The following is a 141,506-nucleotide window of genomic DNA, read 5'->3' on the forward strand; positions in this document are numbered from 1 at the left end:
CAGGTGAGTGGCCTACCTAACCCAGAGTTGATGTGGCTAGTCAATGGGAGGCCAATCTATTCAGACTTTTACCACAAGATGCTGGTGCGGGAGAACGGCGTCCATTCCCTGGTCATTGACCCTGTGACGCAGAATGACAGTGGCACATATACCTGCATTGCCAGCAACAAAGCAGGACAGAGCTCCTTCTGTCTAGAACTGAAAGTTGTGGGTGAGAACGAGCTACTATAGTTGTCCAATTAAAGATGTCCGTGAATGTTTTGCTTCTAGATCATATGTGCAGATGACACTCAAATTTACATACCTCTTACATCTACTGACTGTGGTCCCATAGACTTGCTGTGTCAAATTAATGATTGGATGTGTCAGAATTTCCTTGAAATAAAGACAAAACTAAACTAATTAAGGTTTTGTCTTTATTTATTTGTTTAATTTATTGACCTTTATTCATGCATGAATCTAAAAACTAATATACCTGCTTAATATACACTGAATTAGAATAAGTGGCTTGGAAAATGAATGAATTATTGGAACACTAATATAGTTTTTGGTGCTAAAAATAGAAGAATGAAAGTCAGCGCTCACCTTGACTTGATGTCTCTTAAAAACAAAAGCCAAGCTAGAAATATTGGTGTAATAATGGATTCAGACCAAATATTAGTTACATCAAGTCAAAAACAAAATCAGCCTCTTATGATCTTCTCCATGCATAGTGGCCATGTCCTGTGCTGTTTTGAAAGGCTGAGTAATATAAGTCATGTCCACTTTAGAGAAAGAGATGAAACAGCCTCCTCAGTTTGTGGAGAAGCTGCAGAACACAGGTATCCCCGAGGGAACCCCCGTCCGGCTGGAGTGTCGGGTGCTGGGTTTGCCCCCTCCAGTCATCTTCTGGAAGAAAGACAATGACACCATTCCCAAAACGAGGGACAGAATCAGGTTAGTGAGAGATGGTACAGAAAAAAAAAAAAAGCACCTCTCGATCTTCTCCTGCTATTTGGGCAAACGCATGTTGACACTTGTAAGTTGGAATTGAATTTCTCCTGTCTGTTGTGTGTTTGTTCAGCATGCACCAGGATGCCACTGGATATGTGTGTCTCCTTATTCAGCCAACCACCAAAGAGGATGCTGGTTGGTACACAGTGTCAGCTAAAAATGAGGCTGGAGTTATATCCTGCACCGCCAGGCTTGACATCTATGGTACAGATCCTGCAGTTTCTCATCACTATCAGCTTCATCAGACACTGTGCAGCATTTTAGTTACTGTACTGGACAAGAGGTTGTGCACGACAGTTAGATCAGCCACCAGCTACTCTGACTCACTGTCCTTCAACAACCTGTCTGCTTGAGAAATAAAACTCTGCTAGTCCAAACTGTTAATATGTCCACAGTGGAAGCATTGAGTTTTGAGTAAAGCCAGTTTCTAGCTAGCAAATTAAAAATTTCAAAATGGAAGTTTTGTTTGAAAATAATTTTTACTTTGTTTTTATTTGGAACGTCTCATCGTTCCTAGCTACATTTAACAAAGTCTTCCACATAAATCTCCCATCAGTCCAAGTCAAGGCTTCACTCTGCATAGTAGGGATTAGATGATATGCTGATTCACAATATGATTTAATGCAATTTAATTTAATGCCACACAAGGTCGTGAGTTGGTAAGACTATGATATAATGCAATAAAAAAGTTAAAAAACAACTAAGCATGGTAATGGCTTGGCAGAATGTAAGAAGCAATGAAAAAAGTCATTATAACGCGCAAATAACTTCATTTGCAGGGCAAGCCTTCTCTGTGATGAATACACACGAATACAACGCAGCAAATGCATTTTCATGATTGTTTTTTGCCCCATGATACAAATTGTCCAAGTTTTGTGCTGCAGCATATTAAATTTTGATAAGCACAGTAACCCTAGCTGTCCACTTTATCTGCAGCACAGTGGCATCAGAGCATCCCTGCACCCATGAAGAAGACTCCTCGCACCGGCAGCCGCTACGCCGCCCTGACGGGACAGGGGCTCGACATCAAGTCCGCTTTCCCGACGTCGGAGACCAGCCCCATCCTGTTCTCCAGCTCGCCTCCTGAGGCCGTGCTGGAGAGCGAGGAGCTGTGAGGAGCCTCAGTCCACGCCGCCACTCACACCAGCCACGGGGAGGCTCTTCCACAGCAGAGCCCTCGAAGCCTCTCCTCCTGCCTCCCTCAGTGGGACAACAGAGGGAAAAGCAGCAGGGACTGTCATCTGAGCAGATTGTCATGTGATTTGTGTGCTGCATCTGAAGTGATAAGTTCAAAATAGAACAGAGAGTTTTTGTCTCACCTGCTAGATGGCAAAGCTATCGGAACTGATGGTGGGTTAGTCACCATTCCTATTTACTCGTGTCATTTGGAGAGTGTTACTCACATACAACATATCTGACAGATTTGCAAAGTCTTAGTTCATGAGCCACCACTGAAGTGAATATGAATATCATTCTCTGACAGGTTTGAATGATTCATAGTTTGTTCGTTTTCATTTTATTTTTGTGTTTTTACGTCACATTTAGCTATGAGATTGTTGCTGAATGTTGATGCTATATTTCATTTCATGTCTCATTTACTCCAACATCTGTTCTTAATCGTTAATTATACTCTCAAACTGGTACTTGTACCATTTATTTTTATTGCAAAGCGTATATAGCTGTACTCGTAATGATAGTTCCTTTTAAAGTTTATATGAAAAGATTTATAAGTTATTGTTTATTAATAATCAAATCCTAATAGTTTGGGTATAAATATATGCAATTAGACTGACGGATGTTTGATTTTGCCATTTAGATCCCTTTATTTAAATGGTTCAGTTAAAGTGGGATTTCTTTCATGTTTAACCAAACAATTATTTCTTGAGAAATCCATCATTTGTACATTGTTCTCATTTTGCACCATGTTTTCCTTGTGCATGCATGCCGGTGGTTGCACCCGTGTTGCTAAACAAACGCCCCGCGCTGCTTCGTCATGTGAGTTAGGTGGCTGGGCTGTTAGTGTGTCGTAAACCCAGCCTGTCGTTCATGGTTTGCAGTTCAAACACTGAAACACAATCTTTAAGTTTACTCCACAGATTTGTTGTTCTAGGTGATACAGTTGTGCTGCTAATTCTGCTGTATGGAGATTGATTACTTCACCAAAAAAATTCACTTGCTCATTTGCATCAGTAATGCTGCATGAGATTATCCACTGAGTGAGTCAGACGTGACTAGAAACTTCAGTTTTGATTGTGTGGTAAAGCAGGAGATCAGTTTACCTGAGACAATGTCTGCTTTAGCAAATCACACCAAAAGCTAAAATAAATACTACAGAAGTTATTAGAGACATACATTAAGTCAGTATTAAAAAATTGAACTAAAGATTGTATGTTTAAAAGCACATATTCAACTGATGTAAAGTTGCACAATGTAAAATAGTTTTTTTTTTTTTCTCAGAATAAAGTTATATTTATTCAAACTGGTGTTATATTTGCTTTGCAGGTGGTTACAAATGCAGCGTCTCCATGTTGACGTGACGAAGCCTGGCTCTGTTTGCACTTGGAGCCGATGGCTAACACAAAAAAGACTTAATGTGTTGAAGTTGCAACTCGCTTTCATTATATTATCCCTTTTAATGAAGGGGATTAGGGAGTTTAATATGCTGCATCTCTTGCATTAAAATAAGTTAAAAATATGTAAATGTTTGTGCAATTATTACTGTGACCGTGCGGTAATAAGAGCCATATCAGGTCAGACTGGTACCGAATTCAGTACAAATGGCAAAGCTCAGAAGCCAATTAAGCATCGCTAATCAGTCCAATTAGAGGGGGAAGAGAGTTCAAACAGGCATGAAATTACATTCACCTTACGTGACCTAATTACACTGCAAGCCTCATCTGACCAGCTGCCAGCCCTGGCTGACTGCGAGATGTGTGTGCTGCCAGGGAAAATGTATCATTAGGCTTTTGGGAGAATATTTTGGGGAAATAATTAATCTTCTCATCAAAATAGTGAAAAAAAATGTCAATTTAAGTTTTATTTTTATGTCATAAATTACACCCTTAGCTCACTTCCACCTCTTCTAGATGTTGCTGTGATATGAGGTATTGATCCTCGTTCAACCTCAGCTTGCTCTGCATTTAATAGTTCAGTGTCTGTGTCATCTAAGGCTGCAACCTCATTTTGTGCATTGACTATTAAATGTATTGATTCTGTCGACGCCTGCAAGGACACTCTTACACTTCACCTTGATGGTTTCATTAACAAGGCACCAACACATGCAACATCCTGAAACCTTTCATCTAAAATTTCTTTGAGAACCAGTGATGACCGGTATGAGCAGTGTGAGCATTCGCATCAGTATAATCCTGTAATGATAATGAGATTTATCAAGTCAAATCAGACACACAATGGGAAATCTTTTTTTTACACTTTCCCCTCGTCTGAAGCATACGCTGCGTGCCCTAATCTCCGCTTCCCCATAAGGAGATCTCCACATATCTGGATTTATTATGATATTTGACACCATCGGCCCAGACGGGTCACTCCTCTGTTGTGACATATGGCTTTTGACGGAGAGTACGGCTTAGCCATCGGTGCTCAGACAAGCCAATCATGTGAGGGGTTTACAAAAACAAGGCTAGAAGACACGGTGAGGGCCGGGAGACGTCTGAGACGAGACCCTCAGACAAGACAAGCAGCAGCTGGCAAACTACATCAATCTGTAATCAATGAACCAACTGGTAGATGGGATTATATGCCTAATTGCACAGCTAACCAGTCCATCCCAAAATGACCAGACAGCATCAGCTTGTGTCCATGACCCAGTACCAGGGACAGGCATTATTCTGGGCCTCTGGTGGGGATTAATCATTCATAACCTGCCGCTACACACCAAGCTTTGAGTTTTCAGCCAGTTCACAGCAACATGAGCTGCACTTTTGTCACATAAATAAACAGAAATGCCACTAAAATATACAGCAGAGGGTAAAAAAACAACACAAATGAGTTCACTTCAGTTATTAAAATACTATTCTCTGCAGTTAGATTGGTGGTTTTCAAACCACCAAGCTGACGTGCGTGGACCCCAGGTTAAAATGTCTTTGCTCTGACATGAAAAAAACACTTTGGTTTGTTGTTTACATGTTAAAATAGTCGTCCAACCATTTTCATTTACAGTGACTGAAATTAGAGTGACATCAAACAATTCCTTGTTTTGCTGAAGGCCCCCTGGAAGCCCAAAAAGGACCGCAGGGGGGCCCAGGACCCCACTTTGAAAACTGCTAGTCAACATGAAAGTCTAACTGAAACACTGAGTGTATTTTAAAAACTATAAATCCAGATTTTTGTGTGTTTCTGGGTGTTTCACAGCAGAGAGACAGTGCGTGTGTGTGTGTGTGTGTGTGTGTCAATCTGTTTTTGACTACCTTCAGGGACACACACCCACCAGACTTAAGACCCAGTAACTGAGGATGGCTTGTCCAATTGGGGACAAAAGGCTGTTTGGAAGAAGCTGCTTTTTGGAGTCAGTGGTTAAGGTTAGGATTAGATTAATGTTAGGGTTAGGGTTTGGGATTAGGGTCTCCAGAAAATGAATGTAAGTCTATGTAATGTCCCCCAAGTTAGTTAACGCGTGTGTGTGTGTTGTAGGAACTCGGTGTCATCTCATCGTCCTGAGTTTCTGACGTCGGTGTGCGCAGATGGAAAGGACAGACAGACAAATTATTCTGTCTGTCTCATTTCCTCGGACCACTGGACAGATGAATTATTTATTTCACATGTGCTCCCCGGTACGTAAGGAGGACTAATGCATGCCACATACTGCGATTCATCCAGAGCGCAGCGCCGATATCCCTCAAGACAGATTTTAATCCAAAGGCGTAAGACACATTTGGAAATTAGTCTTATTTTATCTGTAGGCTTTTGCTCGCTGAGGCTCAGAGGCTGCAGTAATCTGTGTGCCATCTTGTCCCATATTGTCTGAAGCCCCTAATCCCCCCTGGTGAAACTGGCTGATGAGCCCTAAAAATCCCTCAGGTTGCAGGCCACACTTACACTTCTGTTGCCTCAGGCTAATCTCAGATTATAGTTATTATCATAAGGAGACCAGTGACATGGGAAGTGAAAGGGTGATTTTCTTGGTGGCTTATGTAACTTGATGAAACGTTTCTGCAGCTTCTCCTCAAGAATTCATATTTGAGTTTCATTTTTAACCATTTCAAACACATGCAGACTCTGAGATGCAAGCATGAAATATTATTTTATATGACAGCAATTTTATGACATGTAGCTTATAAAATAGTTCTATTTTAATTAGTAATTGTAATTATTTGTGCTTTGAAAACATTGAGCCAGGAACAAGTATAATATCTGAGGTAATACAATGGCTAAACATTTTATCAATAATGGATATTTAAAGTATTTATTTTTTGTTTCACCTACAGTAATGTAATGTGGCACAGCTGTGTGACTGTAAAACAAATAAAATAAAACAAACAAAAAATTTCTGCAGCTGTATTATACATACAATATATATTTACTATCCATTTTTAATTACATAATTTTTTAGATTTTCTTGTATTTTGTTGGTTGAAATAATTATGAATTATTAAAATGAAATTTAAAATTCAAATAATTCAAATAATTTAATTTGATTAAAATAACTTATATATATATATATATATATATATATATATATAATTATGTAAATAATTGTTTAACCACTAGTTAATTATCATGCATTTTTTTTATAATGATTTGATTATTTGATTTAATTCATTTATTATTATTTGTTGGGGGTTTTTTGATAGGGACTGATACAGTGTACACAGACAGACTGCAAACAGCTGTCAAAAGTATCATAGTGTTTGTGGCGGATTTTAATTTGCAACACCTGTCCCGTTTGAGGGCTTTTGTAAAAAAAATAAGACAATAATATTTTTTTAAAAAAAGTATAGAGGGTAAACTGAATATAGCAAGACACAATAAAACACACATTTAGCAGCAACAAAACTACAGAAAACTAGAAAAGGAAACAGTGGTAAACAGATGGGAAAAAACTACACAAGCAGTAATTTAAATTAAATTAATTGAATTGAATTGAATTGAACTGAATTTGAGGGCCTAGACAACCGAGACATCTTAAGAACAGATTTTTCTAGAAAGAATCAGAGCTAAAGCAGGAAACTTTCACCGTCTTGTCCTCATGTGATGAAGTTTTATACTGAAAGCACGCAGAGCCTCAGCATCATCAGCTGTAGTGTGTGTTTAGCTGCAGTGTGTGTTTCGCTGTAGTGTGTGTTTCGCTGCAGTGTGTGTGTGTTTCGCTGCAGTGTGTGTGTTTCGCTGCAGCGTGTGGTGCCACCAGCTACCAGATGGCAGACTTTTGGTGTTTGTGACACATGGCTCCGAGTGAAGCCACGGCCAGAGAGACCAGCCCAAGATAATTGGAATTTCATTAAGGTTTTGTTTGTGTGTGTGTGTGTGTGTGTGTGTGTGGAGAGAGAGAGTGGGTGTGGGTGTTTATGAGTCTGCATGGGTGTGTTTCTCGATGAGCAATATTGCTGATGGGGGGGAGAGGGCAGGGACTCCACCTGCTGCCACCTGTTCCTCTGCCCCGTCTTATAAAAGCTGCTCCCTCAGAGTCTCCAACATCACAGGCACCTTGGACTCTGCTGGCACTCTGATCACACTCTGCTGATCCACGATCTGGACTTACAAACATCTCACATTCAACACCGAGGACTTCTGCAAGACTGCCCTAGAAAGCAGATCTCTGAAGACTCCTGAAGCTGAAGGTCTCTCACAGCTCCATTTGCTCGTAGCTGAGGGTTTTTTTGGTCGTCTCTCTCAGATCAGGGGATTTAAAATCAACCAAAAAAAGCATGAAGTCCCGTCGGCCCAGCTGCACCGACTCTGGATCCGAGTCGTCAGAATCAGACTCCAAGAGCCCAGAGAAATACGAGACCGCCACACGGCGAAGGATGGCCGCCAACGCCCGCGAGAGGAAGAGGATGCAGGGTTTGAACACGGCCTTCGACCGCCTGCGCAAAGTGGTGCCGCAGTGGGGCCAGGACAAGAAACTGTCCAAGTACGAGACCCTGCAGATGGCCCTCAGCTACATCATGGCCCTCAACCGCATCCTGACGGACGCCAGGAGGCACAGCGCTCCCCACAGGCAGTGGCTGGACCTGCAGTTTGACTGTGTGCAGCCCGAAAACTACGCCTGCCTCATGAGGTACAACTGTCCCGCCGAGGAGGAGTACATCCACTCGGCGTTCTCGTATCAGTTTGACGGCCACCAGGTGCAAACATGAGCTGCTCTCGTTCGCTCGTGGTGTTGGGTTTGAATGACATTTTTTTTTAAATGTGCTTGCATTATAATAATACAGGCCTTTCCTCCAGTTAGGGAGTAAGTAAATACATCTGTATTGCCTTTATTTATTTATTCATTGCCAGTCTTTGTATGACAATCATGAAGGTTTCTATTTCAACTTCAAATCTTTTGTTTACTTGTTTTTGCTTGTAAACCCAGCCAATGTTGAACAGCTTTTGTTCGAGGTGTAGCAACCGGTTGAGTGAAAGAAGAGTAGTGGGACTAGTGTGACCATTAGATTGTACTAAAAATATAGGCAATAATGTTCTCGTATCAATTATTTTGATATGGCCCCTAAAATTGTGTGCAATTTCCAGTGGATGCTGAGTAAATCTTTGTGGTCCCTCAAAATAGCCTCATAGTCCCAGTCAATAAGCAACAGTCTATATTTTGTGGAGGTGTAAATAATGTTTTCTAGTCTTGAGATGTAGACTTGAATGACAGTATTGTGCGCAAGCAGACTTCTATTTTGTTTAATTATAGTTTTTGATGTAAAATAAAAACTATTTTTTATGAGAAACGTTTGTCTTGGTTGTCTTTAGTAAACTTTCCTTCTCCACTGAGTATAATCCAAAATATGTAGGTGAAGATCATGCTGTGGAGAAGGATTTTATTTTCACTTTTATTTATTTACCCTATGTGATTTCTTTTTTATGAGCTGGAGGAAAACAATGAAATGTATTGTTCACTCCTTTCTCATAAAACTCTGGATTCAAACTTCACATTGAAAGACTCCTGGCAGGGATAAATCTCACAAAAAATATCCCTCTTACACATTTTCAAGATTTATACTGGCCAGATTTAATGGTGAATATCCAGATTGCTTACATTTCATGAAATTTGAAGACACAACAGCCTTGAATAAATCCAAGGAGCCACTTGTTCTCCTCATTAGAAACCACCTGCACTTCCAACCCTCATAGCCTCACTGGTCTCCTTTACATGATACCGAAACAAGAATTTTTGGAGGAGAACAAGTAATTTACAGCACATCCCTTTGTTTTGCGTGTGTGTCAGGTTCTCAGCGGGAGTGATGGCAGGTCACGTCCGCCGCTCTGCCTCGCTCTGCAGCCCGGGGGGAATAAATCAGCCTTTTGTCCTGAGCTCCTGCATGAGGAGATAAGACACACTGTTACGTCAACCCGGGACCAAAATATAAACACATAAAACGGACTTCTTTTGGAGACTAACCTGGTTACAATCATCAAGCTGTGTTCTCTCTAGGGAAAAATAGTCTACTAGTGGTTAGTTGTACCAAATCAGTGATGGATTTATCTATGTATTATCTATCAGAATGAAACTCTATTGTTGGATTTTCCATTGTAATAGTGAGATTTCCAAAAGCAGAAATGCCATATGAGACACAACTGTTCATTGTTACGACTTTAAATGGCAAAGCATCATCCACGGAGAAGTGATCGTTACAAATTTGAAAAGGCTGCCATCGTGGCACAAGCCACAGCAGATTAGGAAGCGCCTGTGTGCCAGATCAGGCCCCGGCTTCCATGGAGGAGCAGAAATTAAACTCCATTGTGGGGTAATGGCTGTGTGTAATCGCTCTGTTCACAGCCACTGAAGCATGAGTATCCATGGTTGGACCCAAACTCTATCTGCATTAAGTATAAGACATCTTCATCAGTGTGTTAATTACATTGTTCCCATCTATATACATCTTATTAGCCTGCAATTAATTTGATTAGGTGGGTAACATTTGGAGCTACTTTCAGATCAACATCCAAATGTCTGCCACTCTGTGTATTAATGCACAGAGCTTTAAAAAAATCATAATAATAATAAACACAAGGATTTTGGAGAATATAACATGTTTTTTCGTTAATTTCTTAATTGAATTAATCAAGAACATTGAAGTATAAGTGTGAAAAGATGTGCAGAGCCCGGGCCTACACACACAAGGTGGCAAACACCGGTACAGATGGCCGTAATGATTCAAATGCTGAATGTTTGCATACCTAATAAATGCTTTTTGACAGTTGGCATGTCAGAAATGAATGGAGGGCAGAGTCAAAAGTGCGTAATGCTAATGAGGAGGCGACCATCAGAGACTCGCTGCAATTATGCTCTTCATTAATTCAGTTGCAAGCCGTAAACAGTTGGCGATAGAAAATATAGCCGACATGCAATCAATTGATTTGCTCAGCGGGGGAGCTTTATTGGACGAGCTGGTAATCAATAGCAACAACAATGTGCCCAGCATGGAGGCAATTGAGAGTCCCAAACAAAATTAAAATGTGTGACATCTACTGAATTACTTAACTTTACAGCAACAGAGCGCTTTCATCATCAAACCCTAAATGAATCTTATTAGCTGTTTTTAATGTGCGTGGATGTTGTCGTTCCACAAGAGTTTTTTGGTTAATTAAAAGAAAGATGAAGATCTATTATAGTGTAATGTACCTTAAACTTAGGTGGGACAGTTATTTATATCTCCAGCTCTTTTCTGCCTTTAGATTTCAGGAGGGTTGTGAGGCAAAGCGAATAAAATGCAATATTTGTGCATGTGGTGTTTATTTAAGCTCAATTCTGTAATGCCAATTTTTTTTTCTAATATTCTGCCTCTTCTTCTAAATCACTCTTCAAAACTTACTTTTTCAAGATGGCTGTCTTGTAGCAATCTGTTGTCACTTATCCATCTTTTACTAATATTTTTACCGTATTTAATGCACAACTTGTTTTAATTTTTACTGCATTCATTGTGCATCCTCTGTACCACGTTTGGTTTTATTATGTTTACTTTTTATGCTCTTATTTTGATGGTGTCTATCTTTTTCACTTATTTTATCTAAAGCACTTTGTAACTATGTTTTCAAAAGTGCTATACGAATAAAGGTTATTACAATATTATTTCCTTGATTATGTATATGCTCCTGTAAATATGCACTTTTTACTCTCTCTATTAATGAAATGTCTCTTAAACTAGCTAGAAACTTGTTCTTTTATGCCTTTACATTTCGGGAGCGTTGTGAGGTGGTGGGAAAAGGAAGGAAATAAGGGAAATACAATATTTGTGCATTTATTGAAGATTAATTAAAACCTCTGTAATGCCTATTTAAATATAATATCATTTCCATGATTAGGGGTGTATGGTAGTGGACACTGTAATCAAAGAAAGTTAAAAGATGTTCCCGAGCCTGGAATATGTTAAATGCTGGAATATGAAGTTTTACAGGGCTTACAGGGATTAGATCAGACCAAATCAGGTAAAGGAACATAAAAGGCTAAAAAGACAAACCCATAAACCACAGACTGTAATACTTGAGTTCATGTTATGTCAGCACAACACATGTGCTGTGTTATTATCATTTGAGCAGGTCTCAGTCTCAAGACTACAGCAGCACCTAACAGAGGATGAGCAGCTCCTCCCTCAGCGCTGCTTATGTCATCAACTCTTTATAGCCATCCCATCAGCAGGTGTTCACCAGCCCAGACTGCTCCGCTTCACTTGACTCTTTTCTTTTGGACGCCAGGAAATCCAGGTGAGCCGCAGCATGAAGTGCCTGAACAACCGGGCAGAGAGCCACCTGACCGGGCAGGTGGAGTGCGAGCTGGAGAGCGTGGGGAACGGGGCCTGGGTGAACCAGGGTTACTGTGGCACCCCTCCACCGCTGCCCCGGGCCGTCAGCACCATCTACAACCCCCAGCCCCTCTTCCAGGGTCCCAGCGACGGCATGTGCAAGCTGGACACCCCGAGTCCTTTCCCAGAGGAGCCAGAGCCCCTGAACCGCAGCATGGTGAAGAAACGTGGAGGCTGCTGCTCCTTCATCAAAGGTAGGAACCCTCTTTCACACATGTTACAGCGTTTTACCATTTCTTTTAATTAGGGGTGTAACTATTCACCAACTATAAACTGGTTTAAGAAACAAACATGAGCTGCTCTCACCTCGGTCCGAATCACTGTTATTATGCTTTTTATTTTAGAATAAATTATGTTTTTCTCATTTAAAAGAAAAAAAGATGGCCTTACATTATTGCACATTTATTTCTTTAAGTAGTGCCTTGGATAAATAAATCACAAATGAATGACTTGAGAGACTTGAATGACTTGAATGACTTGAATTGTATCTCTGTGAAAGCCAAACACTCACACCCCTCCCTTTAAAAAGTATGGGTCATATGACCAGTTCTGTGAATATGGATTATGCATAATTTAGATCTTGACAAATATATTTATTTCAGTGGAGTCTTCCTTTGGTCTTGGTTCAGTCTAGGAGTGTTGTGATATACCGGTACTGACGACAGCCGTGATATTTCAAAAATGAAATACTGAAATAATACACGTGATAATATCATGTCAAATACAGACTTCTCAGTAAAACACCAAGAAATACCGAGCATGTTCATGTCATATTTAGGGAAGTAATCTTTTACAATATTTCCAACAGGGCTGTGGGGCACAACGCTGACTGAAAACACTTCAGACAACAGGGAACTGTTTGTGCGGACCACGCTGCGTGAGTTACTGGTCTACGTGGTCTTCCTGGTGGACATATGCCTCCGTAAGTCAACTTTCAACACCATCTAAACTTGAAAACTATAAATGTTTGCACTACGAGGGTCTGTAACTTACAGTGTGCACACTAACCATTTGAAACGTCCACTTACTGTCAGAGCTATTAAATTGTTTAAATAGTATCTCAGTGATAATATAGATGATTAATGTGATTAATTGCTGCGCATACACAGACAAAGGCGATAAAAGTGCACTAATGAATGTGTGTGTGTTTGTGGTTATGAGATTTGAGTTTGGAGGGATGGTGTTATATTACAAGATACAAAACACCTTAAGCATCTCTGGGCCAAACAGTATTTGCAAATAAATATTGACATTTAAGTTGCATGCAGTATCACATGAGTGGAAACTTACTTTATTGGGAAAACTATGTATAAAGTCAAGAAAAGTTTACTAAATTTACTCATTTACTTACATAGCTTCCTGTGCTTATGTCACTTTCTGGCACTCTCTGTATTGTCATGTGTAGCAACCTCCACTCATCTGGCATCTAAGTAGGATAAAATAAACCATAAACAGTATATATTAATGCTCTTTATGCAAAAGTGAATCAGTGCATGGATGTATACCATACATGAATCACACCATGACATGATACTGTGCCAAACTGTTGAAAATACTTGAATACGTGGATAAAGGCAATTTGGAGGTGAATTTCAGTTTCATGCACAATAAATTACATTGCTAAGTATTTTCAGTGAGGTGTATTGTGTATTTTTGTTTTTTGTGCCTGTAATTGTGTACTTACAGATGCCTCTTTTGGGATATTTGCATGTATATTTAGGAAAGAAACACTTATTTGAAGTGCTAACCATGTATATTTTGGAAGGATGTTACTGTATTCGCCTGTTTGGAGAGACGATTTGTCATCAGCTGCTTCCCTTTGCTTTAGTGCCCGGTGCATGCCCACCCCATCCCTTCTGGATACAAGGCATTGTCCAGCCAAACAGTAGGAGTGAAAGGGACAGCTCTCTTGCCTTTCACTGATAAGAGCATCGGCCTTAGCCATTGTTGCTTTGGCTGGGTTGGATTTACATTGTTTGAGGAGGCTAATTGCGTCAGGCCAGTATGGTCTCCTCTTCAAACAAATTACCGCCTCTAATCTGGGTCTGTTTGACTGCTGCGACATAAACACGGCCACAGAACAAGTCTTGAATGAGGCTTTGCGTGCCTGCCTCTGATCTTCCTTATCTTGGACCTTTGAATGGGGCGATGTTTAGAGCTGAGCCTGAGCAAAGCCTGATACCAAGCGGCAGTGACGGGGCATAACAATGTGATGATGTTGTCTTTCAGTGACATATGGCATGACCAGCTCAAGCACCTACTATTACACCAAAGCCATGACGGACCTATTTGTGAACACAGCCGGTGACCACGGGGTTAGGTTTCAGTCCATTAGCACCATGGCCGACTTCTGGATTGTGAGTTGCCTCCATATTCACCAATCACCATGATCTGTGTCAAATCAACAAATATCAAAAGGCTGGGTGATAACTTGAAGACAAATGTACTGTAGATTGTGGAATTGATTAACCATGACACATACATTTCTTTACTCTTTACCTCAAAAGTACGTCCAGGGCCCACTGCTGGACGGCCTGTACTGGACGAAGTGGTACAATAACCAGTCTCTGGACAGCGGAGACAAGTCCTTCATCTACTATGAGAACATGCTGCTGGGCGTCCCCAGGATGAGGCAGATCAAGATCAAGAACAACTCCTGCAAGGTCCACAGCGACTTCCAGGACGAAATAACCGGATGTTTCGATGTCTACAACGAGAAGAAGGAGGACGACTTTGCCTTTGGCCTCATCAACGGCACTGCGTGAGCATCACTCATTTTCTATTCATGTCTAAAATGCATGTTCTCCTCCTGGATATGCTCTTGGACAAAAATTAAAGAAAAACAAAATGTATTTTTTTTTCTTTTTTAGTAGTTGAGTAGGAGTGTAACGGTTCAATAAACCCACGGTTCAGTTTGTACTCTGGTTTCTGGGTTGCAATTTTGGTTTTGGTTCAGTTTGTTTTGTACATTAAGGAGAAAAAAACTATTACCATTTCTAATGTTCTCTGTATTTTGTCCTATTTGCAAAAATATAATTTTTTCATTCAGAATTCATTCATTTGAGGGAGAAAGTCTACTTACACCCTAACCCTAACCCTAAGATAAAAATACTTTCTGTATATTCATAAATTCATCAGCTAAGTGTGTGGATGTGTTTGTAACAGCGCACTTTTAACCTCTGAATTCAAAACATAATGAACACTCATGGTCAGGTAACTCTCAGGAGGTCCAACCGTCACTGGTGAGAGCTCTACGGTGTATCGTGAATTCAAAGGTTCAGTTTTACACGACTATTGTTGATGTGCGCTTTGATTTCTTTGCTTCTCCAGCTGGACTTACCAATCAGAAAAGGAGATAAAGGGCTCGGCTCACTGGGGCTTGTTAACGACGTACAGTGGAGCGGGATACTACCAGGACCTGAGTCAGATCAAGGAGGACAGCGCCGCCATACTGACGGAGTTGATGAACAACCTGTGGCTGGACCGAGGAACCAGAGCGGTCTTCATCGACTTCTCCACCTACAACGCCAACATCAACATGTTCTGTGTCATCAGGTAAGGAGAGAAATATCATTTTAAAACTATGGGAAATCCCATGTTGGTTGACCAAAGTGGTTGACCTTTTCTTGTAGGTTGCTGGTTGAATTCCCAGCAAGTGGCGGAGCAATCCCTTCCTACCAGATAAGAACAGTTAAACTGATTCGCTACATCACCTACTGGGATTACTTCATCCTCGCCTGCGAGATGGTCTTCTGTTTATTCATCCTCTACTACATCGTGGAGGAGATTCTCGAGCTGCGAATACACAAGTTCTCCTACTTCAAGAGCATCTGGAACATACTGGACATTGTTGTCATACTGGTGAGATTCATTTACAGAAGTCCTTGCATTTTTCACAGAGATGATGCTGGTCATTATTCAAGCACATGTCCTTTTCTTCAATCGTGATTGGTCTCAGTCAAGTATCGTTGTTCTCCTTCCCAGCTTGCCATCATTGCAATTATTTTCAACATTTTCCGTACCATCAAAGTGGACAAATTACTTGGAAAACTGCTCCAGCAGCCCAATATCTATGCAGACTTTGAATTTCTTGCATTCTGGCAAACACAATACAACAACATGAATGCAGTGAACTTGTTCTTCGCTTGGATAAAGGTAAAGCACCGACATCTTGAACTCCCAACGTTTCATGTGATTCAGAAGTGTCTTGTCTGTAACTGAGAGCATTGTCTCTGGCTGTTTAATTGTTCTCCATTTTGTGCCTGCAGGTTTTCAAGTACATCAGTTTCAATAAGACCATGACTCAGCTGTCCTCCACTTTGGGCCGATGTGCTAAAGACATCATGGGATTCGCCATAATGTTCTTCATCGTGTTCTTTGCCTACGCTCAGCTCGGATATCTGCTCTTTGGAATGGAGGTCGAATCCTTCAGCACCTTCGCCAAGTGCATGTAAGTGATGTAGAATGGCAGCGAAGGCTTAGACACGACAACAGAGCATCAACTAATATTTTCCTTTTTCCTTCTTGTAGCTTCACACAGTTCAGGATTATTCTTGGAGACTTTGATTACGATGCCATCGAACGAGCTAACAGAGTCCTGGGGCCGATCTACTTTGTCACCTATGTGTTCTTTGTCTTCTTTGTTCTACTGGTAAGACATGTTGTGGAACAAAAGACACGACTGATTTAAAAACTACAAAAAAGATCCCAATTAAAAGTCTCTTTTTTCACGGATTTGTCCCCTAGAATATGTTTTTGGCCATCATAAATGACACATATTCTGAGGTGAAGGAGGAACTCTCATCACAGAAGGACGAGCTGCAGATTACTGACATCATCAAACAGGTAACAGCCTTGACATTGTTATAAAAAAAGAACTGGGATATTATAATTATGTTAACACTCCACAACATGTTCTTTTATTTCACTTTAGAGCTACATGAAGACATTTACAAAGTTAAAACTGAAAAAGGAGAAGATATCAGATGTTCAGAAAGCCCTACGCTCTGGATCTGGAGAAATCGAGTTCAAGGACTTCAGAGAGACCCTCAAAGAGTAAGTCACACAATAAAAAAGAGCTTGTACCGGCATCAGGTGTTGAACTATGACACCTCACCCTCATCCATCTGATGATCTTCCAGGATGGGGCACGCCGATCATGAAATTTCTGCAGCTTTCTCCCATTTTGACCGCGATGGGAACCAAATTCTAGACCGAGAAGAACAAGAGAGGATGAAAATCGAGCTGGAGGAGAAGAGGGTTTGTGGACCAGATTACCTTTTTATATAGCGTTCACACTGACAACTATTCTCTGGTTGACAATCAAAAAAATAAACGTCTACGAAGGTGAATTCATAGTAGTTTTGAAATAAGTTTACAAAACCCTTCTCCTCAGGATGCTCTGAGTGCTGAACTCAACAATCTTGGAATAAATTATGGCAAAGGTTTTCTGGAGGAGACTCCTGTGACTTCCAATGAGCAGAAAAACAATCCCAGTAAAGCCACGGTGGAGCAAGAAGAGTTTCAAAGGTGAGAAGAGGATTCACATTAAAGTTCTTGACCCACAATAACACCCCTTAAATGAGAGTAAAGACCTTCACACTTCATTCAAGTTTAACACTATAAAGGTGTGAATGTCATGTCCGTGCCCATAAATATGACATTTGCCACCAGATTAAACACCAAACTGCAAAGTCATGTGGCTAAATACAATCTGAATGACTTTTCTCTGCATGCCAGACTGACCAGGCAGGTTCTCCAACTTGAAAACTCTGTGGCAGCGATTACGTCCAGGATGGAGCTGATCATGGCGAAGCTGCACGAGAAAACTAAAGGGAAGGAAACAACAGGGAAACCGTCTGTGACCGGTGATGACGTGAGTATGGAAATCAACTACTCTTTAAAGGAATACTCCAACACTTTTGGCAAAATATCCTTTTCCTGAAATAAAGAGTTTTGCCCAAAATGTTGGAGTATTCCTTTAACACAGCTATGGATGTGTTCAAGAGTAGTTTTATATAGTAGAAAAAAATCTACAAATGTAGTATTTCTAGGCATCAGCAGCTGTTTTTTGCTCCATTTTGTGTTTTAGTGAAGGTCAGATACTAGTGTGGTTATACTTTGGCATTCCAACATGTTCTGTGCCTGTCTTTCATTTTCTTTTTTCTTCTTTTTCCCCAATATCCCTCCATGCAGAATGATAAACCTGGTGCAGATGGGAGAGTGTTGCTCAGCCTGGACCGAGGGATGAAAGCTGACATGTCGTCACTGAGACCAGCCACTCCGAGCATCTCCGCATTAGACTGCCACTTGTGATCCAAGAGACCCACAGGTGGTCTTCACAACGACGACGATGATGATAACAGGACGCGTGAGGATGAACAGTTCACACACACCAAACGGCATTTGGTGCTTTATCACTTTCCAGTTGTGTTTGTCTTGATGAGAAGAGCCAGCTTCTAGTTTAAAGCCACAAGCAAAGCGGTCGCATCACTGACAAAAATCTGTTGAATGTATGACGTAAATCTCTTAGCTTACAGTCACTCATGACTCACAGCAACGTGTTTATACTGCTGTCGTCAAGCACCAGGCAACTCCTCCATCATTAGGTGACCGTGCTTGAGCTCAGATAACAAATGGTTTGAAGCTTAACATCTAAAATAGAGGTGACTGCAGTGTATATTGTAGATAAAACCTGAATTATGCATATTAATGTGCTGGCATTATCATATTGTGAATTAGGGTTGCTGTAATTTTTCAGGTCTTTCAACAACAGTAGATTATAAACCTGTGCAATATATTCAAATATTAGCAAAGTACTTGTGCCACCTCACCTCTGGCTAAATAAATGTTTTTAAATCAATGTGCAGGTGAGGTTAGCTTTAGTTGAGTATTTCTGTTCAGCTGCTGCACTCTGAGTAATGCTGCTCAAAAGCTATCGACCCCATGATTTTTTTTTTTTTTTTTTTTTTGCACATTTTTAAATGCATTTTTCATTGTTGCCTCCTTCTCCCACATCTGCAGCAACAGAGGAAATCTATTAATGGACGATTCTGTCCACAAACCCTCATTAAAAACTGGGACGACACATTTGCACATCATTCGAAATATAAAACTGATTTTTGTCTGCAACAAGTTCTACTAAAATATTGTGTCACCATTTCGGTTTCATTAAATTCCACTTTGGTAAAGGGAAAAGAAATAAAAATCCCACTTCAGCTGCAAAGAAAATCAAGGGGTGAAAAGCTTTTTGAGCAATTGCGTTTAAACTGTTACATACTTTATGAACTTCAGAACACCAGTTTAATAAAATACGATTAAATATTCAGACTACAGATGAAAATTTAAACTGAATGTATGCTTTGCTGTCAGCCTAACATTGTGACAGTGCAATTTATTAGTGTCTAATAAATGTACTGAATGACCAGGTTCAAAGTTTCTTTATTTGAAGTGTCTTATTTATTCACTTTTCCATTTAAGTGGAAAATGGGTTTTTGTCAGTTACTGAATGTCACTTCATCAGTTCTTCAATTCATATGTATTTTACTGTCATAAAAGCAACCTGTAGTTACATTCAATATTTTTAAGCAACAAATATATTACATGTCATAAGCGTGCAATTCAAACTAAAACATCACTTGCTTCCTGCTACTTACTGAAAATGGCACACAAACCTAAAAAAAGAAAAGAAAAAACAAAAAAAAAAAGGGAAAATGAAAGCAAAAAAGAATTTTTGATTTGCAATGTAGCCTCTAAATAAAACAAAAATTTGAACTTACTGACACATCAATTAAGGCTTCTTCATAAATTATATTGCTGAAATTTAATGATGGCATTTTATAACATTCTAACTACACTATGTACAACATTGTTTTCGAAGTGTCATGACGGTTGGTGCTCAAGGTTTATATTTACACACTTTAGCCAACATGACCCTGTTTTCTTACATGTGACCCCCCCATCCCTCAAAAAAAAAAAAAAAAGAAAGAAAGAAAGAAAAAAAAAGCATCAAGTATGTTGGCTAGTACAACACCAAAAAGAAAGTGAAGCTAACAAATAGTTTTAATTGGCTGTACATAATGGCACATAAGCACATAAAATCTAAATGACATGATAGTTTTGAGAAATGGTTATACCATTTGCCAGTGCTTTTTCAAATCATTTAACCAGGAGATATGAAAACATTTCTTGGAAGAGCTCTGAAAACCCAGAATGCACCGAGGATCAAATGAAAACAAAAACAAAAACCATACACTCCGCTCTCAAGAATCACTGATATACTGAAACCCTCCACTGCCAGTGGAAAAAAAGTCTCTTGCAATTTATAGAAAGCATCAAACACAAAATTTCTCCTTTCACAAAGGGGTGACTGGAAAGTCTGATATTTTGAAATATGACAAAAACATGATGCAATATGATCAGGGGCTGGTTTTCCACAACTTTTTTTTTCTTTTTTTTTTTGCTTAAGTAGGTTCATATTTCTTCACAAAACTCTCACAGCCACCGGAAAGTGATGATCATAAAACAAAAGCTTGATAATTTGAGAAGAAACTATGCTTTAAATGGGTCACTAGAGGGTCTATGAGAGTAGAGAGGTTAATGAGAGGAAGGAAGAGCAATTTAAGATTTACGATTCCTCTAGGAAACCAGCCCCAGAATCAGCATAACAGAGTCAATTACCTTTACAAAGTTTTAGGGGGTTAAGCTATTTACAATATTTCCTTTATACAATGTGTATGTGCTATAGTATTTCCTTTCCCATGAGACACAGGGTTATAAATTAGTCCGATCTAGGCTACATCAAGTTGTAAACTAAAATTCATAAAAACTTTGCTAAGAACATGCTGATCACTCCAATACAAAAACATGAAAATTCAGTTTTTTTTGTTTGTTTTTTGTTTTGTTTTTACAGTCGTGTAGTTGAAATTTTCCTTTGTACACAAAAATTTTATCCAAGAGATTCCACCTCCCGCTCAAATCTCTTTTAAAGCCACAACTTGTTTATACAAATAAGATGAGCTTCTTCACATAATGTTGGAAAGGTAAACTGCTGCTCCTGGGCCCGTATTCACAAAGCGTTTAAATCTGAAGCACTAAGAGTTTCTGAAAACAGGACTGAATTATCGAGCGATGTGCTGAAGCTGAGGCCAGACTGACGTGTCGCGAGCCCGAGCGTTCTGGTGGCTCAGTGCAGTGCAGCTTGTACCGCACCATCGACCCTACCCTCCTACCCTCCTCCTCCTCCTCTTACTCATTTTCCCTGTCAGTCTCATTTCAATGTCTTTCAATTCCCCCCCAAAAAATAAAACATGTTTTGAATAAACACAAAGTTTTGTTTCTAAGAAATTCATCCATGATGGCTGTGTGTGTTCTCGTGTGTCGATGTGACGGTCTGAGGACTGACGATGCTGTATTGCTGTAAAGCCCCCTGAGGCAAATTTGTACTTTGTGATTTTGGGCTACACAAATAAAACTGACTTGAATTTTGAAATCATAATGATGCCTCAAAGTGTGACAAGCTTTTTTTTTAAAAAAAAAAAACAACAAAAAACAAACAAACAAAAAAAAAAAACAGCAGTAACAACTTCTCTTTGAGAATACTCATTAGATTTATAAGCATATTGGCAATCTGAATGTTAATATTCCTACTGTTAAGATAATTTGGTGTAATGGTGGGATGAATTTTAAATTCAAGGTTTTCCGTCACATCCCAGTGATCTGTTCGATAATAAATGTACTTGTAGCTCCACTGAAACACTTCTCTCTCCTGTTGTTCTGGTTTCATACATATATACACACATACACACACACACACACTTTGATTTACATATAAAATGCTTTTCAGAATTTATTTTTTGCAAAATTGTGTATTTGAGAAAGAGGACCCCCTTTATTTTAACACCTACTTAGGAAAAAGGCAGTTACTTTGGCTCTGCCTTTGAAGCATCTGTAAACACAGTCCCTAGAGCACTTTGCCCACCAAAAACATGTTGAGGATTATTAGTAAAACGGACATTGTCTTTTGGGATTTACTCCTAAACTGGCCGTCTGGGAGCAACTGTTAGCTACAAAGGCTTTGTGAATATGGCCCCTGCCCCTCATTTACCACAGCGCCTGCCCCGATGTTGAGTGCTGTGTGGTCTGAAAGGGTTGACTAATTTCCCATGGTAATATGATGGTGAGACTGAGGTGAGGGCCAGCTCACTGCGTTTGGTAGCCAGCCATGCTGAAGTTGGCCAGGTTGGACATGACGGGGCCGGGCTGGGGCTGAGGCTGGGACGGTGGAGATCCAAACCCTCCCATCCAGGCCGACTGGGACTGCCTGCAAACGAAAGCCGTCACTCTAGGATTAGTATAACTGCAGAACGATCGAGCTGTGTAATAAAATAAATCTCAGTGAAGTAAAGATCAAGGAGACATCAAACTGCCTCAGGGTGCAGGAACAATCCCATTAGTCTGCTTCAGCGTACAAACAGAAAAGAGTTCACTTTATTTTGACAAACATGGCAGAGAAAATCAATTAGATAGATATATTTACTCATCCCAAAAAACATTGCACAGGGACAACAGTAAACTACACAAAATATACCTCAACACTAGGAGAAAAAGATATATCTATATCTATAAATTAAACCCAACTAACAAAATAAAGTGGATCAATAAAAATAATATAACAAAAGAAAATCCTTTGCATACCCTATAAGAATAATAAAAATACATATACAAACAAGTATAAAATGTGTACACCTTTCATTTTTGAACCTTTGACATGTAATAGAATGTATATATAAATTACATGTATAGTCATTATCTATAATTTAAAGTATAATTTCCATTTCCAGTTAAAATTCTGGCAAAATATGCTGTGCGGCTAAGATTGCTGCCATCAGGAAAAGATATGAGCAGCAGCCGAGACTCCCCAAAATAAAACAACAGCAGATAATGAAATTAAAATGATTATCTTGGAGCAGCACGACAAGCTAGAGATGCACCAATGCTACTTAAAAAGAGCACCCATTCAATCCATTACTTTCACTAATTACTGCCGGCTTGAACTGTGAATTTGCCATCAGTGGACAAAATAAGATAAAGTCCGCTGGCTGTGAGCCAACACTTAAGAAAATCAAGACAGTTTGCTTTTACTTCTAACATTTGTGGGACTGTGGGTAGCACACACATCCAGATATTGTCTTGTGCAGGTGCGTAGGATAATAGGATGCGTTTCTCATCGAAGAGACAAATCCCGCACAAAAGGACATAATTGTTTCTCTAATTTTGTTTAAATGTTCGAAATGCCCTTATCTGGCCTTATACCCTTATAACATGAAATCATTACGCACAACTGTGTGCATGGGACACGGTGAAGCATCGGTACATATTGAAGGAGGTTTGCCATAGGAGACTTTCTGATGAACGTTTGTTATGACTGAAATGTCAGTAACTAAATATAAATCATGTCCTTAGTGCATAACGGGGAGAAAGAGTTATCCTGAACTCCTGAGGCATTTCAAAATTATATTATTTTGAGAACTGAGTGACATTCAACTCTGTTTACCACAATATAACAAGGTGAGGTGCCTTTCCATCTGAAACTGCATAGTCTGCCTTTAAGCATGTATAAAGAAAATAATGTCTTAATTTTACTATATACTGAAGAGTAAAACTCACTCTACTCCAAATCCCTGCTGGTTCCATGTCTGGCCGTACATGCTGTAGGAGGGAACCTGCCACCCGTTGGTCACGTACTGTCCGTACTGCTGCTGGGGGTTCCCATACACCTGGTTCCACTGCCCCCACTGACCGTAGTCCACCTGTGTTGACACACACACACAGAAGAAGACAAGCAGAGTAAATGACTTCACTGCCACTTTACACTCAGCAATATTCATTCAGCAGCGGTGCTCCACCTCAGTGAGGAAATTATCATCACTGCAAGGGAGAATGTGAAATTAAGACAAACGATGTAATTTAGTCTTAATATCTGAAGTTAAAATGAGTGTAGTCCAAATGTTTTAACAGTAATGATTATATTATGATTTCAAAAAAACATTTTTAGCACTAGAAAATCTACTGGAAACATAACAAGAATTGTTGCCCAAAGCACTAGAGCTGCATAAAATTACAGAGGAATTACATCACTTAAACACAGTTAGAAAACATGACGTTAAATCCAAAGAGTAATTTACCCTGCAAATGGCCCTCATAAACAAATAAGTCTGTTAAAATAATTATCAGAGAGCAATTGTTGTTACCTGCTTTGGCACAAACTGCAAAAACAGAGAAAAGGGAGACAAATATGGAGCCAAACCCCTACGCCTTACATTACAGTACAAACAGCATTCCCAATCCCTTATGCTGGTCTGCCTACCTGCTGTGGATTTTTAGCCATATCAGGAGATTCCTTGCCCCAGTAGCACTTTACCATGTGGCCTTCAATGGCTGTGCCATTTACTGAGACGATGGCATGGGCTGCACTTTCATGGGAGGAGAACCTTAAAAGGAAGAGAAATTAAATGTCTGAATTTCTGCCTGGCTGTGCAGATGAGCACATAGATTCAAAATGTATACCTCATACAGCTTTATGGTTATAGACAGCAGCAATATGGTGAATACAAGTAGGGCTGGGACAGCATGTTTATCTCCCAATTCAATACCATCACAATACTTGGGTGCCGATTTGATATGTATTGCGATTCTCACATATTTCAATTCTACAAGTATTGTGATTTGATATTACATTTTTTGTGATTTTTGCTTTTTGAATTATCCTCTGGTTTGCGGTCGTAAAGTTTCATGAGGCTGTGATTATCCTAAAGGTCACAACAGGTTTATATACTGGCATCGTGTTTCAAAAAATGGTCTCACTATGATGAAATGGCCACTATGGGGACTAACATCATCACACATGAATTGGGTCTCAGCTTTCCAGTTAAACCCAATCTATGCAACTCCACATTTGGACTGCATGGTTTGTGGCCCAAACTGCATGGGATTAGCATGAGATAGCCATGCAAAGGGGAGACCTGTGGCTGCCCAGAGAACCCATTTTCATTCAGAGATCTGGAGGTCAGAGGTCAAGGACCCCTCTGAAAATAGCCATGTCAGATTTTCTTGCCAAAAATTTTCCTAACTTATCTTTACTTTAAATTAATTCAGTAATAAAGAAATGGATTTCCAAAAAAAAAAAAAAAAAAAAAAAATCAACAGGAAAATAGCATTACTTCAGTGAATAATTTATTTTCCCCCACTCCTAGAACACAAAAGCTCCAAGGAGGGCCTCTGGAAGTGGGTGTAGAACAGATTGGTCTGTCCTATCATGTCATGTAGTTGTGTTGACATCTAGGGGTGAGATGTTGCAATGGATCACGTGTGTGACAACAGCCCTACCTGATGAAAGAGTATCCTTTCTCTGGGAAAACTCTGATTTCCATTATTTGACCAAATGGTGAGAAGGTCTGTCGCATTAGATGCTCTGAAATAAAAAAGAAAAAAAAGGTTCAGTGCTTTGGCTCTTCAAGGAAAACAATATGTAAATGTAGCCTAAGTAATTGTAGTAGTTGAGACATTATGAGTGCAGTTTGATGGTGGGCTGCCAACAGCCTGTGAGAGCACTTGCCTGTTAGTCCTGACTGGATTCCCCCGCAGTACACGGTGCAGTTCTGCGGGCTGGACTGAGTCACCACGTCTTCAAACCTCAGCTGCTTGGAGCCATCTTAAAGAAACAGGAACAATTTGAGAAGATTTACTGATGCTGATTTATAAAAAGAAGTACAAATGATTCAAAACAGACATTTGTGCTTTGAATCAAATCCAAGCTAAATAATTACAAAATGATTTATAAAAAGTCTGTCTTTATGCCAAAAGCAGTTGCATTATTGAAGTCTATCGGGGCTTCTGTCCGAGAAAAAAAATTCTTATCTCTGCTTCTCACATGATGGATTTCTCCCTGTATGATTGTTGAACATTGGTTTGAAATGGTGAATTATACAAAAAGCTCTTGTACTTAGATTTTGAGGGACTGACGCCAATACCTGATGTTTATCAATGTTTTGGAGAGCAAAAATTTGCCAAACAGTTTTAGTGTGGGGTTTTCCTTTAAAAACATACTGTCTTGAACGCTCTTTGGAGCCGGTGGCTTGCGTGTCGCCCAGTTGGTCCTGATCTGGCGTCCTCCTAGCCACTGCCCCCCCATGTGAACGATGGCATTCTCTGCATCCTGCAAGTGAAAAATAAAAGAGTTAACACCTTGCATTCAGTGCATCCACGAAGTTTAACAGCAGCACTAATCAAATTTCAGAATATACATTATTGTATATAATCAACTATTCAACTCATATTTAAAATAGTGGTTAACTACAAATTAAACGTGTCTGTAATTAAGATTTCACTTCAAACTATGGTTTTAACTATGATTAATTATATTTCAATTGGATTAAAAAGTAGGATAATAAACAGAAAATAGAAATAACCTTCATTTTGTGTTCTTGCACTGGAGCCTTACCAGTTTGTTGTAGAAGGACACAAATCCATACCCCTTTGATTTGCCTGTCGTCATGTCCTTCACAACACGGGTGTCCCTGTAGGGAAACGCCAGAGGAACTTTAGTGCCCTTCCCAACGTCTTGACTTCAAACTAAAAGGAACCACGCAAAACACACTGAACTGTGAATCCTCTACATTGGCCTACATTAATGTAAATTAGCTATCATGACCCTGGACTGAGCACTGACTGGTAATACTAACATCAAAGCAACACTTGAAAACAAAAAAACAAGTACAAATACATGCAGCCTACACTATTGGTTTAACATGTTTTCAGATTCTTTAATGGTTCCTTGCCACTAGAGCACCACTTCTTGTTCAATCTTCACACTAGTAGGCTATTGATTTAAATTCACAAAGATTATGGATTACCATGCATTCTTAAAATCTGCTGTTGGTGCTCTTCCTACAAATAGAAATATATAAAAAATATCAAAGAGAAAAAAAGGAATTAAACGGCATACATGGCCTGTTAACAGATTTCTTTATTTTTCCTGGTCAATTCTTTACCACCAATATGGAGTTTGGGGAGCTGCAAATTTTGAGAAATTGACATTTTCAGAATTTTTGGAGAGGAGCATTACACTACAAACAGTACTATGCAAATCAAAATGAGACAATTGAAACATAGATTTAGAGGAGTACATTGAGTATTGGAGTTTGTTAATCTAAGCTAGATCATGTTAATACACAGCATCTACAATAAAGACATATGGAAAGCAATGGAATAAATAGAGGAAAAAAACTACATCTGAGTCTCCAGAGTGCACAGTTCCTTGCTGTTAGCCTTCAAGCTCCTGTCCAATCCTATGAGCATTTCTGTAAAATAACCAAAGTGCTATTACTTCACTGAGACCCACAACTACAGGTAAGTTGAAAGCTGTTCAGGTTCATACACAAAGCTTACATTCTGTTGACATTCAAGACAAGTTACTTACCATAGCCTAAAAAAACATATAAAAAGGAAGAATAGGCTACAAGCTGACACTTCAGTCATGAGAACAGTGAGACACTACAACACATAGACCACTGGTGAATAACAGCCTACAAGAATTATCCTGCTAACTATGACTTGACTGAGGCTGCTGCATTCTGCTAGGGGTATTTTTCTTATCACAACATAGCAGTACACTTGTTGCCAAGAGGCTCATCCCATCCTGATATTTACTTTCATACAATAGTTAGAATAATTTTAATTCATCATCATCATCATCATCAACTATGTTTACATGCATGCCAGTGCTCTTTAACACATGACATTAACGCAACAAAGAATATTCTTAATTTAAACATAGGGTGAAGCCGTTGTATATTAACTATCTCTGTCTACATAAAAAAACACTGCATTTCTCTGTGATATAGTTGTAGTCTAGAGTCCAGTCTCTCATCCAAATTTTCTCAACACTAATTAACTACTAGGGTTTCCACACTTCCAGTAAATATTTTGCCAGCTAGTTTCAGTGAGGTTGCACAACCTTGCATGTATCTCAATAAATACTAATCGTGATGCACTCAATGAAACTTCACCTATAGCAGTAATGCTGATAAACATTTTTTAACTGTGGAAATTATTTTCAGTGCTTGACAATGAGAGAAAAATGACATCAGTTCACATTAGATTGATGCTCTATTAGAGGCCTGGTGTATGTGTCATGAAGAACAGCTGACACTGAAACACTGACAACCTTTACACCTGGCATTAGCGTGCATGATCACACTGCAAACATGCGTGACATCTAGTTGTCAATGCGCCTAAAACGCCAAGACCTGAGAGCCGGATGCACCTGCAGAGCCGGTCAGAGACACATTACGACACAATGTAAACATAATGTACCTCCAATCCGTTATGTGAACATAAATAAACTTTAAATTTAACTGGGATGTGCACAGTGCAGCTTGGATCATTTTTCAAACGGAACTAAATATTACAAGAGGAAGTGACATGTGCAACTCTCTTGCAAACAAAAAAATTAATTAAGCCAATTTCACGACATATACTGGAGATGTATTTGAAGGTTAGGTGTAAATGCATGGCAGCTAAATTATAACTACAGACAATCTGGATACAAGACCTGCTGATGCCAGATTTAAAGGAGGGGCCATTGCTCAGTGAATATTCTTTGTGCTAGTAATTTTTCTATTTCAGGAAGTCAGTGATGAACGTTGTTCCCTGTACATAGTGTGACTAACACGGTTAAATTAGTAATGACACTGCATGGACAAACAACCTAAACCGGGAAAAAAAATCCCTTATCACTGCATGTGTGAATTTCAGTTATTTTTCTATTCACAGTAAAAAGACAATACTTATTGTGTGCATGTAAACATAGTCATTGATGCTTTTAGTTTCAGTTCTAATAAAGGCTATTATGGAATATCTTAAACAAAGACAAAACATAACTTCATGAGAAGAAACAATATACTGCATTGAAGTAACTGCACTATACACAAAAACAAAGTGACCTTCAGATGAAAAACTTACGAGATTTTCCCAAAAGGTGCAAATGCAGCCTTGACATCCTCAGTGGTGATCTCAGGGCTCAAATCACCCACAAAAACATGGAAGTGATCTGGGGGGAAAGAAGGGACAAAAAAAGACCATTTACAATTCTCCAGTAAAATTACATGTAAGTCTTTGTGATCCTCCAATTTGCTTAACACTTACTGGATGTGTCTTTCTTCTGGCTACTTGGAGTGGTGGCCCAATTTACTTTGACCTCCTGAAAGCAGAGAAGGTCACAAAGAGCATTTTAAGACGGGTGGGTGGAGTAGGGGGGGACTGGTGATACACACATTCTCAACACATAAAAAACAAACAGCTGATCAGAGGAGCGACTACAGGAGAATTCAGTATCTGTCTCATGCTGCTTTTAATTCCAGATTGAGAAAATGAACCTACCTTTCCTAATATCTTCCTCCCATTCATGGCTGCAAGGGCTGCAGCTGCATCTCTGTGTTCAAAGAACTCCACAAAGCAATATGGGTCATTGCTTGTGTGCTGCAAAAGAGATGAAGTCCAACAGGTGAATTCAACGTCCTCAAGTGCTTCCTCTTATTTTTTTTTTTGTGGACATGGATGACAAAGATAATTTGGTCTGCAACCTAATTTCACTTCCACAAAGCACCACAGCTTACAAATGGTTCTTATTTGAATATTAACACCATGATGTATAGACAAATGTGCTGGAATAAAAATTCATTTCTATATTGGGTGGGCAAAGCGCTTACGCCAGATGATACATTTTCATTCTATTTGCGTTTTTTGTAATTGTAGCGTCAATTTTCAGTAATCCTCCTGCTGCAGGGCTGCTAACAAAAAGTCAAGAGTGAATATTATAGCGATACAATAACGGACCAGTGTTGACAGTACTGGCCCGCGTGCTGTAGGACATCTTCCAGCAGACATCTTAACTGAACAATACTAAAGGAGCTATTGTGTAAACATAAACCACAGACACTAATTATCAAGTTACACCAGTCTACCCAATTCAAAAGAAAGAGAGTCCTTCCAAACCCCACACTCGCCAGACAGGATAGTCCATTAAAGTGATTTGATTTTGCAGACAAAAAAAAAAAAAAAATTGCCAACCACAAACTCCTCCGTCATTACATCAGCGGAGGGTGGAGCTCTCGATGTAACCACTTCAGACAACCAGTAGCAAAGGGTTAGGATAATGAAGTTGTGTAGACTGAGGGCTAGCCATTTATGTACTCAGGACATGGATCATTGTTCCTCATTTCATACAGAAAAACATAATGCAGTCGGTTGATGTCATGTAACAAAGGAATAGCTTTATTACATATATTAAAACACCCCTCTCTGATAAATAGGCTATTAAGGGCAAATTAGGGCTGTTAAGTTTAAGTTTTAAATCTATGCAAAAAGGAGCTGAATAGTAAAATCCAGATTTTGTGAATTATAATGTTATAATAGCCCCAATACACTCATGCACACAGAACGTGCAAGCCCAGAAAATCATGCACACGTTACCAGTCCTGTGATCATACCCACAAAGATTTCCATCAGTTACTGGTAGAAGTTGGTGAAACACAAGAAAATCTAGATTAAAATTGTGAAATGCTTAAATAAATAAATAAATAAATAACATGAGATTTTGTTTTTTGGCCATGATCGCCCAACCCTTGTGCTAAGACATGGTGCCTTTCTTGCTACAACCCGAGTCTTCACATATTATTAAAAAAAAAAAAAAAAAATGACATCATACATCACAAACCTATCCATAAAATGCTCAATTGCACGCATTAAGATTCAGTCCATCATTGAGGATGTGTACTTCCATTCCAGATGCGCTGGGTCAACTACTTATATTTTCTATTATATTACAATAAATGAATGGGACAGCTGCAAGAAGCATTGCTTAAAAAATATATATCCTGCTCGTGTGTGCTTGGAATTCCTGCCAGATACTATATGCCTTAAGCGCCACAATATGAATGGTTCATTTTTTACTGCCAAAGGCCTTTTGAATAACCTCAAAGCGCATAATTTCTAATTTGTGGAAACTGCTCTGCAACTGTGAATTGAATAATACACACGGTGGAAACTACTGAGGTTGCCAACCTGACCTCTGATGGAAATAAAAAGCCAACCATCTACACAATGGATGTATATTGTGTTATGTTGCATTTACATTGTAGGAACTGAACTGGTGCTCCTTTTTAGACTTACAACAAGCTCCAGGACATTTCAACACACACACACACACACACACACACACACACACACACACACACACACACACACACACACACACACACACACACAGGTGTTGATGAACACAACTGCCTGTAAAAGCTTGTGACCTTTTTGTGGCGGGGCATTCTCTTTTACCACAAAGCTCACCCCATTGTCCACAAAATATGTCTCAAAACTGTAAAAATGGCACCTTCCTTGCCCAATGTGGGGTTTTAGGTGGGATCAGGTGGTCAGCCCCATTCACAGATAAAACCTCAGTGACCTCTAGAGAGAGACTGGATTTCATGTGGCTTCCTGAGACTGGATTTCATGTGGCTTCCTGTCTCAAAATGATGCCACTTGGTCCTTCCTGCCAACCCAAAGGTGCAGTTCACCTCAAATGTGTGCTCAAACTTCTTCTTGCAAGGATTATCCAGTAACTAGAGACACAAAATCTAAATCCACTATATAGTTAAATAAAAAATACAGATCTTTGCTGAGCTTTAGGTTGGAATTGTGTAATTTATCACCATATAGCCTATTCACATACTGAATATCAAAGGTGAAAGGTCTATAGATATTGAATAGATATATTTCTGTTTTTTATTACACTTAAAGTATGCAGAGGTTTTTCCTCTTTCTTACAATCTTTGTATTGATCCACTTTATTTTGTTACCTGTGTTTACATATTTCCCCTAGAGTTGAGAGGTATAGTTTGTGTAGTTTAATACTGTCTCTCTTGTTTGTTTGCACAACCTGCTGCTGTGACACAATTAACAATTTGGGATCAATAAAGTATAGCTGTCTGTCCATTTAAAATTCACTACATAAAATTTCCAGCCTAAAACAGCAGAGTCGTTGCTCGCTGAGAGACTGATGAATGATGTCTTCTGAAGTCCTCAGGAAGAAATGTCAGGGTTACCCTCTTGTCCAGATGGGAATGAGTCAGGTTTTTCCCCATAGGGCAGCAGCAGATGCAGCATTACACGACAATATCTGTAGAAAAAAATGCGGGCTACTTACCTCAGTTATCATTTTACAGCTTTTGCAAGGTCCTATCTGAGTGAAGAGCTGCAGGATCAAAATTTCTGTCACATCTCTGGAGAGGTTCCCCACATATCTGGAGGGAGAGAGGATGTTCATTTTGACAACTCTGACTGTCTATTGAGGGTAATGGTGACGTGACACTGATAAAGTTACCAACCTAACCACACTGGGATATAACAAGGTGATTAGCTCGGTGCTGAATGAGCAGTCAAACAGGTGATGAGTCTGTAATATCCAGTAAGTGATAACACAAACTGGCCTAGTCACAATTAGCCAAGCTAGTTCGCAGCCACGCGTAACGTTACCTTTTATATTTGAGATTGTACACAAACATGAAATGGCGAGGTTGTAGTTTTGTCGTAGCATAACCAAGGCTAACAGTTAGCTACTTAACCCAACGTTAGTAGAAACACACAACGTTAATGTTATCTAACTAAGGGTTAACTAGGCTTTGTGGCTGTTAAGAGAGCAGCTAGCCGGAGCCGTTAAGCAAAGCTAACGGCCAGCTAATGTTTGTTACCGAATCTACTTACAAGGTTTTGGGGTGGCTGTCGTCGTCCATGCTTAATACTGAGAGTCAGCAAGCTAGAAAACGTTAGTTACTAGCTATTAATCTGACGGTAAGTGACTCCGGTGCGCACTGCTACAACAACTAGCTAACTAGCTTAGCAGCTAGCTAACCGGGCGGTAGGGCATACGTGACGCTGGGAGTCCACGGGAGCGTGCGTGCCTGCGTGTGTGCAAGAAAGATATTTATTGGCGTAGCGTGAGGCTGACCATTGTAGCGTCGCGATGAGGATATATGTACAAATATTTTTTTTTTAAATCACTAATTAACTATTAACTAACACATCATACGGACAAACGACGAGCTCATTCGTGACTTATTTTCCTCAGAAATAAGTAATTTGCAAATTGTGTCGTAGGCTTTTATTTTGAAATGTCACGCAAGGGTGAGTTTGTTTTTTCCACCGGCGTCCGGCGGTGTGTGGCAGCGGCTCGAACCGTCCGGACTCTTCCAGAAGCTGAGCCCTGTCAGCTGTCTGAGCGCAGGAGGCCTGGGGTTATTATTGGGGAGATAATAATACGCTCGTCTTGAATGTGACTGCAGACTTTTCTGAATTACAAAAAAAAAGGATCAAATTTAAAGAAAAAATCAGTCTTGAATCAGTGCGCACCCTGCTGTACAAATTTAAAGGGCAATAAACAAAATGATGTCTCATATACAGGCGTCTGAGGTTTTGTGTGAGTGTTCTGATGAAGAATAAAATGATTGAAAATGATCTCTGACTGTAACTTCCACCATGCAACTAAATCAATAGATCGACCAACTAATCAAGCAGTCAGTCACACCTTATATGGCACACAAGGCAATGCAATACAATGTGCTTCACAATAAAAGCGACATTAAGGTAACTAATTAAGGCATTAAGATAGAAGTAGAGTAGACAGAATTTTTTCCTTTAATTTCTCTCCTGTTTTCGTACACTAGCAGTCAGCTGAATGAGCACATGGGTGAGGATGGATTGTCCTGATGAGAGGTTTCACTGTGCCCACTGTAGTCATCACACCACCTACAGTATAGACAGTTATGTAATGCAATACCAAGTCATATCTAACAGCAGGCTGGTTTGCCTACAGACTGGATTCCCTTGGACAAGATCTCATCAAGAGGGGATCCTGAGTCTGTTGTGCATCTATTCGACAGGCCCGGGATTCCCTTGTTTGTTTGCTGTGATGGTTTCCAAACAGGGAGTCCTCCAGCAACAACAGGACCAGTTCAATTACAGAGTCACACTAAACAAGCTTTGATTATTATGATCAGAGAGGCACCACTGTCTCCAAGGTTAACCCTCCTGTTATCTTTAGGGGTCAACTTGACCCCTTGTAATGTTTGAGGCATCATAACATCGTTATTGCTTCATATTTCATGTTTTTTACTAATTCAATTGGGCAATCAGGCACACATGATGTTTTCAGTGTTGTGTTCAGGTTTAATTTAGGGTGCAGTTGACCCCAGGCTGTTTTAGCTGTCCCTCTGCTTTAGGGCCCTCATAAAACAAAAACCATATCTGTATTAGTGTGAGAGCCACTTATGATTAATGGGACATTTGGGAGGAAAAAACATGATTCCTACAAGAACTTTGATTCGTAATCCAGTGAGTGTGGGAGCTATTGTTTTATTTAAAGGGCTATTTAGGTAGTCAAACCACACAAAGTATCTGACACATAAACTTGGGTGACAATTTTGATTCTAATCATTTCCTGGAGGTTGAAATTAAATTGATAAAACATTTTTATGAGAATTTGAAGGTAACAGGAGGTTAAAGCAAAAAAAAAAAAAATAAATAAATAAAAAAGGAAAAAAAAAGCTCATATATGGTGTCTTTGGGTCCACAATCTTATCATCAAATCGGTCATAAATCAATCCATTGTGTGGCATTATTTTAAGGGGTGCTTGGCATGACAACAAAAGTTTTTTTAGGGGGGATTCATGCCATCCCCATGCCACCCCAGCATTTTCCGCCCCCTCCAGCATTGATTCCGCTATTTCGAGAAACTTCCAGCCCCCTTTTGCCACGTCACTTGAAGGAATCTTTAAAGGGTCCGTCGCCTGTATAAAAATGTCTCAATACTCAGCTGCCAGCGGCATCATGAACAGCATGAGGACGCAGTCGCCGATAGTGGCAATGGCAAACACCAATAATAATAACGACCCCCTGCCTCTCGGATGGGAGGTAAAAATTGACCCTCAGACCGGGTGGCCTTTCTTTGTGGATCACAACAACCGCACCACAACCTGGAATGACCCGAGACACGACGCCAAAAAGGTAGGAGAGCGCCGGGATAAATAAAGTTGTCCGTGTTAACATTATCACTTCCAGACACCAGATAAAAACTCCTCGCATGGATTTATTTCCCTGTTGCATTTTTCCTCCGTCGATATATTTCTTTTCTCTCTCTTTTTTTTGGTACGCATGTATCACGCCAACACCGTAGTGCTGCTTTCACTATTTGATATTTATTTATTTATTTATTGTTGTTGACCATAGGCCTTCTTTGGCACCGTCGCCTCCCCCTCACTGACAGCTCATAAGCCTATTTTAACGGGTGATCAGCCCCGTTATATTCCCGTGTCATGATCTAAGCCTATAATTGGTCGATGACTCACCCTGCAGTATGTAAAGGCTACCTAGTGTTGAGCTTTGATTTTGGTGATGTTTGTTTCCAGACTGCGACGTATGTTCACATTAAACTTTTTGCCTTACAAGGGATTGGAATTGAGGCTGGTTCAGTTCACACTCGGCCCTGCAGCTGAGCACAGAGCCGCTGCCTGCCCCGGCCAATTCAGTTTAACCATACATATATGTACACCATAGATGTGCATATGTATTTATAAACGTGTTTTATTCCATGTCAAAACAAAGTGGTCTGCAGAATCAGCCTGCAAAATGTTGAAGGATTGAAATGGAGGGGGGTTCACAAGCTGCCAGTTGGCAATCTTTCGTCTAAAGAGAGATCAACACTCGCCGTTGTCCAAAGTTAGTGTCCCGAAAGAATCTGCTGGAAAGACACAGCTGTCAGGGGGATAAAATTGGTGCAATGCTGCTGCCAGTGTGCAAGCGTCCCATACTGAAATGGCAGAGGGCAAAGGGTCGTTCACAGCTATTTCACAACTTTGTCCTAGGAAAAAAAAAAAGAAAAAGAAAAATTGCCACTGGATGCTATGTAAATATATGTTTTGTGTATCTTTTGTTACAGTGATTTGAAGCAGAACTTGTGCTACTTTTGTATCATCAACACTAGACTGTTGCTCACACTGTGGGCCTCCTTGGCTGTCATTGACAGGTGTCTTACATATAGGCCACCAGCTGGACTGTCATTAGCTATACCATGAGAACATCCTTAAGTAATTTTCCTAACTCACTTAATGAAAAAAATACTATAGTAAACCTATTTTTAAATTGCTCTTATAAATTGTTTTGTTCCCAAATTATTCATGTTACCATACTTAATGTGATTGTTTGAAATTCCTGTCACTGTAATATTACTGTAATAGGCCTATTATTCCTCTGATAGGTACTCTAAAGTTTTAGTGTGATATCTGAATTGCATCTTCGAGGATTACTGATAATGACAGGTTAGGCCACAGAATATATTACGCAGAAGAAAAGCAGTTGTCAAATCATTCATGGCAATCATAAGCAACAAAAAGATTAAAATCCTTGATTGGTTCTGTTTAACATAGTTGGCAACCGAGGGCACACAAAGATAACTTGGTGTATTACATTATGAGGTCAGATAAAATGGCGTGTTGGTTTAGTGGGTGTGTCAAATTAATGTGTTTGGGATACGTCAGGAAAATCTGGCCAGGCGAGTGTTGTCACACTGACTGTGAGCAACATGTCACATATGAACACAGCGCTTTTTTGATAGGACGTAACGTCACACTTGGTGCACAGTAGTTATTTTCATTCCACAAATGGTCAAGGAGGTGATACTTTTGGCATCCCACATGGAAATTTCACATTGTGACCTATGGACCTTCCTTGTTATGTCATTGCTCAGTTATGTTAGAGGCATTTTTTTTTTTCTTTTTTAAAATACCATCAGGTTTTGGCCATGTCTTGTATTCCCCATAAACTATGTATTACAGTAGAATTACACATCCCCTATTGTTAAGTTAGGATAATTTGGTCCTATATATTGAGATTTCTGGCTCATTTGTATTGAGTAACTACTGAGTAAGTGACTGATTAAATAATTTACCCAAGTAGAAGTATTGTCACTTTGTCTGCCCAAGGAAATAGTATGAGCAAGTCAGTTTCTCACAGACTTTGTTGCATTTAAAAAACAAAAAAATAGAAAAACAATTACAGTTCTTCAAAAATTCACTGGTTTCCTGGCATGAACCCAGTACTGTAGTAGGTTATTATTGCCTGCCTGTTATTGTACTTTTAATCAAATCAACAATTATTTTGTGTCCTGTAAATGACAGATCTCATTCTGTTAACTATTTATGTCTAAAATACTCGAGTCCTTTGTTATAAGTGAAAATGCAGGCTTCAAAGTTCCCTAGAAAGCTGTTACTTATAAGCTGTGCTCAGGTGTAGTACCTAGATTTGTGCTGGAATCTTTTATGATGAATAATGACTCAATCCAGAGACTACGACTATTGATTTAACATAATTGATCGTATCGCTGTGTTATGACTGTCTCTTAGGTCAACCAGCTGTCACAAAATGGACCTAGCAGGCCACCAGATCCAAGCCCCCAGGAGCCACAGAAGACCTTTGTGAGGGAGATGAAGCACCCCATCCTTCGCCAAGGGTATGTGCCAATCCCCGTCTTCCACGAGGGCGCAGACCTCCGACAGCAGCAGCACCCGTGTTTCTCCTACATCCAGCCAGCCACTGCACAGACTATTCGGACAGAGGGCCAAGCGCCTTCACCTACACTCGGGCTCCACTGCAGGCCCAGATCACCGTTACATGGACCTTCAGACAGCTGCCCCACTGAGGCTGGCAAGCCCTGCTCGCCTGTTTCACAAACACCAGAGGTAAGGTTGGAGTGGATACTTTCCCTTTTTGCTGAGAGAGAGAGAGAGAGAGAGAGAGGGAGAGGGAGAGAGAGAGAGAGAGAAAAATGGTATTATCTGCCCACGCATGCTGTATTAACGTATAATTTGTATGCAGAAATGCACTTCACAGAATGGTTGGATAGCACAACAACTTGTAAGAAGCACTTGATTTTGGAATGGAAAAGAAATACCTCCACTATGAGTTTACACTGACTCAATCTTTGTTTTGGTTTTTGTTTTTTTTAAATAATTTTTAAGGTTCACTCTGCCCCGCTACACCAAACCTCACGACCCAGCAGCACTGGCCTCCAGGCAGGTTACATCCCCATCCCAGTGATCCATGAAAGTGGAGGAAACCAAGCACAACCACAGGCACAGTTAAATCCCTCTGTCTACTCTCAGCGCAACCCGTACTCAGAGCACCAGCAGCCTTTCCATCGCCTTCAGCCAGAGGAATGGGCTGGCCACTGTGGAGCGATGCAGTCCCCTCGGGAAAGAGCTTCTCCGATTCTGCTTCCCCAGCATCGCGAAGCCACTCCTATCCACCTCCAGCCTCATATGAGAAGCCAGTCTCCCATCATAACGCAGGTGTTGGGGGAGAGACCACAGGTAACATGACTGTCATATGATATACACTAGGATTTATCTTTAGGACACCATGATATGGACTCTTACTTTCTTGATTTTATGTAGTTCCTATTGAAACTGTATGTTTGGGTGGGACGTAGTGCAGGCAGGGATAATTTCACAATTGCAAACCAATAGGATATTGCCTTGAGAGAGAAACACAATTTTATTTCAAGGGATAGGTGGATGAGAGAGGTGTTTAAAGACTTGTGAAGCACAGGATGATGTAACCATTGAAGATACTTTACAGGAAGTAGAAGTCATGTGAGGTCACGTCATGGGGACTTAAATCCCCTGAGAAAGACCAAGATTGTTATTATGAGATTCTAATAATTTCCTTGTTTTCCCAGGCACAGCAGCATGTCCTCACAAGAGAAACACCCCTGAAAGTTGAGCACGATCCAAGCAGTCAGCACAGACCCGAGAACCTGCAGTTCGCCCAGTCTTTAAACACAGAGGCTGATAGTCAAAAGCCTCAACAGTTCCAGCAACCACAGGTTCAACAGTTCCAGCAGCCTCCACCTCAACCGTACCAACAGCCACCTCCTCCACCGCCTCAATCGTACCAACAGCCTCCGCCTCAGCCATACCAACAGCCTCCGCCTCAGCCGTACCAACAGCCACTGCCTCCACCGCCTCAACCGTACCAACAGCCACCGCCTCAGCCGTACCAACAGCCACCACCTCAGCCATACCAACAGCCACTGCCTCCACCACCTCAACCGTACCAACAGCCACCGCCTCAGCCATACCAACAGCCGCCGCCTCCACCGCCTCAGCCATACCAACAGCCACCGCCTCCACCGCCTCAGCCATACCAACAGCCACCGCCTCAGCAGTTCCAGCAAACACCAACACAGCAACCACAACAGTTCCAACAACCACAACAGTTTCAACAGACACAACCTCAGACATCTCAGCAGTTCCAGCAGCCGGAGCCTTCGTCACCGTCACAGTTTCAGCAACAGCCTCAACAACCGGAGCAACCACAGCAGCCACATCAAACAACAAATATCACCGTCCACATACCTCCCAAACCAGAGGCTCAGGACTATGCAGCTCCTTCAGAGGTCCCACCTGTAAGGGCAGAAGCTGAGCCAGCTGTCCAGTGCCCGAGTCACCCAGGTTTGGCTAAGGTGCAGCAGATAGTAGAAAGAGTCGCCAAACTGGAGCAGGAGGTGAAATGCTTTGATGGGAAGAGGAATGATAAGAAATACTTATTACTGGAGGAGCTGCTGACCAAAGAGCTTTTAGCACTGGACTCGGTCGACCCAGAGGGGCGTGCCGATGTACGGCAGGCAAGACGGGATGGAGTCCGTCGTGTTCAAACCATACTGGAAGAACTGGAGCAACTGGAGGAGCAGCAGCCAACCAGTCTGCCTGCCAGTGAGAGCTCGATGGAGGGCGACAACCTCCTGCAGAAAGGAGAGCCCAGTATGATCAGTAAGGAACATGCTGAGATGTCAAGGGAAATATCGTAATGACTGCACAGCTTCATAACTAAGAGGAGAGAAAGATGGCCTGCTGAGAATTTGATGGACGACAAGTCTGCTCCCGCCAACTTTCTCACTCCTCTTCCACTTCAGCATTTGTGGAACTTTAACTTGCATGCATTGATTAATGGTGTTGGTATTTCCTGGCATTCACCACATAATTGATGGTAGCTAAGTGCAATCATGTTTTTAAGCCAATGTTGCTGCCTTCTATGTAGTGCCAATGTCTTCATAAAAAAGACAAGCTGTCATGATCAAGGTGTTGACAACAATTTTGAGTTAAAATGGATTTCGAATAAGAGGCCTTTATCAATCAGCGGAAGGACAAGTATTTCACTCAATAAATCTTATGTTTAGTTGCCTTTTGTCTTGTGTTGTATGAAGCTTTTCTTTATTCTGACAGAACGGTTACAACACCAGTGCAAAAGTTCCGGCTTTAAATCAGTTATACTAACTGCACAACTCAGCCAACAGAAAAACATTATTCCCTTATAGCCACAAGGCCATTTTGTCGGAGCTGCTATGTCATAGAAGTTACTACGTTTATTAGATGCTGCTTTTTGGTGCATTACGTATTTTGCTGTCTTTGCACTTAAGCCACCATTCTTGAAATGTATCATGCTGAAAAGTCAGCAGCACTTCATTTGAAATATTTCTGTTTTGCAAGTTTTGATTGATATATTGTTTGAGTGTTTGTATGTGTATTGGTTTACTTGTTACTTCAAAAACATTATATCAATATATTTTGAATCCAGAAATCAAAGTAATGATTTGTGAATTTTGGTACATTTAACAATGTGTATTGACAGAAATGGATGTGAGTTGTGTATCATACTTGAGATGTGAGACAATCAGCACTTGCTGCTAATTATGAATCACAGTTTAAGAGTGTCAGAGTGTCCTTATATAACTTTCAAAGCCACAATCTGTAATAGGATAACAGTCAAAAGGCATACAAACTTCAAAATGCCAGCAGTGAGAAATTACTGAGTTCATACACAGAGGGTGCAAGGAACCACAATCTGTTTCATGGTAAAGGTAATTTTCTGAATGCATTCTGATTGTTTGTATACATCAGCACTGTGGGGTGAGTTGTCTTTGCTTTCAGTTGCTTTCATTCAGAAAAATCTCCGGGGAAGCTGTTTACCCAAAACACCTGTACAAATTATGGATTGTGGCTCACTGTTTTATCACAGCTTGTGACTAGCAGGTTAATGCGATATTGGAAACAAGTCACGTAGGTATGGTTGAAAATAAAATGTATTTAATGACATTGATTTGGACTGATGTTTGGGTTGCCATTCAAGCCATAAACATGTTGCACAAATTCTGAGAATATGTTTTTGTTTTTTGTTTTTTTTTTAACCCTTTGGCGCATAGCGGTCACTACAGTCATTTTCTCCTAAATGCAATGGTTTCTTTGGCATATCAGCTGTTAGAATGCTCTCTGCTGCTCCCCCCATTGAGGTTTATGCAGAGACTGTCAATTCTTGTTGCTGAAAACATATTAATACTAGTATCATGACATGGTAATACCAGTCCTGCATCCTTAAAGAAGTATGGAGACTCACAAAAGTGTTCATGCCCTAAGAAGAGTAAAAACACATAAGAAAAAAAAAACTTGACTCAGGCTTTCATAATTCATGCATCAAAGGGTTAATATATAGTATATAATATATAACAGTATATAAATAGTCTCTGAAACCACTGAACATAGCTTTGCTGTAGAAGGTCTATACCTCTGCTGGAGTGAGCGTCCCTGGCGCAGCAGCTGTGTGCACGGCCATAGTATTAAACTGAACTTGTGCAGCATTCACTCCCTGTAAGAAAAAAAAAAGGATATATTATCTGTGAGATGGTTGAAATGAGATCCCTGGGACATGCTTTAACTGTCTTATTTCTGACAGTTGTTTCCCACTTTTAGATCCTCCAAAGGTAAGGTGAAAAATTATATCTGTAGCTGCAGTTGCTTCTTCCAAGTGAATGGAGTCACTTCTGCATCTGTTCATGTGTGTGTGATTGTCTATGCCTCAAGTTAGAGTGCTATCTTTGATAGATGTGTGAAATCCAACCGGGAGATTTAGATTAACTCAGAACTTCTTCACTTGCCTGACAACTTATGATGCTCGGCAGACGATATCATCTGAAATTATGTGCCATTTCACAGAGCTGCAGATGGAGGCTCAGAGGAATAACTCTTGTTGTGGTTATTTGTTAGCTACTGATATGGAGATGTGTGAGTGTGTGTGTGTGTGTGTGTGTGTGTGTGTGTGTGTGTGTAGGAGGGGGGTGAGTTGCCAAATATTGTCATTCATTCATGTGACTATTTTGTATTTTGAAGAGTCAAATTATCATCATGCTGTTCACTATAGAAACATAACTGTATACATCAGTTCTTTTGTTGGTATTTGTTTATTTATTCATTCATTCTAAAATTTTACTATTTTGAAGAGTCGAGCGAGAAAGAAAGTCCTCACTGCAGTGGATCCTTATATGAAAACACAAATGAATCCATGATTATTTGTAGACGTCAGCACTATGGGGGTATTTGTTTGTTTGTTTATTCATTCATCACAAAATTTGACTATTTTGAAGAGTCAAATTATCATCACGCATTTCACCAAAGAAAGTCCTCACTACAGTGGGTCCTTATATGAAAACACAAATGAAGCAATGATTGTTTACATACACCAGTACTATGGGGGTGTTTGCTTATTTATTTAAATTGTTAATTAATTAATTAATTCGCTCATTCATTCCAAAATGTGATTATCTTCAAGAGTCCCATTACCACCATGCTGTTCACGGATCCTCACATTAAAAGACAAAATGAGGTGATTATGTGGTGTAATTATTGTCCTCAGCAGTGATAATTGGGGCAGACGGATCTGTACCTGAGCGCCGGTGATGACGGCTCGGCTCGAGGTCACGTGCCTTTGTTTGGAGCAGGAAATTGACAGTCTGTTAACGTCCTGAATGGAAAAAGGCAGTGCCCTGGGATTATTATTTTTTTCTCACTCACTCACTCACTCACTCACTCAAGTTTGTTTACGTGTCCTCTCCTCGGCATGACTAAAGAGAGGGAATGCTCCGCCAGCAGAGAGGGCATCTGATTGCCATTATGCACACAAGAGGAATTGACGACTCCGACAAGCATCCAGCCGCCGCCGCCGCCGCTGCTAGCTAGCTTGCTCGGTAGCTAGCCGTCCGTTGGAGACGAGCTAACCGTGGCTAGCCAGTCGCTCGCTGCCTGGCTAACTACAATTTATTCGCCTATACGTGGCTGTTTTTGTGTTGTCCATCTGTCTACATATTTTGGTGTAACGTAAACGGACAAAATGGAGCTGTTCCAAGCCAAAAACGACTACATCCTCCAGAGCGGCGACCGTGCTCTGTGGTGTAGCCGAAAAGATGGGACCATGACCGTCAGACCTGGTGAGTTACTGCATGCCAGTTTTCTCCGCTTGCAGTCGGCCTTTTCTCCAAACCAGACAGCGTTACTTGTCGTTCTGACCTATAAGTTAAAGTCAACGCTATTGATCTCCAAGGCGGACAGGGGTTACTCTACATTATTTCTGGTGTGGTTGTCATTAAACGAGAATACCGCGGCAACTTGGTCATGTTTAGTCTGTTGGTGTCATGCCTGTACATGGATTAAACCTCACAGCGTTGGTAATTAGCATTTCTTATGGTCTTACCAACTGTGCTCAATTTGACCCAGGCTATTTAAACCTCCAGCAATGATAATAATGCGAATTGTGTACTTTATGTGTCTTGTGAGCTATCCTTTCAATCAAACATGACATCCTTCACTCTTGCCCCCACAATAGGTGGAGTCAATGAAAGATATAAATGCAGGTGTGATACAGATTTTTGAATCAGCTTCTCCATGGACCAGCTAGGATTAATATACTCTTGAATAAGGCGATATAATAATCCCCTTTGCTGCATCAGATTTTGAGTTCATGCTGAGTTCTTCCACATAGTTATTGAAGAAGTAAAAACCATCACTCATGTGGCCCAAGTGGTGGGTTTTCAACCACAAATCCACTACACTAACTAACATTACTGTACATTACTGCCAGCACCACACACATTGACTCCAAAGTTGTTGCTTTGGCTCTAATGTTACACTCTGGAGGTTAGACTAGTTACTCCAGTCCGTGCACAGACAAGACAGGGTGCCAAGCTGTTTTTTGTTTTTTTAACAGTGGAAAAACACTGATGTGAATATTCCTTGATTGGCAATTTGTTGTGATGTCTTTAACATTTGACAACCCAGTTGAACATTTCCATACAATATTTAAGAGCCTTTATTCTCGATGTCACACAGTTGCATAGCTCCATTGAGGGTTAACTTAAAAAAGGTAGAAGTGAAAGGGAGACTGACAGATCAGTCATTCTTTTTTTTCTTTTGGATGTGAAAATCTCTGTATTGGACAGCAGATAACCACTTAGCAGATACCACAGCCAATGCACATTTCAGTGTGAAGGCTCAAACCATGATATTACTTGTTTATCAAAGTCACGCCTGTTAATCACTGTAAATAAAGCAGCTGCTGGCACAACATTGTGATCACATCCCAGATTTGAGTCCTAGTGCTGCATTTTCCTGCTATGAGAAAGAATTGGTCGTGGTCCATCTCTGCTCTGCTCTTCTATCAAAGGAAATACTGTTGGTCATGGGAATTATAGATTAGTAATATCCCTCCCCGGTGAACCAGCAGCTGAACTTAAGGAAAAAGTTTCACCACACATACCAAAAGACCGTGCATGTTTCCCTCCGTGTTGGTTTTAGTCATATGGGTGTGCAGCCAGCCTGAACAGGTTTTTGGTTGCACCGCTGTTCCATTATTTAATTGGAAAAGGGTTTCCACTTCTCTCTGGGCTTGTTAACACTAGGACATGCTGAAAAATTTCCATGATATTACACACTCTGAGCCGAGCTGTGGTATTATTTTTGTAGTCTTTTGTAGTTTTTTTTTTTTTTTTTAATGTTGACTCCCCTCCCTGCTGGGCCCTCTCAGCCCATTCCCTTGTACATGCAGTTCTCTGGCACATGGAACAGGAAGAGTCATTGTCTGAGGCAGCCTACAGTAGATGCTCTCAACCCCTTGCCACACCCTTTGCATTTTTCTAATTTTCGTCACTATGTTGTTTAATCCTCATCTCTGCTGAGCCTGCCAGTTTTCCTCTCTGTCATTGTGACCTAAAGTGGAACTCCCTTCCTCGGCCATAATTGACTCCATGCTTGGCCGGATGTTTGAAAATGTTAGTAAATGGAAACAGGCCGGTCCTTTTTGAACCATGTGACAGTAGTCTGTATTTGTTGTGAGCTGAATAGCTGTACTGTTTATGTAATTGTGTCTGGAGCATGGTGAACCTCCAAGATACAGATGTCACAGATTTTCTGTGATCTTTCTCCGCATGGGTTGTTAGCACATTTACCCCAAGCGACACAGACAGAATTTCTAGACTAAATGGCTAAGGTTAAGAGTGTTTCACAGAGTAATTTGAGATAAATAATGTTTCCTGGTACATTAGTCACAGTAAATCAACTCAGCATCTCTTGAGTGATTTGCTGTTTGATTAACTTAAGGGAGAGGTATTTGTGTGGTGTGTGTTCAGCTGCCTCTGCCAGAAAAGGTACACAAGGCCAAACTTTTAGTGGCCAATTTTGGCCTCAGTATGCAAAGTCATGTCTTTTACTGTCCTGGTCTGACTTGTCTGCTTCTTTTAGAGTTGATAGCTGGCTTTAACCCTTTGAACTCTGCTTTCCCCTTAAAATTTCCCTTCAGTAGCTTCAAATGAAAGAAAATCTTATATTGTACAACAGTGGTACATACATATTCTGTATCAGGCTGAGAATGAGTGAAATATTCAAACCCAAGATGACCTTGTTTTCTGGCTGCACCATGACATCAAAAAGAAAATATCTAGATGTCCTGTGCATCATTTTATCCATGATTCCTTGTAATTCAGCAGGACATTTTTGGCATCTTTGTGATCTCCTCTAGAAATAAAGCTCTGTGTGTTTGGATAAAGCTCCACCGATGGGATCAGCAGAGTTGAAAAGGGTTTTGAACTCTGCCTCAGTTGTTCGCCACCACTGTGTTTAAGTTTCATCTCCACTTTCATTTCAGCTACAGACCTGTTGTTGGCTTGGAATCCGGTATGCTTGGGTCTAGTGGAAGGTGTCATTGGAAAGATACAACTTCACACAGGTAGGTGAAATATGAAAAAACTTTTGAACATTTCCCCCTCAGCCGTTCTCTGCTTTTGCACAAAACAGAGACATTGCAGTCGTGTTAGCCACTGTCCTTTTCTGTTCAGTCATTTAGCACTAAAAGTTTCTCAATCGCAAGGGAAGATGTTAATGTGGGTGAGCCGGTGGTGACAATTCTGCTGATGATTAATCTGTTAATTTCTTTCGCTGCAATCTGATTTGGACATGGTGATAATGAAGATAATCACTATACCAACCACTCTGTCAGAAGATATATAGGCCCAGGCTTTAGGGAAGGAAGGTGGAAACTTTAAGTATTAATGACAAGAAAGTGGCATAAAGACTTATCATTCTAATTAATCAACTGGATTAACATGATTTGCATTTTTGCTTGCCAGATGTCATGTGCTGCCTAAGTAACAGAATTTCATAGCTGGATGGTGTCGAACAGCTGGTTTCGTCACACCTTGCTGAATGCAAGCAACTCTTCGCCCGTGATTCATGACTCACCCTCCCTTTTCCTTTTTGGCAGAGCTTCCTCTCGGCCTTGTATTAATCCGCCAGAAAGCACTGGTGGGGCATTTACCAGGAAACCACAAAGTCTACAAGATCACCAAGATAGCTGTGATTCCACTATCTGAAGAAGAGCCCCAGGAGCTTGAGCTTGAGGTGCGCAGCTGATATTGTGCTGAGAGATGAGAAGCAGTGTTCATGTTCTTTTTCTTGTATTTTAATCACAGCATCCTGTCCGTCATGATTAAAGTGCTCATGAGTGTTTTAGATCGTCATTCAGTGTGCCCCAGAAGACCCGGTATGAGTCAGTGTGTATGATTCATCCCCAAGATGGGCTGGCGAAATGAATTGTAGTTTAAATAAAATTATCTATTTCATTTTCACACACACACACATTGGAAGGGATAATTAATGTTGACCTGAGATTATTGCATAATGATATCAGAGGAATCAGAATATTGCTCAGATTTCAGTCTTTCAGGGGAGCTTCATGGATGGTGAGACAGAATATTTTCAAGTGAGTAATACTGGAGTTGTATGATCATTCTTGGATAAGCTTGTAGATCTTATCCTGCTGTACTGCAGAATGATTATTCCACTCCTTGTGCCTAGAAATCCTATAGCTTAGTGTAGATTTTGGATTGTAAAATGCTTTAGTTTGTGATTGTGTACTATAATGTTGTAGTTGTTGACTGTAAGTAGACGGTAGTGTCTTAGTGCTGTGTTGTTTTTTTCCCTCACTTGTATCTGTTGTGACTTGGAGCAGGGGACAACAGTGACCTCATACATTTAAAAACTGGAGCATGAATTTGGATAAGCTAAAAAAAGATCAGACGCTTAAAGCAAAAGTGAGGTCATTACCAAAATGGCCAAACTGATTTTTTTTACCTTGTGCTCCAGACATCACTAAGACATTTGTGAGATGCATATATTTGACAGAAGATCTTCCTTTTCAGCTTTGCAAGAAGCATCACTTTGGAATCGACAAACCAGAGAAACTGGCCCAGTCTCCTGACGAGTCCAAGTTCCTGATGAAAACTTTAAGTCAGATCAAATCCAATGTGGCCGTGCCCATCAAGAAAAAGGTACTTTATGCAGTACATTTTATAGAATGTATTTATTGCCTCAGTCTCAGACCCTCATTCCACCTTTTCTATCTTCCAGACTTTTAGAGGCGTTGAAGCTCTCGTAGGATCTTGTTTACATCTTTTTTTTCTGTCAACTTACTGCCCTTTTCCTATCCACCCACCCAATCCAGTATTCCCCTGCCTTCCAGGTCAAAGAAAACAAAGAGAAGGAGCGCTTGGAGAGGCGGCTGCTTGACGAGCTGTACAAGATTTTCATGGACTCCGACTCCTTCTACTACAGTATGACCTACGACCTGACAAACACTGTGCAGCGGCAGGGAGACTCGGACGAGTCCAACTTGCCTTTATGGAAACGGGTTAGGAACCGTTTATGTCAGAGAGCATGATGTCGTTTTACTTTCCTTATTATACCAATCTTACATAAAATCCTTAATATCCATCTGATGCTATTTTTTTTTCATCTTTTGCAAGGTGGATGACCGTTTCTTCTGGAATAAACACATGATCCAGGAGCTTATCGACCTTCAGGTAACCTATTTTACAAGACCGAAACAGACAGAGCTACTCTGCTTATTGTTGTTTTTCTCCCTTGGATCTTAATAAATGCACTGTGTCCTCAACCTGGAAGCTTTAACAGTTGTTGATATGGTTTTGTTCTCATAGTGTTTCTAATTACAATTGTTGGCTCTAAGAGCGCAGATGGCCGGATGTGTAAGTGTGGCAGTTGTAATGAGCTGGTGATTGCCAGAGCTTTGTCTGAAGAATATGAAAATATTCTGTGACTGGAAGTGATAACACCCCCGAGTTATGAAAGGTCATGCGTGACTGATTTGGATACTCGGTGGATGTAAAGTAGTCCTTCGAATTATATCAAACAGTAGAGCTGGGCAAAAAAAAAAAAAAAAAAGACACAGTTCAGTTTTCCAGTGTTAGTTTTCACAAAATGACATCTACATTTTAGTGCTCTGTGCTAAGTAAGTGCATTGTGCTATTTATGTTATTAATAAATTGCCATTTCAGTTTTAATTAAATTGTTTTAGACAGTTTGTCACCCATTTTATTATGACTATGTTGTGTTATCAGTCTGTCAAGTGTTTTGCGATGGGCTATATTTTAAGGTATATTTATGCATTTTCAGTGAATTTTATGGATTATTGCAGTGTATTGTAAATCAGATCATGTTTTGACCTATGTATTGTGATTTGCACTGCATCATTATGTCCTTGCCAAAACCCAGCCTTATACAACATCATTCATTTTTGTCTCACTCCTTTTGAATGCTCCAGGTCCCAGAGGTGGACTTCTGGGTGATACCCATCATTCAAGGCTTTGTGCAGGTGGAGGAGCTGGTGGTGAACTACAACGAGAGCTCTGACGAGGAGAGGAGCAGCCCCGAGACCCCGCCACAGGAGCTCACCTGTGTGGACGACATCCACCCTCGCTTCACAGTGGCCCTCATCTCCCGAAGGAGCCGCCATCGCGCAGGTATGGCCATCAGCAAGGCCAAGAGTGCAAAGGTCATGCCTGATCTCTGAATCAGCCCATGCATGTTGTTCTATTGTGTAATTTGGACAGATTTTCCTCCCACATCCAAATAGGATTTCGTTCACAATAGCATTTGGATTACTTAATAGACAGGGTATTTTTTTCTCACTTCTCAAATGATGCATGATCTGTGATGTTGATAATCTTTTGAGTAATGATGATGCCTTTCTTTCTGGCCGAAGGGATGCGATACAAACGCAGAGGGGTGGACACAGATGGCCATGTGGCTAACTATGTGGAGACAGAGCAGTTGATCCATGTGCACAGCCACACTCTGTCCTTTGTGCAGACTCGCGGCTCAGTACCCGTCTTCTGGAGCCAGGCGGGGTACCGTTATAATCCCCGGCCGCGTTTGGAGAAAGGTCAGTGGGATCTGTATGATCTTCCAATCGGTCCTGGGCCGACACTGTAGAAAGAGTATCTCAGTGGGTAACAATTGCGTATGGGAAGGTATGGCATTTCTAATCTATTTTAAAGCCATATCTGAAAACAGACGTGAGGGACACACTCAGGATTAATTTTCCCTTTGAGCTGTGCATATCTGTCTAAAATAGTTTTGTGAGCCACATTTAATAATTTATCAAATTGGCTAATTAATGTTATCTTGTCAATCATCGGTCTTTGCTTTACATGTCACCAGAAATTTATTCTGATGTAGGTGGGACTGAGTCCAAAAGCTTAGATGCAGAGAGTTTGTTGTACCTCTGGGTGAATTGATGCCCTTCATTTGCTCTTGAGCTCTTTCCTGGCTGACAAAGGAAACAGGACTTCTTTCTCCATACTAACAACAATGAAAACCTTGCCAAATTGGTTCCCCTCACGCAGCCAGGAGTATTGCTGCAGCAAGACTCTTGATGTTTATTTTTGTGATGTTGCAGGAGAGAAGGAGACCATTCCTTACTTTGCTGCCCACTTTGAAGAACAGCTTAAACTCTACCAGAAGCAGGTGAGATGAGATACTAGTGTGTATACTCAGATGTATGTGAGCCAAAGATGTTAACTATTTAGATTGCGTCAATCTTTATGTGTGGATCATTAAATTTGGTTAAAGTATCATTCTGCCACCCTTGGATTTGCATGTTGTTTGAATGTTTCAAATGTAAGTCTGGATGTCTACACCTAAGAAGTTGTATTACTTCCTATTATAGCCATACTTCCTGTACTAACTAAAGCTTGGCCAAACGGCATCCAGACTAAATTGTATTACTTTTTTGCCAGCAGCTGCACTGGTGTCAGTTTATTGTGTTTTTCAGTACCACCTGTTTTGTCAGTTTTAAAATGGTTTGAACACATCTTACACATTTCACACATTGTTGATTTCATCAAAACAGTATTGTGAGAATATTGAAACAATAATGAGACAATATTGTGATGTTTTGGATATCGCTCAACCCTAAGGGGCATCAGAAGGTTCTGTCATTTTGAAGGCCTTTAATCTGTCCTGCGAGCCCTCCAGCATGTCTGGTGGCTCTGCTGGACTGGTCTCTGTCAACGGGCCTCATGTCTCCACAGATAGGCCCAAGGCTAAATGACAGCACTGAGTGAAGGACTAAATATCCTAACAGACAATTTTTTTTTGTTCTCATATTTCAGGTCATTATTAACTTAGTGGACCAAAGTGGACGTGAGAAGCTGATTGGCGACGCATATCTGAAGCAGGTCCTCTTGTACAACAATCCAAACCTTACCTACGTCTCATTTGACTTTCATGAGCACTGGTAAGAGAAACTCTTCTGTTGGCAGCATAGCTTTCCATTTAACATAGAAGTGACAGTCTTTCCCATATTCTATAGTGCATTCACTTCCCTTTTTTCCCTTCGTATCCTTCCTGTTACTCAGCCGAGGTATGAAGTTTGAGAATGTGCAAACACTGACGGATGCAATCTCTGATATTATAACGGACATGAGGTGGGGCTGGTAAGTGTCATTGACAGTAATTTGTGAAACTTTCAAAAATACTGATACTTACTTGCTCATTCATTGGGGCTTATAAATGAATTAATATTTTATATTTTATGACCCATCCCTCGTGGGACTATTCAGACACCAACAAAACATTCCAATAAGTTAGCCCACCATCATCTAACAGCACAGTGCATACATATCATCCAAACATAAGCACCATCCAAATGTAAACATAAATATGAACATAACCATAACTGATTTTTGCAAATTGGAAAACAGTAATAAACTTGTAGTAGGCTGTTAGTGAATGTTCTCCTGATTATTACTGGCCTGAAAATTTTAATTCCATGATTGCATCCTAAATCTCTGTTAGGGTTGACCAAGCAGGAGTCATTTGCAAGCAGGAGGGCATCTTCAGGGTCAACTGCATGGATTGTCTTGACAGGACCAATGTGGTCCAGGCGGCTATAGCGCGGGTGGTGATGGAACAACAGGTGAGGTCTTTGCTTAGCCTGGATTCAGCCCCATGAACAATAAATTTCACCAAAAATGTTCAGCTTTTGAATTGAGATTCATGTACCTGCCATGGCTGTGAATCCGTGAATGCGAGGCAAACATTGTAAGTTGCTTTGACTTGTTCAGTAGACTAGAAAAGAGAATGCAAAAAAACAATGCAGTCCATGTACCATTTACAGAGGCAAGTTTCTTTTTCTCACTTTTCTCACATTGCAACAGATAATGCAGCTAATTCTGTCTAGTCAGCACATTTGTGCTTTCACTCAGTGTGCACAGGACCTGCAAAATCAAACCACATCCTCAGGGGAAACTGCCACCAGTCCCATGAGTCAAAAAATAGCAAAGGTGTTATTTTATTTATTTGTTTACTTACTTGTTCACTTACTTACCTACTTATTCATTAACCTCTATTTTTAAAAAGACTATGCATAATAATGAACATAAACTGAATTGTTAATGTGCCAGTGTTAGCCATCCAGTTAGTTTTCCTCTGGTACTTCTGAGCTTGATATAAAATAATTGTTTATTAACAGTAAAAACTGAATATCATGCAAAGGAGTTACAGATTGAGATCATATTGATCATGTTTTAAATGTCTGAATTGTTTGTAATCTTTTAAAAGAAACTACAGTCTGCCTGTGAAGAACATTCAAGCTTTTTTGCCACATTAAGGTGTAAATATGAGTCACTGAGCCACTTGTGGACATCAGTTGCAGTTTCTGTGGGTCTATGGACAGGATGTTATCATTATTATTTTTTTTTTTTGTATGCACATAGAGTGCTATCATCTGCATACATCTGGATATCAGTTGTGATACAAACCAACGGTAGCTTGTTGTACATGTTGAAGAAGAAATAATAATAGACCCTTGGTGAAAATCAATATCGTGGATGATGTCATGATTTCACAGTTCACTCTTTGCTCTGGCTTCTGCTATCAAAATAACAGAAATCATCAGTTGACAAGTTGAATTTTGCCAATTTTGTGCTACAGTTTTTGTGATTGACTATATCAGAAGCTTTCCTTAAGTTTACAAACATATTGTCACTTCCCTAAAGCCCATTTTGGATCACATTTGTTGAGCAAATATGAATTAAAGTTGAGCAACTTGTGGAGGTAGAGCCAAGCTGACCTTTTTCCACTGAATTTCTCCTCCTGCAGCTGAAGAAACTCGGTGTGATGCCTCCAGAGCAGCCTCTACCGCTTAAGTGCTACAGGATTTATCAGGTCATGTGGGCAAACAACGGAGACACCATTAGTAGGCAGTATGCAGGAACAGCTGCCCTAAAGGTAACATCTTTTTGGTGTTTGGTCAACAGTATGTCATCCTCTCTTATCACAGTAGACGGTTAAAGCTGTTAAAATAGTTGCCCTCTCACTTAGATTACATTGTAACATTGTAATTGATCAATACACAGGGCACATAAGCAGTATCTGAAATAGGCTACATGATGATGAAGAACTTGAACTGTTCATAGTTGAAGTTAAACTGCTAAGACTAAGGGTTAAATGCCAAAGTCAGAGCCAGTCTTAAATTTTGAGGGTTAGAATTTAATCCGAGGCTTTTTTGACACATTATCTGTGGAAATTATCAACATGAGCATACGACAAGATCTGATGTTAACACCAGAATTTTTTTTATTACAGTGTAGCAGTGTGGTACATTGTGCCAGTGAGAAAACTGTTTCTTCTATTGTAGGGAGATTTCACCAGAACAGGGGAAAGGAAACTGGCTGGTGTGATGAAGGACGGCGTGAACTCAGCTAACCGCTACTACCTGAACCGCTTTAGAGATGCATACCGGCAAGCAGTCATTGGTAAGGATGAACGGTATTCTACTTGTGCATGTCAAAGCTCATCTTGTTCCAAAGAAACAGCCTTTCAAGGCCGATCGACTCTGTCTCCTGCCTCTCCCTGCAGACCTAATGATGGGCCTGCCAGTGACAGAGGACCTGTACTCCATTTTCAGCAAGGAGAAGGAACATGAGGAGAAAGAGAAAGAGAGCCAAAGGGGAGCCCAGGAGCAGGTCAGCCTCCTGCTTCAGACCTACATGCAGCTGCTTCTGCCAGATGATGAGAAATTTCATGGGGGCTGGGCCCTCATCAACTGTGACATGAGGTTAGAAGTGCTGAGCAGACACTCATGATACTCTATGTTGTCAAACTGTTGATAATTCATCAAAGCTTTTTCATCAAAGCTATAGATCTGTGACCAAATTTTCTGCTGTTATTTATTGAACCCAGTCAGTGCCAAATTTAGACATTATCTTGAATAGTTGAAGAAGTTGTATAAACTCATTATATACTTATTTTTCTCCTCACCAGCCTTGTAGATGCAACCAATAAAGATGTGGATGTGCTGCTGCTTCTGTCCAATAGTGCTTACTACATTGCCTAGTAAGTAAAGCCATTAAAAATGTGCCATAGTGTTTCATTAGTTTGTTCTCACAGGTTCTTATGTTTTAATTTAATTGCTTATTTACAGCTATGATGAAGAAGCAGATAAAGTCAACCAATACCAGCGCCTCAATTTAGAGGGTTTGGAAAAGATTGAAATTGGTAAGGAGTAAGCTACATTTGAAAGGAGAAGTGAAGACTATTTTACACACACTTAGTCATTCCACACTTCCCCTAAGGGTACATAACACTTTCTCAGTAACCTTTAAGCAATATCTTTACTCATTGTGATTCATTCAAAGACAGCACATCACTAAAATGACAGCTGTATCCTTCCTTTATTTACTTATTTATTTATTTATTCACAGGTCCGGAGCCCACTCTTTTTGGGAAGCCAAAGTTCTGCTGTATGCGCCTACATTACAGGAATGAAGAGACAAGTGGCTACTTCCACACGCTACGGGCAGCAACTCGAAATCCTGAGGATGATGGAAAAGGTAGGATGCAATTCTTTTAAAGGCTTTTAAAGAGCGAGAAAATTACTCTCCTTTGATAGAAGTGCTGCGTGTACTGATTGTGACTGTATCTTTCAGACACATTACAATGCATAGCTGAGATGCTTCGCATAACAAAACAGGCCATGGGCCTAGACCTGCTTGTGGTTGAAAAGAAGTTGGAGAGGTGAGTCAGAATTTATTTTTCATCATTTAGACAATTGACATTTCATCACTTAACCATTAGACTTTCTGTAAACATTTTCATCTATCTTACCACTATTTTATTTTTTCATCACTGAGCTGTACAGTATGTGCTGTACTTAAGATTTTGTATCTGTGTTCCAGGCGGCATAGTAAACCTCATGAAGATATAATGGGCATCCAGGCCAAAAACACTGACCAGGTCCATGGCAGTTCTGGTCTGGCACAGGGCAAAAGTTTCCTCCTCAACAAATTCTCCTCTCTCAATCAAAAAGTGAAGCAAACCAAGACGAACGTAAACATTGGGCCCTTCAAGCCCCTTGGCAGGCTTGGCACCTTCTCCAAGCCCGATGTGAAGGTGAACTTCTTAAAACCCACTATGCACGTCAACTTGTGGAAGTCGGACAGCAGCTTGGAGACATCGGACAGCAACCCTGGAGCTCTGAAAGACCTCGGTGATGACAACTCTGAAATCTCCTCTGATTCTGACTCCTACAACTCTGACCCAGAGCACCCGTGCTCTGGCTCCTTGGAGAATGTGGACTATGTGCTGCCCAGTTGTGGCATTGTAGCTTCAAACCCACGACTGGGCAGTCGCTCTCAGTCTATTGGTAGCGTTGAATTAAACATCCCCTCGGTCATCCGGGTCACTGGCTGTGACGGTAAGCAGGAAAGCTCCTCTCAAGTCAGTGACGACAAGTCCCCAGGAGCTGCCTCAGTGGCTGAAGAAGCCATTTTGATTGACTTTGGAACCCCCATCGATGCCTACTGCCACCAGTTTGTTCAGGATGCACAGACCAAACCTGTTGAGGTGTTTGGAGAGCATCCACCAGCTGCTGCCGCCCCACACAACTCCCTGGTGCCTGTGCAGACCAAGGGCCCAGCAGACTCAGACAAGCAGGCCGGCCCAGAGCAGCAACAGGCACCACAGGAGCCCCAGCTCCCCAGGCCGTCCCAGCTCGATGTCCAGTCCACTACCTCCGGCTCTAGCCTCCTCACCGTCCAGAAGCCCAGCTCCGCGGTCTCAGGAGGCTCTCAGAGGAGTCTGTGTTCTCAGATGGAGGGCAGCTTAGGCCCATCGCCTGCTGACAGCAACGGCAGCCGAGTTGTGTCCCCCTTTGCCAAGATCAAGAGCTCCATGGTTCAGGTGGCCAGCCTCACCCAGGCGGGACTCACCCAAGGCATCAACTTTGCTGTGGCAAAGGTGCAGAAGAGCCCAGAACCGGATGTGGTCAACGAGGCCCAAGAGAGTGAGCTGAAGGCAATGTTTACACAGTGCCAGACCAGGATCATTCAGATCTAACTCTTTTCCTTGTAGCAGGATTTTGTAGTAGTATATATAAAACATCCAGTATGGTAGCAGTAGCATAAGCTTGCACTAAGCGACTCTACTCGATAAGAACCCCGCTCTTAAGTTTGCCCTTTAGTTGAACTGACCCACGTTTACTCTTGTACAGAAGATACAGTACTTAAGTCCAACATGACACTGACTATGTTTACATGCACACAATCATGTAATTACGCTTCTGGTTAAAAGAACGCTTCGATTAATTGGAGAATTGGTCCCAAGAATTAGTCCCATTTTTTTTTCGGACACAAGAAATGTAGCACATATCCCTATTTTCATGCTTTTCAATATTCCACTCTCCACTCATTGATAAAATATCAGTCGTCCCCTCTCCTGTGAGCATAAATCACTTTTCTCAAGTCATTTGAGAAACTGCAGTAATGATGATACCATTACATTTTGTTACTTCCATATACATGTCTAATTAGTTATCCATACTGTTAACTTAGTAGCTCTAACACCTGCAGGCTGGAGATAAAGGGATATAGATGAGAAGTTGAAAGCAGGCAGTGCAGTATGGTCAAAGTACTGTATGTTGGGAATAAGACAGTTTTGATAACCCGTAGGAGGTGTTGATACATCCAAAATCAAAAACAAATACGGCAGCTCTTGCAGTGAAAGATGTTTTGTAAGTTTGGTCTTTATTGGTTTATTGATACTCAGATTATGAGTAGCCAAAGTGACATAATTCAGACATATAATTAGAGATGAATTTGCATACTTCATATTTGAAACCCACACACTTCCAAAATCTGGACACACACATTCAAACTTGAGTATTTCTGTGCATGTGAACATATCACTGTCCCTGAGTGTTTGAGGAACTCTTCTCAGTTGATTTTCCCGTTATGGTTGCATGTAAGGTTAATGGTAAAAACTGACTTTGACAAGGCAGGTAAATATTAGCTGCATGTAGAAAGACCAACTCCCAAGTTATTATGTACTGTATGTGTGATCTCCTACGTGTAGGTCACCTATTGGCTTTCGTGGTATAGAATCTGACCAAATGTCTTTTGTGACTTCCAAGGGACAGTTCTGTGTTAAATATTACCCTTTGTATAGCTGTCAAAAAACAAGCAAGACTACATAGTTAGGCCTATGTAATATCAGTGTTGTCAAGTGTAACCTAGGAAACATACCATTATAGAAATTAATGACCACAAAAGAAACTTAGTAAGAGTATACTGGTTGTTGATATGTACAGTAAGTATTGTATGTCTATCTGTTCCCTGAGTAGAGCCTTCCCATTTATCAATATATATATATATATAATCTATATATTTATGGACATAAAAGAAGTTTATCTCCGTACACTTTAGCTTTTGAAAAGATGCTAGAGTGACAGCTTAAGAGGTAAAAGCATTTTATTTTGAAAAGGATAACTCCAAACAGTGATCGCTAACCATGAATAACCAGGAAAACACTGGACTGAAATGTTTTTTTTGACAGATATGTGTATTGAATTTGCTATCATGCTAATGGTTGTCATAATTAACACTGAGGGTTTGTTTGATCTAAGTCCTCAGTTGTAAATTAACGTTGCATGTTTGACAATGACTGGAGAGTAGCATATAGGTATATGCAATTAGCCCAACCCAAACTTTAAAACACTGTTCGATGCTTTATGCACTCCCTGAATTGAAAGCATATTTGCCTTAACAGGAAATTGAAGTGGGATTATGTATATCAGGTATTTATGGCAAAATCTACTTTTTTTTTTTTTTTTTTTTAACCTATTCTTACATGTTACATTTGTGTACTGTATACAGAGATCATGTTCAGGGTCAGCAAGCTTTATCTTGGGATATTTCATCCACTGGCCTTTACATTCTCCATTGTGTAAAGAAGCTCAGGAAATGAGCAACTTTGAGAAATGTCAACGTTGTCTTATGTATGTGTGTGTGTGTGTGTGTGTGTGTGTGTGTGTGTGTGTGTGTGTGTGTGTGTGTGTGTATATTGTACAGTAAGTGTGGGTTTGTGTGTTAGAGCATCCCTGCTGCTGCTGCTGGTGTTTAGGAGTGCTGCCGTTAGACCTCTATAAGATAAATCACGTGCTGTAAATGTTGGTATGTTATATACTAAGTGTTTTTTATTTCTTCTTAACCTCATTAAAAGGTTTTGCCTCATGGCTTTACGATGGTTTTCATTCAAGCTCTCCCTCAGGACCTTGTTGAAATGAGATTGAAGCTTGATCTGATCCAGCGGCCACTTTGTTCTAGTGTTGCGTATGTTTGATGTCTATTTATGCTAATGAATAACAATAATAATAATGATATGGTCCGCCTTGAGCTGGAATATCCCAAGATAAAGTGTCACAAGTCACCTTTCAAGTTTTGTGTTTTTGTACTGGTTGATATTAGCCTCTGTTTTCTTGCTTTTAGCTTGCTCACCAGCAGCGTTAAGGCCTAGGATAGCTGTGTATTTGACCTCAATCACTAATTGTGTTACAGTGAGCCTGTAGCCTGTCCTGCTTCGTGGGTGCTGCATTGTATCGTGGGGTGGCTATGAGTTATTGAACCTGCTGATATTGTCTGGTGCTGCCAAAGCTTTAAGATGATGGCTGTAATGCAATAGGAATGCAAGGCTTCAATGCAAACTTTGTTCAGGAATGCAAAAGTGGAGTAGTTCTCAATTGGAGCAGAAGTTATTCTGACCTGAACTGTATTTTAGGAAAAAAGAAAGAAAGGAACAATTATTGATAACATTCCTGTGAGAGTAGACCACTATGCTGAAAGAGTGGGATCTTAATTTTTTATATGCAAAAGCTGGCATAGTTGAATTTGATCTGATGTTTGCTGGGTGAGGTTTTTTTTTTTTTTTTTTTACTTTACACCAAGTGCTTTTGAAACCACCTGTTCATTTTGTTGTCTGTGGTTGGCTTCCCCTCCCATGAGGACCCCGTCCATGGATGATGTTCCATGACATTTGCGAGATCATGTGATTAGAGGTCTAAGCATATGATTGCACTGCGTTCAAGCACATGTTCCAGCATTAGTACCACGTCATCTGAATGTCTGTGGTTGTAGTTCACTTAACTGACTGTTGTCATTGTTTTCCATTGGTGTACTCAGATTTTATTGTATATTAAAATATCCTATTTATTCTTAATCCTCTTCCTGCGTGTTACTTGATAACAGAGTGCGACTGTGCACTTTGGTCCGGGAATATATTCCGTTGGAATAAAAGTATAAGAGTGAACAAGTGTTGCATGAGGTTTATTGTCAAATCCAATAATGACGAGACATCGTGTTCGACAGCTTTATCAGCTCCTCCGTGTTAACATCAACCAAATGAATGTTGACTTAAAGAAATGCACCACAGGAAGGATAAGCTTTTCACACAGACCTCATCGCTTTATTTACATATTCTGAGGTCAACAATGGATGATTTTGTATAAAACTAGAAAATTTGGTCTGCTGCAACATTGTGGGAAAACCACTGGCAAAAATCCAGAAATAAACAGGCCGTGACTTATCTCTTTAATTTAAGGCTTAGCAAGTGACACATGGCAATTACAGACGTTTGAAGAGTTCAACTTTATGTACAACTTGCACCGTTAACAAAACTAGTTCGACGTTCGTTATGGCATCTGGTAGAAGTCCTAAGTTGCATGTTGGGAAAGTAAAAAGGCTGAGGAAGAGCATTAACAATTTCATATATGGAAAAACAACTTTTACAACCTTTTGCTTGTTTAGTATAAAAAAAACAAACAACAGAAACAAGAACTCATATTTCAGCTGCCCCAGACTGGGAATTTGATCAAGGCTCATTGCCATTAACACACTGCTGCTGCTGCTCCGTCCTGCTCCTCCGCAGCGTCTCGATGTGTTTGGCCCTCATCCAGCTGTCTCTGGAGAGCGAGGTCTGTCCCAGGCTCAGAGACAGTAACCTGAACACAGGACCACAAGTCAGACACACTCACACATTTCGGCTTGCATACATAAATAAATGCACAGTATTAAACACTGCAACAGCATTTAAAAAGAGACACAAGCCCAAATATTCGATGCTGTCTACCCAATGTTTTCTTGTTGACCCGTCGTAATGTTCTGGTGCCCTGCTTCTAACCCACGTTCATTGTCTTTTTGTGTATCGTTGGGTTGGTTTTAGCATATTACACTTTGTGTTTTGAAGAGTACAGTACAAAGAGGGCTATTATTCTGACTAGATTGGAGGACAACAATGCCACATGAAAGCTTATATAAACCTAATCACCGCCCACACCTTGCCACAACAAGAAGCCTGTGGAAGTCTTCGGCAGATATGCTCTGGGGATCGTCCTTCCTCATATCAACAAAGTCATCCTCAACCGCCTGAGAAAAACAGAAAAAACAATAAGCAGTTAAAATAATGCACATACAGTCACTATAAAATATAACCTGCAATAAACAGGCTTTTTAGGTGTATGCAAGGTTGAACTGATGCCCTCTAAAGGAACAGTCCACCCAAAACTGAAAACTTCATCTACTCATGCCCATTTGAACTTGAAATTTTATTTTGGATGTAACTACTCCTTTAATTTACTCATTTACAGGAAGTCCCCATGAAATAATACTTTTATTCTGGAAAAAAGCGTATCAATAATTGTAACCTCATGCTGCAACAGCAGGTATATCAGCAGTCAACAATTTTTTGAACAATCTCGTCCCTCAACCAATCAAATATAAGTCTCCGGTTTACATTTTTCAATGATCCTGCCATGTTGAGCCCTGCCTCAACATCCGGTTATAATAGGAAACATAATACAGGGAGCAAAATGCTATTTTATGAAGTCATCTGACAGTTTTCTTACAGTGAAGACACATGTAAATGTGTGCCACTTAACACGGTAGGATAATGAAAATACAAACTTGATGTTTTAAATCTGGTTTATATACAACCTGAAGCTGAACTGTTGTTGTTTGCATTGGGCGGGGGCATACCTTCGTGACCTCGTCAGAGATGCTGTAGTCCAGCGTTCGAGCCAAGCTCAGGTAGAGTCGGAACTTGTTCAGCTGCGATGACGCCTGCGGGTGCATGTGGATGGCACTGAGGTACTCCTCCATTTGGGGCGGGGCGACCTGAGGCTGCAGGTGGACCTGACAGTCTGACTGTGGGGTCAAAGACAGAGAGAGAGTAATGTTCACACTGCGCTCAGTGAAAACTGTATCAAGTATAAAAATACATAATACACCTTTTCGATGAGTTTTAGTGGAGCAGTAATGTGTGCCACCCTACTAAAACTTCCCATCACACACCCTGCAGGACTTAGCCTAAGCTAACTTGACTGTCAGTGTGTGATAAGTTTGGGCCTCCAGCTGCTGGTTAACAGCTGTTCAATGCAAACAAGGCGGTGCTCTCCTAACGTCTAATCTGCCCTGGGAGCTGTTTATTACCCGCTGCCCTTCACTGCAGCCTAATGGATGGCCCAGTCTGACGCCTCTCCCAAGATTGTTCCTGTGGCACACAGCTGCCGCCATGGCAACCCGTTAGACCAACACACAGGAATAGCACACAGCACATTCCTCGGGCCGTTCGCAGCGCAGCGAGACCCGGTCTAAAGCCAGCGGCCGGAGGGGTTGCTGCCGCCGAGCCAATGGCAGCGGAGATGCCAGCATGACGCCGACTGGAAACAACCCCCAGCGTCTGACACGTGTCGGTCTCAAGAGAGGCCGGCGGAAACCTAACCCCTCCCCGGCTGCTCTGTGCGGTGGGTGTTGCGCACCTCACCCCCCTTTTGTCCTCACCGGTAGCAGCGAGCGGCCCTCTGACGCGATGAGCACGTTAATATTGCAGGGGAATTCCATCTGGTGGTAGTTAAAGTCATAATCAACCTTCTGCCACGAGATCAGGTTTCCCAGCGCCGTGATGTTCCGCACACCTACGGCAGAAAACACAAACACACAACACGTCCAACAGGAGTCAAATCGTGCAAAAATAAGCTTCTAAACACAGCAGGGTGTTTACAAACTATCCTCCAGTGCATGAGTGCAGAGTCTCAGGTCTGATCATTAGCAGGCGCCGTCTGCCTCAGTGTCTTCCCCTAGTGGTGTGTTTGTGTGTGTGTGTGAGCCTCACCTGTTGTGTCCAGCTGCCCCTGCTCCAGCTGTGTTTCGTCCAGGAACAGGGACGTGTTTCTGGCCAGCTGCAGCGCCCCGCTCACCAGCCGGTTGGCCACGTAGTCCTTCTTGGGCACCAAACGCAGCTGGTTCATGTTCTGCAGGCTCATGCTGAGACGATACGACTGCAGGGGGCGGAAAACAAAAACAACTTACCGAGTGTTACATAACGGACCCCTGAGATGTTATATGATATTGATATTTATGATACTATAATTACTTCACTTTTAATTCATCTGAGCTTTTTACTTTACCCTTGTTTATTATGTGTTTTTGTGTGTGTGTATGTGTGTGTGTACTTTATTATTGGAGGGCCTGGGCTGGACTTGAACCTAGGCTGCTCCGGCTTAGCCTTGGTATTACATGCTATGTGCTCTACATGGTGAGCCACAGGAGGGTCCCATTATTACTCTTTTTTAACCCTTTGTTGTTTATCTATTTATTTATTTATGCAGAGGTTTGTTCCTGTATTGAGATATGTTCAATCACAAGATGTAAGCGTTACTATACTGACATACAATCAGTCTTATAAGTCGATGTTTGTGCCTGTAACTGCTTTGTCTATTTCTCTCTGTTTTGTTTAACTGTAAATCACAATTTATTAGATTTGTTGTGTGAGGTTCCTGGTTCGATTCCTGGCTCCTCCACATACAGTGCTGACGTGTCCTTGAGCAAGAGACTGAGCCCCTGACTGCTCCTGAGCAGGTTGGCACCTTGCATGGCGGCCTCTGCCATCAGTGTGTGTGTGTGTGTGTGTGTGAGGCATACATTGTAAGGCTCTCTGAATAGCGGTGGACTATAAAGTGCTGTCTAAATGCAGTCCATTTACGTGTCATGCACCTGCGCTTACTCAGCCCACATAAAACAAGACATGTGACATCCCTTTATCTCGCTGTTGTTGTGTTCAGCAAACACGTTCAACTCAGGAATCACACATACAAACTCTGTTGACATTTCTCCAGTGCTTTACAAATATCAAGCGTGCGGCATTAGCAGTCACATTTTCTGAAACATCTCTCTACAAAGAAGTGAATAAACAGAACAGAGCAGAAATGGGAGCTTGAAGTGATTCACTCACACAAGGCACAAGCTGCTGGATGATCTGGTAGAGGCGTTCAGTGTATGAGGCCACGGTTGGACAGCCACTCACATTCAAGGTGAATTTGCCCAGTGGGAGAACGTCTCGTCTGGCGTACCTACACGCGACAAAAGAACCTCATTATGAAATCCCTGTCGAGGGCCGCTTCTGCTTCGGCATGCGGCTACGAAACAAAAGCAGCGGCGTGCTCGGTGAAGCGTAACAGATTGGACTTCTCTGACACATACACGCTGGAAATGAGATGCAGGATGAGGTACTCGGCTGCCAGCGCATCTCCCAGAAGGACGTGAGTGAGGTAAGCGAGCAGCTCCGTCCTGACAGAGGCCATCTCGCTCAGGGTTGACGACAAAACTGAGAGGAGAAAGAAAGGGTTCAAACTGAGTCATTCTGCAGCAACTGCAAGTACAGTGCAAAGCATTCGTTGCTTTGTTTCTCTTCTTGGAAAGCTTCACAGTCATGAGTCCAGTTCTCTGCTTCTCTATGGAGCTATAAAGTGTGACAAGGTGACCGTCACTCAGGTTGAAAAACTATTTCACCCATTTGGCACAGAGGTTTTAGTCTAGCTGGGTTCAATGTGGCTCCACACATTCAATCACTCCTTGACTGCAAAGACAAATGGATGAATTCAATACCTTTGCAATTTGAAATTTCAGGATTATCAACAAACAAAATCACCAAAAATTGTCAGAAATATTTCGTTTACACTATAAACTGCATTAGTCTGGAAATGGACTATAAATGCATGAGGCATCTTGTTTATCGAGGAAGCCACACACACACACAACAGTGATGCAATGTTTTGCAGCAGATTGCAAGGTATTTTTGGCTTGACCTGACAAAGCTCGGCTGGGTTGGTCATCGTCTATCCTCCACACAGAACATAATCTGGCGTAACGAGCGACAACCGAGCACATGTCCATATTTGTAATGATTTTTCAGATTGGCTAACATTTCATCATCCCTACAGAACTGCTGTCGGATTCAAACTGGGCTTTGTGTGTAAGCCACATACAAGGACTCAAATCTTCTCTGTTTATGTGATTGTTTGGGATTTGGGAGCCAGTCAGGCTTCTGGGTAATGTAGTTTTTATTGTGGAAGCATCACTACTAAAATATTCAAAATCATTGGTTATTAGTTTCTACTTCTGCAAAGGACAAAAACATAAGACTCTGAGCCTATATTATATATGACTGTTAGGCAATTATCATTAGTAACAATTAGGTCGACTGTTTGGTTAGCATGAAAAAATGGCATTCAGTTACTGCTAAGGACAGGCCATGTATCAGCAGACAGTCTGTATCAGCTGTTATTGACTTTAAAAAGGAAGAACAATTTTTTTTTTCCAATCATTTTTTTAAATACGATTTATAATGCACATATTTTTACCCAATTTCCCTTTGGGGATCAATGAAGTATTTCTGATACAAATTCTTATACAGTTCTTATTTTCCTTTTCCATTTCTTATAATTTCACTTATGCTCATATAAATATTTTTCTGCTGAAATTAGGAGCCAACTTCCCCTCAGGGATCAACAAAGTATTTCTGATTCTGATTATCACATCCAGTCTGTTATTATTTCTGCAGTCAACATTGGACTGATTGTGAAGTTGGCACTTTTTTCCTATGAATACTTAATTCAACTGTAAAATTATCAGAGTAAAAGTAACTTGGTCTTTTGTTTAAAAAAAAAACAAACAAAAAAAAAAACGTCTCTCTGCTTTAAGACAGGTCTGTCTGAGAGGCTTACAGGCACTGTTGTCCTCCAGGGCAGCAGAGGGCAGCAGAGGGTTGCAGTGTGGCAGTGGCTTGGCGTAGATCATGTGGAGGCGAGGCACGAGCGAGGCCGGCGGGCTGTGGACTCTCTGCTCCTCCGCCGTCTCCATGCACTCTGCAGGATCCAGGAGGGACGAGGAGGCGTCTCTGGGTGCGCAGGGATACAAATCAAGAGTGAGCAACAGACACACAGATCAGACAGGAAAGCACACGTAATCCAGATTAACAACAAAGTGTCTTACTTCTCCTCAGCCAGAGCGCTGAGTGCCGGGCTGACGGAGAGGATCCCGTAGACCTCCAGCGTGTCGTTCAGTTTGAAGCTGTCCCAGTCCTCGTACACCTGCCAACAGCAAACAAGCACCGTCCTCCGAGTTACACTGAGAAAAGTATTCGCTGATGAGTCAGAATCATTTTTAAGTACTCCATACAACACACTTTTATGGAGTTGTTTTTATGTAACTTCATATTAAAAGCCCTTGACTTCAATTTTGACAACCTTTCATCCCACAGATATACAAATAATTTGGTAATCATTACACCCACAGAGGCCAAATTACAGCAACAATCAAAGGTTCCCACTCTCTGTCGCATATAAAATTCAATGACTTTTCCAGGACGAAACTCTTATATTTCCATTAACAAAAGGATTTCACCTTGGCCAAATTTTTAAACCGCACTTCAGATTCAGAAATCTCACTAGAGTTTATTATTCTGTTTCATTCTGCAGGGGCATGAACGCAACATGAACACAATGGAAAATAAGTCAAGTTTCATTAATAGTTTTTTCTGTTGTTTTTCTGTTCTGTTTCCTGTTTTTTTAGACTAACAAGATCACATGATATAACATGACACACCCCAAGTCCTTATTAAATCCTCCAACTCTCGCTATCTGGAATAGATTTTTTTTTTAGATTTCGTGAAACACAGAAGGGCCTAAAGAGTGAGAAATGCTGCTGACAGGAGGAGAGCTACCAAAACCCACCAGCAGAGGCTGATAAAATACCTTGACGAGGCAGGACGGGCCCTTCTCCCCTGGCAGGGGGAAGTTGAGGTCGAGGTGGGAGGCAGATGTGGTTTGGCTGGAAGGAGCTTCCGTCTCCTGGCGTTTACAGTCGCCGTTGCCGTGCGGCTCCGTGTGGCTCTGAGGGCCTGCGGACGAAGGAGGAGCAGCTGGCATTTATCCACCTTTACATGCTATTACACTTTCACATAATTTACATGATGCTCACTGCATTCCAAGTGTTGCAATTGACTTTTTTGGTGGACCAATTTCCCCCTCAAACTGCACAGCCACATTAACCAGCATGCCTTTTGATTAAAACCCAGAAACCGTGCTTGAATTTCCTCCATTCAGCTGTGGGTTTTACATGTGTGCAGACAGAGAAATAGCAATAGTTCAGATTGATTGTCCCCTCCACACTCTAACCACAACATTTCACGTAGCTGCACTGTATTGTGAAGCTAATGTCAAGGCAGAAACTGGGATCTCTGTTTTTTCTATGATGGATTTCTCCCTGTATGATTGCAGAATACTGGTGCAAACTGTTGAGTCGAGAAAGAAACCCTTTCTCTTTACTTCTGAGGGACTGACGCCAATGCCTAATGTTTTAGAGAGCTGAACATTTTTCTTTCAAACTCAAAATGAGGCTGCACTGGAAACATCTGGGTGTGAAATCACACTGTCTAAACTGGAGCACTGATCCAAAGGAAGACAAAAAAAATCCAAAATAAAATGAGTCCAGAAACGCGAGGTAGATCACAAATAGCTGCTTTTTTAACAGAGAAGTTTTTAAATGGTTTTAGGCTAGATTTTTCTTTAAAAAGAAAAAAAAAAAAAAAAGCCATCTTCTCTCCCATGATGAACTATACATTTTTCTTCTGCAAACATTTATGCATTTACATCTCATCTAAACGGCAAAAGAAAATAAAAAGGTCAGAATTTTGCTGTACCACAGACATGTTCCAGATGAGATGAAAATGCTGCCACCTGTTAATAAAATCCTTTATGGCAGCAGAAAATATTGTGTGGACATTCCCTCCAATTCATCTTGAGCACTACATTCCCATCTTGCCTCCACAAACAGCTCATACCGGTGTGTGGTTCCCTCTGCTTCTGCGGCTGCGTGTCCATGTCGTCGTCCTCCTCGTAGCTGCGTTTCTGTCGGCTCGGGACGTAAGAGGTCGACGGAACGACTCTCGCTTGGCTAGAGCCGGCGAGGCTGTGTGACAGAATTAAGGAAAACAGGAGACCCGATACCGAGAAATTCATGTAAAAACATTTAGTACACATGCAACTACATCAAAGAATATAAAATAAAAAGCCATGTGTAACTGTTTCATGCCCGAGTAGCTCTTCCATCATGTATGAACGACGATTTGGACCAGATTAGGACTGTGCTTAAATAAAATAAAATTGATACAGCAATATATTGTGTTGAACTCTGTGCAGATTCATGTATTGATACAGCAACTGAAAACAAAAATATGGAAGCTTTTTTTTTTTTTTTTGCAAACGCCAGACAGCTTGGCATTGGGAGACGAATCATGCCATATGCAGGATGTGCATTTACAGACAGGTGAATATGCATTGTTCTTGCACCAAGGCATAAGACAAAACAAAACACAAAATAATAATTTGCTCTCAGAGCCTGTGGCATAAAAAACAGACTTTTTTAAACTTTTACGAAAAGGATATCTCTTTGACCCAGGGATTTTCTCCGGGGATAGGCACGCAGTAGAAAGTCTGTCTCTCTGCAGTGACGGTGTTTCTGGAATTCAAATCCACCTGGAGACGAGAAATCACAGCATACAAATGTGAGTCTATGTAGTTATTAAAACACTACAGCTGAAAACACGGCACTTATGAGTTCCCACCCAATGAATGAGGTGTTCTTACCCCACATTCTGTTACATCTTTGTACTTCCCGCATCGCAAAACCTGAGGATGACCAGAGAGTAGATTTGAATGAGCGATGATACAGGGCTGATTATCCAGGGCAGAAACCAAACACTGGGAGCTGATGGGAACATGACAGAGAGGGCTGTGTCTGGTATGCAAACCGCGGTGCAGGGGTAGATAAGGAAGTGCTCACCCTGGCCTTAGTCGATGGATCGACAGTCTCATACGCTCCCATGTAAAACTCGGGGTCGAACATGTCTTGGATTAAACAGCGGAACCTGACCAGGCTGTTGGGCTTCAGGTAATGCAGCGGGACGTCGTTCAGAGACGGGACCTGGACGGACGCAAAGACAAATTAAAACGAACCAACAGAAGAGTCGACTGACCTCCAGAGTCTCGCAGTAGACTCATACACAGACCACACAGGCTGGCTCTAATATTTCACCTTTATGTAAAAACAAAAAAACAAAACAAAAACAAAAAACAAAACTGGCGGTCATTCATTTGCATGGGAATGGAATTTGTATTTCAAGAGGAGCCACGTTAGAGCCACGTTACCGAGGTATGAGCCTCCTTGTCTTTCAGCTGCTCTTTGAAGAACAGCACCGCCTTAGCCTCCCATCCCGACTCCGGGTTATTCTGGGAAGACGCTGAAATATAAAAAGATGACAGGCAATGTAATGGATTATATGCCAATGTTAGAAGGTAAAAGTACCACAAGCTGATGACTACAATAACAGTTAAAACTGGATTTGAGGAGTTAGTGAACACTTATCAGACATTTCAGCGATTCAGCGACTTATATTTATGTGTTTTTGATGCCAATTATAATCAAATTACAGTTAAAAAAAAAAAAAAAAAAGTAAAAGATGTCACTTTCTGATGATGGTCTGTGTTTTTCAAATTAATTTAAAGTACATTCTCACAAGTGGGTAACTTACTAGACAAATTAATGACCGCTGAACCTGTAACCCACTTATAGGTTTTAACCCTCCTGTTCTCTTTGGGGTCAATTTCACCCCAAATCAGCTCATTCATTCATTCAACATCATTTTTTGCTTCATATTTCATGACTTTTCCTAGTTCAATGGGCACAACTGAGTAAACATGAAATTAACAAGATATGCTGTCAATGTCCTGTATACATTTTGTACCCATCGGTGTTTCTTTGAACAAAAAAAAAATTTTTTTTAGCTGTATAAAACATCAACATTTTACACACATTTACTTCAGTTGTTTTAGACACTGAGGGTTAATGTGACCTTAGGGGAAAACATGATTCCTACAGGAAGTTTGATGCATAAGCGGGATGAATGACTGTGTGTGTGTGTGTGTATTCTTTAAAGGGCTATTTAGGCACTCAATGAGACACATGAAGTACCTGACACATAAACGTGGGTAACTATTATTATTATTTCTGGAGGTTTAAATTGCTGGGGTCAAATTAATCCGTATTGATAGAAAAAAAAAGTCAGTAAATGTGAAGGTAACAGGAGGGCTGAGACTTTCTGTGTTTGACGTGTGTGTGTGTGTGTGTGTGTGTGTGTGTGTGTGTGTGTGTGACCGAGTCTTATTGAGATCAGCTTGGACATCAAATAGTTACTGTTAGCAAGCTTTGCATTGGAAGTGAAAGTTACGCGGTTTTCTCATTATAACTCACAATAACTTAGATTAAAAAGTAGTAAATGGGGTAAACAAACCGGTTTTCGTCTGTACATGATGCGCATGGCAGTTAGCATGTCAGTTAGCCACCTAGCTAAGTTGCTAAGTTAACGCATCAAGCCCAACAGCTAGCTGTCAAGCAAGTGACTTAATCTCTTACCAAACATCCCTTCAACAACACCCAGCGGGTTGTTAATCCAGTCGTGGGTAGAGGGCATCTTTTGCCAGTGACGAACTTCAAAAGTACGCAAAAATAAACAACAAAACTACCTAAAAAAACACACAGTTGTGAAGAGAGTTTGTGAAGTGCAGCTCTGTACTTTCTCTGAGACGGGACGGCGGAGCGGAGCCGCTGGGCTGAGGGCGGGAAATTTGCGTCACTGCTTAGTAGAAGGGAGTTCGCTCGTTTTGCATCACCAGCACCCACCGGTTGGACGGAGTTGTCACACTGGGAGGGAACGGAGAGGAGTTATTTTCACTTACTTGTGCGACACATGTTTATGAACGCGTGTGTATCATTTTTGTTTTGATTTGAATTCTTATTACTCCAGTAATTTTAGGCCAAGATTGGGGTCAACCTAGGACAAATTGCAAGAGAAGCAAACTCAACTGATTTTGTATCCTCAGTTTGTCCTGAGTGAGGGGAAAAAAAGTCCCAAGAAATCCCATTGGTGGAAAGTTTTGAAAATCACCTATTTATGACCACACATTACCAAAAAACACTGTTTTTAACACACAGGGGAAAGGGTTCAAAATTTATTTTCAGATATCACTATAAAAATTCACAAGTTGATTACACACACAAAGACAAGAAAAAAAGTCAATTACAAGTTCTTTGAATTATTCTGTTTACACATGCATATCACACATTATCTGATTTGATATGCGCAAATAAGGAATATAAGGAATAAATGCCAGAAGAGACATTTAAACAATGAATTAAAAGGTTGCTATATATATAGTAACCTTGAATTAAAAGGTTACTATGTAACAGTGAATTAAAAGGTTACTATATATATATATATATAGTAACCTTTTAATTCACTGTTTAAATATCTGTTCTGGCATTTATTCCTTATATTCCTTATTAGCGCATATCAAATCAGATGTGTGATATGCATGTGTAAACAGAATAATTCAAACAACTTGTAATTGACTTTTTTTCTTGTCTTTGTGTGTGTAATCAACTTATGAATTTTTATAGTGATATCTGAAAGTAAAATTTTGAACCCTTTCCCCTGTGTGTTAAAAACAGTGTTTTTAGGTAATATGTGGTCCTAAATAGGTGATTTTCAAAACTTTCCACCAATTGGATTTCTTGGGACTTTTTTCCCCTCACTCAGGACAAACTGAGGATACAAAATCAGTTGAGTTTGCTTCTCTTGCAATTTGTCCTAGGTTTTTTCATAAAATGACTGGACTATATGCGCATTCAGAAAATTAATCCGCCCGCTACTTTTAAATTAGATCAGGTGTAGTCGCACAATGCAAGCGCCCCCCCACACCCATAGATGGCAGCACTGAAAGAAACGGTTTGTTTTTTGCCCGTGTGGCTGTCAAACCATGTCAAACGACCTGCGTCCATTTACTAGATCTACAAATAATCTGTGGCACCACCTGGGCGTGTTGTCGTCGTACAGATTAGTGAAATCTCGTGAATACGGAGTAATTTCTAGGTCGAGATCCGGGTGTGAGGTGGGCTTAATGCCTGCCTGCATTGGCTACGTGTAAATTTGGGGGAAAATGGCTGATAGAAAAAACAATAATGTCCCTAACTCCAGTGCAAATTTATTGTTCAGTGCTGCTCCAGAGTTTAACTTCAATTTGCCTTTCATCCCGGTGAGCCAGGCCACCGGGCCGGCGGTGTTATCCGGAGGTAAGACCAAATGTTAGCGGAGGAAATGTCTGGACATTAGCGTTGATGTTAGCATGCTAGCTAGCCGGGTGGCTAACAGGTTCATAAGGAAACGAAAAGCCGTGACAGTCACTGCTGTCAGCGGCTAATAGTCTCATCAAACTGTACAATTATGTGTCTGTCATTTTTATGTCAGCCTGTTGAGCCTCACTGACATTAGTATGGTTTGGTTACACTGCCCTCAATGTGATGCTGTTAACACTCCTGCTAACTTAAAATGCAATAACATGTTTTATCATTAGGGGTCAGTTTGACCCCTGTATTCTAAACCTCCAGAAATTGACTATAATATTAGTTAACCATGTTTATGTGTCAGGTGCTTTATTTGTCTTGTGACTGCCTAAATGGCCCTTTAAATAAAGCATAACCTCCCCCATTCACCCAAATGTCATATGAACTATCACTGGCTCTTTTACTAATACAGGTGTGGTTATGTTTAGTTAAGACCTTAAAACAGAGGGAAGGTTTTTGATTATTATGAATGGCTTGTTATAGTAGCTCAGTGTCATCCAAAACAGCTAAAACAGAAGTCATGACATGTGAAGCGAAGAAAGAGATGTTAATCATGTGTTTAGAGACGTCAAACATCGAACGGGGTCAACTTGACCCCAAAGATAACAGGAGGGTTAAATGACAAGGATGTAGTTGGTGAATAAGCTACAATAACATCATGATAACTCACTGTCAGGGATGTCAAATGTGAGCTAACCTTTAACCGCTTGGCATCTGTCTGTCTCGGTTCACTTCATGTTTTCTAGAAGATTCCACTGATGTTGGAGAGGAAGACAGCTTTCTAGGCCAGACCTCTGGCGGTGTGCCCGCCCCCTCTACGTTCAACTACTTCTCCAGTCCCGTGACCAGCAGCGACCCGTTCGCCTCTATAGGCCACCAGCCATGCCCTCCACCAGCACTTTCAGTCGCACCCACAACAGCGGGTCCGACCTCCGTTCCCAGCAGCGTAAGCATGGCCCCGCCGCCCCCCTCTGGCCCACAGATGAACCCTGCCTCGGCCTTTGGTAGTACTGTGTATCAGAGCCCCATGGGGCGGCACACTCCTCCCCTCAGCTCGATGACCCCGCCTCCTCCCCAGGCCCCCCCGCAGAGCCACAACCCCTACCGCCACACCCCTGTCAGCAGCAGAGCCAGCCCTTATATTCCAGCTCCAGAAGTCCAGCCGCCGTCCCACCACCCGCCGCAGCAGAACCCCTACTCCCTCGGCTCTTCAGCACAAACATTCCCACTGTCAGGACCTGCATTCACAAAGGTAGAGACGGAGCAATCGCTCATATCTGTCACACTGTTTTGCTTTTCAGATGCTGCTAACTTCAGTGAGTATCAGTGAAGTGAACATTTATCACATTTATTCTCAGGTTGCTATGGAACTTAAAGCTTATTGTATTTATCACAAATCATTTGAGAGCATCAGCCACATGCCTGAGGTGTGGATTTTATTTTAACTTATTGAAAAGCTATGTTTAAAATTGGCGCGAAAGGGAGCATGGGTAGATGCTGCCCCAGCTGCAAAAAAATCCTACAAAATACGAGATGGAGCAGCTAGAATATATGCAAATAAAAGTTTTTTTTTAGGTGGGTGTACTAAGCAGACTTCAAGTCCCTAAAATGTTTTTAGAAATGCACAAGGAAAGGCTTGAGAACAGAATGTGGATACACAAAAGACTGACAAAAAACGTATTTTGCCTGAAACGTTTCCTCTTCAGTCGCTAGTTAAAATTCATCTTTTATTTGCATATATTCTGGTGGCTCCATCTCCTGTTTTGTAAAATCAGGGTAATAAATGTATGCTGATGATCCCTCTCTGCCTCTGTCTCCGCAGCCCCCTCCCACACAGATGCAGGTGCCTCCACCTCCTGCCACCACTGCTGGAGCGTTGGTCCCTGCCAATCCCATGATGCCGTACAACTACAACGTGTACGAGCCCGTTCAGCCTCACTGGTTCTTCTGCAAACAAGTGGAATCGAAGAGCGTCTGGCTGCCTTTCAGCATCATCGACTCCATTCAGCTGGAGGAGACGTACAACTCAGGTACGATGGCTTGGAACATAAACTTGTGCTTCTTAGAGGCTGCTTTGTCCAAACTGAACCCCTAATCCTGACAGTGTAAGTGCTGCATCCTTCCTGTGTGAGGCCACATGGCGCTCACACGACAAATCCAGTGTAATATAGTGATGGATACTATTCAGAAATGTGATGGATGCATGGAAATCTTTCTTTGCTGTTTCTTCTCTTAGTTCAACCAGACCCGGAGAGTGTGATCGTGTGTACAGACGGAGGGCGGTACGACGTGCAGCTGTACGACCGCATGCGGACCGCGGTGTACTGGGAGGAGGAGCCCACAGAGGTCCGACGCTGCACCTGGTTCTACAAAGGGGACTCCGACAGCCGCTTTATTCCATATTCAGAGGAGTTTAGTGACAAACTCGAGGTTTGTGCCCCTGCCGCCACTGAGCAGAAACAAATATCTTATCTTTATCGGTCAGAACAGAATACACCTGAGCAGGTTCGTTTTGGAATGATCATGCAGCGATAGTGGTGCCTTTTCTGCACCTTTTTTTGTGCTGCAACACTTTTTAAATTGTTTCTTTAGCCAGGAATGTCCCATTGAGGTAGAATATCTCTTCTTCCAGGGTGTCCTTGAAGAAGATGTATTGTATCTCATAAACATAAACACAACTCCCATGCACAATTCTATATTAGCTGCATTTTTTAAAAACATTTCTTGGATTAAATTGCTGTGAGATCCGTATTGTTGTACCTGAATATGCAGCACATATCCAGGTCGAAATGTGTGAATGATGGGCCTCTCTCCTCTCTGCAGTCAGAATATAAGAAAGCTGTGTCTACCAACCAGTGGCACCGGAGGCTGGAGTTCCCATCTGGGGAAACCATTGTTATGCACAATCCAAAGGTAAACTTTTGTCTGATTAAAACGTTAAGAGGTGGTCTTGTGACGCTTTGATCCTATTGAGTGTTTGTATAGATGTTGTACGCTCTCAGTGAGTGATTCAGCCAGGCCTTGTTCTCTCTGCCTGTAGGTGATAGTCCAGTTTCAGCCGTCTGCCATGCCAGACGAGTGGGGCACAACTCAGGATGGGCAGACCAGGCCCAGAGTGGTGAAGAGAGGCATTGATGACGACCACGATGAAGTGCCTGATGGTAATCATCCTCTTCTCCTCTTCACCCACACTATCTTAGCTACCTCTAGGCATATATAGAAAAATCCTGCCAAGTTCAGTCTGCAGTTATAAATCCCTTTCAGCTGGGATTAACATGTATCCTGGGTGATCAGTAGAATCAAAACACATGAAATCCATATGTAAACCACCTCTGGGCGTTGTCAGAGACACGTTTGTCCACATTAGCTTCTGCATGGACTGAAGTCAATTTTTGCACATGAACCGACCAGCAAGTGTGTAAATCAAACCGGTGGCTGACACCGTAGATAGTGACATTTTATCAGTATAATTGTGCATGAGGAACAAGTAAGACAAAGTATTTACTTGAAACAGAAACTGTATAATGCAGTGGATAATGTTATCTCCAGTGCAACAAGTCACAGTCATTTCAAAGTGAGGCTTGATAAGGTGTTTGAAACAAGGGGTGGATATCACTGGTGATGCAATACTATCACAACATTTTACCCACAATAATGATGTTATTATCATGATAAAGGGGATTCTGCAATATCTTGTAAGATAATTTGCTGTGATGCATCTTGATATCTGTAACCGTAGAAGAAAAAAATACCCAGGAAAAAGCAAAATTATTTTTTCAGTGTTTTAATATGCACGGCGACTGCAACATGAGCATGACAGAACAGTTCCAGTTAAAATACCTAAAGGCAGGGAGCAAACAGGCCACATAGAAAGTCAAATGTGCATTTCACAAGAAGAAGTATCATGAAACTTTGCATTATGGTCAGTTTATGGTCAGTTTTAAAGGACATAAGCAGGAGGAAGTGACATGTACGGTAAACCGTGTTTTGTGAGAGAAAAAAATGGAGATGCATTTTAACATCAGGTGTACGTTTGACCTAGTTTTTAACCCATGTTTACACACATTACAGATGTGAGACTGCCTAATGTCAAGGGGACATTGATGAGCTCATAAATCAGTAGGTAATGTGCAACATATTTCATGTGTTTATACCTACTACCTGTTGTAGGTGAGCTCCCTAAGGTGGATCATCTGGTGTTCATGGTGCATGGAATCGGCCCCGTCTGTGACCTGAGGTTTCGGAGCATGGTGGAGTGTGGTGAGTCTTGAATTGCTTTGATAATCATGTTGCAACATAATGATGGGTGCAAAGGGCATTTAATAAATCATTTACTGATGGTTACTGGTGTTTGTAAAGTCTGGAGTCTTTGCTGTGTGTCTTTCACTTCCAGTTATCTATATATAAATCCTTGTGTTTTCAGTGGACGACTTCCGTAGTGTGTCCCTGAAGCTGCTGCAGAGTCACTTTAAGAAACCACAGGATGAGCACACGATTAGCCGGGTGGAGTTCCTCCCTGTGCAGTGGCACACAGCCCTACATGGAGACGCCACAGGGGTGGACAGGTGAGCAGAAACACAGTGCACTTCCAAGAGGACATAATCATCACTCACGAGTCAAAAAGTCCCACAAAAATCCTCCCTAGTATCCAAAAACTAGTATCCATGTCAATACAATAAACACCCTACAACACAGACCTATTTGATGCAAGTCAATACATCAGAAAGATTCCCTACAGAGAAGTCAGTGAACGTATGCATGGCAGGGCTACCATTTATAAATGCTAAAAGTTATTGATAAACTTACCTTCTGAAACACTCTGTGGATAATCTTGTTATTAATAAGCAGCCACTGAAAGAGCATGTCCTGTCAAACTTTGCCAAGATTATTCCAGACAGGAAATATATTGAATTCTCTGGTATTTCCTAGAATATCAGAGAATATTTCCACATGGGACACAGGAATGTACCAACATGTAATTAATAGTTGCGTCACACCTGATTATTGCTTTTGGTTGTTGTTAATAGCTGCTTGGAGGCCAGTAGAGGGCGCTAGACTAAAACAGCTCATATAGATAGATAGATAGATAGATAGATAGGTATACTTTATTGATCCCAAACTGGGCAATTCCCACGTTACTGCAGCATCATCAATCAAAAAACATAAAATAAAATTTAAATTTAAAATTAAGAAGTATATACAATAGAGACTAAATACACTAAATATATACACTAAATACAAAAAGGGCTAAGTATATACAATAAACTAACCTGCGAATATGAGATGTTGAAATGTTGAAACGATGGTAATAATAAATATGAAAAAATGAAATATACAGATAGTAGATGGTATGGCACAGGGTAAGCTGCAAACCATGAAACCAGGAAACCAAGTGGCAGAACCCGACGCCCGGTACTGGGATTCGGGAACTGTCCGACTTGATTTAGCCCCATGGCATCACCACTTCCAATAAATAAACAGTTAAGGTGCTGAGTGATGGATAATAAAATAAAATAAAATAAACAAGTAAGGTGCTGAGTAGTGGATAATAAATAAACAATTACCATGGGTATTAAGGTGCTAGGTAGTGGAGTGTCTGTCAGACGAGTGTGAGTTATTGTACAGTGTGAAGGTTTGTGGCAGGAATGATTTCCTGTATCTGTCCCTTGGACTGCGGAGCTGTAACAGTCTGTTGGAGAAGGAGCTCCGCTGTCTGTCCAGTGTGTGGTGGAGAGGGTGGTCGGGGTTATCCATGATGGATAACAGTTTGTTCAGTGTCCTCCTCTCCACCACAGCCTCCACAGTGTCCAGTTTGCAGCCAATCACGGAGCCAGCCCTCCTGATCAGTTTATTGAGTCTGTTGGTGTCACTGGCTCCAATGCTGCTCCCCCAACAAACCACGGCGAAGAAGAGTACTGTTAGTGCTCCTCCATAGTCACTGAAGTACAGGGAAAAGCCTTGAGATCTTTAATTAGTTACATGGTCCCAAAGTCAGTGATCCAATCAGTGTGGAAAGTCTTTACACATGTCTTGATGTTTTTTTGTTTTTTTTTTTACTTATTTGTGTTTATAGGCGGATAAAGAAGATCACCTTGCCCAGCACTGGTCGTTTACGTCATTTCACCAACGAGACCTTGTTAGATGTGCTCTTCTACAACAGCCCCACTTACTGCCAGACCATCATGGACACAGTTGCCAAGGAGATTAACAGAATCTACGCCCTGTTTATGAAGAGGAACCCCGACTACAAAGGAGCCGTGTCAGTGGCCGGCCACAGCTTGGGTAAGAAGCCGGTGCTTTTTGGTTTCAGAGTCAGACGGCTTTGCTTCTGTTCTGTTTTTCAAGTAACTGTGAGGCTCTTGTGGTCGCACGCACCACGGCTCATGTCTTCGTTCCTCTATTTCCAGGTTCGCTGATACTCTTTGACCTGCTGTCAAATCAAAAGAATGGCTCTCCTGCACCAGTCATTCCAACTGCAAATGGAGATCCTCCACTAGACAGCAAACAGGTTATTTATACCATCAATTAGCTAATCAGTTGGAAAATTATCTTATTTTGCAGTTATGAAGTAGTGTAATTATCTCCCCTGAGTGTGATGCATATTTTGATGAGATCTTTGGACGCTAATTGCCTAATAGTTTCCCGCTCTATAGAGCACAGTTGCACAAAATAGATCACTCAGGACAGTAAACAAAGTTGGAATAGTCTGTGAGAGTTGCTTTTTTGCCCCTCAGGTTCCCTCTGCGACACAGACAAACAATGCTGTGACCCCCCCGGCTGTGGAGGAAGAGCCCAAAGAGGATGGGGAGGAATTTGAAGATCTGTCCGCCATGCTGGAGCATCTGGGCTTATCTGAGTACAAGAGTACATTTGATGAGGAGAAGATTGACGTTGAATCTTTTGTAAGAATAAAAATCACTCTTGCCTGTTATAAAAGGAATGATAATTGTTTTCGGTAGTGTTTGGAAAAAAACTAATGGGTTTGGAGGGTTTGGGGTTAGTCAATTGAAGACGGTTAGCAGAATCTGTGTTTTTCCTTGTAAGTCTGTACAGAAAAAGATCACAGCAAAAGTCGGGGAGATTTTTGAAGCCCAAATATTTCAGCGCTAAAATTTAGAACACCATTCGGTCGATGGCAGTCTAGTTTGTCTGGTGTTAACCTTCACATGTTCTTCTTCTTGTGTCTTGCTTTTCCAGCTTATGTGCACAATCGAAGACCTGAAGGAGATGGGAATCCCGCTGGGGCCCAGGAAAAAGATTGCCAAATTTGTCAAGGAGCGAGTGAATAAGCAGGTGAGCCTGTAAATACCCTTGTCTCTTAAATAGCTGTGAGGCTCGCGAGCTGAAAAGTTGTGACAGACTGGCTTCACTTTTCCTGCGGGTGTTTGATTAATTTACTCAGGCGGCGCGGCAGGCGGCTCAGGAGAAGAAAGCCGAGGTGAAGGAGGTCAGTCAGGAGGTGGCGCCCTCACAACCGGCTGAACCCACTCCTGATCCCGCCGTCAAGAAACTTCCTGTGGGCAGAACTGTCTCCTCCATCCACGTTGACTACAATTACTTTGAAGTGGGCACCGGACAGGTAAATGTGATCTCTAGCAGGGATGATGTGGCCACTGATACAGATTTACAACGTCAATATCACCTTAACATTTTCAAAGCAGCTTTACTATTAGTTGATCAAGAGATTACATTTTGTCAAATCAGTGTATTTGCCTACAAAAAGAGTTTTGTAGCAAACTTGATATTGTAATGTCCAGTCTCAAAACATGCTGATTGTGAAACCTTTTTCAGAGAGAACTAAATTCGAGTTAGTTTAATAATAATGATTAATGCTTTATTAATATTTTGCTCCGTAGGTTTCGGTGATCTACCACTCTCTGGACTTTGAGCCAGTGAATTTCTTTGCTCTCGGCTCTCCTATTGGCATGTTCCTGACGGTCCGAGGCCTGGAGAAGATCGAGGAGACGTACCAGCTGCCCACATGCAAGGGGTTCTTCAATATTTACCATCCGGTATGCAGTTCTTCCACATGTGCATACTGAAATTACAGATTTTTTGCTGTGAAAATCTGAACAAATTATTCCACAAAATTCTGCATGTAACTGTGTAAAAGCTTTACCTGTGATGACATCTAGATCTAATGATGAATATCACTGGGTTTCATATCAGGGTTTGTCATAAATTTCACTCCTCATTTTCTAAGAGCCTTTTCTAAAAGCTTGCCGGTGTAGTAAATGTGATGAAAGCCATTTTGCTGAGTCACAGTAGCTGCCGCTGCGTGATAGCTCCTCGATTTATGACCAGAGATGTTTGTTCTCCCTCAGCTGGACCCGGTGGCGTACCGGATCGAGCCCATGATAATGCCAGACTTGGACTTGAAGCCTGTTTTGATCCCACATCACAAAGGGAGGAAGAGGCTGCATCTTGGTATGACACTCCAGCTTCAGATTTTTTTCCTCCTTTGTCCTTGCATCACCCCGAACAACTACACCATTAATCTTGGTGTCTGCAAATTACTTGGCAGTATTAATGCCAAAGCAACTGAATGCAGTCTTTCAAACCAAAGCTAAGTTTTTGAGTATTGTAGCTGCAGACCATTGAATTTTCCCCAACACTTCTTCAGGTGCTGTGCTCTAATTTTATGCACTCATACTTCGATTTTTTTTTTCTTTTGTCTCCACTGACAAATTACAAGAAATGTAAGCCTTGTGGTCAGGCTAAATTACCAGTATTACAGTGAACACTGATTATTCTTGTTGGCTGTTTGTAAAATTGAAATATAATCAAATTCAACAATGTATGTTGAGCAATTTTAACAACTGGACTACGGTGACACAAATCAGTGGGTCCTCTGCATTTTCCCAAGCAACTCGCTGATATTGAGGAAGTTGAAAAAGTGAAGTTCAGCTTTCTCTAAGGAGATGAACAGATAAATCAGTGATGATCTAAGTGTATTATGACAGCTTGGTGACTATATTTTGTTTGTAATATCCTGTTTTCTTTTGCCTGTGACTTGAAAGCCTTAAGCAGTTGCATGTTGAACAGCTTTTCTTGTGCCGAGCGATTTAGTCACGGATTCCTGTGTGTTGCAGAGCTGAAGGAGAGCCTGTCCAGGATGGGCTCTGACCTGAAGCAGGGATTTATCAGCTCCCTGAAGAGCGCCTGGCAGACGCTCAACGAGTTCGCCCGCGCCCACACCTCCTCTGCCCAGCTGCAGGCCGAGCTGGCCATCGTGGCCAATCAGATCAAGGAGGAGGAGGAGAAGCAAGTGCAGGAGGGTGAGTTTCACTTCCCGCTGCAAACGACGTCCCGCTAGAGGTGAACCAAGTGTCAAAGTCAGAAATGGCTTCTAGGGGATTATTGACATCACGAAACATCATCAGTCAAAGAACTCAGTCAGTCTGGGAAAAACAGCCTTGATTGATATGTATTAAGCTCTTTAATCAAAAGTTGTATCTGTACAGAGTGTGATCGATAACATCACATTGGTTTGTCACAGAGCAAAAGATTTCAGAGAGTCCAGAGCCGCACAGAGAGGAGGAGCCCCAGGTGAAGATCGGGATGCTGAACGGAGGGAAACGCATCGATTACGTCCTGCAGGAGAAACCCATCGAGAGCTTCAACGAGTACCTGTTCGCCCTCCAGAGTCACCTGTGCTACTGGTACGCAGGCGCTTTTTCACATCAGCTACCCGCCTGTCTAATTTAAATCCAACAAATTCAGCACCTCCAGGGGTTTTGAAGGGAAGAATTATGTTTTTCTTGGCAAAAATTTTGAGGACTATTCATTAAAACGTTTTGTTTGCCCTTGCACCTTTTGTGGAAATAAAATAGGGATGCAGCAATGCCATAAACAAACAAATCCTAATAAACAAAACAGACGGAGTATCAATCCAATCACTTTGAACAGTGAAGGCTTGAGCAATTAATTTGAGGTCACTGCAAGTAATATTTAATGTATAGACTTCTTCCTACAATTTGAGGAGGAACAGGCTTCTGTTTGCCCAAAATACAGAAAAACGACAGTTTGGTTTTATTTGCGACATGTCACTCAGGCATTTTGGACATTAGTCTCGTGGTAAATCTCCAACACATGCTCCTTTTTAAGCGTAGTATTGGCACATCTGTAAATTTAACACAAAACACCTCACAATTATGGTCTGTAAAATGATCACCTTTAGCTGAAACAATGACAAGAAATATTCAAAGCATCTCAAAGTAAAGGCAAATCCTGGAGGGACTTTTACCCTTTCAGAGATAAAGCTCCCTCAATTTAGTGTTTTTGCTTTTGTCTCAGCCTTTGTTGAGATGCAGGTGAGACATTCATATTAATAACTTCTGTTGTTCTGCAGGGAATCTGAAGACACGGCTCTGCTTATTCTCAAAGAAATCTACAAGACCATGGGGATCCATCCTGAACAGATAGTACATTAATATAATAAGGTATCTGAGATGAAAATAAACCTGTCTGAAAACTTTCCCATTAGGTTTATTTCATGTCATTTCCTCCTGTATTTTAATACATTTTTTTCCTTTGTTTTTTTTTCCCTCCTATTTTCTATTAATGTAGTTTACCGTATGAAGAATGAATACAAATGTATTATGCCATTTGTCTTAAATTAAGAAGAACAGATATGAAAATGGTAGATTCAAAGACACTTGACTGGTTTGAATTTACATTTTTATAGTTTAAGTTATAGAACTGGTCATGTTGGCTTGGAGTTTACGGAAATGTATATCAAAATGAAATCAAATATTAACGAGAAATTACATAGCAGCATTGAATGCAACCTCCTGTAACTTTTATTTCATGGCCGAAATGTCAAAAATAAATCATTTCCTTACACAAGTCATTTCTCTGAAGTGATGTGTTGTTTGGAGGATCATGACGGGAAGACGTGAGATTTCTCCCTCAGTGAGGAGAGACTGACTGAGACTATCTACAACAAGCGACAACAGTTGCAAGAAAAATCAACTGATTAAGAAAACAGTACAGGAACAGTACAGTTAGCTTTACCTGCTTTCCTTTTGAGGAAAAAAATAAAGCACTTTGCCTGCTATTTAAGGTTTTTTTGACAGCTGCACTCATAACATTTTACTTCTCATATGTAACACAGGAACTCTGCGGCGATGTACCCTTTCAAAGTGTGACACCCTTTCTCATCAAGAAACGGAATAAAATTAACACATCTACAGCTGCGGACACAGCCTCAAACTGTTTCAACAACCACTGTAATCTCAACACTTCATATCAGTTTGAGCATGTAGGCACATAAGTATTAAACTAAAAAAAAAAAATCTATATTAGAAAAGTATTAACATGAGTGACCACATTCACTCACGTCTAGTAAGAGGATCGTTGTGCTGGGAGCGACTTCTCGTTGGGCATAAATGATAAATCTGTTTACAGACAGTAATAATGTCGAAGCTTTGCATGCTTAAAGCAGATCTTTGCCCCTACCTCTAAACAATATAGTCGACATGCTTCTCTGCTAAACTGATGACGTTTTTTGGAGCGACCGTCTCCCACGCAAACACAGACTGATTGTCCCTTTCTACACACACTGTGCTAACATTAAAAGGTCCCTTTTTTTTTTTTTATTTTTAAACCATGTCACCGATCTGAACCAACATAAATACAACACAAATCAAACAATATGGCTCCATAGAAAACTGGTCATGTACTGGAATCAAGCGGGGAAAAAAAAAAAAAAGATAATGCTCATAAATTTGTTTGGTCTCAGATAATAAGACTGACTTGTGGATAACAGCAGGGCTTTTGGATTTTGGTTTCTTGTGACGTCAAATCAATATAATTACAATTCTCAACGCAGTGTGGTTTCCATTTGATAAACCACCAGCCCCTGTTTCTCTTGCAGTCGATGGTAAACAAATACCTGTAATGCCTGTTACAATTTTGCAATAGTAAATGTTATTGCTTCTTGAGGAAAGACAGTCCTCCGGCACTGCTGAACGTGATGACAGCTGGTTGTATTTCACCTTGTTTTGATACCTTGGGATCCAGGGTTCGTCTCACAGTTGGAGCCTATTGGCTGACATTCCTCGAGGTCACACTAAGCTGCGAGAGTCTGTCGTCTCGGCGAGTGGGTGGAGGAAAAAAAAAAGAAAAAAAAAACAGAGCAAAGGAATCCGCTGCGAGCTGCGTTTGATGCAGGAAGATTGGCTGAACTGAAAGATGAGGAATTTATGTTTCCAAGGATACTTACTGCATGCTTATTGAATTGATTTCAATACTTACAATACAATGTCAGCCTAAATCCAAGAGATACATTGTCACGGTTTACATTGATCATTTTGTCCTGATAAGTTGTGGAGGCGTCCCACGACTTGAACGACTTCCGCTGTAGAAAAAGTTCTGTAACACGCTTTGAAGTTTCACATTGATCGAAGTCGTTGGTGTTTGTTTTCATACATTCATCCCTGTCTACAGCTGAGCGGTGACATGGAACAGGATGCTATAGTGCAGTAACAGAGTCACCTGGACATCACAGTCTGGAATGATGATGTGTGTGTGTTGAGCCGCCGCTCAGTCCTCTGATTTGCTCTGGGTTTTGAAGGCCTGCTTGCGAAGGTGAGCCTCGATCTCCTCGCGGAAGACCAGCATGCCCAGGTGGGAGTGGGAAGCCTCGTTCATGGCTTTGGACTGGATGCACATGCGGTACTGCTCCGGCGTCAGCTCGTCCGCACACTGCTTCTCGTGCCACAGGTGGAAGAGGCCCGACACCGGCGTCCGGATCACGATCAGGTCGCTCCTCAGATACTTTCTGTACAAGTGGACGTCCTCCACGCCCCAGCCTTTCACTTCAAGATCGAAACCCCCTGCAGGAAAACAAGAATGAAAAATCAATTAGCAGATAGTTTAGTCCAGGTCAAATGTTTTCTCTAAGTGATTATGTAAAGATGTATTATAAATAAGATCATCGCTTACCAATATTTAGGAAATCTGAGCGATATTGACATGTCATTCCAAAGCCAAAATCTCTCCAGAATCCAGCGTCCTTCTTGTGAATCTATTTGAAAAAACATTTCTAGTTATCATAAACAAATCAGCGCTATATATTTGGCTGCACTTGTTATATAACTGCTTGTTCTCTACATAGTTATTTTGGACTCAATATTTGGACAGCGTTTGTCATAACAATACAGCAGGTCTGAATCTTAATTATCTCAATTCATGCAAATAACTGGCTACAAAAACAGCTGGAAAAAGCTCACAGATGACATATTGCACAATCTGAGTTAGTTCTAGATGCAAACTTTTATAGTCCTTACCAGCTGGAGTTCAATGGGTGGAGCCAGCTCCAAATTTCCATAAACTATGGCAGGATTGTACAGACTAAACACGACTGGGTAGAAGACTTTCTTGTCTGCAAAACACAAAAGAAAAGACACTCAAGTAGATTCAGTGAACTGTCGACAGAGGGTCAGAAACCACCTTCAAGTCGAACGGATGTGGGATGAAACTCACTGGGGGCAGAGTGCAGGCGGCAGGTGTTGAGGAACTCCAGAGTGAAGTGGATGTCCACGTCACAAAAAAACATCAAGACGTCTCCTTTCTTCCAGGCGTGAGCTCCGATGTCCAGACCCCGACCTCTGGAAAACTCCTCGTCCACTGGGATCAGAGTGTAATTGGAGAAGCTCTCCTCCCTGACAAAACACAAACAACGCGGCTGTTTCAGCGAAACCGGGCGCCACTTCAAATTCAATTCCCTCGTCCAAGTACGCACAGAACAGGCACAATCTCCTAAAAAGCAACACTTCAGCAAAAGGGACAGACCTGGACATTTTTTCCAAAGAGGACTTCACATCCTGTAAGCCCTCCTGCCCAAAGTAAACCACAGTCAGATGCACTCGTCTGTCCTGCTGTATGCACACCTCCCTAAAAAACATTAAACATTATTCAAGTTAAGTGGCAAACACAAAGCACTTTGAAATGGAAACTCAAAAATATCTATTTAATCCACATCTGCACCATTTCTATGACTGAAAAGCAGCAGAAAAGGACAGTCTCTTGTTAAATCAGGAATACAGTAATAATTCTCCCTCACCTGAAGTTTTGTAAGAACTGCGAGAACGTGTCTACCCGGCCCGCCAGCGGCACGATGATGTTAATGATCACTGCTGACGTTTCCACAGATGTGCTTCTGACTTTCATTAAGGGACCGAACGGACGGAAGAGCGTGACGTGACGGAAGCTGCTGGAATCCTCTTTGGCAAAGAAGAGCTCGTAAAGCGTGCCCTTGTCCCGCTCCGTCCTGTACAGTCCTGCAGACACACCACAAAGAAAGACAGAACTAACACCGGGGCCGGGACGACACATTCACCTCCTGATTCGATACCATCACAACACGTTGCCATTTCGACAAGTATTGTGAATCTACAAGTGCAGTTTCACTTATATTAATGTCTAGTTCCAAAAAAAAAAAAAAGGTCTCGCTACAATGAAATGGCTCCTATGGGGTCTAACATCATCACACATGAACCAAATGTGGCTCATTGAATCCACAAGAGTCTCAGCTTTCCAGTTAAACCCAGTTTGCGCAACTCCAAGGCTGTTTAGGCCCCAGCCTGCATAAATACACCATTTTACATCAGGCCAAAAGAACACATGTGGACTGCATGCAAAAAGCTGCATGGGATTAGCGTGAGGTGGTGATATTTAAGTGAATCGAATTTTCCCCCAGCCCTAACAAACCCTATTCTCAAGTGTTTTTTGAGAGGCAAGACGAGAAGAAAGAAGAGGTCATGCAGGTGAAGAGAGGCCGCTGCTGCAGCCGTACCCTCAGTAAAGTGGCTCTCTGTGTAGGTTTGCCTCTGCATGGGCATGTCGTCCTCCACGCCGTCCTCCTCGTCGGGGTTGTTGATGATGTCCAGCGCGGCCTCGATGACCTCCACCAGCTCGTCCCGGCGGTCTTTGCGGACGGGCTTCTCCTCCGGGTGCCGCGTCAGCCCCATCTCCAGCTGGTACACCTTGGAGGAGGTGAAACTCTCGAAGGGGACCAGGGCGTACTCGCTGGGCAGGCGCGCCCCCGTGCTGACCTCAGCCTTGTCGATCTGGGAGTGCAGATACTCCAGCAGGTCTCCCGGCTCCTGGTCCTTGGTCTCGGCCAGGCCCTGCACCCCGGGCAGCTCCTTCTTGTCCTGCAGCAGCTTCAGCTTCTCGCTCATCTCCTGCAGCTCCTGCTTGAGCTGGGCGATCTGGCGCTTGAGGCTGGCGGCGCGGTTGAGGTGGCGCTCCTCCTGTTCCTGCAGCAGGGCCTGGTAGTACTCCTTCCCGTAGGGCTCGCCCGCCAGGCCCGGCAGGACCAGGCTGACGTCGGTCGGCGGCGTGCACTCCAGCAGGTAGGCGAACAGCAGCAGCACCAGCAGCAGGAAGAGGCCCAGGAACAGCCAGCGGACCCGGCCCTGCAGCGGCAACCCTCGCCTGGGCATGACGCTCACATGCAAGCTACGGCCGGCAAGTCGGCATTCCCTTTTCCCTCGGCTCTCCCTCCGCTCGCCGCTCCTCTCATTACTTACAACAAGTGCCTTCGCGCCATCTCACAAGGAGTGTGAAAAGCACTGTTAAATTTTTTCAATGTGAAAGCACATTTCTTGAGCGGGGAAAATCCACAATGAGGAAGTGCCTCACTCAAAAGTCAAAAGCCTCTGTGTGCTTGCATGTCGTGTCATCTCAGAGAAGATTTTCATATCTGGGCTCTCATCTTGTCCGGCATCAGAGCGCTGACGCTTCCTGATCCCCCCCACAAATCCAAGAGATGGTCCTCCTAGAGAAGATAAAGAGAAACACACACACACACACACACATGGTGAGGGAAAGCAGCTGCTGTGGCACAGATGTTCACTGGTGGCCATGATTCAGAGAAGTTCACTCAAGGTTAGCAGGAGGCTGAGTCCAGATCTTACAAACACTCTGACTAACACTAGAAAAATGTTACAACAGCCTGTTAACATCCAGTCAAACCAAAACAGCCAGCCACCTTTTCACTCAGACAGCGGCTCAGACATGGCTTTCTACGTAGCTAACATCAAAATCCCACTGAGATTGCAGATTTCAACACCAAAGAAAACATGAACCAGCAGGAGCAAGCGGAGGGACGTTACCTAACGCGACAGCACGACTGTTTGGGCTAGCTGACGGCAGCTAGCAGGCAGGAGGCTGGTGGGCGAGCCGCGGCTCCGCGTCAAGCTCACGGCCGCGCGTCAGCACGGACTTCCGGCTGAACAGTGTCCTCTTCAAAATAAAAGGATGGACACGGGAATTTACAAGTTATGCAACAAAAACATTAAAAATTCTCAAGGGAGCGGGAAAAAAACTCCTGTTGTCTTTTTTAAACTAATTAAAGCCAATTTGACCCGTGTAATTTACTAGGAAATTATTATAATAAACATTGTTACCTAAGTTTATGTGTCATGTAGACAACCTGAATAAGCCTTTAAATAAGAGCTGTTTAAATTCGTCAAAGTTCTTGTTTCAATCATGTTTTCCCCTCCCAAATGTCTCATGGTCTGGTTCTGTCGCTACTGCAGGTGTGGTTATGTTTAGGTAGAAAAATCCTTAAAGCAAAGGGAAGGATTTTTGACGATTATAAATGGCTTCTTACAGCTCCTCAATGTCCAAAACAGCTAAAGCAAATACGTGTAAAATGTTGATATTTTGTCAATGTTTTACACAGCTAAAAAAGCCTGGGGTCAAACTGACCCCAAAGAAACACTGATGCTTACAAAATGTGTCCAGGCCATTGAAAACATGTTAATCCTGTATTTAGAGCCATTAAACATGGAACGGGTCAAATCGACCCCGAAGATAGTAGGAGGGATAACAGGAGCCAACAATAAAATAAAATAAAATAAAATAAAATAAAATAAATCTGATCAAATCAAGCTATAAAATAAAACAGGACAAAACAAAATCATAAATAAATAATAAAAAAAAAATAATAAAAATAAATAAATAAATAAACCAAACAATATAATAAAATAAAATAAAATTATAACTTGCCTTATAACCAATCAACTCTGTAATAATTGCATTTCCACTCCTGCAGGACCTTTTAACACAGCTGTATAACAAGTGAAGAGAGTAGAAATAATTTAAAGTGATTTCCAAGTAGAACAAACTGCACCCAAATTCCCATCACTGAACACGGGACTGACTTTGTGAATATGAAATGTCTTCACAACCTCAATGAGACAGAAAGAAAGACACACAGAGAGAGAGAGAGAGAGAGAGAGAGAGAGAGAGAGAGAGAGAGAGAGAGAGAGAGAGAGAGAGAGAGAATTATTCATTATAACAGTTTGTTCTTGAGAGAGGACAGAAACACTTCCGGCTTCTACAGTCTACATAAAACACTCTCGTTTGATTATTTTATTACTTTCCATCACTGTTATTGCTTCTTTTTATGTTCCAGTTTTGCGTTAAGCCTCGTTTGCATTTCTGTTTACTCACTGAATCACATTACCTTTGTCACTGCAATGATCTGATTTCCCCAAAGAGATTAATACTCTCATCTTATCTTATCTTTCATCGGCCGCCCGTGCTGCCTGTGACTGGTTATTTGTTTCAATCCCTTCCTCTCCCGTGTGAGCATGCTCACGGCTAGATTGGAAAATCCCATGTTGACAGAGCGAGCTAATAACCAGCTTTGTGAGCCCAGTTATCCCGGATCATCATTGTTGGGTTTTGTGAAGCTGCTATCATAAACACATCCAGAGACACACACCCACATACACACACTGGACTCTCGGCTCATGGGACAGGGCCCCTGGTTAGATTACAGTGAAAATAGCTTTGAAACTGAAACACAAAGCAGAAAATAACCATGATGTTCAGTGACAGGACTGAGGTCATTCTCCTCTTATCTGCCACATGTCACAAACAAGAGCTGCTTCACAGTTGTGCAGTAGAAACTCTCTCATATCTTGTGGCTAAGAGAATAAAACCTGATTTTACTTCTAGAAACTTAGACTAATGTTTCTGGAAAGACTGCATTAAACAGTGCAGCCCCAGTAGGGACTGTTTTTATTTTTCTTCTGTTTTTCTTTGAAGAGGAGATGCAATATCACCTATTTCCTTGGAACATGACTTCAGATGATTTCTAACTGGTTAAAGTGGCTAAAAAATGATCCTAGATAGCTCTTAATAAAATCTCAAGTTTTGTAACCGGTTCACCTGTCATTCTTGTGTGCTGGAAGCTGAAAAAAACATGAAACCAGTAGGAAGATTTTTGGCTATTTAGAGTTAGGAGCTGCTTGGCTGGCTGCCTGGATCACACTAAACTCAATAAAACCAAATTACACCATGCACTTGTATTTTCGGAGATAAGTGACTTAAACAGCACTGCCTACACCTCATGACAGCATGTCAGGCGTTTAAATGAGTGTTTTTTTTTGTTTGTTTGTTTGTTTGTTTTGTTTTGTATTGTATTGTTACAAAAATTAAATTGTATTAAAAGTTGATTGTTGCTTGATCGGTTATCTATACGCCGGATTTACCTGAAGACGCTATAAAATCATTTTAAGCCTTGTATGATGTTTTACTCGATATGCTTTTTGGCGAAAAAGCAAGAAAAACTATAACGGACTTAATATTTAAATGGAGTTTGGCGTGAGAGGAACGGAGTCTAACAAATCATATATTTTCTTTGACAGTAAATATCTTGCACTGAGCATTATGCTTTTAATACAAGCACCAGAGCGCTTGGCATGTATTTCTACAGTATTTTAACATTTGACTTAATACTGTTTTCTGTTTGGAAACAAATAATTTTGTCGCCAGGAGCGATTCTGAAAAAGTCACACCGGATGTCCCCGCGGCTCTGCTGCTAGCTTGGCAACGCTACCAGCGCCACTTACCGCTTTTGGCTTGGATTTCTTCTTTAAATCCGTCACGATATCTCATCCAAATATTATCTTTTACAAGCGGTTACTTACCTAAATCATGTCATGGTTCACTCCCTGCGGAATTTCTTGCTGTGTGCGCTTGCAAAACAGAGGCAGGCAGCTAATCATACAAGATGCCACGGAGCAAAGAGAGGAGAGTGGGTCCGTCAGCTACTTCCGGTCAGCAGCAGTAACCAATAGGAGCTTTGTTTCCGAGTGTCGTCATCAAGCATGCTGATGCCGCCCATTGTTAATGATAATAATACAAATACTAATATTAATCTGATTAATTACAGAAATTACAGTTGATTTCATTTTTTTTTTTAATGAATAGAATTTATCTACTTTTTTTTTTTTTCAAAAGGAGATTTTTTTTTTTTTTTTTTTAAATCACTTTGTCAGGAGATTTTATGACCCTTGGAGATTATTTCTTCCTACCTTTTTCACATCAGTTATTTTTTTCTAGGACTATATTTTTTTTCCCCTGCCCTCTCCTTGCATAAATGTGAGGGTGTCTGATGTTGTTACAGTAATATTCAATGCCAAAAAATAGCTTCCTTCTTCAACACTGTACTTCTCGCCATGATCTGAAATTCCCAAATATGTTTTGTGTAGAGTTATATAAGTTAAAATCTAATAAGCTTTAATTTTAATCATGAATGTGTTGGGTTTGTGTATCAGACAGACACTCTGGCACTGAATTTCCATGCAGCACTCACACCAACTCACAGTGGAGAAACAAGCCTCCTAACTCAGCATCTGGCTGATGGATCTCGTCCCAGCATGCACTGGGTGGAGGACATGAGGACATCCTGGTGAAATCATCACAGGGCAGTTTGGGTCATTATCTTTGTCCAGTTTTCTCAGTTTTTCAACAATAATTCCTAATCCAGTTTAGCTCTGAATTCTTTACGCTCAAAGTTAACAAGAGACTGAAATCACCCTGAACCTGTAATATCTGCCTCTAAAAGCCAAAATACAAATGATCACCACTTCTTTTCTGTGTTAAATCTTTGCTTAAATACAAAACCAAGAGTGGAGCAGATTAAAGGAGGATTTAAAAATGGATAAAGCCCAAATTAGCCATCAGGTTTAACACAAAGTAGGCCCACATGCCTCTGCTGATGTAATTTTCCAACAGTGTATTAATAAACACTGTTATACATATGAAATAGCTACTTTGGCGCTGACTATTAAGAAACAAAATTAAACGGTTTATAATAGCTGAAAAATAAATTATTTCTGAAAATTGTGACTGGAGGCAAACTGAAACTGAGCATAAAAATATAAATATAATATTGTTATGAACCCCCCAAAAAATAAATAAATAAATAAAAAATCAGTAAACAGCTCAGTTCAGTTTGGTTTGACACTTTTATGGATCTTGGATCTCGACGAGACACATGACCCGGGATAACATACGGCACATTTTTAATGTTTATTATTAACTTGAACATAATCAAATAACAACAACATAACAGTGATAACACTCATTAGTTTACATAATCATACTTTTTTTTCTCTTTTTCCCCACAAAGATTGCCATTACAGTGAATCAAAAAAGTGAACGAGAGTTTTGACACAGGACACGGCCACAATCTACGTGAAGACGCATGTCCTTACACGGGAGCATAGCACTCACTAGTTGATATTTTTCCATGTAAAAAAATAATACTAAACCAACAAAGAGAAAAAAAAGACTTACTGAACATGTCTGAATTATTTTCTTTGGCAAGAACAGTCTGAAACATAATTCTGTGGGATGGGGGGAACACAACAGGGGTGAGTTTACTCTGAAGAACACGATCCTCTCAAGTAGAAACTTTACATTTTCAGAACAAGTTCAGCGTTCTCCTTTTTGTCCACTCAATCCCAGAAGTCTACAACAGGTGATGGTAAAGACGTCCCCTTTAATTCCTGGGCTGGAACAAGATCTTCACAGTCATACATTAATAATTGGAGGCTATTGTTGAAGCGGCACAGGCACTTGAAAGACATTGACACTGACATACAATCTGGTACAATAGTCATGCAATGATACAGTTTGGCCAACATGACCTTGAGGTAATGATTAACATACCGAGGAGCTGCGTGAAGCGTGGTCTAGGTTATTCCAGCCGTTTTGCAGCACAAAACCATCCCAGTTTAAAACTTTGAATACCCGTGCAACAGAAATAAAAGGGAACCAACTTTAGCATCAGATTGTATATGTACAGTTTTATAGAAATATACACATCTACCGATTGGTGATCTTTTCTACAGTGCTGTTTTGTCTTTAGCTATCGAGCTTGTCCACAGCTTTTGCGGGTGAAGGCAAAGCCATCCAGTTTGCATAAACACTATCATTGGCATATCTTGTAAAGACTGGATTAGTGGCATCATGTCTGTTGAGCGGTACCGGGCTCTTCTCAGGCCAGTTCGGGTATGACATGCCTAAAAATGAGAACATATCATTTTTCTGCACTCAGTGAAAGATAAACAGCGTGCAGACAGTAAGGCTCTCAAGTCAAACTCTCTACTCGATCATTTCCAAAGCAAAATCCCTCCGTGCAGATGAGACCAAAGCGCAAAGTAACCGCCTGCTATGCATAAAGCAGAATATAAATGCAATAAATGATAAATTATTGTGGCGTATCAGTGTTGCAATTTAGCTTATGCCCCATCAGAGTGACCTACTAAAATGTTAGGCCAGGATTTAACTTCCCTTTTTAATTTATAACTTATTGCTAATACTTTTGGTAGATCATCAAATGGATGTCTTTTTTTTTTTTTTTTTTTTTTTTTTTTTTTTTTTTAACTTTTCAGCAAGAGTTAAGTTGAAAAGCCTTACTGTTTTCTGTTCAGCATTGTGGAATCAATATAGATTAATAGCTACTATACATTAGAAATTCAGCAAATTTAAGACAATCTGGAATTCAAACCACAATGAATGATTGGTTCAGCGAGGACCTGTTTCAAATGTTACATACAAGTGTCTTCCTATGCAAAAACAAATATGGAATGGCAATGTGATGGAATGGGAAAAAAATGAACTATGTACAAATAAAACGATGGTGTAGCGTGAAGGATGAGAAATGCCTTATAAATTATAGAATGACTGGGAGATTTAATATTTACAAAATGTGGCATTTTTTGGTCAGCGGTCATGTACATTAGAAGCAGGTCCGAATAAAAAATAAAAGTCAAGACACAAGATCTTTTTTCACTGAGTCTCTCATTTACGGTGAAATGGGAGATATGTCAGCACTATCAGGAAAAAAAGGCATGCCTAGATCACAGTCACACACACTTGACTACAGAAAGCCAATCACAACTTTGCCAAAAAAGAGAGCTTGTGTGTCCTGCTTTCTAAAATCTAGTAAATGCATGGGAAATTCTACCATAGAGCTTGTTTTCAATCCATGTGGAGGGGAGGGTTCGAGGGAGAGGGGCGTTATTACAGTCCACTAGTGGTGTGTCCTCTTCAGAGAGGGCGTCGTCGTACAGCAGGGCGTCGGCTGGCGTGGACGCCGCCAGGTCCAGGTAATCCTGACAGGAGGAGATGAACATCTGATTAGGCTAATCACCGGGCAGAGCTGTCACTGCAAGCACACTAATGCTAAGGATGGTCATGCTCAGGCTTACAACGTGCACCGACACCGTGCAAAGGGTGTGCAAAACATTCCTGCTCAACACATTCATCTCCTTGACTTTGCTTTTTCTTTTCTTTTCTTTTTTCTTTTTCTTTTTTTTTTTTTGTTAATGAATCTGCTTTTGCCAAATCTGAAAAACTCGCCTCCTGCACTCAGAGGCATTTGCATTGCTCTGACCTTAAAGCCTCTATATTTAGCCTCAGTGCAACAACAAGAGCCTGACTGGCACGCTCTGTGATTACACTGCCCGAGGCCACATTTCAGGATTGCTCTTGAAACACTAATTATGGTATGTAAAGTGGCTGTGAAGGAGGGGAGTGATAGATGCTGCACAGAAGCAATGATCAGCCATGTGAAGCCTGAATTAGACTTCACGGCATGTGTTGTAAACAGCATTTCGTGCATGTGGGACTGTAAACAGCACGGGAATGCAGCATTTGGAGAGATTAATTTTCCCTTCTCTTAATAGTTAAATTCTCAGCGGCGACGTGCATCATTGTTTTCTCAAGTTTTCTCCAGTGATTTTGGAGCTATTATGTATGACTCACAAGTGCACGAAATGAGGCAGACTGATAGTTTCCTGTCATTTCTTTCTGAATGCAGTGTATAATATATTGGTTGATCATACCCGACTTTTCACCATCATCTTTTCCAGTTCTTTGCTGATGTCTGAGAATGTGGGCCTCTTGTCTGCTTCTTGTTTCCAGCATCGAAGCATGAGATTATACCTATGGAGAATAAAAAAAAAAAAAAAACGTGCCATTGGGTGAAATAAAGTATCACATGAGCTCTCCCGGCAGAGTCATTTTCCACGAATGAGCGTCTAAATAAATGTGGTGAAGCGGGGAGTTATGGCTCTCGGTGGAAACGAATAGAGGTAACAGGGTAACGGAGTCTAGGGCTCACATTTCCTCGGAGCAGTTCTCTGGTTTCTCCATCCTGTAGCCGGTCTTGAGGAGGTTAAAGAGGCGTTCAGGAGCGATGCCTGGGTACGGATTTCCTCCCAGTGTCACTATCTCCCACAGCAGCACACCAAACGACCACCTGGCAGAGCACAGAAAAAGACATAGCAGCCCATAAGAATATTTAAATAAACCATGAACCATTTGCTATATTTTTGTTCATGATGATGGTACTTACACGTCACTTTGTGTTGTGTAAATGTGATCAAACAAGGACTCGATTGCCATCCACTTAACAGGTATACGGCCCTGAAAGAGAATGGCAGGATGATGGGGTTTTTGGCTCATTTTCATTTGAGAAACATGTAAAATGAGTTAAAAAAAAAAAAAAAAAAGCTTTTCTGCCGTCTTTACCTTGCTCCTCTTCACATACGAGTCCTCTTCATACACGTCTCGGGAAAGGCCAAAGTCCGAGATCTTCATCTTCCGCCCCTCGGCCACCAGGACATTTCTTGCTGCTAGGTCTCTGTGAACAAGCTGTGGGACGAAAACGGTCAGTTCATCTTTTCCTCACGATTTGCTTATCCTTTTCACACTGGGCTCGCTTGTGAATACGGTTCCAACAAAGGTCAAATTAAAAAAGGCGAGTTTGTATTAAATTTCATTTTTATAGATGCAAAGTTATGGATAAATAACCATGTTTTTGAAAGGAGGTCAAGCTGTATTTAGTCTGTCTCAGTTTAAAGCAAAAACAAGAGTAAAATGCACTTTGAGAAAATAAAGCACATAATTGGACCTTTAGGGGTACAACAGTAATAAGTACATCGGGTACTTATTTGTACCGGTCTTGTTCCTATATAATATTGACTCGAGATTTGTATCAGCTGTTTTTCATATCCACAAACTACAAAACTCATTTCATTTCACGGCTACTCAACCGTAACCCACAAGTTAAAATCTTCCTTAACTTAAAATTTTACCTAATTTATTTAATTATTTAGGTATTTATTTATATAGTAATTCAATCATTCAGTTATTTATTTAGTCATTCATTGTCTTTGGGCTAACAAACGCTGTCTCCTGATATTGTACCTTAACATTTAGAGGAAACACTACATATATGTTCCTTTTTGGCTCTGAGAAAGGTTCACATAATTACCTTGTGGTCCAATAATTATCCCTATAGGGGGTAAATTTGTGTAGATTGAACCTCGGGGGACTCCTACCCGTGTTTCTGACAGTGTATCAAAAGTGCTTTTGCACAGTATTTTCTGTACTTATCTATTTTGTGACGAGGTCTGTACTTTTACTTCTGTAAATTCTACTAAAATCAAAAAAACAAGATTCGTTCGCTGGTCAAATACCTTCATTTCGGCCAGGTACTGCATTCCCCTGGAGATCTGCCACGCAAAGGAGATGAGGTCGCCCATGGTGAGCGCCCTGTCGTCCGGGTTCTCCAGGTAGCTGGAGTTGCGGTTGGCGTCCCTGCCCATGTAGCTCGGTCCCACCTTACGGCTTTCGCGCAGGAAGTTGCGCAGGGATCCAAACTTGGCATACTCCACAATCAGATACAATGGACCTATTCAGAGAGATGCAGGCCTTTCAGACTACATGTGCGGCACACATGTCGGCACAGGGTGATGGCGAGAGGGAGAGAGAGCACGAGGCCTTACCGTCCTGGCTGCACGCTCCATACATCTTTATGACGTGCGGATGGTTGACTTGCTTCAGTAAAGTGAATTCTGACAGCAGGTCACGCAGCTCACTGTGCGAGGCGTTTTCTGTCACGGAAAAGAAAGAGGGAATTGAAACGACGAAACCATTCATCTCTTCAGACATTTCACTCCACATATATCACATTTACTTCCTGGCAGGCCCGTCTGCTCTTTGTCTGGCCCGTCTTACCTTTAAGCATTTTCACAGCCACTGTGGTGTAACCGGCCTTTCCTTTCAGCCTGAACGCCGTCGCCTTGACGACTTTTCCAAACTCTCCTTCTCCTAAAGTTTTGCCGAGTACCAGGTTTTTACGGGGAAATTCCCACTTAGGGTCCTCCTGTTAAAACAATACAACATCAAGTCTGACTTCTCATTCGGTTCAGGATGCAATACCAAGAGAAAAGGGTTTCACAGCTGGAGCTGAGGCTGCTCACGGGTATTTTGAAGGTGTCGGTCTCGATGGACTCCTGCGATCCACGGCGCACGTTGTTGGCGGGGAAGCTGATGGGATAAGCCTGGGCCGGACGGCGGAAAGTCATCTCAGCTGAGGCTATCGGGGGCTTGGGGGAGTTCTTGTGGTACCGGTGGATGAAGTATGAGGACAGGAGGATGGAGATGATGAAGGAGAGGAGCAGAGCCGTGGCGATGATGGTCTTGCACATGTCATCGCATATCGCGTCTGGATGAGACGGAACAAAGTGCAGAATTTTGCCATTTTTCAGTAAAGTCACAACCCATTCCTGGTTCATTTTTTTTTTTCTTAAAAGGTGACGTGGAGCGGCAGGACATCCAGACAGCATTTTGTTTTACTTGCGGGAAGTTTGTGTGATTTATGACGACTCACCTTCAACATTGTCCTTCTCGCAGAAGCATTTCTCAGAGTAGCAGTAACAGGTCCCGTAGCCGGCCTTGATGCCAAACATCAAGCCTTTCTCATGGCCTCCGATAACATTTTCCGCTTCAGAGGGGAAAAAAAATGAAACACGGACACAAACCGAATGTAAGAGGATGTAAGATAAGAGGGATGTGCTTGAGTCGAATCTCAATCAACATAAAGAGAAAAAATGGTAGCCAAAGTCGATCCAAGCTTCTATTGAAAAGGGCCAACACTTGGAAATAAAGTAATGAATATTATTCTTTATTAATGTGCCAAGATGCTAAAGCCATAGTGTGTATTAGTGGGACATGTCTGCAAAAAAATAAAGAAAAACAGTCATTACTTTATGTTGGTGCTGGCTCTTTTCTGTACGTGACTTTGCACGTACAGATCATAACAATCAAAATGTTCATGCTTTTATGATTTCTTTCATATGAACACATCTCCAGGAGTGTTTTTTAAATGTTCAATGTCTACAATGTATACAAGCAGAAATCCCTAAGTGTAAATCTGTGTTTCTTACTCGTGCAGTCCTGAGGGCAGATCAGCATGTCTTTGCTCTCCACTGCGTCACAAAACCCATCAGGACATGTGCGGAGGTCAGGAGAGCAGGTCGAGTAATTCTCCGATATTCCTGGAATAAGACAAACGAGGAGAGATGAAGCTCAGTGGGAGAAAAACACACCAGCACTGCGCACGTAGGTTCTTTACTTGCTAGTAAACTCAACCTAAACACTAACTTTGTATTTTTGTTGCCCTGACATGATGTTAGCCAGAAATACTGTGTTTAGAAATTCTCAATGGAGCCTTTCATTCATCAGTATATCTCTGTAATATTAACTGTGATAACTTGGTATAATTATCATATTCAAATAAGACCACGGTTGATTGGTAACCTCTTATCCTACATTTCCAATGAACTGTGTTGCTTCCTGTCACAAAATTTCTCTTTAACTTTTCTGAAACACATTTTAAGTGATTTTTTTATCCATTTTTCCAGTATTTCAGCCGATCCTTTGAATGTGTCATGCTCCATTCAAAGACTCCCTGAAAGCTTTAGCTCTGTTCGATCTGGACGGTCGGTGCGATAGAGTAACGCACCAGATTTTGAGTGAAATCCGACCCTGTGCCACAACGTGAAAGGCACGGTACAGTCTGCCGGTCTTCTTAGTGATAGTATTGTTCATTTAGAGTAATTAGACCGTCTCATAACCAGTGTGGATCTGTTGGTGTTCAAATGCAGCGCCTTTAAAAACACTGAGCTCAAAGCGCAGAGCCGTACCTTTCTCGGTGCCCTGCCTCCACTGGCATCGTCCCGTCGTCGCCCCCAGGCCCTGCACGGCCTCACAGTCTCCTCTCTGTCTGCTCTCCGCACAGGACAGGAAGTGCTGGTTCTCCTGACTGGCCTTGTCTGCTTCACACACACACACACACACACACACACACACACACACACACACACACACACAAACACACACACACACAGAGTAATGGCAGAAACATGCACAGCACAAACTTTAGACAGCGGTGGAAACAAGGGTTTATTGAAAAGAGTCCTGGGCAAATGTCCTCCTGTAGTGGAGTTTATTTATAGATACGCTATAATCTAAAGACACATGGAGGAAAAATTTGCATATAAAACTTTTTACTAGTCTTTTAAGTATACATTACAAAATGAGGTTGCACAGTGCTGTAGATTTACTCTCTTTGCCGCAGTGATTTGCCCAAATGAAATTATGTTGCTGCTTACGGACAAATGCTGGAAATCTTCTCCAATCTACTCAAAATTATCAATCGAAGCAAAATGTGAGTGAATCCTCTGTCTAGAGAAAACTGGACTCGCTAACCTTTGATCTTTGACAAACCGGATTGGTAAACACGAGAGCTTCTGTACGCAGCTCACACATGTCATGTTACATGATCTTTGCACATTCAAGTTCAAATTTCTACCAAACTGCCACCTCTTGCTGTCACTTTGGACCACCGGTGTGCAAAGTCTCCACATGCAGCTTTAACTTTATTGTGAAGACTTCAACAAAAATAATTTACACAACGGATGCAGACAAGTGTGTGGATTTACTCCAAAACACAAACCAGGAAAAAAAAAACCCACCTATAATACAGAAAAACTTGAATATACCATCATCTGCTGAGCTACTTCTCACTTCTGATTCACATTTTAAATGCAACACACAGCATTTTTAAGTGCAATATCCATCCTTTTATTGTATTTATTTTGGTTTCTTATCTATTGGATGTGTGCTTGTATTTGTCTTTAATTGTCTTATTTATTGCACTGTTCAGGGGTAGCGCTCCTAATTTCTTGTCTCATGACAATAAAGGCTTTCTGTTCGATATCAGGTGAGAAACAAGTACTTCCATGCTTCCATTTCATACTGTGACCTGGAAATATGAACTTCACAATGTCTGCGTGTTTGGAGAAGTCTTACCCTCCCCGTCGAGCACGATGAGGATCTGAGTGCTGGCCTGCAGCTGCTTGTGCTCCTCCTGGGCGATGACGACGTACTGCAGGTCCTGGCACTGCGGCCGGCGGAGCGCCTCGGTGTCGTTCACGTACAGCAGCCCCCACATGTCCGTGGGGCTCTGGGTGATGCTGATGGCTGCGTAGCAGGACTGCAGCTCGGCGGACACGTTCTTATCGGCCACCTCGAGCCGGTACGTGACACCGAAGCCGTCGAACTTCAGGCAGTTTTCCACACAGATCCGACCGACCTGAGAGGAGATGTAACAAGAGATGCCAGAATGAGATATTCATTACATTTGATACACTGATGGCAGCAAACAACGACAAGTTATGATACTTTTAAAAGACACGAGGAAACCTGAGATCATTGTTGACACAAATGACAAATTTACAGACTGAACACTCCATATTTTAAATGTGTAGGTAATTTTAGACACACCTCCACATTGCGATCACATTTAATGACACACTTCCTTTACTTAAGTGCTGCATCTGTTTCTAAGGGCAGAAAATTATTGTCACACTGCTCTCTCTACAATCAGTGATTTCAGGGCAGGTATTTTGCATTTTGCTGCATCAAACACTAAGAGAAAAGTACAATTCACTCTTGCTTCACACCCCACTTTTTCAGATCTTTAAAAATGCCATACCCGCTGTAGATTAGGGCTGAGCACCACCCATCTCACAATACAACACAAATCACTGCTGCTATTATTGTATTTATTATCATGTATTTATTTATTTTTAACATATTTATATTTATACTGACTGTCCCTGCCTGGTACGGTTCTGTTTTGTCCGTTTCCTCTTTTTCTTCTTTTTATGCATAGTCTGGGTACGCCGCTAAACCGAATTGTCCCTAAGGGATAAATAAAGTTGTCTGATTCTGATTCTGATTCTGACAATAAAATGTGCATCACAATACACTGCAATACTCTACAGATTGCACTCAAAATGCATAAATGGAGCTTAAAACACAACCTGCTGCATAACACATGTGCAGACAGATAAAATATGCAATATGACTCAAAATAATTTAATTCAAAGTTCCCATGTCCCAAGTTATTAAAACAGAATCAGCAGGGGTAAAGCCCTTTGATACCTGGGGTTCATCCAGCTTTAGTTGTTCATTTTGGTTGCAGGATATGGATAAATTGTACCTTTTTATTATTGAAAACTGCAGCCAAATATGAACTGTCATCTGTGGTGTTTAATTAGTTATGTGGCTGGTTATATGATGAATTCTTTGAGTACATATTGATGTATACCTCCTGATAAAAGTATAATAGTTAATCACTCCTTGGGCGTGGAAACCAGAATGTCGCAGCTGCCACTTGTCACGCTTCGTATTTTTTTATTAAAATGGACGTTTTGTGAAGCACAAGAGACTCGCCAGGCCACTGAAACAGAGCAGGGGTTATGGATTTGCGTGCTAAAACAGTGAGTCGTACCTGTGCGTAAACAGAGGCCCTGCGCGTCAGAGTGAAGAGATAGGTGATGTTGGTGAAGCGGATGGGGACGGGTAAGACGGTGATGTTGTAGTGCAGCAACACTGTGCCCTCCAGACCGGGGTAGGTGGTGTCGTTGACCAGGTAGTCCAGCTGCAGGGTGCGGTTCTCCATCACATACAAGTTCCTCTTCAGGACAAGCTCTGGCAACAAGGACAAACCAGGAGAAAAATGAAGTATTCTGACATGTCGTTTAATGTGTTCGTCCTGCTGCAGCATCCGGATTACTTACGGTAGTCGTGGACCGTCTCTCGAATGCTGCCGGAAGCGGCTTTCTTTTCCCTGAAGGTGCCTTTTATGTCGAATGTGTCCTTGATCCATGGGTCAGTGTTGAGCATCGTCCCCACATATTTATTGTGAATCTGGTCTTTGGGATATATGGCAGTCAAGTCTCTGTCATAGACTGACAACGTGGCAAAAGAGGCATCCTGGAGAAAGACAGGGCAAGTTACCAAACCGAATGCCAATATAATGACATTAGAGTCTGCACAAATGTATTACACTCCAATCCCAATATTACAGTGTGCACACCTGGGAGCGATTGAAGCTGATGACGACCTCCACTGTGTCTGTGCCATTCAGATACGGTGCATTGTCATCCTCGTCGTTGACGAAGACGTCCAGCGACGTTCTGAGCTTAGTTTCGATTTTTTCTGTCAGGACGGTGCAAACCAGCAGCAGCCTGTAGATTTCACTCTCCTCGCGGTCCAAAGGAGCCGTCACCACCAGCTCTGTGGTGTTCTCGTTTACGGCAAACGGTGCCGGGGTATCTGCAGGCAGGAGGGACGGCAGAGAGCAGGCACAGGTCAGGATTATAGATAGTACAACAGGATATGGTGTGGTGGAGTGCGTCAAATAAAGACTTAGAAAAACTAAAGCCTACTAAAGGTACAAATATGTTCCTTTTACACCTTTTTGGCTCTGGAAAAGGTTCACATAAATATCAATGACAGAAATGGACTCCTACTGTACCCCTATTTCTGACAGTGTAGTTGCTACCTTGGTAGTGACTAAAAATGAAGATATGGCACATAGCAGTACATTTGCAATGCATGTTTAAAATGTGGGTGTCTCACCTGACTCCACGCTGTAGGAGATGGTGTAGTTGGGGCAGATGCCCAGTCTGGTGAGACGCCTGAGCTGCCGGAGGGCCCCTGGGAACCTGTTCTCCATGATGTGGGGGTTGGAGGTGTCTCTGTGTGGGAAGCACAGCTCCTCCATGTCTGTCTGGGCACACTGCGGCACCGTGGCATTGACAAAGTACAGGGTGAGCCGCGGTGAGTTTTTGCCGATGCACTGGAGCTTCCTGGTGGGCTTGGGCAGCACCATGGCACTGAGGATTAACTTCTTCACAGGCCATGATTTCTTATCTGATGAGACGAGAAGCCAAAGCAAGAACAAGAGCCATTTTAATCTTGGACGGCGCTCTCCTTGATGACTGAGCTTTTTTTTTTTTTTTTTTTTTTTTTTTGCTTTTATGCAATTACATTATCATCCTGAGGACAGACAACTGAATATGAACCATTACCCTGAAGCCAAAGTGGTATTAGTATGCAAAAAGCATAAACCTCATGGAGATGAAGGACTCTCATGTACAGAGTGCACCGAGTGCATGAAATTCATGAAACATCAAAATGAGACGTACACATTAACAATAAAATGTCTGCATTAGGAATGTTACTAATTAATTGGTGATTGATTAATTGCTGTTAAGAATTTGGTCAGTTAATGTTAATGATAATAAATGGTTGATTTATTATATAGAAGTAGGCTAACTCCTGAGCTTTTACGTCTATTTTTCAGTCATAAGATGATATTTCTATTGTTGTCAGTTAATTTACAGCAGACAACCACACTTTTTTTACTGCCTACATGCCTCTTGCTGTTTTAGGTCTAGAGGCTTAATTTTGGGGAACTATTTTCATATCATAACAGAATCAGTATCAGAAATACTTTATTGGGAAATGTCTTAAATGGCCATTAATATTTCAAATGTTAACAAAAGAACGGGGTTGATAGAGAAAAAAAAAACATTTATGTTCAGCAAAATTGTCTACATTTTCCAATAGATAAATGTTACTGACTAATTGATTGATTGAACTCCCCTCCTCTGTGTACAACTCACGCAGCAAGGCGAAGTCACTCTCCTCCAGGCTTTTATTCAGGGACAGTATCCCCGTGTTGATGTCCATCTGGAACCACTGGCTGTACGAGGGGATTCTGATTGGCCAGCACAGGTAGAAATGAGGTCGTTCGGACTCGCTGTCCAGCATGGCGTGGACCTGGAGGATGGGCGTGCCCGCGGGCTGGCCCACGTACACCGTCTCCGTGTACTCATTCTGAGGGAAGTACAGCCCTGTGGATCCTGCCAAGAGAGGAGGAGGACATGAGCTACGTTCACACAGCCCAGATCTGATTTTTCTCCTCAAATGTGACACAGACTCAATTTTTTATACCAGTGTAAACAACAAAAAACACACTGAAGCTGACATTTTCTGTTCTGATTTAGGCCACTTTCATATGTGGTCCTAAATCAGATATCCGATTCCTGCTGATGTGACGGCTGTATGAACACTGAATTCATGTGGTTTTCTCCCACTGAGCACACCTAAATCAACATCAGAGCGTCATTATTCACTGATTGTAAGCAGTGGCAGACCTAACAAGACACCAAACAAGACAAGAGGATTGTAGCAACAATCATAAAGACACAGGAAGTCGCAAATTTAATAGATAAATGGGAAGATGCTTCAACCAAAGCCCTTTTTTTTTTTTTTTTTTTTTTTTTTACCTGAACAGCTGATGGACTGCCACCACAGCAAACAATTTAAGAAAATGAATGCCTGCACCATTATTTTATTCACTGGGATGATTCACTGTGCAAATGATTTTTTTTTTTTTTTTTTTTTTTTTTTTTTGATATTCAGCAGCATGCTTGTTGTAAATGTGGAGTCATGGTAAAGATCTGCTCACACTGATGTCAGATACGAGTCACATACAGAGAAGACCGTGAACAGTCAAGGCAAAAAGATCAAGATATGAGAGAAAAAAAAAAAATCTGAGCTGCATCTCTTTCAGCCGCTGTGTGAACGCAGCCACGGAGTAACCAGATGCCTTTTGGAAACAGGCGGCTGAGTGAATCAGAGAGGAGAACTTAGCTGTGTTATTTCCACATGAGCCATTGTGATCACTGGAGTATGAGGCCAAATGTTTCTGCTGACTGTTGCTGAGACCTTTTTCTTCAACTCTGCCGGCCTCATCAAAAAGCACGCCGCACGGCCGAGCTTTGTTCAGACCCACAGAGCTTTATTTTAAAATCTAGCAGAGCTCACAAGGTTTCCATAGATGCCAAACATGTCCTGCTCAATTAAAGGGAAATTTATATAAAATGATGCACAAGACATGTAGATATTTTATAGTTCATGTAATGCTGCAGCCATAAAACAATGGCATCTTGGGTTTGCATTTTCCACTCAATACAAGTGTGACGCAGCTTCAGTGAAGCGTTTCAACCAGCAGATGCATATTATGTCTGTACTATAGTCTATAGTCTATAGTTTTTTCTAACTTTGAAGCCACTTAAGGGGAAATACAAGGGGAAATCATAAAACTAAAGGGGTTAAAGTGCAGGATCACAGCAATTTTCAGATATTTTCTCTCTGGATATTTCATGGTATCACGTCATTGCAGCAACTGAATCGAAAAGATCACATGGATGGCACATGACAGATTCATTTTTTTTCCTTCCCTGATATATCTTTCATCTCTCCTGTTAACGGAAATTGAAAGGTGGGCTCAAATGACACTTATGCAGCTCTTTTAATGAATTTCTCATATGGTCAATAAGATGTGGTTTCCGATTCTCCTTGTGCTCACCTTGGGAAGTTTAATTACAAAGGATAACATGATATGGAGAAGAAATGAATCATTACCTGCAGGAGGGGGGGTGATAGTGGACTGGGATGTGTGTGTGTGTGTGTGTAGGGGAGGTTGATCTATAAAACCCTATAGCAGGCTGTGTGTTTTACAGGAAAATGGAGATGTGAGTGTTCAGCCTGTAATTATATCCCTGTTATGGTCCTCTTTGACGATGGTGGGCGACCATTTAGGGAACGTACTAATGTCATTAGCAGACAGCAAAACTAGATTTTCTATTTCTGTTGGTGCAGTTGAGGCCTTGGCTCTGGTTTCAGACATTGATTTAATTTCGCCGGGCTTGGATGACAGGAGGACGGACTGATGGATAAAATGTGACTGGCCTTCCTGAAGGATGGAGATGCTCTGAGGGAACCGACAACCCTTTTTATTAAAAGTGTTTCTGGGACAAAAACAAACACAGAGGCTGAGCTTATTCCTCCACTTTCCTGCTGGGGTGACGCGATTCATCTTGAGGGAACCACTGAAATTTTAGGCATGGACTTTATTCATTCCCCCACATCTAACAGCATCAAATCAGGGCCTTTCGTGCTTGCATTTGAAAAATGTAGTCGAGTATTACCAGCAAATGAAAACCACATTATGGCTTCATTTGGCTTAATGTACTCTTTCCTTAAACAGTTCAATCCCACATGAAAAGAAATATTATATCCATTGCATTTTAGCATTGTTGTGTTCTGAACACATGTACAGTTGGTATAAATCTCTTTAAATGTTTGTTATCATGTTTCTCAGGATCACAGCTGCACACTTTACTTAAATGGAAAAATGTGCTGACAGTGTACAACATGCAAGGTTGGCTCAATACAGACACATGTAGAGCATGGTAAACACCTTAAATGTGACTTTCTATGAAGAAAAACAAACAAACAAACAAACAAAAAACACAGCACCCTGACTTTGCTGGAAATAACTTTAAAGATAAAATGGCATTTTTGTAAACCTGACACTTGATTCAGTCACAAAATTTTCAAATTGGAAGGTAAAAACTATCAATGCAATGAACAATCAAAAAGTATAATATATGCCATATATATGAGAGTATTATACTGTTTTGTGAGAAGATGTTTCATATTTCAAATAGGTATTCAAACATAAGACATAACTTTGGGTTTATGCTTCCATCTAAACCAGTAATGACCATTAGAGGGCGACATTCTCCTCTCATTGACCCAGAGCCAAACCAGTCACAGTGAAAAACAGCAGCACAGAGGCCCAATGAAATCCTAATAAAAAAATAATAAAATGTTACTTGCTGTCAACGCCTGTTTGATTAGATGCTAAAGATCCTGGATTTATTTGTATTTTTTAATAAGCTGGAAAAACACGTCCGCACTTTGTGAGTTCTAAAAATTGTGAAATTCACACGTTTATGCTGCAGTATAATCTCACATGTGAGGCTGGAATAAATCAAAAGGAGAGAGATGACAGCAAATCCAAGCAGACGGTCCGGTGTGTTAATCAACAGGACCAGAATGCACGGGAGGGAGAGCTCGGCCTTGGCTCGGAGCCGCGATGGGTGGGACCCCGTGCAACACAATTCGTTTATATCATTCAAAATTCAATTTCTTTCCAGGACCGAAGCCAACAGAAAGTAAGCAGTTTATATCAAAACTAATTAATTGAATGGATCAAGCAGGACTCAAATAGCGTCTTTGTTCTGCGAGGCCATGATGATTTTCCATACCATGACTCATTACCTCTTGCCTCTAGATGCTGCACAGGGATGATGAAAATGCAGATACTCAATATCACCATTTCACCTCTCGGCACCATGTAAGGATATGGGGTCAAAAATTTAAGATGCAATCCAAATTTAATATGACATTTATGTTTCGGGTAAAATTCAATAGGTTCTTGAAGAGTTTGACATGCAGATGGTCGATAAGCTTTTTTTTTTTTGGAACAGGTTTGACACATCATAACTTACAAGTCTGCTGTAGGCAAACTTTACTTTTTTTTTTTTTTTTTTTAGCAAACCTTCAGATACTTCATTTTTTTTTTCAACAGGTCAGAGTGAAAAAAGGACTTAAACCCAATAAGATACACCATAAACAAAGACAGTATCATGGTGACCATGTTTAAATGGGAAGACCATGTCCATGCTGCGACCGACAGATAACAAAATTTAACCTCACATAATCCTTGATCGTTTTCAGAAAAAAAACAGTGCAACAACCCCGTGACTCGTGTCTGTGCTCTTGCTTGTTGCTTTTATGATTCTCTCCTTGAGTTAATTAAGGCACATGCCACTTGTGTCTGTAAATTTTAACTGTGCAAAGACAAAAAGGACAGAAGCTCATCACAAAATCTGAAGCTGTTGCCCCTGATGCCTGCAGACCGCCGGAGCATGTCTAGGACCGGCCAGAGCTGACGGGGCGGGACGTCCTCTCAGCCGTCCCAGACAAAGACAGGAACTCAATTAGCTCACCGCGTGCATCGGCTGATAGATTTACCAGCTATGAGCTCATATGCTTTGAGTGAGCCGCGCAGCACTTCACGGCTTACTAATCTACCTCGGAGGAAGTCGCACGCAGAAACAAGAGGTGGATCCGCACGTCCCACCCCAATGTCCCTCACTGGACATCGCCTCAACAGCGGTGGAAGCCATAACATGTGACCCTGGGCCAGTCACTGTGTGATTTAGTCCCTCAGTAACCTTTCCTGTTCCTTAACTGGAGGATAGGCTCCCTTTGGTGAGAGCACGTCCCAATGCCCTCCCCACCAAGGTCAACATTCGCTGCATCTGTCCTCTGTAACGACCCACTGGAAGGGCGTGTATCTGGCAGCAGACCAATCAATATCCATGCTAATCAACAGTGATGCTGATTGTTTTCCACTGATGAGCAAGACAGCAGAAAACCAGAGGGGTTACATGCATGCAATCTTCCTCATTGCACATTAATCCGGACCCGACGGTCACACGAAAATGTGGTCACACAAAAATCCCATCTATGGATTTAATTTCACAGCCAGCTCCGCAATCTGGTCTATCAAAGTCCACAATCTCAAGCCTATGACCAAATGATTCGAAATCTATTACAAAGTGGCTGGAGCCGGTGGCAATAGGGCACATTTCACCCACATCGGCCACATGTGACTCCAATGAATCTATCATAATCACTCTGAAACCTGTCGTGATTACTCTGCTCCCAAAGATCTAACAGTTACCAGAATCATTCTCTCCTGGTGGTTCAATTAACTAAAAGGCTGCACATTGAGCCATAATTCTATTTATGAACATTATTATTGATCATAATGTTTTAAAATCTCTCCCTCTTGGTTCTCCTTTTGTCAATATGCAAGATTGCTTCATCACATCGTACTGGATCCAGAACTGAGTTTAAATATATTCTTGATCGTAATGGTCTCAATCCCCGAAGCGCTTTGATTGTGTTTCCCCGCAAAAAGGCGTAATACGCGCAGAGACTCATTTCCTGTTATGGTAACGTTCATCAAACTTTTCATCAGAGTAATATGATATTTTATTTTCTGGCAAGAGCTCAGTTTGGAGAAGGTAGTTAGGCTCCAGGTAGATTACTCAGGTTACCGTGATGCATGCCGTAACATAATAATCAATTATCCCATAATGTAATCCAATTAGCCCTCAGAGAATACAAGAGCTGAGATGCAATGAACCATGTACATCCGTCATCAAGAAATCTAATATAACATCTCCTCAGGGGTTAGCTGCAACTACAAATTCAGTTTAAAAATTCCCCTGGGAATGGCAGCGACATCAAAAATTTAACACACGGCCCATCATGCAGCAGGAGCCCGAGTTTGACGCAGTAATCATTAGAGCACTTTGATAAAACATCTTCATCCTCATCACAGCAGCAGTGAAACGCCAACAGGTTCACTCTCATATACATTTCAGTGAGTAGGGTATTAGCTTGCTGAACCAGACACATTAGTATTTCAGCTCTAACCCGCAGGTTTCATTCTTTCTAGAGTACGATGTCTAAGTTGCTCCTCATTTACTTTGCTCAGGGATGAGTTGCACTGTAAAGTTATTAGCAACTATTTTTGGATTGTATCCAACAGTATGTCTTTTTCAAAGTCTGCTGTGGGAAAACTGGGTCCAAACTGAGAATCTGCAAAGACCGTCACCGTCTGTGAGACTGTCAGTAGTGCGACACAGGCAGCTTCTACTGAAATGTTTACCAATAATCATTTTTAACAAGGGGGTATTATGTGTATTATAGATTTTAATTTAATGTTTTTGGTGATTATTGAACATTTTTTAGTCAATATAGCACGTAATCAATTATTGAGTCTTAAAATAACAATTGTGTCAAAAGCTGAAGTTGTGTAATCAAGTATTCGACTGATTAGGCTTAACCTGAGTTCAATATTCAGCAACCACAACACAACACAACACAACACAACACAAAAAGACCCTCGTTAATCAATGTTAAAGGTATTTTTTAGTGCATCAATAGATATCAACAGTTATTGAAGGGAAAGATGTGCTGATTAAAAAAAGTTCTTGTTTTAATATACAAAACAACCACAGGACAGGTGTCTCTGCTGTCTTATTGGTGCAGCTCACACTAACACAAATACCCCCTTTAAAGATGAACTGAATCTGAGAAAGAATTCAAATCTTGGGTGGTGATTCACTCGAATACCAAATGCTAAAATGCTACATGTTGCACCTGAATGGTGCAGCATGTAGCATTTTAGCATCAACAAATCATTACCGCATTACTTTTGAGACGTTTGTAAACAAACAAGACACCACTGAGAGTCTGCCAGCACTGGCAGGCTCTGCCAGCCTCTGCACTGCATTTTAATTTCTGTACATCAGATGTTCACAGAAAATCTGCTGGAGTGCTTTATGGAACAAAGGGAGACTGCTTTGTGGCACGAAACAGGGAGAGGATGCTGTTCTTTCAGCGAAAATGGAGCTAAAACTCTCAGAGTTTCTGGAAATGGCAAGGGCGGACGGGGTGAAGGGCTGATGGAAAAACAATTTCCAACACGGTTATCCTCCTCAGTAAAGTGAGAGAGGAGGCAAAAACACACTGTGATGCCAGGGAAGGGGGCGAGGTGTTGCAGCATCCTCCTCATGCCAGGAAGCAACAGCGTTTATGGGAATATTAGTTTATTGTGACTTTAAGTTTGAGAAAAACATGCTGTTATCTCTATCTGAACATTATCATGGCCACATTTATTTACAGTAATCCATGGTGTCACAAATAATCTGAGGATTGCTTATATTTAAAAATGTTACATACGTCACATTAAAAAAAATCAAAATAATAACCCTAATCCTTCCACCTACATGTATTTTTGCAGTTGCCACACACACAGAGACCCACACACATAGCGACTTCAAATTAGTTCAGCTTAGTCTGTGTTTTGTTCATTGTTGTAAACGATGGGTCAAACACAGCATGCACCACTGGGCGACTGGAAAATAACTTGTCAAGACCCATGTGAAACGAGAGGACTAAATGCCCCGGGGGCAAAATTTCAATCAATGTCTCCTTGTCCTTCCACCACAGCAAATTAGATTCCAGCCATGCATGAGAGGGAAGTGTGACCCTGAACTGACTAGAGGATCAGGGACAGAGCTTTGACAGGTAGTAGCAGCATCCGCAACCGTAGCAGCAACAGTTCAGACTCGAGTTTGGACCCAGGACTCACAACAAGATCAGGCAATGCCTGTGCAGAAATAAAAAGTGATATCTCAGACACCACTGGGCCCATTTAGGGTAAACATGGAGGGATTATACATTTGGTTGCTGTGTTTCAGCATTTAAAACAATACAAGTGGCCTGATGGGGGCGCTATAATTAAAGGTCAGGGTGTCAAACTTTAAAACACCGTAACTGCAACACCACTGGTCCAACATTAACGAAACTTGGAGGATTGATGCATCTTGTTAACAACTGGCACAAAAGAAAATGTTTACTGCTGCTTCACTGCGTTTATGCCTTTCTTGTTTCTTTAACGCACCACAAATATTATTTTTTATTCGAGTTTGTTGTGTTGGCACATTTTCTTCGGGGTTTGGGTGGTGGGACTGTCTGGTAAGGATGATTATAAGGATGGACTGTTGATTGTTTATTTACTGTAGTCACAATAAACAATAAATAAAATAAAGGAATGTCTGAGATAAACATATCGCAAAGGAATAAGTACAATAAGTGACTCTGGATGTAAGAAATACTGCCATTCACTCACAAACATGCAAACCTCAAATTCTGGCCAATCACATGGCACCGAACAACCAGGGCTCCCTCTGATTGGTCAGACTATTTCTCTCTCTATTTGTTTTTCTCTCTATTTATTAATTCATTTGTTTATTCATTGCTTCATTTATTACAGGGCATAAGCCTCTTATTGTATGGGTGTATTTTAGAAATATACTGGATCAGAGACATTAGAAGATTCTGATCTATTCTATTGATCACAAATCATATTCTTATCACATTGTTCAACAACATTAACCTATAAATGCATGTTTTCCTCATATCATGCAGCCCTAACAGGAGGAAAATCCCTATGTTTCTGAAGTCATGTGGTGATCTGGAACGTCTATAGTGTAAGCCATCATCTTGAAAACTTGATAAAAATAAAATAAAAACTCAGAAACACAGTGTTCACTGTGCCAGCTATTGATGGCATGAGGTGTAATCAAATGATTTGCTCTCAGTGGTATCCGCCTTGTTTGACAGCTCGTGAAGAATTTCGTTTTTCTTGCCCAAAACGCCCAGAGAAGCAGCGCTGTTTGGAAAATAAAGCCTTAAAGCCAAACCCTCCAGCAAATAACTTGTATTGCGATGCTTTCCAATTATGCTAAAAGAGACATAGTGACAGCATGAGTGGAAAACTGACAAGATTTATATCGTATCCATGGCAGCGCAAGACACTAGCTTAACTAAATCATATAATGTAATCAGGGGCTAAATCAAATAGCAGCATGTATCAAATGAGATTTATTGGTCTGGTCCTTCTCAAAAGCAAAGGATGCTGATGAAAATGATTGTTCTAATGCAAAGAGGAGGAGGAGGAGGAGGGCCGGCTACAGCGTCATGGCTTCCTCCTCTGGGATGGAGGGGTCATCTCTGCAGATTACCACTTGGTTCGGGTTTCAAAGGGCAGAGGGCAGCGCAGGGTCAAAGATACAGTAGCAAGGTCACGGCAGCAGATAAACAGATCAATCCTTCCACGTAAAAGCATCTGTCTTTTCTGATGGAGGTGACAGAACACATGGTAATGCTATCAGAGGACTTGGTTATTTTTTTTTTTTTTTCTTACAAAGGCTTTTGCTGGATTTGGTGTACTGTGTTCCCACAAAACAGCCACCAAAAGTGTCATGGGAGTTTCAAACTCAATCCTTGTGTTTACCTCTGTAAATCTGCGCTCTATGAGCCTTTGTGGCACACATAAAGTCTGTAAAAGTGGAAAGAAAGCCCCTAATAGTTCATGGAATTTGACAGCTTCTCTAAAATAGTCTACAAACATGGGATCTAATTTGGCAGCCTCCTATTAGAAATACTGAATAGACCAAAAATTAAAAATTAAATAAAAATTAAAATTAAACAAACAAGTCACGCCTTATAGTAAAAAAAAAAAAAAAAACATCCACATTGTCATTAATAGAGCCACTCTCACTTATTTAATTAAAGCATCATACACCCTGATGAAGACCATGAGGCCAAAAGGCATTGAGCTCAAATTTTAACATGCAGTCCAACAGGATCAAGGCTTTCAAACAGATTTCAGTGCCTGATCTCTCTTTTTTCCACATTATTACTATGAGACCTTTTTTTTTCGTGCTTTGTTTTGCCAGAGTGCGCCCAGCCCCTCAACATCTCACATTAGAGGCTAAGAGGCTCTTCAGCTTCCAATCTGTTTTCCGCTCTCACTTATGTCTTGAACTGGCCTGCCGCTGCCAGTTTACCGCTCCTCTTTTCTCACATGTAGGCTACACTGAATTCTCAGCCAGCCACATTTAAAAATGCTGATGATGTCTTATATTGGGATTGATTGCCAATTCCTTTGTTTGATTACCTAAGCAGGAAACACTAAACTGATTGTTAGTTCCTGGTAACCTGGAACAATGATGATGAGATGGGAATTACCCAAAGAAACCATTAAAACCATTACCTATTCAGCATTTGTAACAGCTTAATAATTCATTAAAGTAGTGCGATCCTTGCACCTCCTTTCATAATTTGGCTCACATTGGTATAAACTGAGGCTATTCATATGATCCAAACGGAGCTAAATAAATGATTAGAGGATAACCATTGACATACTGATAAAATAATAAGGAAGATAAATCATTTCAAATAGGAGAGGGTTTCAGCATCATTGGAGTTCATGACGTCAACAGCTCATCCTTCAAAAGTGACAGAAAAACGTGGAACAGAATCTACATGCAGGAGAATAAACCTGATCTGTCATTTAGGAGGGAGTTCAGGTCCAACCTGCAATCTGAACAGTGTGTGCACTTGTATAACAGGCGATATTTTCCTAAAGAAAACAAACACACCGTGTTTACCCAGAGATAGGAGCAGCTGCTGCACACCTGCCTGCAGTTCGGTTCTTCTCCTCTGTGTACAAGTGTTGGTCTTTTGTTGCAACTAACCGGCAGGTGTGGGTCGCCTCATTTTGAGCTGGGTGCAGATTTCAGCACCTGTCTAATTACAATCACGTCCTTGACATTCGAAACTGAACTACCTGAACCCTGTATTCATCTGTAAATGGCTGATTTGAGTGAGAGCACCCAGAGCAGAGCCGGGATGTAAATCTGTACAACTTCTCTTTTGTGCAAAAACACCATCCATATCTGCAACACTGGCTCAGGTCAACGGACATGACTGATAGTGGATTTACACCACATCTCCCTTGTGGACTGAGAGCCAGACGAAGCCAAAGAGCGTGGTAAATTCACAGTCTTACTAAATACGGCTGTCACAATGAAAAATATTCAGAGGACATTACATCCAACTATGGCATTTTAAATATTTCATTAATCATCTTAACACCACTGCTTGCAACTGCTCCCTTGGGCGATTACATAGGCCTCGTAGTTTATTGGTACCTTCACTTTTGGGAGGGGGGGAGGCATAAAATATCACTGACCATTGGGTTGAACATTAACGGCCCATTTTTCACATCTAAACTCCGCGCTGATAAGCCTTCATCTCACTTTTGCACTTCAAGTCCCCTAATGGCAGGAGGGAGAGGAACCTTTGTTAGGCATGGATTTAAATCCCATAACAAATCGAGGAATTCCACACAATGGTCTATATTTGTCCAACCATCACATTTCACATATACTGGCTGCACACTGCGATTTGCACACTCCTGAGCCATGACAGGCACTTTAAATATAGCCCGCATGGGAGGAGAGTGTTGGTACAGTTGGGCTGGTGGATTGTGAACGGGATTATAATATTATGATATATGGCTGTATGCATTTTACTCTAGGAGGCGATGTGCCATACCATGCATAGCACCAGTGGACAGCACACACGCACACACACGCACACATACCACACACACATACACTCAAACACACACATATATATATATACTGAATACTTTCAAATTCTTCAGCAAACATCAACTCAGTTTCAAAAGTCACTTGCAAAGCCTTAAAACTCATCCAGCCTCCCAAATGCTGCGGCTTTAACAGGCACAGCCAACTTCATCAGTGCATTTTGTCAATTGCTGTCTAGCTGAGGATCACTGGCGGACCGGAGCGGATCACAAAGCTCCCTCGCTTTCTTTTTCCCAGCCCTCCTCTGCTCTCTTCTCCCGGAGGTCAGTTTTGCAGGGGAGCCGTGCATCTTGTGACCACCGAAGTCAGAGCGCATCTCCTGAACCACGTCTGTTTGTGCTTCCCGCTGTGCGAGCTGCTCATAATAACAAGAAAACTGACCCTCTAATTTAGCGACGGGCCCTGTTGATGATTTAAATTAATACTTTGACGGCAACTGATGCTGTGAGATGAGAGATGCCGCAAAAAGAGACATCACCTCATGAAGTATACATCCAAACTCCTTTTCACTAATTAACCAAATCTCACTAGCAGCCTTATGTAGGTAAACGGATTAAGTTCTACTGATTATCCCCATCCTCTGTGGTGTTCACTCCAAACCAAGCAATAATAAATTAGCGGAAAAACAGTTTTGAAAAAAAAAAAAAAAAAAAAAAAAAAAAAAAAGGTTTTCACCTATATTTCATGCCCTTTTACTTTTCAAGTAGCCTCATAATGATGATGATAATAAAAGGAGGATGAGGATGAGCCTTACCTTCACACCACAGCAGCAGGAATAAAACGATGTTTCCTCGAGAGAAACCACAACATGGACCCATATTCGCGAACCATAGGTGAAAGTTTCTGGAGGAAAAAATGCAGTAACGGAAAAAGAAAAACAAGTTCCTTCAGGTGAATTTAAAAAATATAAAAAAAGGCAAAAAAACAAATAAAGTATAGGAGCTCAGTGAATAAAACCAGTGTGTGAGCGCGGCTCCGGGCAGCTTAATGAAGTCCTCAGTGAGAGCGTCCCATAGACAGCCTGCGTGTGTGTGTGTGTGTGTGTGTGTGTGTGTGTGTGCGTGTGTGTGTAAGCGTGTGTGTGTATGTGTGTGTATGTGTGTGTGTGTGTGTGTGTGCAGCTCCAGGAGCGCTGCTGGGGCTGACTGGCTGGTTGGCTGGACAGGGGGAGGAGGTTCACTTCCACATAATGTGCTGCCGTGTATTTTCCGCCGCTTCCGGAGCAGCGCAAGCAGGACCGCATCGGCAGGAAATTTAAGAATATAATTCATCAGCGGCTCAGACTTCTCATCAACATTATGCGCAATGCTTGTTTTGAGTGGAAAAAGTAAAATATCGCATCATTTTAAAGATCGCAATTAAGCATTTCCTCCTCCGCCTCATTGGCTGTTTAATTTTATCACGCGCACAATCATTAATTGGTCCATATCGCTTTGAAATTAACATATTTTAAACTCACAAAGGATCAGAGTGATTATTAACCCTTGCTGGTGAATCATTGGTGTTTACTTTTTCTGGTCTATTGCCACTTCACCAAAAGAAAAAAAAAAATCAAAAGGTTGTAATTTGATAACAGGGCTCCAGTGAGAACCAATATGCCACCAGCCCCAACAGGGTGGCACAGCAGCGGCTGGACTCCTGCCAGGGAGGGTGTGTTTGTGTGTGTATGGCTGTGTATGTGTGTGTGTGGTAAGTGGGGGGTATAAGGTTTTTTTTTTTTGGCTGGATGAAGTGCCATATCACTGCTTAAAGGCGCTGCCCAAAAACACCATATGGATTCACATCACACAGCTGAGAGAAATCTGCAGTGAGCCTCTGTCTGCTCATGAATTATGCCGAACTGCTGGAACAAAATTAACTACTACTGTGAGAGCCACTCTGGTGTCATACCACAGCCGTACTGCTCATGACCAAAGTCTGTGAGAGCCTCTCCTCTCAGGCTGGGAGTGTGTCTGAGGCTGAAGGCTGTGTTAAAGTGTGGTCTCTCTCTCTCTCTCTCTCTCTCTCTCTCTCTCTCTCTCTCTCTCTCACTGGTGTGTGTGGAGTGATGCATTACTGGGGCCCCAGGGCAGGGCACCAGTCACTCACTCAACAATCACCCTCCAATCAATGTCTCTGCATGGAGCAAAAACACCGGCCTGCACAGGGGGGATGGCAGACCTTCCCAAAAATCACCACTGAGTGTGAAAAAAAAACAACAACAACATAACAACTAACAACAACTAACTGTCTGGTATTTTCACCTCCTTTCTTGCACCTTGAAATTATCTAATTAGTATCAGGCTTCAGATTTGTACCTTGTCCATGCATGATCACAGGTGAATTACAAAAAAGGAGCATGTTTTTCCCCTGGTCTGTGGACAGAAAAACAAAGAATGCCTTATACATTGTGTTGTCAGTGTGTATGTCTACTTATAAATCTAATATTTATATAATTCTTGACTCACTGCTTGCACCCCGGCTGCTCTGGGGGCACACTGATACTGAAAATACAAGGTGTGGAAAGCCTGATAATACATAGAATAGCTATAATATTTTGTGCTTGGCTGGTTTCAGGTGCACAATACTGAAGGGATATTGCACAGCATACAGTGGGTTTTATTCCAAAAGAATATACATGCATTTAAAATCAAACTATTTCTTGATATTTGATACTTGATTTGTCAGAAATGGAGATGACTACATCCTCTGAAATTATCTTGCTATTTTCTAAGAGCTGTCAGTTCCTCCAAATATTAGATATCTTGTTTTCAAATGAAACTCTCCACATACAGAACGGGCGTTCACAAGGTTTTAGATAAATCAGTCGTGAAGCAGATTTTAAAAATTCATAAATGCTGTAGATTCTAATCGATTGCTTACTTATACCATAGCTTTAGGTGAATAGGGGGACAAATGTAATGCATTTTGCTCTATCAAGGGAGAATATGGGGAACATTATGTGATATAAGAAGCCGACCGATCCGCATGAGAACATGCAACCTAAGATAAAGTTACCATATGACAGAGCATAGGTATTCTGCAGACATATGGTCAATACGAATCAATAAACACAAGGAAATGTGATGGTGTAGCCATGACAAGCGGAACCACAATGCTATCTTAAGTTTTTTTTTTTTCCTAATATGTTAGAGTGGTGCCACAAGTAGGACATTGCAGGATGTGAACGCTGGAAATGCACTGAATTATCTAAAAATGAACGTTTCACTTCCATTTCCACTCCCAAAGTCTACACACTCTCATTCTGACACTTGTAATCCTCACTATTAGCTGCCTGTGATGCTTAATGTTAGATTTTGGGTTTATTGTGCCGTTGCATTTATGGCAAGTCACCCTGGATATGCGTGTCAGCTAAATGTCCACATTTAAATGTAAAGCTTTATCTTTGCAATTACCAGACACAAAAGATATCTTTAGGCCTGTGTGGCGAGTCCATATTGATTTCATTTTCATTTCGTGAAGAAGCAGCTATGCATTTCCATTGCTGGCAGAGGAGTTTGGGAAGCAATTACGGACTTGACTCTTGTTCAAGAAGACAGGATGCTCCTACTGGGGATTCAAACAACAACTTCTGTTCGTAAGACAATTACCAAAACCACTACACCATATTACACAATGTTATTACTGCTGCTAAAGAGCGTGTAATATGATTTCCCCTGGAAGAAAGGCATGATGTTATTTCATTACATAATTGATGGGTATCTGTGATGTACACACACCACCTGATCTGGTGTAAGGGACACACTGATCTCATGCTAAATACAATCACATATATAAAATATCTAAAATTATATGTCATACAGTCCAAATAATCAACCAATCTCTCATACACACGCGTGCAAATCAGATTCAACTAAATTCAACACAACCTGGTTTCAGTTACAGTAACTCTCATTTGAAATGTTGCACTGTCATGTTTGGCTGTATTGAATGTGCACAATGTAGGAAAAAAAAATGCAAAAAGGGGCAAAGTGCTCCAGCTCTGCTCTGAATAATGCAGAAGCTCGTTGTTGTTCTCCCGCTGATGAATTGGATGTGTGTAATTTCCCTGATTTTCCAATAGCATGAGAGCAAGAGGTGTTGGTCCCATTAATGACACTTCTTTGTGAGCTGCGCATCTTGACCCCCATTAAAGTACTGTCACTCGGAGAGCAGATGGTACCCACACACATGCATACTCTCTCTCTCTCTCTCTCTCTCTCTCTCTCTCACACACACACACACATTCACTGGAAGAGGAGGAGTGGCCATGGCAACAGACTCATAATGGCTGGCCTGGTGTGTAGTGGAATCACTCGGTCTAATTTGTTAAGTACCACCTCAGTATATTTGATTTAATCACTCTATTCAGGGCCTTAAACAAGTGACACCAAATAAAACGCGCCCAGCTGCCCAAGCCGACAGTGGATCAGACGTCTTCTTTAGTAACTGCGCGGCCGTTTAGCGGTGACACAGGCCGGGCCTCAAGCTTAAACACTTTCGTGCATTTTCAGCTGCTGCAACCGGAAGACTTGAGTCACACTGTATTTTCAAATTAGCATCTTAGCATCTGTGCTTCATGCTTTTTCAGATGGGTGGAGGTGTTGTGCATGAGCTACAATTCACCTGGTGCTGGTAAGTGATAAATTAAAGAAACACACCAAGCTGGCATGGAGCAAACCCTGCACTTTTGGAACCGCAGTACACCATTTTCAAACACATAGCAGTCTTTATCAGCAAAAGTACTATAAAAATTTTAATTAAGACCAGATGAAAATAAGACAATGGCATGCAAGGAATGAGAGGGGACAGAGGGTTGGATGACCATGCTTGAATTAGATTTTGAGGAAGAATTTCTTCCTGTAGAGCTGGTAGGCGACGAGCACCCAGAGTGATGTTCCCCACAGGCCCTGGAACAGAAACTCCCAGTGGCTCTCCTGGAAACGCATCTCCCAGCTGAATGGAAAGTAGAAGCCCAGGAGTGAGTGGCCCACATACACAAAGATAGAGTTCATCCCTGAGGAGCAAAAGATAAAATCAGAGAAGCGATTGAAATGGAGCGTTTTTTTTTTTTTTTTTTTTCGGCCATCATTATGGTTAACTAAATGACCAGTTTACCCAAAGATGAAAATGTTGATATTATCGCCTCAGCCGCTGTGCCAGTTGCTACACAAGTAAATCCAAAAGGACGTGTGTGCTGCTTTTTAGAGTTCCAGAAAGGGCAAAAAATGACCACAAAATTACTTCATGCAGCTTTTGCAGCATGATCCAAGCCTATCAAAACCAAACAATCGAATCCCGAGTGGAAAAGGCCTACATTTACACCGTTATTTAGCACCGATCTTGACTGAACAGTTCACACTAATGTGCACCAAAGCTTTGCACGCCCACGCTTTCCTCAGTGAGAATCTGTAAGAGTTTAGCATCCAGGGAAGGCATACACTTCAATCATTTTCAAAATACCGGCACTGGGAACAAAGCAGCAAGGCTTTTGTACCAAGGTTTTTACAGTTTGTGTGTCGTTAGCCTGTCCATAGTGTAAACATGGAAATATAGAGTGAGTTTGAACACTACAAGAGAACAAAACCAGCTTCAGTGGAACTTCGACATGCAAGGCTTGGATGCACGTTAGCGTGAACTATGATGAAGATTCATGCTACATAATAGTTTAAACATGTCTTCATTCTTGCTGCATGAGCTGTTGTCATTTGTTGGTCCTTTTTTGCACTGAGTTCAGCTGTTTGACGTTTGGACATTTGAACACCTCACCTGTGTTTCAGCCTTCATGGGGGCGAGTGGATAATGAGAAAACCTTCATTTTTTGGCCAAACTGTTCCCATTGAATGTATGGATGGGCAACTGTGCAAAACTTTAAGTATCGTCCAATACCGAATAGCAATCTGATCCATTACTTTCACTGAACAGTGGAGGCTTGGACCTCGTTTTAGGCATATTGTACAAAATAATTCATATAAAAATCATTCTTTTTTATAGGCTTCTGTGAGCCACAAAAATGCAGAAAATTCGGGCAGAATGCTTTGATTATTTTTTTCTTTCAAGATTAGTTTGTTTGTGGGGGCCTTTCCCCTTTATTCAACAGTTCTGCAAGGCATGCAGCAAGGGACTCCGGGCTGCTGAGGTAAGGACTTAGCCTTGATACCTGGCACAGGTGAGCCACTGGGGCGCCTCCAGATCGCTTTCATCTCTGACATGATACTCAAGGCACGTAGTAACTGAATAGCCATGTGATATTAAAGGCTTTTTAAATTCATCTCCCTCTCGAGAGCCTCCGATTTCTTCTAAAATTGAATACTCAAGGTTTTTTGGTATCAGGTCTTAGTCTTGGTGAAAGCTCTGACCCCAGTGCTCCTTTTAAACTGAACTGGGACATGTTGGGCTGTGTGGCAAACAGTCCAGAGAGGCGGGACCAGTGAAATCAGCTGTTCTAGTCTGTGGTTGGAAAGACAACTTGCCTCAACTCTCGTCTCTGGTTGAATTATCACTTTGTCTTGAGGGGAAATGCACTGAACCCTTTCCTCCATGAATATACAGTACCTGGGTATATGAATGGCTGTCCACTCCACCACCCCTTGATATCTATGACAAAGTACATGGCTCCCAGCAGTAGGAAGGAGAAACAGCCCATACACGTCACGTAGGACAGAGACCTGGGTGTCGACAACACAAACAGACTGTTAGCTCAGCTTACAGCCACATTTTACGCCGTGCAGTCGGGCATCATTCAAACGTTTCCGAACGCGGTGTGAACGAGTGCGTGAAAACACCCAGTCTATCAATCCTGCGTTGTAGATAAATAACACCTAGTGCTGGGGGTCCTGGGCTGCGGCACGGGCTCGTAGAAAGCGTCAGCATCAATAGTGGATCCTTGGCACGTGCCCCGCGGAGCCGTGCCAGCCAGCCGTGTCCCTGTCTGTTCCTAAGTGCAAGAATGTTTGATGTAATATCATCTAATGTAAAATGGCTGCCTCCCGGAGCCTCCTTGCAGTAGGCATCTTTTATCTTACTGTAGCTGAAGTGGGGCCAAAAACGACTCTTGGCTGGGAGTTAATTACTTCTAGACATCCAGGGAGGGACTCGTGCTCAAGAGCTCAATAACCTGTGCATGATGAACTGCCTATAAAAGCCGGGCAGGTACAGTAATGGGGAGGGATGAGCAGAGCGATGCCGGGGCCCTTATGGAGCATCATGAAGAATTTGCTTACACATCACAGATGAAATGGTATTCTTCCTGATGCAACATTAAAATGATTCACATGGCGTTGCAGGTAATGAGGCAGCGGAGCAAATGCACCGGTCCTAATGTAAGCCACACATCTCAGATGTTAATTACACTGCACTTCATATAAAACCATTACTCACCATTTATCAAATCAACAAATACTATGTTATTTATAAAGCACATCTATGGCGCAGAATACATTTCAATGAATGTGGAAAGCATGTTTACACAGAAACATACACATACATACATACATATAATCAGGTTTGCAGCTGCACAGTCAAATTTCCAGTGGATATGCTCATACATATATTGAAATATAGACACACACATATAAATACACACATATAATATTATCTAGGCATGTTTGGGACTTAATATAAATATTCAAATACATTTGACTACTTGAGCTCGAAGAGGCCACTGCTTGTTTTGCAGATAAAAAAATGTTAGGCAGTACAATTTGGGTATAGACTTGTGTGTGAATGTACTTTACAGTGGTTATATAGACGCGGTGCTCAGTCCTATTACATCACACAGAGCCAGTAAAGTGGAGAGTGTTTGTGCCATGAGGGCTGTGAGGATAGAAGGTATAAAGCATCCTTTATTTTGCCGGCCGTTAGGAAGAGTGATAATGCTGGAGGATGTATAACCGCTCCGCCTCACACCCCTGACAGCCGTGGTGATTATTTACAGTCGTGGCTGTCGTTAGAGGTAAGTAAACGCGTGTTTTAGCAGCCTTGATTTGTGCCTGCTGGAAACTCATCCTTTCTTTTGTGAGGAAAGTGGCTGGATTTAGAGGGTCAGGAAGCACTTACCATAGGTTTTTATTGACAGGTATAAATCCTCCGTCTCGCGTGCACTTAGAAAGGATGGCTGCAGAGATTCCCTAAGGGTGGAAATGAAACAGATTTCAAATCGATGCAGGGCGATAAAGCAAGCTGTATTGGGCTGCTAAAATGTGAGGCAACAGAATCAACCCGAGTCCGGCAGATTAACCGATTATCTGAGACTCGGATGAACGAGGTCCCTCAGGTCTCTCTCTCCCTCTCTCTCTCTCTCTTACACACACAAACATATAAAATACAAGAGTGTAAACAAACCACTGTAACAATCTGCAGTGCACTGGAATGTAGCTCTCCCAAAAGACAGCCACCTTGAACTGTCCGACTCCTACAGGCTGCAGAAAATGGTAAACCCATCCGGGGCCCACATGACTCCACTTCCTTATTAACCAGGATACAGTTGAATTGCATTTTGATAGACTAAACATCAATAAAATGCTTTATTATGTCATCTATTTACCTTTACATATGATCTGTATATTTGAAATAACATTTTGTGCTCCATAGAGAAACCCAGGGCAATGGATCAGACTCCAAACATGCTTGTTAGGTGGATATCCATCATCTGTATAGATGACAGAATCGATGGTGTGGAAATAGCCTGGCCGCGGCTGGATTGAGTCTCCAGGCTATGCAGGCAGCAGGATGTGGGATGGGGCTGGTATGTGGGGCAATCGCTCAATTTCAATCTCTCACTCTCACAGCCTGATCGTTGGACTTTAATTAACATGGGCTGTTGTTTATTAGGAAGAAGATGCATGGCCGCCTCTCAATATCAATCCCCTATCAGCCGTGGAGTTCACACCACAATGTACCGTACTGTAACACCCGGCCTGTCTTTTACAGCAGTCAACGCTTTGCGAGCTCTGTGAACCTCCTGTGCATAATACCAATCCTGTGGTTGGGTGCCTGCAGAAATGAGCTCTTTCTCCTCTGAAGGGACCCGCTAATGTCAAGAGCACATGTCTGAGACAAGAGGCAGCTCGAGCACAGCTTCCTGCTTCCCCCTCCAAGGCGAAATCGTATTAGGAAAGTCAATATCAAGAGCGGGCCAATCACTACAACTAATTTTGCTCTCTGTGTTGGGCAAAACACTTAACTTTGCAGGACTATAAATAGATTTAGCAGTCGAGATCAAACAGGAAAACATCGCAAAGGCAAATACACACGAGCGGAACACATGGGACGAAATCCTGTATTCATGCTTAAACGAATAACTGTATCTGTTTGCAAAATCAATAAACGCTTCCTGCTCCATCCATGAAGCAATTTCAAAGTGAGGAAATCAAATTTATTTTTCTTTTATTCTCTCATTTCAATGACTTGGATTTAACTGCATGTATTGATTTACCACTAAACACGGATTATCCTGAATCTATGATCTCCAGCGTTATATAAAATCTATACGGTGCCATCCACGGCATCTATGTAGCGCTAACTAATGAACCGTGAGATGGAAAAACACAGGATTGGTCATTGCAAATGCAGACAGGTAAAAGCCTTATGTTTATTTATTTCAACACACTTTACTTTATCACCCTGTGCCTCTGGGAGGAGCAAAATGGATCTAATTTATTTCAGCTCCCTCTAGCCATCCGCTCCACCATAATAGTCAATAAGATTCAGCATCAGAGGACATAATGGGGAGATTTGTCATGTAAGAATTGGGGCTAATGACGGTAAATACTAACAACAGCATTCCGATTGATTCTCACCTTGTGTACAGTGGGATTTGTACTCATTCTCAAGCTTAAAAGTTGCTTGAGAAGTGAGTCTTTGGTGTGATAACTGTAACAAATCAAACTGTTTTTCTTCTAAGGTTGGTTCAATCACATCTGTCGCAAACAGTCCCCAAACAGTTGCACGTACAAGTTGAGAGAACCTGATATCCAAAATAACAAAGTCAACACAGTAACATGCAAGAGTTCAATCACTTGAAGCTAATGGGATCGATTTTCGCTTTTTGTGTGTCCTTCCCTGAGTCGACTGGCCCCTACTTTTTCTTTTTCCCCCGCATCGTTTGCTTTCAAAGGCTCAGAGATGCAGCCAGCTCCCCTCCATCATCGCTCCAGGTCACAGGGCCGGCAGCTCAGGATGTCTGCCTCCACAACATGGAGGCTCCTACACAGCTAACCCGCTTTTGCAAATTTGCTACATCTCTGCAGCCTCTCTCTCTCTCTCTGTGTAAAAACGGCGGCCGTGCACGAGTTAAAGCAAAGCCTGGTTGCTCTTTCTACGTGGAATTCTGTCGATCTCGTTAGAGCAGACCGGCCTCCTCTCGTAGGTTTACAAATGCAAAACGGGTCATCTCGTATAACACTTTGGCCTCTCCCTGTGGGACGCATTCCCTCTCTAAATGACGCTGTGGCCAGCTTGCATCCTTTTTTTTTTTTAACATTGGAGACCACCCAGAATGAGCAGGGATCCAAAACAAATACAACCCCCTCCATGCAATCCAAGCAGATTATTAAAAGATGTGGAAGTTGACTAAAATGAAGATATTGATCTTTACATGCAACAGCTGGATCTGAATCGACTTTATTCTACTTCATAGCTTAAAAAAAAAAACGTACACTTCTTAAAATCATCTATATTGCTCTAGACCTGCCTGCAGGGTCCTGTGGGGAAAATGCATCAATGAGCTAGCCATACTCCTCTAGTATATGGTGAGGCAAACATGAGCTCTTTACCATGTTGGAGGTCAGTGTAAGTAATATGCCCAGTTTTCATGCTCCTAAACCACATGTGAGACAGACAGAGGCAACGCGAGACAGTGTGTATCCCCTGAGGCGCTGGACAGCCTCGGTCTGCCCGGAAACACAGCCACACATGGCTGTTGTTTAATTGTGCTGAGATCACACACACATGTCCTCGACTAAGTCCCACTAATGAACAGTTTCTACGAACGGCGGCGATGACTAAGGAGCGAGTATCTGGAAAACTTATGTCAGTTTACCTGCAAGGCCCAGTTAAAGCAGCAGGGCATTAATAGTGCTCTCTAATGTGTGAGTCATAACACACATTACCAGGAAGACATCATCTTTGAGTGATTTGATTCTTGGCTTCAAACGCCGGGCACCATATTGTCATCGTGTTTGTGTATCATATTATCAATATGTAAGTCCTGACTTGAGGTAGCAGCCCGCAGCCACAGACTCAAATGACTTTCCCAGCTGTTGAAAACTTTCTTGTGATGTCACGCACCAGGATGACGGCCCAGACCAGGAACCGACAGAGGATTCGGAAATTCTCTCCCTTGAAGAAAATTAGGATTTTCCCCGCCTGTGGAAAAGGACACAGAGACCAGAGCTCATTCAATAACATGTTTAATGAGAAAAAAAAAAAACATGTAAACACCAACAACCGGCTTGTCAGTTTATTTGCTGGGGATGTGGACGTCGATGCTGTGTCCCTGACCCGCCCCGTCACATTTCTCCCATCCCGCGGAGCCAGATGTGGGGTGTAAGTCATCTGCACCCTCTGATTAATTCGGTGATGATGAATATGTCTCAGCTGAGGACATTAGCATGGGCCAGCTCAGAGGAGGGCAGCGGACACCTGGCATGGCGTCTAAGCCTCGCTGACTGAAGGGCTCAGCGCTAACCGCCCACCGGGAATTGAGCAATGCGGCTCCGTTTGCATGGCAACTTCCCACCGCACAAATGGTTATATGTGACACTGTGTCGCCACAGGAGTGTGTGAGCTGCCTCGGAGAGCCGGGGGCCGAAAGACCCAAGGCCCTGTCCTCACTTTCTGACAACATTGTGTGTCAATAAAGGAGGGCAGCTGTGCACTTAGAACGAGGCGGGAAGCTGCCTTTCAGACGGCCTTCGTTTGTGTGATGAGTTCGCTGGACTCTCACTGGCCGAGGGAAATCTTCGTTAGAAAATTAGACCAATGCTGTCTAGAAGGATCCTCAGTGACTCTTTTCCTTAATGAAGGCCCTTCACAGGAGTTCAAATGCCACATAATATCTGACTACATGATCAATAACAAGGAACTTTTTGTGGTCATTTTATTGTCTCAGTCACTGTGTACACTGTTTTTCAGTGATAATAGATAATTTTTCAGCTGTATCAAATGTGTTACTGATTACATAATCCTTATCTCCTGATAGAGTGTAGGTACTTTGTCATTGTTGCGATAATCATTTATTTATGAATGATTATTGCTGTTGATTCATTGATTTTTTTTTGGTTTGTTTTCAGTAGTTGTTCCTAGTTTTCTGCATTAGGATGTAATGTTTTGTGTTGTGATGTCATGTCATGTCATGTTGAGTAGCTGCTACCTTGGCAGTGACTAATGGGGAATAAAATAAATGTCCCTTTATTTAAATGCCCACAAGATTTTTAAAGCTGGCATCTGTCGCTTCCATGGTGGTGATGTATATTTTTTACTGAACTGTGGAAATTTTAAAGTGAAACAGCATGGGATGGTGTAAATATGTTGATGTGACAGCAGGTTCACAGCGACTGTGTGTTTCACGGGGGGAGACGGTGGTTCATTACTCTGGTTTATAGTGTAATGGCTCTGTTTTGAAAAGACTTTATTGGCACCATCAACCAAGACAGGTGCAACCCGAGTCTCCAGGCACAGCAAATGTGTTTTGGAGCTTTACCGCACAGATTTTAGCTTTACCAGCTTCTGCTAGATTTTGTTTAAGAGGTTAAATTGGAATTTATCTTTTACTGTTATGATGTCTGTCTTTTTTCCCCTCTTGTGTTCTTGCTGTCTTCTTGTTAAACATTTCAGTGCAACCTTGGTTTGTTCTTTAAAGTGCCAAACAAATAAACCTAAACTTGAAGTTATTGTATTTTCAGAAATCCATCCATTTCCCAAGCCGTTTCAGGCCTGGCTTGCTCCTGATTGGCTCTCCTCTCTAAAGAATTACAGAAATCGTTTCAATCAGGCCACTTTGCAGCACCGGACCTGGAGAGGCTCCACTCAGCAGGTTTAGCTAATTTGAATTAGAGGAGCTGCTATTATTGGCCAATCTGGAGTCCAATATTAAGGACTTAGTCTTAACATTCAGTTAGTAAATAAGCTATTGAATAATCTAATGTTATTTGCAAAACATAATGAGGAACGTTTTTCTTATCCTGAGCCAATTTAAAAGCAAAATCATTAAAACTGAATCACAGGACCTCTTAAAAAAAAAACTCCAAGGGCAAGGGAACAACATGCACGGGATATTATTTTATAATCTTATAGTATTTGTTGAACTATAGAGGAGAAATATATGAGCTGGCTCACTTGCATCCCCATGAATCCCATGACAATGGAGTTGATTGTACCCAGAACCCCCTCTGGGTCGAAGGGCTGCGTCGTCTGATACATTTCCTGCAAAAATGCAAGATGAAAAGGACCAAGCAGGGTTTCAGTTCCATCTCCGTGTGGCTCTGTGATATGTAAAATAATGAATGGTGCATGAAGAAGATCTTACCCTGCATGTGGGATATCTGTACATGTTGTCACCAAACATCAACCTATCAATGTATCCTGCTGCACCGCCGGTACAGTTCGGGTACAGACCTTCATCACCAATCCCTCCAGCCCCCAGATAACCTCTGTTAGGAAAAAAACATTTCACAAACTGCTTTACAAAGGGCTAAAAACAAAGCAAAAACATATAAAAGTGATGTTTAAAAAAAAGAAAATCAATAAAAGCCAGCTAAAAAATCATAAAAGTAGAACAAAAACAACTAATAAAAGAAGATGACATAGATTAAGCTGAAATGTTGGTCCAAAGTCTAACAGCCCAAATGGCAGAATCCCAAATTGCCTCTTTGTTTTTAATCTACACTGTAATTGTTGTGCCCTTGAATTCACAACATCTTCCATTATAAAAAAAAAAAAAAAAAATCAGTGAGGTGCTGGAAACAATACAGGGAAGCTGTGAGCTCATAAGCTTTAAACACAGTATTGCACACAGCCGTGCCATGCAGGGTCAGGCACAGAGACAGGACGGGCGAAAAACCCCCCACTGAAAGCAGCAGTGAGCAGGATCGAGAGGAGGGAGACACCGAGCGAGGAAGATGGATCCTCTGCCTCTGCACCTCTTATTGCACATGACAGACTGAGATTGGCTAATTATGCCCTCTGAAGCATCCACTACAGTCCCATAAATCACAGCGGTTCATAACAGTGGCAACGCATGGTGCACACTAACACCACCGCCGCACCAAGACGGGCCAAACAGGGGGTCGCCTCAGCATGGAGGAATGGATGGAAATTGTACTCTAAGCATATTGGTGAGGTAACATAAATGAGTATTAACAACGCCGTTGGACAGCAGGGAGACCAAAACACACTGCGGCAGCCTGGACTTACGTGGGGCAGTCGGGCACAGGCATGAGGAAGGTGATGCACAGCCACACCGTCTCCAGCAGGATGATGAACAGCCACTCGGGCCAATACAGGATGACGTCCTGGACGGGGCTCCACCAGCGAAACTGCACCACACAGAATTCATGCTTAAGTGAAACCTTCTTCAAGTAATAATCTGTGACATTTTCATATGTCTGTTTTGCTGACTGATAAAAACACCGTAGCGATTCAATCTATAGCCAGATCATGAAAGCTTTTATATTTGCTGAGTCTAAACACCACACGCCTGGAGGGTCCGGAGCACAGAAAGTGATGCACTTTACATTTCTGATTTGTTGGGAATAAACAGACTGAACACAAAGAAAAGAGCACCTCCTATCCGCTCCCAAAAACTCAAACCTTAACAACCCAAAACTCATAAACAGAAAACCCAAGCAAAAAGAGGTCACAGTGTTGAGGTGCAGCAGCGAGCGCTTGGCACCAAAGATGGAAACAAAATAAGACTAATAAAAAAAACGAGGATCTTGTGGATTACTGTACCACTATGAGGGAAAATTCACTCCTCAGACCCTTTGACACTGTTAGATGAATTTCTGATCCATTTTGGCTTAAAAAAAAAACAAAAAAAAAAACAAGAAACAAAACATTACTGGTATAGGTACAATATTATTTTTATTTTCTATGTTTGGCTATTTGTGAAAATGGTACTTGTGTGACCTTTTTCCTGTGAGAGTGTGTTACATAATACAAACTAGCAAGTAACAAACAGTTATATTAAGACAACCTTGACTGAAAAGCTGTTTTGTACCTGCATTTATACTGTGATTCTTTAAAAAATCTCTCTCTCTCTATATATATATATGTATATATGTATATCATTGCATCCCTCGTCAATGTTCAATGTTCAGGGTTCAGTTAAATTTTCCCATGAATGCGTGCACATTTTGAGAATTGCCAGAGGATGGTGTGAACTTGTATTCAGCTGTGAGTTGTGCGTGTAGCTGGGAAGAGAAATACCAACAGTGATAGACGAGACACTTAAAATGCAATGCTTTTTTGTTGCTGCATTGCATTCTGGTCTATTGAGGCTGCTGTCGGTCAGGAAACTGGCCGCTGTGGCTGCTCTGTGATGGATTTCTCCCCGCATGGTTGTTGAGTGTTGGTGCAAAATGGTTTCATCCCACAGGAATACCACACACCGCACCAACAAACAAGAAAATGGGCCCGGGAATGCAGGGTGCACCACCAATACGGTCTTTTTCACAGCGTTTTGTGGTGTATTTCTGCCGTCAGCTGGGTTCCTGGTGTGTACCAACGTGACGGAGCTGCTCACCGCCCTCAGTGGGATTTCTCTCCGGCTCCAGAAGGTCTGCATGAGAGACAGCACGAAGTAGGTGAAGCCCAGACGCTGCAGGACTCCAGGGACCCTCAGCCAGGACCAGGACACTGTAACATGGTCAACAACATACACACACACACACACACAGAGCGTGACCCGTGGCCCTCACACACATACTGCACATTGTTACACAACATGAGCTACAGCTGTGAGCTTCAAGTCTGCACCGATGAATTTATGAACTTACATCTAATAAAAGAAGATATAGTTCAGCGGTGAAAAAGCTATTCCTGCTGACTTAATCGAATTATAAAACAGGAAATTGATAGTATTGGACTTCTTCACATCTGCACAATCGCGGGGGTGAAAATATTGTTCCCTGAAGGCGGATGATGGACAGAACCACAGGAGGTCAAAGGGGGAAATGGTGTCAGCCGCTCAGATGTGGACACGCATGTCAAGAAGGTGGGAAGCTAATCAAAGATTCCCAGTTATCTCTTAGTCTCTGCAAATTGGGGAGGATAGGAGTGGCTTTTGGTTGAGAGATTGATGGTAATCTGCACATTAGTTAATTGAAAACCTCTTTGCTGCAGAAAGTGCTGTAAAAACAATGTAATCCCAATCATTGATCTGGACAAATCAAATAAAGAGGCGGAAATCTCTCTTCTCACAGGAAAGGAGGAAGCTCTTCCGATGACTGATGATAGATTCGTTAAGTCCGCAGGTTACACCCACCTCGATAGTTTCCTGTACCGGTCCCAGCTCAAAGTTAAATAAAAAAAGTACACCTTCAAAATCAAAGTCATAAAGTCACAAAGTCATTTTTTCAGGTTTTAAGGTTATCCGGAAAGTGACGCACATACTTTCATTTTGTTTGACAGAGCCCCATCTTTAGCGCCTCATCAATTCTTGTAGAGTTTTTTTTTTCTTTTTTGTGAAATTGAGACCCCTTTTTTAAACGTTCAATATCATTTAAGAAGCGAAAGTGCCGGTTTCCACTTCCCATCTCTGAGCACTTCCAGTGATAGATTGAGCGAAAGTGATTCCACGGTGGAAGCGACCAGAGCAGAATGAAGCTTTTGCAAAAAAGCAAAGCAAACAACTGAGCCCAAAACTTTTTGAAAAGATGACTTTTAAATGAAAAAAAGAGGAGGTGCCGTTCAGGTCGGTGGACTGCTGCCCATTTTCTGTAGCTTAGTAAAGACTGTGGGTTTGACTCTGTGAGCTCTCCTCCTCTGCTCTCTCTCTCTCTCTTCTATCTCTCCCTGTAACTCCTCACTATCAAATAAACCATCAAATAAACCAAGCTGAAATATTTAAAATGCACTGTTTTGCTGTTTGCTCCAACATGTCATCTTCTCAGGAACTCAGAAAACAGCTTCGTTTTCAAGCTTGACTGCCATGCAGTTTCGTGTTTATCCAGTGGGTTTTGAAAGCGTTTCATGAGCCAAAGGGTTGTATAATTGTGTCGACCCATAGGAGAACATGTAATCCTTCAGTTAAAATATGAAAACCAGCAAAAGTGGAGTTTCAGACGTTATCAGTGATACGATATTTTAATGTTGTAAAACCAATAGGGCCATGATTTGGACATCTAGCTGCAGCATTGTCTGTTTGAAGAGTGCATGTCAAAGGTTAACACCTCATTCTGTCTGACATTGGAATAGTTTATCATATTGAGCTGCAGCATATGACTCCATTCTCTTATTAGATCAAATCCTGCGACTGAACAGCCGAGGACGTCCTTGGAGACAGAGGGCAAACCTGCAGTTTATGGTAAAAGTCGCTGCATTATCACGAGCCGCTCCAGCAGCAGCGGCAGCGGCAGCAGCATCTCCAGCAGCTGTGTAACACTATCTGTTTGTAATTGTCCATTACCACAGAGGTTGTTTTTGCTCAATCTGCCTCTGTTAAACGTCCCCTGGTGCTGGATTTTGCAACTGCACACACAATAACAATATTTTTGTTAACCCAGTTACAGAGGCATCCACCCAGGAAACTCCATTAGCACCGGGGCTGGCTAATGTGTGAAGGGCGCCCGCTGCGTCCCCAGGTGGATCATCAGATCAGGGTTTTCTGACAGCTCCTCCCCTCTAACATTGCCTCGTCGTTTGCAGCTTTTGCCTGCATCAGAAAAGATGTTGAGCTCAACCCTCCTGCCTTCTTGCTTTTTGTATATTTCCCTGAATAGCTGGACTTTATGGAAGGCATCCTTTTTGTGCAGCACATATTACCAAGGTGCCAAATGGCATCTGCGTAATAGTCTTCCCTGCAATAACCTCAGATGGAACTAGAAACGGGTGCTGCTCCTAATGAAACCATAAAACGACTTGCCACAGAATCAATGCCGAAATTGTCCACTGTTTCTAAATGTTTGTTGTTGTTTTTTTTTTTATCAGCAAATGCAACACTATGGGCTCGATTTCACTGACCCCCATTCTCAAGTGCACTTGTATTAACAAACCTCTGTATTCCTTCTCCTCTGATGATAATAGTTCACGTGTGCAAATGGAAATGCTGCTGGTAATGCTAAAGGCTTTTTTCCCAGTGCAGGACATGGACAAAATACAGAGCAAACACATATATTTGTATTCTCTGCTGAGAACAAAATGTGTGATGTGTCTCTGGGAAGCAGTGCACCTACACGGTCCGTCTCTGGGAGAGTAGTTGAGGAAGCAGAAGCCGAGCAGCAGGAGGACCAGCGTTCTCCAGGTGAGTTTGCGCAGCAGCTGCACGCGACCAACACCTTTCCTCTGCAAGGATCTGAAACCCAGAACTACTGACGTCCCGATGATGAACACAAACCTTGCAGAGAAACCACAGCATGAGGCTCTTCAAATGAATTAAGGTATATATACTTAATGTACTCAAACATAATAAAAATGGGTGATAAACATTTAGCAAACTCACCATGGCATGACAAGATCTGCCACAGTTAGACCTGGAACAAATCCAGACACATTAGTTTAGGCTGCACAGGCAGACACTTTTTTCTACTCTCATCTTGCTCTCATCTTGCCTTCATTATCCAAAAACACTGCAAGGTGAGCTAAAAACAATGCAGTGTCCTTACACGACTGTGTGATTAATATACATCAAATCTCCTATGACAGCAGCAACCCTGCAGCAAACAAAAGATTAATCAAAGCATCTCTGAAATCAATATACCTACGCAACTGAGGGGCTATTATGAACTGAGCTCACTTCTAAATAACAATGGAAATGCTTCTCATAATAATCTACATAACTTTTTATGGTCATTTTTCTTTTTTTATCCATGGACAGACAACTGACCACATGCCATGCTTCAGATTCACACATTCACACTTTCACACCACACCCAGTCTTGTATGAGCCACTGAGCACCTCCCCTGCAGTAACTGGGGGTTACATGCCTTGCTCAAGAGCACCTTGAGCAGCAGGAAGTGCTAAAAAAAAGGGGAGGATGTCATTCACTCACTTTCCCCGCCCATATTTTCCCATCTCTCCTCCTCCTGTTCTTAACCTCCTCCTTGGCTGTTAATAATAATAAACATCAGCGGCGTCGGCCTTTGATTCGTCCCAGATGAGGAACGGCATCACATCTGTTTGGTTTGAGGACGTGTTTATCATAATCAGTGGCAGCAGGATGCACACACTCCAGCCGTAATGACACCAACGCCGCCAGCTGAGTGATAGACTTGAGGTCACACGTTCATTTAATTCAATTGTGCCAAAGACGGCTTGTAACAAGTGTGATGAATATTAGAGGCTACCTGCTGCACAGGAAACAGACTGACCAGTGAAACCTATGAGCTCCCATTGATTTCACCTGTTAAATCCACTTGAATCAGGGGAGAGACACAGATAAAGAGGAGGAGACGAGTTAAAAAAGGGCATTTTTAATATTTGTATTCATGTAAATGCATAGTTTGTGCTGTACTTAACCATTCCACGGTGCATGCTGAAAGAACCAGTAGCCACCTCCACCATAGTTCACAAAAACCATCACTGTCAGGGCAAACCTGCAGAAACAGTAGAAATTAATCAAAAAAAGTAAGAATAAAATGTCACACAGTGTATAATTCAACCCTGGATCAACTTTATGGCACCAGATTAAACAGTGCAGACGTATGAGAAAATGATCAAAAATAAAACACATGAAACAGCAGAACAAAATAATCATTTCTAACCGTTTCCTAACAACCCAACTTGCAATACTTTTATTTTTCGATACGGACATTAACTTCTGAATTAAAGTTAAAGAGGCCAGGGGAGGGGCCTTTTTATTCTGTCACACACCAAATGCAAGGTAATGCAATCTAAGCATTATGAATCACTCAGGAAATGAACACTTGTCCTCTGGATCTCCTCAAGCAGGAGTGCTGACTAAAGACTTTGCCTCTAATATATGATACACTTTATACTTTAGCGCAAGCCAAAGCTGTTGAAACACAGCACGCGTGATGGAGTGCTACACTGAATCAGCCGCTATAGGAGAAGGTGTCTGCATTGCATGTCAGAAAAAAAAAAAAAAAAAAAAAAAAAACATGAGGCTGTGTTACACGGCACAAACCTGACGAAGACCGTAAAGGGACAGCCGCTTCAAAGCTTTCACCGTCTATAAAACCTGCATTTATGGTTTTGATTCATTAGCTATTTAATCAAAGAGCTGGGGGAAAACATAAAGGAGTCTTTAAGAGCCATAAGGAGATTACGAAAACCTCCAAGAAAGAGGCTGTCTGATAAGGTGCACTGTATCTACCTCTGCCTCCTCTTGTTTTTCCTGACCAGATTCAATTAAAAGGTGCACCAAGCCATTACTGCTCCTTTTAGCCCTAACCTGCTGATACAAGATTTTAATCGGCCACTATCATCTCAAAAGGGCTATTAAAGTAGAGTAAACCCTGATGCCTGTGCGCACACACACACACACGCACACACACACACACACACACACTCACGCACACACAGACCCACTGTCTCTCATTTCAATTTTGACGAATACATCCATTAGTCGCCATAGTGACAAAGACAAAGGTTAAATCACCGTCCAGATGAGACCCAGTGCAAATCACTGCAATAGAGGGACTTATTGCCCATCTTTTTAATTAAAACACTTTGGGTGTCTGATTCTGAAGCCTTGCCTCATGAGAGCACCATTTTAGGCAGATTACATTACCAATGCCACATGCATGCGACAATGGCTGCTAATTCTGATTAAGGGGGACGGGAAATTAAGGGGAAGCTATAAGTGCTTATTTAATCGAATGCGGGTGCGGATCGTGCTGTAAAACAAACACAGAGGGGCTGAGAAAATATTCTGATTGAAACGCTGTGGTCTGGTTTCCTGGTTTCTAACCCACTTAGTTGTAAATATTGTTTCCCTCTGAATCCCTCCCCTCCGCTGAATATTTGGCAGTCCAATAATAGACTTAATTCATGTCCGGTAATCAGTGTCCATGATTTATATCTATCAGATTACAGATAGACGTGTCTGTGTTATGGCAATGACAACTGGTTATGGCTTACTGATAGACGGTTATGGACTTCTTTTGATTTGGATCGCTGTACATGCATTACCAATTAGAGTATTAGCTCGGTACATTCCCCTGTTGCAAATGGATGGTTACACTCTATCACTATTGAGTATTGAGTTACCTACTTACATTATCACTGGCCACATCAAGTACACGGAAACACAATCTAGTCATAATAAATGCCTGGTACTTGAGAGGAAATGCCAAGGTGCTTTTTATTTTTTGTCCCGTGGCCACACATCAAAGCGCTTCACAATGACAAATATTATTTTCTGTCCTTCATCGCAGATATCCAACCTCACATTACAGCCTGTCTAGGAGGAAACCTGAGGCTCGGTCAACATGAGACACAGAATTAGTCGGGCACCTGGTGTTAAACGCAGCTAACAGGCATTGTTTTTGCTGTACTAGATGTTTCTTTGGTTGTTACTGACTGTGCGGTTTTTCCAACAGGAAGGGAACTGGCAACGGGGCTTTCAGCAATGTGGCCCAAGATTAAAATCCAAATCCTTTTAGAAAAATTAACGTGCAAAACAAAGTCTACTGTTCTCTGTATATCACGTCAGTGCAGCCTGAGGAATGACCAGAAAAACCTTTCAGCTCAGAAGAAAAGCCTTTGCCTTCAGAAATGTTGCAGTGCCCGTTGCAGATGACTGATGCTGCGGCTCTCTGTAGAAAGTTGTTACTTATCAGGGGTATGGATCATAAGTCATCGGGGTTGAGGCTCAGGCGGCGTTAATCTTGAGCGCTGAGTCACGCTTTGATTAAGTGTCTTGTCAGGTATGAGAATTCCAGTATTACAGGAACCAATAAGGACATCAATATGTTGCAAATATCTGTAACCCTGGAGTGACATTTCAGGTAATAAAATTCAAAAGGACTTGGGTGGTGACTGCAGCTACAGGGAAATAAAACAGAGGTAGTATTTCATTTATCCTTTTCTTGAACCTCTGAAGAAAAAAAAAATCCTATTGTAAATGCACTAAAACAATCCCTGGCTCCAAATCAAATAAAACTTTGCGGTGTTCTGAATGCAGCACATACAGTATGCATGGTGGTTTGAGCTCACATTTCATCCAAAAGCAAGCCACAGATGGAGAAGATGCCAGTCATCTGCTGGAGACTGCCTCTCTGCTGTTGGATTTCCTCTCCCTCTCCATTTTGGCAGGAGATCTATGGCCGTGTGGATGTGTGCTGATATGTTGACGGTATTATTACATCAATTATTTGGCAAGGAGGAGGTCAAAGCCACACCAGCATCCTGTTTCCAGAGAGGCGTGCTTTGTGTCTACCCCCAGGCCACAATTAAGGCTAGCAGGGAGCCCAGATTCAATCACATGCATCACTCCTGTCCAACAGAAACACGCTGTTCCAAACCCTAGACGCAGAGATATCAGAAATCATGCCCAAAGCTATTGCCTGATAACAAAAGCTTGAGGGACCATGTGGCCAGACTGTGACCCCTGTAATTATTCATTACGCTGGGGCCTGTAGATCTTCATCATGCCTCAGACGGGCTGAAAAAAGAATTAACATGTGGACGAGCCGCATGTGGTGATAGACTGATAAACAGTATTGTTGTTGATGGTGCACATACCCTCGGAAAGTGTCCAGCGAGCGCAGACGTGTCGGTTTATCTTTAGCGGCGTTGGCCTCAGCCTCGCCAGAGTTTCCTCCATCCTGCTTTGACATAGTTTGAGAGTTTACCCGAGCAAAAAGTAAAACAGTGCAATGAAAGCAGAGCTTGAACAAGAGCACACAACATTATTTTAAAATTCATAGCCACAGTAATGTAATCATACATTCATAGCAGCTGCTGGTTGCATTTTTAATTGCAAACCATCAACTGTTTCTATACAGAAATCACATACAGTATATAAACATCATAAATGTCATATATGTTGCATATATAGTCATACATGAGTCAAACAAAGGTTTTCCTTTTTCTTATATTCTTTGTGTTGCTCTGCTTTATCTATTTTGTTGATATCTATCTCTACCCCCCTGTGGATGTGGTAATACATAGTATGTGTATCCCATGTTAAACATAGTGTATATGTGTTCTTATGCATATATAAAAGCAATATATTTATGTTATCTGATCATATATGTGCACCCATACCTACTTCATATGACAGTGGCTGCTGGTGACTCAAAACAATGGGAAGGGCTCATGTTTTTGTAATAGACGTTAGATGTACAGTATATGTCCATATGTGAAAGTATACACCATATATGAAAAACTCACATATGTACCATTATTTATTTATTTATTTATTTATTTTTATTGCAAACTTGTTAGAAAGTTACTATATAATCATCCATCCTTGTGAGACATAATATTGATAAAGCCATAAATTAAAACCGCCACATAGGTCCGAATTTCTTGAAAGGATGTTTAGCATCTCTCTATAGCGGGTCAGTCTCTGTGCTGACTGGTGGCGCCTTGCTTTCCGTCTTTTCTTTTTTTTTTTTTTTTTTTTGCAGGCAGTATTTGGCTGACTCTGGCCTGTTGCCCTCCCAGTTGGATTAGCCTGACTTGCTGGCCTCCACGCAGCAGTTTAAAGAGCCAGAGCAGGAAGACACCAGCACTAATATGTTGTGATGGATCTGAACGCCATCCAGACAGCATATGGAAGACAGAGACATCTTGCATGGAAGGAAGAGAGGAGCTATTCATGCTCACCCAAAAATACACAGCAGCTCTTGCCATTAACCAAGACGAGTGGACGGATACTGCGCTCCCTCTCGCTCCCATGTAAGTCTGTTGTACAATTGGCTCTGCTAACATTTGTATCAATCATTCCATTACTGTCTCCCAAACGGCTTGAGGACCGGAGTCTCAGAGCAATTTGAGGATGCGTCTCAGGCTGCATAGTTGGCCAGTGAAAATAGTGCAGCATGTAACTGTTGGATCAAGCCAAAGTTAACTTTTCCAAAAAAACAGGACAAAGCCGGTCTTTGGTTGTTAAAGTTTAGTGATAAAATAATGGCAATGCAATGACTTTGCATACTTTAATTCTAGGAACAACTTGGAGTGGAGGAAAGATAAAAATGATCTAACACAGGAAAACAGAGCACCATTTAATACCCCATTTATATAATGGGTTAAATATGTTTTTGGGCTCTTTGAGAAGTATTGGGCTTCCTCTTGTGTCTTGCAAGTTTTTTTGGATGTGTATACAAGACTGAAGACACTGATTAGACTAGTATTTGAATGATGTTTTGATGGATGAATGGTTTCGGACTTGACAACTCTGACTCTAATCAGTCAAATTGAGCATATAAACGTGTTGTCATTGCATCAAACTAATCAAACAGACGTCAAACTAATGTGTGTATAATACTTACATCGTCCACTGAGTACTGTGGGCCTTGGCAACAAATGGTCTTGATAAACTTTGAAGTGCAACGCCTCCTATAAAAGACGACATTAAGCAGGCCTGCCTGGTTATATTGGAAAAGTAATCAGTTTGCAGTGTTAATTTCACTGTGGATAATGTAGAAAAAAAAAAAAAAAGCTACCTGTGGATGTAGGGTACCAAAACAAATAAGAGAGCGATCAGGGCCAGTAGGAGAGCTGCTGCCAGAAGCGCTGGATAACACAATGAAAAAAAGGTAATGTTAATAAATGGGTGTTGTGTAATCAGGTTCTAGCCTTCTTATTGGCCCAAACAGAGTATCCAGGCAGCCTTGTGGGCGACGTCATCGCCTATCTGGACATCCATGTCAGGAGCCTCATACCTCTCCATCAGAATTGAATCTGACTAGGGATAAAGGGCCTGATAAGCACTCCAAACCCGTGTCCTTCGGCATCACCCGCCTCGGACGCCCCCTGAGGCTCTCTAACAGAGTCACTGGGGATCCCTCAAGTGACAAACAGGAACCTAATGGAAAACTCTCGGCTGATCCATCACAGGGCAGTCACTTGGGGTAATCTAACCCTGGAGGCACTCAAAAAAGGAAAAATGTAAGGAAACACTGGAACAAGGACAAGAAAACAAAAGGCGGAGTTGAATGAGCTGGACTGTCTGAGGGCATCAAGGATAGGCGGTGAGACAATGTGCTGTTATACAATACAAAAGGACAAAATTATTGTCGGCAATTTGCTCAATAAATAAGTGAGCAAATATTCCCCAGTCCACAAGCAGGTTTCAGCTCTGAATTTCATTTTAAGTCTATGGGATTGATTGTTTATACACCAGAGCTCAGCCAACTATCTCCCTCTCTAGTTACACCCATATTATAGCATACACGTATTACAAAGCAAGGTTATATAAATAGACCACTGTAAATAAAGCCAAATATCTCTTGATTTTCTTTCATTTTTATAATCCTGTTTCAAAAAAGTGCAAGGTATACACTGTATGATTGCAGTCTGCCACATTACCACGCATTCATCAACCTCAACCGCATTAAAATATCAGTGTAACTATACAGATATTGATCACAGAGCAACAGCACATAGGCTCAGGTGATATCATTACGGTCCTCTTGCGTCAAAGCAGAGGAAACAGGGAAGCGGTATGCAGACCCTTTGTGTGTCTGTGGTGGAAAAACAAACACAAAGCAGCCATTTTAACCTTGGCTGAATACACACTATGACATCCACTCTGAACAAAGAGTAGACACTTAATCACCTCTGAAAAGTCAAGGCATCTCTGGTGTCCACTCATAAAAAAGCGCCATAAAGCTCTCAGCACCTGCGAGGGCAACAGTAGGCAACACTAGACCTCTGCAACCGGCAATGCACTAGTCTATTAGTTAGTGTCAACACGAGATGCTAAATTAAAACCAGTGGGAAGGCATTTCAAAACAACTAGATTAAGCCTGATTCATCAATTGGAGCTGAACGAACACTTAATATCAGTCAATATCCTGGATTTCTTTGTGAGAATTAAGACTTCAGCAGGTGACTTGTGGTTTGCGGTGCTACTGCGGAATACAGTACTAATATGATTACAGGGTGGATCTGATAGCAAGTGGACAGAAACATATCCTTGTACAAATACCGCGTTCGAGGATGACCTCATGAAGACCAGCAGGCCAATCAATCCTGAGATGCTGCAGTAAACTTTGAAATTCCCTAGCAGGGCAACTCTAACCTGTCTCCAGCTGCTGACCAGACCA

General features: G+C 41.5%; 11 protein-coding genes across 19 annotated transcripts in view; 6 read left to right on the forward strand and 5 right to left on the reverse strand.

The window, feature by feature from the left end:
- mypn (myopalladin) overlaps positions 1–3,688 on the forward strand; it is a 20,552-nt gene extending 16,864 nt beyond the window's left edge. Inside the window, exons 18-21 of the mRNA XM_030071036.1 lie at positions 4–211; positions 771–936; positions 1,064–1,197; positions 1,930–3,688. Coding sequence (XP_029926896.1) covers positions 4–211; positions 771–936; positions 1,064–1,197; positions 1,930–2,108 — 687 coding nt within the window. The 3' untranslated portion in view covers positions 2,109–3,688. The remainder of the gene's footprint in view (positions 1–3; positions 212–770; positions 937–1,063; positions 1,198–1,929) is intronic.
- A 4,189-nt stretch (positions 3,689–7,877) lies between these two features.
- atoh7 (atonal bHLH transcription factor 7) lies at positions 7,878–8,309 on the forward strand. Its single transcript, XM_030070945.1, has one exon. It carries the CDS (start codon positions 7,878–7,880, stop codon positions 8,307–8,309), a length of 432 nt encoding a protein of 143 aa, XP_029926805.1.
- A 3,565-nt stretch (positions 8,310–11,874) lies between these two features.
- On the forward strand, positions 11,875–18,275 carry pkd2l1 (polycystic kidney disease 2-like 1). Its single transcript, XM_030071131.1, has 15 exons — positions 11,875–12,154; positions 12,769–12,882; positions 14,190–14,317; positions 14,468–14,721; positions 15,291–15,515; positions 15,593–15,821; positions 15,945–16,115; positions 16,229–16,410; positions 16,491–16,611; positions 16,707–16,805; positions 16,894–17,015; positions 17,102–17,219; positions 17,356–17,489; positions 17,700–17,835; positions 18,156–18,275. The coding sequence occupies exons 1-15, from the start codon at positions 11,875–11,877 to the stop codon at positions 18,273–18,275; spliced, it is 2,433 nt and encodes an 810-aa protein (XP_029926991.1).
- A 1,109-nt stretch (positions 18,276–19,384) lies between these two features.
- On the reverse strand, positions 19,385–33,130 carry tial1 (TIA1 cytotoxic granule-associated RNA binding protein-like 1). Its single transcript, XM_030070367.1, has 12 exons — positions 32,778–33,130; positions 32,221–32,317; positions 29,400–29,498; positions 29,166–29,220; positions 28,983–29,070; positions 26,461–26,536; positions 26,067–26,175; positions 25,576–25,671; positions 25,347–25,431; positions 24,328–24,451; positions 23,628–23,770; positions 19,385–22,281 (listed from the first exon to the last, which is right to left on the reverse strand). The coding sequence occupies exons 1-12, from the start codon at positions 32,804–32,806 to the stop codon at positions 22,161–22,163; spliced, it is 1,122 nt and encodes a 373-aa protein (XP_029926227.1). The 5' UTR covers positions 32,807–33,130; the 3' UTR covers positions 19,385–22,160.
- A 1,738-nt stretch (positions 33,131–34,868) lies between these two features.
- Positions 34,869–41,222, forward strand: bag3 (BCL2 associated athanogene 3). The gene is made up of 4 exons (XM_030071373.1): positions 34,869–35,075; positions 37,469–37,804; positions 38,084–38,434; positions 38,803–41,222. The coding sequence occupies exons 1-4, from the start codon at positions 34,869–34,871 to the stop codon at positions 39,931–39,933; spliced, it is 2,025 nt and encodes a 674-aa protein (XP_029927233.1). The 3' UTR covers positions 39,934–41,222.
- A 1,676-nt stretch (positions 41,223–42,898) lies between these two features.
- inpp5f (inositol polyphosphate-5-phosphatase F) lies at positions 42,899–59,380 on the forward strand. Of its 4 annotated transcripts, none has more exons than XM_030070178.1 (21): positions 42,899–43,380; positions 46,089–46,169; positions 46,704–46,840; positions 47,166–47,201; positions 47,641–47,769; positions 47,943–48,128; positions 48,244–48,300; positions 49,059–49,257; positions 49,500–49,679; positions 50,196–50,263; positions 50,911–51,035; positions 51,157–51,234; positions 51,596–51,716; positions 52,901–53,029; positions 53,439–53,556; positions 53,660–53,858; positions 54,065–54,136; positions 54,225–54,298; positions 54,505–54,633; positions 54,730–54,817; positions 54,979–59,380. In XM_030070178.1, exons 1-21 carry the CDS (start codon positions 43,284–43,286, stop codon positions 56,135–56,137), a joined length of 3,462 nt encoding a protein of 1,153 aa, XP_029926038.1. In that variant the 5' UTR covers positions 42,899–43,283; the 3' UTR covers positions 56,138–59,380. The 4 variants fall into 4 exon arrangements, with proteins under 4 accessions (XP_029926038.1, XP_029926040.1, XP_029926041.1 ...); XM_030070180.1 differs by having other exon boundaries at positions 47,961–48,128; XM_030070181.1 differs by lacking the exon at positions 47,166–47,201.
- A 129-nt stretch (positions 59,381–59,509) lies between these two features.
- mcmbp (minichromosome maintenance complex binding protein) lies at positions 59,510–70,081 on the reverse strand. The gene is made up of 16 exons (XM_030070183.1): positions 69,877–70,081; positions 68,613–68,704; positions 68,248–68,388; positions 68,052–68,093; positions 67,851–67,940; positions 67,247–67,376; positions 66,159–66,304; positions 65,398–65,495; positions 65,130–65,302; positions 63,607–63,730; positions 63,359–63,476; positions 62,240–62,405; positions 61,909–62,042; positions 61,105–61,272; positions 60,407–60,495; positions 59,510–60,071 (listed from the first exon to the last, which is right to left on the reverse strand). The coding sequence occupies exons 1-16, from the start codon at positions 69,932–69,934 to the stop codon at positions 59,942–59,944; spliced, it is 1,899 nt and encodes a 632-aa protein (XP_029926043.1). The 5' UTR covers positions 69,935–70,081; the 3' UTR covers positions 59,510–59,941.
- A 1,217-nt stretch (positions 70,082–71,298) lies between these two features.
- Positions 71,299–82,491, forward strand: sec23ip (SEC23 interacting protein). Of its 3 annotated transcripts, none has more exons than XM_030070246.1 (18): positions 71,299–71,592; positions 72,390–72,895; positions 73,466–73,673; positions 73,880–74,073; positions 74,467–74,556; positions 74,684–74,804; positions 75,814–75,903; positions 76,067–76,208; positions 77,717–77,925; positions 78,051–78,151; positions 78,378–78,545; positions 78,841–78,936; positions 79,046–79,222; positions 79,500–79,655; positions 79,968–80,070; positions 80,736–80,921; positions 81,143–81,305; positions 81,995–82,491. In XM_030070246.1, exons 1-18 carry the CDS (start codon positions 71,460–71,462, stop codon positions 82,074–82,076), a joined length of 2,925 nt encoding a protein of 974 aa, XP_029926106.1. In that variant the 5' UTR covers positions 71,299–71,459; the 3' UTR covers positions 82,077–82,491. The 3 variants fall into 3 exon arrangements, with proteins under 3 accessions (XP_029926106.1, XP_029926107.1, XP_029926108.1); XM_030070247.1 differs by having other exon boundaries at positions 72,393–72,895; XM_030070248.1 differs by having other exon boundaries at positions 71,300–71,592; positions 72,390–72,589.
- csgalnact2 (chondroitin sulfate N-acetylgalactosaminyltransferase 2) lies at positions 82,423–90,712 on the reverse strand. Of its 2 annotated transcripts, none has more exons than XM_030070249.1 (8): positions 90,597–90,712; positions 86,444–87,430; positions 85,712–85,928; positions 85,441–85,542; positions 85,132–85,310; positions 84,936–85,030; positions 84,592–84,673; positions 82,423–84,482 (listed from the first exon to the last, which is right to left on the reverse strand). In XM_030070249.1, the coding sequence occupies exons 2-8, from the start codon at positions 87,093–87,095 to the stop codon at positions 84,190–84,192; spliced, it is 1,620 nt and encodes a 539-aa protein (XP_029926109.1). In that variant the 5' UTR covers positions 87,096–87,430; positions 90,597–90,712; the 3' UTR covers positions 82,423–84,189. The 2 variants fall into 2 exon arrangements, with proteins under 2 accessions (XP_029926109.1, XP_029926110.1); XM_030070250.1 differs by lacking the exon at positions 90,597–90,712 and adding an exon at positions 87,768–87,896.
- A 1,256-nt stretch (positions 90,713–91,968) lies between these two features.
- On the reverse strand, positions 91,969–116,091 carry ret (ret proto-oncogene receptor tyrosine kinase). 2 transcript variants are annotated; one of them, XM_030071138.1, is made up of 20 exons: positions 115,882–116,091; positions 103,791–104,030; positions 102,742–103,035; positions 102,197–102,435; positions 101,898–102,093; positions 101,609–101,808; positions 100,123–100,405; positions 98,955–99,083; positions 98,196–98,306; positions 97,640–97,753; positions 97,230–97,474; positions 96,985–97,132; positions 96,753–96,860; positions 96,444–96,658; positions 95,494–95,616; positions 95,318–95,388; positions 95,084–95,221; positions 94,806–94,905; positions 93,926–94,073; positions 91,969–92,978 (listed from the first exon to the last, which is right to left on the reverse strand). In XM_030071138.1, exons 1-20 carry the CDS (start codon positions 115,943–115,945, stop codon positions 92,821–92,823), a joined length of 3,324 nt encoding a protein of 1,107 aa, XP_029926998.1. In that variant the 5' UTR covers positions 115,946–116,091; the 3' UTR covers positions 91,969–92,820. The 2 variants fall into 2 exon arrangements, with proteins under 2 accessions (XP_029926998.1, XP_029926999.1); XM_030071139.1 differs by lacking the exon at positions 91,969–92,978 and having other exon boundaries at positions 93,357–94,073.
- A 3,787-nt stretch (positions 116,092–119,878) lies between these two features.
- The window catches only part of LOC115372971 (heparan-alpha-glucosaminide N-acetyltransferase), a 22,594-nt gene continuing 966 nt past the window's right edge, over positions 119,879–141,506 (reverse strand). The window contains exons 3-16 of one of the 2 annotated variants that reach the window (XM_030071141.1): positions 139,902–139,971; positions 139,728–139,794; positions 137,974–138,056; positions 134,785–134,861; positions 133,768–133,798; positions 133,502–133,662; positions 130,852–130,964; positions 129,522–129,643; positions 128,635–128,758; positions 128,445–128,531; positions 126,396–126,473; positions 123,165–123,235; positions 121,662–121,774; positions 119,879–120,123 (exon numbers count right to left, since the gene is read on the reverse strand). In XM_030071141.1, coding sequence (XP_029927001.1) covers positions 119,942–120,123; positions 121,662–121,774; positions 123,165–123,235; positions 126,396–126,473; positions 128,445–128,531; positions 128,635–128,758; positions 129,522–129,643; positions 130,852–130,964; positions 133,502–133,662; positions 133,768–133,798; positions 134,785–134,861; positions 137,974–138,056; positions 139,728–139,794; positions 139,902–139,971 — 1,379 coding nt within the window. In that variant the 3' untranslated portion in view covers positions 119,879–119,941. Of the gene's footprint in view, positions 120,124–121,661; positions 121,775–123,164; positions 123,236–126,395; positions 126,474–128,444; positions 128,532–128,634; positions 128,759–129,521; positions 129,644–130,851; positions 130,965–133,501; positions 133,663–133,767; positions 133,799–134,784; positions 134,862–137,973; positions 138,060–139,727; positions 139,795–139,901; positions 139,972–141,506 lie in introns of both variants that reach the window. The other variant, XM_030071140.1, reaches the window with a different exon arrangement.

This window comes from Myripristis murdjan, chromosome 15 (genome assembly GCF_902150065.1).
Source record: "Myripristis murdjan chromosome 15, fMyrMur1.1, whole genome shotgun sequence".
Taxonomy (NCBI): domain Eukaryota; kingdom Metazoa; phylum Chordata; class Actinopteri; order Holocentriformes; family Holocentridae; genus Myripristis; species Myripristis murdjan.

Bases quoted from the DNA above. Each gene is read 5' to 3' on its own strand.
- sec23ip (XM_030070246.1), top strand. From the start codon at position 71,460: ATGGCTGATAGAAAAAACAATAATGTCCCTAACTCCAGTGCAAATTTA. The intron at 75,904-76,066 runs GTGAGTCTTGAA...TTGTGTTTTCAG, and splicing joins TCGGAGCATGGTGGAGTGTG to TGGACGACTTCCGTAGTGTG. The intron at 79,656-79,967 runs GTATGCAGTTCT...GTTCTCCCTCAG, and splicing joins TCTTCAATATTTACCATCCG to CTGGACCCGGTGGCGTACCG.
- inpp5f (XM_030070178.1), top strand. From the start codon at position 43,284: ATGGAGCTGTTCCAAGCCAAAAACGACTACATCCTCCAGAGCGGCGAC. The intron at 48,129-48,243 runs GTTAGGAACCGT...ATCTTTTGCAAG, and splicing joins ACTTGCCTTTATGGAAACGG to GTGGATGACCGTTTCTTCTG. The intron at 50,264-50,910 runs GTGAGATGAGAT...CTCATATTTCAG, and splicing joins TTAAACTCTACCAGAAGCAG to GTCATTATTAACTTAGTGGA.
- tial1 (XM_030070367.1), bottom strand. From the start codon at position 32,806: ATGGACGACGACAGCCACCCCAAAACCTT. The intron at 29,499-32,220 runs GTAAGTAGCCCG...TCTCTTTTGCAG, and splicing joins GCTGTAAAATGATAACTGAG to CACACAAGCAATGACCCATA. The intron at 29,221-29,399 runs GTAGGTTCATTT...CTCTGCTTTCAG, and splicing joins GGAGGAAGATATTAGGAAAG to GAGGTCAAAGTAAATTGGGC.
- atoh7 (XM_030070945.1), top strand. From the start codon at position 7,878: ATGAAGTCCCGTCGGCCCAGCTGCACCGACTCTGGATCCGAGTCGTCA.
- bag3 (XM_030071373.1), top strand. From the start codon at position 34,869: ATGTCTCAATACTCAGCTGCCAGCGGCATCATGAACAGCATGAGGACG. The intron at 35,076-37,468 runs GTAGGAGAGCGC...ACTGTCTCTTAG, and splicing joins CGAGACACGACGCCAAAAAG to GTCAACCAGCTGTCACAAAA. The intron at 38,435-38,802 runs GTAACATGACTG...TTGTTTTCCCAG, and splicing joins TGTTGGGGGAGAGACCACAG to GCACAGCAGCATGTCCTCAC.
- pkd2l1 (XM_030071131.1), top strand. From the start codon at position 11,875: ATGAAGTGCCTGAACAACCGGGCAGAGAGCCACCTGACCGGGCAGGTG. The intron at 12,883-14,189 runs GTAAGTCAACTT...GTTGTCTTTCAG, and splicing joins CCTGGTGGACATATGCCTCC to TGACATATGGCATGACCAGC. The intron at 14,722-15,290 runs GTGAGCATCACT...TTGCTTCTCCAG, and splicing joins GGCCTCATCAACGGCACTGC to CTGGACTTACCAATCAGAAA.
- mcmbp (XM_030070183.1), bottom strand. From the start codon at position 69,934: ATGCCCTCTACCCACGACTGGATTAACAACCCGCTGGGTGTTGTTGAA. The intron at 63,477-63,606 runs GTATGTGTCAGA...TGTCGCGTGTAG, and splicing joins CTGCATCTCATTTCCAGCGT to GTACGCCAGACGAGACGTTC. The intron at 62,406-63,358 runs GTGAGTGAATCA...CGCCCCCTGCAG, and splicing joins TCCAGCAGCTTGTGCCTTGT to TCGTATCGTCTCAGCATGAG.
- ret (XM_030071138.1), bottom strand. From the start codon at position 115,945: ATGGGTCCATGTTGTGGTTTCTCTCGAGGAAACATCGTTTTATTCCTG. The intron at 103,036-103,790 runs GTGAGTTGTACA...TCGTCTCATCAG, and splicing joins GAGTGACTTCGCCTTGCTGC to ATAAGAAATCATGGCCTGTG. The intron at 97,754-98,195 runs GTAAGAAACACA...TCCCCTCTGAAG, and splicing joins CTGCCCTCAGGACTGCACGA to CGGAAAATGTTATCGGAGGC.
- csgalnact2 (XM_030070249.1), bottom strand. From the start codon at position 87,095: ATGCCCAGGCGAGGGTTGCCGCTGCAGGGCCGGGTCCGCTGGCTGTTC. The intron at 85,311-85,440 runs GTCTGTCCCTTT...GTGTTTTGTCAG, and splicing joins TCTTTGGAAAAAATGTCCAG to GGAGGAGAGCTTCTCCAATT. The intron at 85,031-85,131 runs GTGAGTTTCATC...TGTGTTTTGCAG, and splicing joins CCGCCTGCACTCTGCCCCCA to ACAAGAAAGTCTTCTACCCA.